This window comes from Lytechinus variegatus, chromosome 17 (assembly GCF_018143015.1).
Source record: "Lytechinus variegatus isolate NC3 chromosome 17, Lvar_3.0, whole genome shotgun sequence".
Classification (NCBI taxonomy): domain Eukaryota; kingdom Metazoa; phylum Echinodermata; class Echinoidea; order Temnopleuroida; family Toxopneustidae; genus Lytechinus; species Lytechinus variegatus.
The window spans coordinates 30354828-30499006 of record NC_054756.1 but is presented as its reverse complement, the minus strand read 5'-3'; the positions used below and the strand labels follow the sequence as shown (position 1 = coordinate 30499006).

At 36.0% G+C, this 144179-nt stretch overlaps 3 protein-coding genes across 6 annotated transcripts; 2 read left to right on the top strand and 1 right to left on the bottom strand.

The window, feature by feature from the left end:
• Positions 1-6210: 6210 nt before the first annotated feature.
• On the top strand, positions 6211-17546 carry LOC121430625 (cell wall protein DAN4-like). The gene is made up of 7 exons (XM_041627941.1): positions 6211-6313; positions 8391-8450; positions 9033-9310; positions 11528-11609; positions 14093-14362; positions 15707-15800; positions 16880-17546. Exons 1-7 carry the CDS (start codon positions 6211-6213, stop codon positions 17364-17366), a joined length of 1374 nt encoding a protein of 457 aa, XP_041483875.1. The 3' UTR covers positions 17367-17546.
• Positions 17547-46946: 29400 nt separating this feature from the next.
• On the top strand, positions 46947-64780 carry LOC121431072 (succinate--hydroxymethylglutarate CoA-transferase-like). Its single transcript, XM_041628546.1, has 13 exons — positions 46947-47062; positions 49943-50003; positions 50317-50390; positions 51176-51261; positions 51958-52008; positions 56311-56431; positions 57436-57527; positions 59126-59269; positions 60471-60566; positions 61212-61283; positions 62082-62179; positions 63393-63559; positions 64418-64780. Exons 1-13 carry the CDS (start codon positions 46996-46998, stop codon positions 64570-64572), a joined length of 1284 nt encoding a protein of 427 aa, XP_041484480.1. The 5' UTR covers positions 46947-46995; the 3' UTR covers positions 64573-64780.
• Positions 64781-72119: 7339 nt separating this feature from the next.
• Positions 72120-122841, bottom strand: LOC121430668 (coiled-coil and C2 domain-containing protein 2A-like). Of its 4 annotated transcripts, XM_041628002.1 has the most exons (38): positions 122429-122597; positions 119457-119564; positions 114769-114880; positions 112878-112931; positions 111649-111723; positions 109800-109959; positions 106675-106787; positions 105700-105822; positions 104243-104338; positions 103299-103632; positions 102979-103118; positions 101241-101369; positions 100436-100648; positions 99728-99846; positions 96624-96764; positions 94431-94587; positions 93491-93671; positions 92052-92211; positions 91610-91694; positions 90188-90341; positions 89713-89863; positions 88772-88910; positions 87067-87267; positions 86772-86864; positions 86183-86274; positions 85518-85685; positions 84597-84618; positions 83441-83544; positions 82658-82853; positions 80361-80516; positions 79615-79812; positions 78154-78243; positions 76365-76616; positions 75627-75749; positions 75155-75213; positions 73574-73745; positions 73111-73295; positions 72120-73045 (listed from the first exon to the last, which is right to left on the bottom strand). In XM_041628002.1, exons 2-38 carry the CDS (start codon positions 119462-119464, stop codon positions 73042-73044), a joined length of 4959 nt encoding a protein of 1652 aa, XP_041483936.1. In that variant the 5' UTR covers positions 119465-119564; positions 122429-122597; the 3' UTR covers positions 72120-73041. The 4 variants fall into 4 exon arrangements, with proteins under 4 accessions (XP_041483936.1, XP_041483935.1, XP_041483937.1 ...); XM_041628001.1 differs by lacking the exon at positions 122429-122597 and adding an exon at positions 122758-122841 and having other exon boundaries at positions 72120-73295; XM_041628003.1 differs by having other exon boundaries at positions 72120-73295; positions 79627-79812.
• Between the last annotated feature and the right edge of the window lie 21338 nt (positions 122842-144179).

Below are 144179 nucleotides of genomic sequence, written 5' to 3'. Positions count from 1 at the left end.
GGTCCTACTTTATGGAATCTCCTGCCAAGTACTATTAGAAACATCCCCAGTCGTAAGACATTTAGCAAATCGTTAAAATTAATGCTACTGGAAGATTATAATTAATTTGATATGGCAAAATACTGCCTGAAAACAAATAATTCTATGTAAAGAATTTGTGAATAATTAAGACGTTTTTTTCTTGTAAATAGTGTAAATATGTTCACTGAAAATGATCGAAACTTTCTGCAACATTAATAAGTAGAATTAGTATTGAATTAGTTGTACAATATTGAGATTTAGTTAAATTTATTGTTTAAACTATGATAATGACATTATTTGGGGTTAACCTCGATTAGCATCTTGCTATTATGTTAGCTCCAATTACAAAATGTTTTGTTTATATGTGATGTACTATTCCTTGTTATTGTACCTGACAGTAATATTTGGTAACTAGAACTGCAATCGTTTCAGAACGATGTGCATGCATTGACGCCTCTGATTTAAAAGAGGGCAAGAAACAGAAGGAGATAGAGAGACAAATCGAGATGATATACATTTTCAAAATATTAGAGGGCGCTATTTCTTAAAGGAATAGTCACCGATGCGTAAAACACAGTTGGAGTATGTGAAATGATACATGATTTGCAAACCCTGAAAACATGAGACCAAAATAAATTCAAACAAGGAAGTTATGGCAATTTAACTATTTCAAGACTTTGCAAGAGAAGGCACTATTTCTAAAGGTTATGGTCACTAATTATGGACAATATGTCTACCAAATCAGAATGAATTTGGATGAGAAACGGAGGCAGGAGAGGACTAACAAAAATTACATGTTAATCAAATTGGATTTTGGCAGATTTTTCCTTCCATAGGAAGTTACATTCTCGAGTCAAACAGATTTCGTCCATTTTTAGACCATGTGGCCGCTTAACAAAGAGAGGGAGAGAGAGAGAGAAAGACACAGAGAGAGTAATAGAAATAAGCATACAAATTCGCTGACAATTCATTAACGTAACCCAGTGTTAAGTATATCAGAACGATGTGCATGCATCAACTGAGTTTATCGCCTTGTGGGACAAATGGCGTGCCATTGTAGTACGTTAAGTTCGTTTTTGCGCGAAACCGATGCAATAGACACTGTACAATTCTGTTGTTGATAATGTGTGCATTGTGATCAGTATACCATGTGTTCAGATTGACTTATCTTGAAATTTTCTGTTGTAACCTATGTCGTATTTGGTATCACTGGAAAGAGTATTCCAATGCGGTGACATTGATACCACTTTTATTTGTGCGCAGGCAATAGACCGGAAGTAAATGCCATATAAAGAAAGACATTAAAAATTAAGGTTTTGCACAATAATTTGAAGCTGACGTCAGATTTTTGTCAGTTTCTGTTACAAAAGGTTGACGAACGGTTGAAGTATATATCAATACTCATATCAGCCAAGTTAAAAAGAATAAGCTTCAATAATAAGGAAATAAGAGCAAGTTGAAGTTGTGCTGGCATTAAAGTGCATTTTGGGGTATTTTGCTGATTTTCGGGAGCATTTTTCAGATATTTCGTCAGTTGTAAGGTATATATTTTTTTAATGGCATGAAAGATCATATCTTGAAGACCCTAAATTCAAAAAAGGGTACGGGTTTGGCCACGCATGACGCAATGAGGAGCATTCAAAGGTAAGCGTTTTTGAAACTTTAGAGGGCGCTATTTCGATGACGGAAGGTCAATGATGCGTGAAAATTCAGTAACTTGTATTTTATGATACCCTTATCAATTCCTGAAAAAATGAGCTAAAAATGAATAAAAACAAGAAAGTTATGGCCATTTTACGATTTTTTTACTTTACATTTCAATAATTATGAACTTTTTGAAGGAAGGCTATTTCGGATTTGAATTTAGGACATGAAGATGGCATTTTGAAGGTTTGGTTATACGTCGCAGATGATGGAGCAACTCTTTGACTATCTATAGCAATTTGTTAGAAGTCTGTAGCATGCAGGATAATTGAGATATGAAAGAATGAAGAATGGTATGCAAATGGACTTGAAATGGACAAAATGGCGCCTGGATGGTCATGCATGAGTGATTTTGGAAAATGGAAGACGAGAGGCACAACTAGGGATGCTGGACAACATGTCTACCAAATTTGGATGAATTTGGATGAGGGACGGAGTCAGGGTAGAGCTAACAAAACCATGTGTTAAACAAATGGGATTTTGGTGGAAGAAGAAGAAGATTACGGAATAGGAATATGGAACAAGAACAATGCATTGTCGCCATTGGGCGTCAATGCAATAAATTCAATTCAATTCAATAAAACCATATGGGCCCCATGTGGTATCTTTATGGGCGAAGTGGCACAATTATGGATCGACTGAGCCCAGATAGAAACATATAAAACCCATATTGGGCCTATATGGGTTTCCCACCTAGAACCCACATAATAAAACCATGTGGGCCCCATGTGGTATCTATATGGGCGAAGTGGCATAATTACCCAGATAGCAAAATATCTGGGCCCCATATGGGTCCAATGAGGGTTATCTGGGACCCATATGGCCCATATGGAAACCATATGGGCTACAAGTGGGTAGGTCCACATGGGGCCCATATATATTGGGCCCATCTGGGTTATATCTGGGCCCATATGTACCAGATGAATATCATCTGGTCTGGAAATGGGTATTTCCAAGTGGGACCCAGATGGTCTAAAATATGTGGGACCCATCTGGGTTAAATCTGGGCCCATATGTACCAGATGAATATCATCTGGGCTGGAGCTAGGCATTTTCAAGTGGGACCCAGATGGGCAAACATATATGGGACCCATCTGGGATGTATTTGGGCCCATATGTACCAGATGAATATCATCTGGGCTAGAGATGGGCGTTTCCAAGTGGGACCCAGATGGGCTAAATTATGTGGGACCCATCTGGGATATATCTGGGCCCATATGTACCAGGTGATCATCATCTGGGCTGGAGATGGGCATTTCCAAGTGGGACCCAGATGGGCTAAAATATGTGGGACCCATCTGGGTTAAATCTGGGCCCAAATGTACCAGATGAATATCATCTGGGCTAGAGATGGGCATTTCCAAGTGGGACCCAGATGGGCTAAAATATGTGGGACCCATCTGGGATATATCTGGGCCCATATGTGCCAGATGAATATCATCTTGGCTGGAGATGGGCAATTCCAAGTGGGACCCAGATGGGCTAAAATATGTGGGACCCATATGGGATATATCTGGGCCCATATGTGCCAGATGAATATCATCTTGGCTGGAGATGGGCATTTCCAAGTGGGACCCAGATGGGCTAAAATATGTGGGACCCATCTGGGTTATATCTGGGCCCATATGTACCAGATTAATATCATCTGGGCTGGAGATGGGCATTTCCAAGTGGGACCCAGATGGGCTAAAATATGTGGGACCCTTATGGGTTAAATCTGGGCCCATATGTACCAGATGAATATCATCTGGGCTGGAGATGGGCATTTCCAAGTGGGACCCAGATGGGCAAGCATATATGGGACCCATCTGGGATGTATCTGGGCCCATATGTACCAGATGAATATCATCTGGGCTAGAGATGGGCATTTCCAAGTGGGACCCAGGTTGGGCTAAAATATGTGGGGCCCATCTGGGTTATATCTGGGTCCATATTGTTATTTGATGATAAGACATATCTCACATATTCAATATTATATCAAGTATGATCGATACTTAATCAATACTTCTACAGGAAGTATACCAGCTCCAACTTTCATTAGAAAGTATTACTCATTCTTCTTCCAGCTAAACTTCTGACGCACACACAATATATAAGGGGTTCACTTCTGAACCCAATTCAGAGTAGAGATTGGTTATAGATTATTACAGAATGCAGATTGGTTAGAGAATGCAGATTACTTTACAGATTGTTCCAGCATACAGATAGATTAGAGATTGGAGTTTAGAGAGTATAGTCACCATCAGACTTACTCATGTATTTGTATTTGTCATCATCAACTTTATCTTCAATAAATGTATATGTGAACTGTATAGGCTTTGCATTGCTTCGTCTCATTTAGTCTGGTTGAAAGCAAAAGTGCATAAGATCCAACCCCAACACAACAATATGTACCAGATGAATATCATCTGGGCTGGAGATGGGCATTTCCAAGTGGGACCCAGATGGACTAAATTATGTGGGACCTATCTGGGATATATCTGGGCCCATATGTACCAGATGAATATATCAGCTGGGCTGGAGATGGGCATATCACTGGATCGATCGATCTAGACTGCAGTCATGAATATTCATTACAACAGTAAATGACCAAAATTTTAGCTAAAACAGCTACAACAATTGAAATGTTTATGTTTACGCAAGGATTCCACCGTAAAAAGTTTCAGAAAAGTATGTAATTTATTACTATAAAATTAAAAATCGAAACATTAAATTTCAGGACAAAATTTTCAAGGTTAAATATTGAAAATAGTTATTAACCATTGCCTGTCAAGTATAGCAAACTCGCTGTATATATAGAAGTCAATAACAAGATTCAGTGGTTATGTGTAGGATAGGATTAGGACAGGATTAGGTTTTAAGGTTAGAATGTAGGATTATAGGATACGATAGGGATTAGAGTATTGGGTTGTAAAGTCACCTTAATGACATAAATTAATGTATTTTTTTTAATTGATTAAACACAGTATTGTTTTCATATGGGGCAACCCATATGGGAGCAATGTGGGCCTGCCCATATTCAACCCACACTAAACCCACTTGGACCAAATGGGCCCCACATAGGGTGTACATATGGGTCCCAGATTGGCAAAGTGGGCCCATATGGGCCCATACATAGCCCAAATGGCCCCATATGGTTTACATGGGTACGATGTGGGCCTGCCCATATTTACCCCACGCGAAACCCTGGTCCATATGGGCCCCAGACGGGGTGTACGGTGCAAGAAACACATGGGGCCCAGATGGGCCTATACATAGCCAACATGGGCAACCCATATGGGTTGCCCATTTTTTTTAGCCCAGATAAGCCCACAAGTAACCCATATGGGCCCCATATATTTTGCTTACTGGGAGGTTTTGGAGTAGTGACTTGCCAGGTCCCAGAGGATGATAACATCACGTTTCAGAACGACCAGAGCATTATGACGTCGATGGGTCAAAGCCGAAAGGAAGCTAACCGATTGAAACAATCATTAAACAAGCCTAAAGTGACCCTAAACATAGGTAACTGGAATGTTAGGACAATGTATGTTATTGGGAAGACAGAACAAGTTGAAAAATTAATCAAGGAGTATCGTCTTGATGTGCTGGGGATCAGTGAATGTCTTTGGACCGGTTTTGGTAAAATTAAACTTCGAATGGGTGAAACCGTGATATTGGATGATGGATTACATCATAATGGAGTAGCTATAATGATGTCTGCGGAGAAGGCCTTGATAGGATGGGAACCGATAAATGACAGAATCATAATGTGCAGATTCCAATCGAAGTTTGTCAAATTGACTATTATACATGTATATGCACCAACAATGGTTTCATCTGATGAAGATAAATACAAATTCTGTGAGCAGCTTCAATCAGTACTGAGTAGGGAAAGCTCACAAGCATGACATGTTGCTCATAACAGGCGATATGAATGCAAAAGAGATGATAATGGGAAAGCATGGTACCGGGAATATCAACAATAATGGAGAAAGACTTACCGACTTTTGTGGTTTGAACAGTTTTGTAATAACAGGCACTTTATTTCCACATGAGGACTTTCATAAATACACCTGGACGTCTCCCGACAAGAGGATTACAAACCAGATTGACCATGTTCTCATCAATAGGAAGTATAAGGTCATCAGTGAAAGACACCAGAACAATGAGGGGTGCAGACTTCGGAAGCGAACACACACTTGTTAGAACCCAAATCGAGCTCAAACTTAGGAAACAGATTACCAAGTCAAACCAAAGGATAAGAATGACGTAGACAATTTGAATGACCAAGAGACAAAGAAGCAATTCTCAATTGAGCTCAGGAACAGATTCGCCATACTGGAAGCCATAACAGAAGAACCTAACCTACAGAAAAATTGAATAATTTCAATAAAGCGGTTAACCAGACAGCCCAAAAATGTCTTAGGAATGAAAAAGAAAAAACAGAAACCATGTAAAAAGTTTTGGAAAAGGGTGGAGGAGAGGAAACAAATCAAGCTCAAAATGGAGAAAGCGAAATCAACCAGAATTAAACAACACCTTCAATCATCTTACAAAGCAAAGGACAAGGAAGAAAAGCGTAGTGTGAGGGCTGACAGGCGGAAAGGTTGGATAACCTAGCTGATGAGGCACAAAGGGCAGCTGAAAACGGTCAAATGAAGATTCTACACGATATTACGAAAACAATATGTAATGACAAACCACGTCATGCTCTTGGGGTTAAAGATAAAAATGGCAAGCTCATCACAGATGAAAAAGGCAAGAAAGAAAGATGGAAAGAACACTTTGAAGAGAATTTAAACAAAGAAATTCCACCGAACCCAGTTGAAATAGAGAACGCCAATATTACCCGATCTTGATGACATTAGCACAGAGGCAATCAGCAGGGATGAAGTAATTGATGCAATTAAAAAGCTTAAGAATGAGAAAGCCGGAGGCGAAGATATGATTACACCTGAATTGATAAAAGCAGATATCCAGACCATAGCTGACAAACTACACAACATTATTACTGAGATTTGGATCCAAGAAATTATACCTAATGACTGGGAAAAAGGACTGATAGTTAAACTGCCAAAAATGGGTGACTTATCTAATTGTGGAAACTAGAGAGGTATCACACTCCTCCCAATTGCTAGTAAAGTGTTTGGAAAGATACTGATTAACAGAATTAAATGCGGCATAGACGAGAATTTAAGAGCAGAGCAGGCTGGGTTTCGAGAAGGAAAAGGCACAACAGAACAAATCTTCATCTTGAGAAGCAAACATGTAGTTGAGCAATCCATCCAATGGCAAGCCTCACTTCACATTAATTTCATCGATTTCGAGAAAGCCTTTGATTCTGTCACGTCTATTCACCGTGATAGCTTATGGGTGATAATGAGGCAATATGGTATCCAAGAAAGATAATCAACATGGTACTAATGTATAATGACAGTGCATGTGTAGTACTTGATGGTAGAGAAGCTACAGAGTGGTTCCGAGTAAAAAAAAATACTTCACAAATCAAGGAGGAAGGCATTGACCCTATTTTAGAAGACTTTGAGGCTTTAAAGATCATTTTATTTAGATGACATTGACAACATCGTCTAGTTTATAAGGTTTTCCATCCCAAACGAATAGTAACTCATGTATAGACACGCGACTGTATGGACTTATTCCTAATATACTTCTGCATGCTCTGTTTTGAAGTTTCAGCAATAAATCGATGAATTCTGCACATGCCGAACCATAAAGTAAAAAATTGAGAAGGATATAATGGCATTGTACGCAATTTTCTATTTTTCTAATCAATATAGTGACGCAGCCGAGCTGACAAACGTATGAGTTTGCTAATTCTAGACCATATTCGATATGCAAATTCCACTTTAAACTGGGATCTAACAGCATGCCAAGATATTTGGAAAATTCTACTTGTTTATATATATTCCATTTGCATTCAAGTTCAACCTATTACATTTACCAATCATTTTTCAGAGCCAAATATCATACTTATTGTTTTATCACAGTTAAGACTCAGTTTGGAATCACACAATCAGTTGTTTATTCCTTTCGGCTCAGAATTCAGTAGGGTTTCGGTAGTTTTTACATTTTTATGAGAGAAATAGATTACCGTGTCATCAGCATATTGGTATGCGCTTCGATATCATCAATATAAATTAGGAACAAAAGTGGACCCAGTATAGATCCTTAAGGGACACCGTAATTTATATCGGAGTCCGCAGAAATAGATGAGTTAAATTGGGTGTATATCCGACGGCCCTTTAGATAACTTGAAAACCAGGATAAGCAAACAGAAGACCAATATTAGATCAGTTTTTCAAAAGAATATCAGGATCCACAGTATCAAACGCTGTGCGTAAATCTATATAGACCACGCCACATTGTTGCCAAAAATATCACTTTTATCATCTTTTCGATAGGGTTAGGGTGAACTGTAAACCTCCTCTTCGTTTTTTTTTTGTATCACTTTACAAAGCTTCAAAAGCCTCTGAATATATACAGGTCTATTTATTGCAATAAAATAAATATTTAAAAGGGTTATTCCTGAAAACGTTTGTCTACCCTTGTATTCGTATTGTCAAAACGTTTGCAATTCGACGCATTTTACATGCATTGTCATTAAGACAATATGATTTATTAAGTTTAATTTTTTTGGTATATTTGTTTCTAAATTTATTTAGACTGCTCCAACCACACCTTTGAAAATGCGACAGGATGGGCAGAGGCAGAGAATGGACAAGGTAAAACAATTTCATTTACATGAAATACACAATTTGTTTCTTAGTAGTATTTATTCCCAGAGCTTGAATAATGGTTTATTCCCCAATATACTTCACATGAATATTTACGAAGACGCACAGGAAGCTATAAAGCACAAATTGGCAACGCCATTAAGCATGTCACATAAATATGGTGTCCAATTATTGGAAATAGATACTCTTTCAGGTCATGAACAATATGTTTTCGTTCATGACCTATTTTATCCCTACATTTGGGATTGTCAGGTGTCAAGATTTTTTTTTATTGATTTTTTTTTTACTTTTATGGCAGATCCATAAACTTTTAAAGTTATGATGACAATTCAACAAATATCCTCAAAATGGCCACAGTTCGTTGAAGACGTCCCGGAGCAAAAAAAATGAAATATAAAAAAAAGGTCTTAAATAATCGAGCATTTTGATTTTCTTACTACGTCAAGAATCCCTAAATTTCAGGAAATGTCTCAAAGCGTCTCTGTAAGTATCTCGAGTTGCAAACTAACCGCGAACTAGGGAAGATAACCCCTAATTAAACAAGCCTCAATATTTCTATGTGTCACCTAGGATACCTGAAAGCACTCGAGAGACAGGATGGAGAAAACCCAAGACTATCAATAGCATTACCCCTTGGACAAGTACGTAGAAGTGTGCAGATTACATTCTGGTGGGAATATCAAGATTTGAATCGCAGCTCCTCAAATCCTGATTTAATTCATGCTCCTTCTCCCCTGGATGTATCCGTATGTGGAACAGAGACAACCTACAAACAGAGTGAAAAGCCAACACAAAATTTACGCTACCAAGAATCAATTAATGGAACATGTAATTCAACGCAATTAAATGTGAGTACAATCGATTTCATTTTGGCCCCTTATGGTTGTAGGCTACAAGAAGAACAATGACACTTAAGGTTTCCCATAATAGACCTGGGCCCGTTGCAGAAAGAGTTGCGTTTAAACGCAAGTAAAAAATCAATCGCAAGTCCCAAATGCGCGCTGTTGATTGGTTGAAAATCAAGTTGCGCGTGATTTTTAGAGTTGCGATTGATTGCAACTCTTTCTGCAACGGGCCCCAGTTTGTAGTTACTTCATGGACAATTTTGGTCAAATGACCTTTCATTTCTTTCATTGTGATAGGCAGATTTCAAAGCAAGATATTACGTAAGCTTGTCTTACATAGCAGGATAAAAAAATTGAATAGAGCACGTGACTAGAATAGCACACCTCTATGAAGGTATTTGTTGCATTCCATGCATATCATAGCATGTCGCACAATGTACTTGGCAAACTGTAAATACCAGTCGTTCTTGCACGCATTGTTGTTTTTTGTGGATGTAAATGAAATGCAATTCAAAAGAATATATGAATAATCAAGACATCAAAGTTGGTGCTTATCTCATTAAATTCTAATCCATAACGTCACTTAGTACACATGACCTTCTTCTGATCATGGGCAGAGTGGAACTACGAACTGGCCTGTGGGTATGAATATGATCAATCACAACTCTTTGTAAGACGGCCCCCGTCATTCAATTTGAAATCATAATTACTCAAAATTGCCGATCGTCATGATCGTGGTCAGATGATTGCTGCCCTTTAAAAAAAATGTATCTGCAATATTCTGCATACACTCGCTAACCGTGAGAGAAAAAAGAATGACACTTCACAAATGTCCAGAAAAGGTATCTTCTCCAAACTAATTTGTTACCATAATTAATGTGGTATGTATTCACGCTTGGATGATTAAGTGGGTATTCTTTGCGGTGTTGTAACTTTTGATTTGCGCCAAAGTAACTCACATGACTGCAATGAATGAATCAAGATGCCGGTGATGTCATTATCCTACAATGGCTGCATTGAAATCCATTGCAAAACACCTTTTTCAATAATTAACATAATGATATTAATTTAACAAACATTTTCTATATAAATTCTCAATTCAGTTTCATTGAAAAGGGATTTGCAAGTATGTTATTCAGAGATCAGTTTCTAGTGAAAGATATCAGTGAACTAAAAATGTTCAAATCATGATGATTATGGCCCCTTTCAATATTACTTGTAAGATAAGAGGTATGATGAACAGACGGTAAGTCGTTATCATCATCACTATCATCATTATTCACAGCCCCGCAAGAGAGGTGAGGAGTGAGCGCCCTCCTACGATTTTCCCAAATTTTTGTTTGTTGTTCTTCTTCTTTCCTTGGTTGGCAACCAGTCAGGATTGACTATTTTTGCCACAGCTTTTGTTCATTTTCAGTAGCTTATTATATTTTTTTTCCACTCCTTTTTTCCTTCTCTCTCTTTTATTTTTTTTTCTCTTTTTTCTTTTCCTTTTGTCTTCTCTTTTTTTTTTCTTTTTTTTCTTTTTTCCCTTCTGTTTCCTTTGATTTTCTTTTTATTTTTCTTCTTTTTTCTCTTTTTTTATTCTTTTTCTTTTTTCTTTTCTTTCTTCTTTTTTTCATTTTTATTTCTTTTTCTTTCCCTTCCTTTTTTTTTTATTTATTTATTTTTCTTTTGTATGCGTTCTAATTCTTGCAGCACGTTCGATTTTATTCTGCTACAGTAAGCTGCAACAGAAAAAGCAAAAAGTAAACTGGATTTGCTAAACCAAAATTTTGTTCATCATGTAACGTTAGTCTTGTTGAAAGCGCCGTGGGGTAGCGGTTCTGACACTCGCCTTGTAATCAGAGGGTCGTGTGTTCGAGATCCACCTTGGCCTAGCGCCCTTGGGCAAGGCGTCCATCCACACATTGTCACTCTCACCCAGATGCTAAGTGGGTACCAATAGGAAACAGCCGTCATTGTGGTTGGTTTAGCAAGTGTGCGCCCAACAGGCTGCTTGAAATGCTATGAATCCAGTGACCGGGTTATAATAATTGTGAAGCGCTTTGAACAGTCGTAGATTGATAAAACGCTATATACATGTAAATGCAAATTATAATTCTTATCAAATGGGATTGTGGTAAGCCAAAGGCATGACATCAATTATAACACAAAAAGTATGAGTTAAACAATTACACACTGTTAAGCGTAACTCTGTTATCTTTATTAATCTCACAGGTTATGTTTGTTGCCAATTTGGTTTTACACGGTAGCTTTGTTTTGCTGCATGATACCTTGACGATCTGTGAATTACACTCTGGTGAGTATAGTTACAGTTGATGAATGTAACGTAACGATCTGAGAACACTATGGTGAGTCAATAGTTACAGTTGATGAATGTAATGTAACGATCTAAGAACACTCTCAGTCCATTATTACAGTTTATAAATGTAACGTAACGATCTGAGAACACTCTGGTGAGTCGATAGTTACAGTTGATGAATGTAATGTAACGATCTGAGAACACTCTACATTCTTACAGTCCATAATTACAGTTGATGAATGTAACGTAACGATCTGAGAACACTCTGGTGAGTCGATAGTTACAGTTGATGAATGTAACGTAACGATCTAAGAACACTCTCAGTCCATTATTACAGTTTATAAATGTAACCTAACGATCTGAGAACATTCTTGTGAGTCGATAGTTACAGTTAATGAATGTAATTCGACGAGCAATTACTTCCTGCATGATGTGACTCCCTTCATCAACGGATGTTAATGTGGTACCTGAAGGAATGACTTTTTCTCAGCTCTCTTAGAAAACGTCCTGTAGAATTATACATTTGTAATATTCTGAAGGTTTTCCACATTTTACCATTGGTACAGATCCATTTAAGCAAATGACGATATAACTGTCGAAAAAATATCCGCTTGAGTGAGCACCACTTCCTTTTGAAAGTTAATGAAAAAAATGATTTGCACCGAACTTTGAAATAGATATGCGTATAAATGTAGACCTTAATCATGTAGAACACGTGGAATTTAGCTTGTACAATTGATTTGAAGATATTTTTACCTTGAAGAGTGCATTGCGCCCCACCCCACTCCCCCACACACCGAGGCCATCGTGACGATATTTGCTTTACACTGAGCTGTGTTTTACATGAAATGGCATAGGCTTGATTTCCATTTTGTAAATCATAGTCAAGCTTGGGAGAAATGTGCATAAACAAGTATTAAATGAAAAATGAAATTTAAACCCACTTTAAGTGATAAAAACTTAGTGAAAAAATGCTAGAGATGTCTGATATAGACTTTTGTTCAAATTCAGTTATGTCCTCAGATCCAGTTGGCACAAAAAAGGGTAAAGGTTGTGTTTACTAAGTGTTGAAATTTCAATTTGGGTGGCAAAATTGTTTAAAATGCTTGAATGTATCCGTTTAATTTCAATTGACTAAAGTGCAAGGGAAATGTATGAGAAATATTCGCAGTGTAAGTTTGATTTCGTACTTTCCCCTTCACACAGCGTGAAAACGAGCATTCTATGTGCAAACAGATTTCTGCGAGCTTTACAAAAATGGACAGTGCTCACTCAAGTGTAAAATTCTGTCAAAACTTACTTTCATTGGATAGATGAGACCCAAACCCAAGAATATATCTGAAAAAATTACCCACATGTTGTATATTTTTTCAATTCCAAGGGTTTTTCCAAAGTGTAAACTTTTTTGATACGCACTGTAGTTGTAAAAGAAATAGCAGTAGGAGACTGAATGAATACAAAATGAAATTCAAAAATAAAGAGAAGAAAGAGACGGTTAAAAGAAAAAAGGAATGACTGCAGTGGTTTTACAAAAGGAAAAGTATTTGTATTAGAGTTAGTATTATGAAAATTATTGAAATATTGCAGAAGATTTAATCCTCGCCACTGCAGTACCTACTGAACCAGCAGTATAATTCTTAGTTGATTGTTTTTATTGACTACAAATGTTACATTTGCATATAAGAATACATAGTAGGAATGTTGCATAAACAATATATGTATATAGTAGACAGGATTTTGGTGGAAGTAGAACACGGTTTGAAAATAAGTGTTCATTATATACTAACAGAAACGGAAACTAAGTTGTAAAAATAAATAGAATTAAATCCCTATAAGTATACTACGATAAGGAAAAAAATATGAAAAATCAAATGCATAATCATTCCACTAAATAATTTTTAAGGTCATTATAAGCAGCATCACTGATAGTTTTGAAAGAACCAAATCTGCTATTATAGCCTATATACTGTCAAAATCCGTACGTATAACGGTAGCAAGTTATAATTAAATGTTATGTCCAACGTATCTAATTGATTTATGAACTAGAGCACTTCTCGGAGTGAACAAAATAATGGAAATCAAACAAATGTCTGGTACTAGTAGGTTATAGCTATATTCAACGTAAAATCATACCAAAATGATATAATAGATAACTTTTTTATTCGAAACCTTCAATTGATGATTCAGAAAACCAACAATTTTAAGCCTACAATATACCACGATATACAGGATCAGTAAGATCTGAACAAACCTGTACGGTTCTCTTTTGTAATGTTAATATGTCTGTATTTACTCTGAGGAACATGTGCTACCAATATTAATGATCAAATTTTTTTTTAATGTTCTTATTAAAATGTTTTCATAGATTTACTCAATGCAAAATATTTATTAACGGAACACAAATAAATTTGGGACCTGGTTGCTATGCAAGTCAAATCCTGATTATTCGAATGTTCTCTTTATTTCCATAATTTATGTAGATTTCCCATCCAGTTCACCAACCACGACACTTACAACACTTTCGCCAATCACGACACTAATAAAAAGTTCGCCAACAACGCCACTTACACCAAGTCCTACAACTTATTCAACTACCTCCGCTCCAACTCATTCTTCAAATAGTCCCATATATAATGGTATTTCAACTAGACATACTCCTAAAACTAGCTCTAAGGCCTATCCTTCAAGCTATCATACAACTACGTCTGCGACAGAAGTGTTGACAACAGCTGGAGAAGAGAACTCTATGGGTTGGTATCTGTTTAGTACACTCATTAAAGTTAATAATGCTTTCAAAAAGAAGAGCGTGATTTTAAAACTTTTGCGGGGAATTAAATTTTAACTGTGCAGAGTATTTGAGCAAATGGAGGAACTGGAAATCCTCATCTAGTATTGATAATATAGATATAAGATTTTTTTTCACAACTTTTGAAAAACCATGATTGCTTATGGCCCGATTCGTTCAAATGACTATCTAACTGCTCTGATCTTTTATGAAAAAGATCGGATTATTTCGATACCTAACAAAAACTGACGGGAACCATTCCGCCAATTCGTGCAATATATCGTCCCTAACTCTTGGAATATGTCTAGTATCCAATTCGGAGCCATGTTATATAATAAGATTATTTCATCGCCCACTCCGTGGGACAGGAAGGTGTTAAGGATCATGAGTAAAATGATTTACATTTGTTGTCTGGTGTACATAGAGGATTACACCAGACATTTCACTCCATTGTTATTACAACACCTAAGGTGTTACTTTTACACTCTCGGTGGTAAGTTAATCTCTAGAGTTTAGTTGTAACACCATTAAAATAGGGTGTAGTCTTCAGACCTACAACAACTGGTGTGAGTTTTTACACACCAATTTTTACAGTGTACGATTTGTCAATTTGGGAATGTATCTCATTGATTTGCTGAAAAACAGTCATCTAAAGTTTCATTGCATGATAACGATAATAATCTCGCGATAACAAAAACAAAAATGGCATATTTTTAGTGAACCCATCATCATGGAATTTTCAATACTGCAACCAATTGAGATGAAGGAAGACAAGATGGTTCATTACAATTTAAAAATATTCTTTATTTTTATCAACCAACTTATTTAGAAAATACACAGACTGTAAAAACATGGTTTTAAAACTGGCACCAGTTGGTTTTAATAGAGGATCACACCCTGAGGTGTTAAAATTACACCCTAGAGATTGAACATAACACCAAAGAGTGTAAATTTAACAAACAAAGGTGTTGTAATAACACATATAGGTGTGAAACTACCACTGTCAATTTAACACCGGTGTAAAATAACTGGTGTGGTCATCTATGTACACCTGTCAACACCACAGTTTTTGCTGTGTACGAAATACATCATAAACAATTATTCATTATTGCCTCCAATGCATCCCATATTTTTTGTTTTTTAGATTTAAGAACAAAATGAATACATCATCGATTTTAAATCCAACAGTATAAGTCTGGCCTACTTATCCACACGTTTACGATCAGTTTATATTGTTCTTGTTTAACCAAATCCATAGGTTTTAACTCCCTTGATTTGTACATGATTTTATTTATCAAATTATTTACAGATGAATCAAATTTCGGTTCTATTCTAATTGGTCTTGTTTGTGGACTCGTCATAGCCGTGGTTGTGATGGTAATATGCTTGCGCCGAAAAAGGAGGTGAGACAAATTTCAGATCATATAATTTTGAAGTCTTTATTTCTTACTTTCTGTGTGACTCTGTAAAATTAGTCAACAAATAAATCATAACTGGAAAGTGAATGGCAAACTGCAGTGTCAATAATATAAAAGCGAAATCAGATACTACTCGCAGAGAGTGCGCATAGATTTTTCATAATGTGTGATATAAGAACCTAAACTTTCAGATTAAAAAGACGCCTTTGTTTTTTTGCATGCAATCAGTTAATTTATGCTGTAACCAACTTGATAATGGCTTCATGTCATGATTTTTTTCAGCTGTACGACTGAGATTTGAAGTAGATTATGAATGTACGGTACTTTTCACGCATTATAACTCAACAGCCTTAAAACAAAATCACAAATTAATTTTAGATTACTAAGGTCAAATAGCCATCTTCGCCATTTTCTGTCATTTTCTGTTTTAATTTGTCTATGTCTCGCCTGCATAGCTGCAGAGAGAGACTGTAGGGGCCGCTTTCCGACGGCGGCAACGGTGGCCACGTCAACGTCGAAATCTTCACCTAAGATTACGTTTTTGAAATTCGTGAGACTTGGACATAAGGGTAATCAAATAGTGCTCAATGTCTTGCTTGATTTTCAGGTCACATGACAGAGGTCAATGAACTTATACAATTTTGGGGTAACAAAAAAACAACTTTTTACCTAAGGTTAAGTTCTTGAAATATCTTCACACCATAGAAAGTATATGGACTTAGTTCATGAAACTTGGACATAAGTCTAATGAAGTATTGATAAAAACACTGCTGGAGTTTTGATTTGTTTTCATTTACGAGGAGCATCTATTCAACAGACATGATAATAATGGTATAAAATGTGATTTTGTTACCAATGTGATTAAACATCATGATAATTTAACGTCGTTGAAGAGTAGTAATGTATCAAGGGTAAATGAAATGTCACCACGTTTTACGGACATAATGGATAAAAATAATGACACCGTATGAATGGCATACAATGCTATAGCCTCTCAAATTGACCTTATACAGCTTGATCTCTAGAATATGCAACATCGTATTTTCTGTTTTGCTTGTTTTCAGCCCCAGATCAAAACCTGCATCTCCAGAACTATCAGATAGAGACGATGATGGCTTAGAAATCAATGAACTTTACATACCTTACGTACCGTCAACCACAGGTGTACCAGTCAGCAATGACCATTGTAGCTTTACTCCAGATACCCCTATTATTCCTAAAACTAACTTATTAGACAATAAATCTAATATCATAAAAGAGAATCGACAGGCTGGTTTGGATGGAAGTTCTGATCCGGACGTAACAACATCTGACGCCATCTTCTACGACACTATTGATTCTCGTCGAGATGAGGATGAAGTCTTCCTCGATCAAGGAAATGAGTATGCATATATTGATGATGTTGTTGCCAGCACCCTAGGAAGTCAGCTGTCAGGCAATCATGACCCTACTTATTATATTCTCGAGAATCAATCCATCAAGGAAAGGGATGAAGGTTTACCAATGGAGAATGAGTACGAGGATGTAGATGGGATCGATGTCCACGTCTAGTGCATTGATAATAACATTGACAATCCTACTCAGCGGCAATCGTTCTTATTCCATTTTGGTTTTATACAAGCAGTCGGTCAACATCTTGCATAGACTCATACCATGTGAGGTTTACGATCAGATACGGTCTAATTGCTCTTCGTCTCCGCTAAACTTGGACTAATGAATAACATGACTTACATAGATAGAGACTTGTGGAGCGTAGTGTGGCCCAGTGGATAAGTCTTCTGACTTTGAAACAGAGGGTCGTGGTTCGAATCCCAGCCATGGCGTCATTTCCGCAAGAAATTTATCCACATTGTGCTGCACTCGACCCAGGTGAGGTGAATGGGTACCCGGCAGGATTAATTCCTTTAATGCATGAGCGCTGGAAGGCAGCTCGAGCTAAAGCCGGGGTAATAATAATAATAACAACGCGCCTCGGAATAGAATATTTCTAGATAGATGGCGCTATATAAATGCCTATTATTATTATTATTCATTGAAAATATTATATCGTTGGATTCAATGTTAATACATTATCTTAATTCCTTTATTTCTATTGATATTTATGATATATTCTAATTTGATTGGTCGAATCAAAATCGTTTTTTTTGTGAATGTATAAGCTTTAGAGAGAATGAAAATATCACACGCTTGTATTTACAGAAGAACAACTCCACATATTGGTACGCATTTTTATGAGTATTCGACCCCCCCCCCCCCTTTACGGAATGCAATGTTATGCACTATGTAATAAAAGATTTATCAATTAAGAATATAAAAGAAAATACTAATACATATACATATCGTGTTTATTTACACTCTATAAACACATCAGTCAAAAAGGGTGTAAAATAGCCGACTAGAAGTGACAGCTACCGTTTTCCACCCTTATTAAAAAAAACGCTATTACTCCTCGGCCATTTTATTTAGTGTTTTACTTTTTTATTCTTATACAGTGCGTATCAAATAAAGTTTACACTTAGAAAAAATCCTGTAAAATTTTACATTTGTAATATCCTGAACATTTTTTTTTACATTTTAACATTGGTACAGATCCATTTAAGCAAATGACGATATAACTGTCCAAAAATATTTCCGCTTGAATGAGCACCAATTACTTTTGAAAAATTAGTGAAAATGATGAAGTGAAAGTAGAGCTTAATCATTACAAACGCGTTGGATTTAGCTTGTAAAATTGATTTGAAGATATCTTTTACAATTTTTAACTTGTTTCCTTGCCCAAAACACTTCGAAGAGTGAATTAATTGCGCCCCACCCCACTCCCCTCACACCAAAGCCATCGTGGCGATATTTGCTTTACACTGAGCTGTGATTTACATGAAATGGCTTAGGCTCGATCTTCATTTTGTTAATCATTGTAAAGCTTGAGAAAAGTGTGGAGAAACAAGTTTTAATGAAATGTAAACAAACTTTAAATGATAAGAACTTAGTGACAAAAATGATGGAGATGTATGATATAAACTTTTGTTCAGATTTGTTCAGTTATGTCCTCAGATCCAGCTGGCACAAAAAGGGTAAAGGTTGTGCTTACTAAGTGTTGAAATTTCAATTTGGGTGGCAAAATTGTAACAAAACGCTCGAATGTATCCGTTTTATTTCAATTGACCAAAAGTGCAAGGGAAATGTATGAAAAATGTTTCGCAGGGTAAGTTTGATTTCGCCCTTTCCCCTTGACACAGCATGAAAACGAGCATTTCTGCGCAAACAGATTTCTGCGAGCCTTACAAGAATGGACAGTGCTCAGTCAAGTGTAACATTCTGTCAAAACGTTTACTTTCAGTGGATGGATGAGACCCAAACCCAAGATTTCACTATCATAATTTTACACACACCGCGCCTCGGACCCGCGGTCTATCGAGCTGTAACCAATTTTTCATGTGAAAAATTGGTTACAGCCCGATAGACCGCGGGTCCGAGGCGCGGTGTGTGTAAAATTATGATAGTGAAATCCAATGTCATCAAGAGGTCAAAGGTCAATGATACGAGTCCACGGGGTTCTATAACGATGACCCACAGGACAATCGCCCCAGGTCTGACAACTGTACTTCAAGGAAAATATTATCCCCCTGTTTTTATCGTCGGGGACTGTTACCCCCCACCCCGGAAATTTACCGTCTAGACGCCATACGGAGCCTCTAAAATGCCATCGACTTGACGACATAGCGAAATACTTTATCTGCCATGTCGACTAAATAAGCTTATTATGTCCGCATGGCGAGATACGTTATCCTGCCAAGTCAGTCCACTTATAAAATGTTATATGTCAACATTGCGAGATATTTTATCTTGCCAAGTCGACTAAAATAAGTTACATGTCAAAATGGCGATATATCGGGATTGTTGCCGGGACTTGTACACTTCATATCTCGCCATGTGGACATATCAACTTTTGACTAGATAGAATATATCGCTATGTCGACATAATATACCTTATTAATTACTTAGGCGGCGGAAGCGGGGAGGGGGACCCTTCCCCCCTAAATTTTTAGTTGAGAACCTTTTTTTTTGGTTGTCAATTTGTTTTCTACGTCCCCCCTAAATTTAGGTAGACCCCCTAAAATATTTTTGCCCCCCCCTTAATTTTGGTTGATAACCTTCTTTTTTTCCTTGTCAAAAAATTTTGGTGGTCCCTCCTAAAATTTTGGTTTATTTGCTTGTCAAATGTTTTGCCTTCCGCCGCCAATTATTAATTAAGACATGGTAAGATAAAGTACCACGCCATGTCGTCACGTTGATGGCATTTTCACAGATCCGTAGTAGGGGTAATTATCTGGGGTAATTGCCTGGAGGGTAAATTTCCGGAGGGGTAACAGTCCCCGGCAGTAAAAATATGGGGATAATATTTTCCTTGAAGTAGTGGTCAGGAGCGGACCCAGCTTCCGCCAATAGGGGGAGGGGCCATTTTTTTCACTCATATTTTCCCCGATCGGCCGCTCAACGTTGATTTGTCCAAATGCCGTAATGAGCCAACAATTTCGAGGGGGCTCGATATGGCGTATCGCATAAAATTAATAAGAAGTTGGCAGTGAGCGAAGCGAGCAAGCAAATATGTTGACATTTTTTTTACAAAAATACAAAGTTGTGATAGATTTTGACATAATATTTGGAAAATAATAGTATATTTCATCTTAATCCCTTTCCTTTTCACTCTATTTTTTCTTAGTCTTGATTCTCTTTTTTTGTGGGGGGGGGGCAAAACGCCCATGTGCTAACAGTCATTTCCTAGATTTACTTTATAAGCAACATAAATGTGTTATAATCTCATAAGCCCTATGCAAGCTAAAAATGAAATTTCATCTATTTTGTCCTGAAAATTTAACATTCTGGGCAATGTTTGTGAACCTGAACAGGACGCGTATATGTAACTAGATAATTACCACGAGCGCGAGCAGAAATGTTCGTTATGGCCTGGTCGAAGAGGGACCTGTTAAGGATATTTTGCAGTTAGCCATTAAGACGATACATATTTCAACGATTAAATAATGCGAGCGCGAAGCGCGAGCTGAACACTTGATATTCCAACCTAAAACGGGTGTGTTGGATCAGTTGGTAGAGCGTCCGTTATTCCTCCGTTATTGTACGTATCTCTCTTGTATATTGTATATTTTATTATCTGATTACGGAAATAAAACAAACAAACCGGGAGGTCAGGGGTTCAAACCCCGGCCGCGTCAGACCAAAAGACGTTAAAAGATGAGAGTTGCTGCTACCATGTTTGGCGTTCAACGATTAAAGTTATAGAGCCTCGTCGATCTGGCGCTGCACAGTAGCTGCCGGGCCCACGATCATTTGGGCAAAGCAAATTTTTGGAGTATTTCATTTCATGTCTATTTCGAACAATAAAATATGGATTTTTATTTTTCGGATTTTCATTAAAAAGATGACTTTTCAAATCCCCTAATAGAACATTCGATTCATGTTTGTCAATAATGAAAAAGGATGGGTAAGTTTTGGTATCTGATCTACAATAATAATGCGAGCGCCAAGCGCGAGCAGAAAATCTTTGATATTCTGATCTGAAACTGGATAATTTTAGCACGTTTTGAATAAGATCAAGCTCTGTATCTTAAAAAAACATGTGTGCGCGTGTTTTAGAGCTAGACAGAATCCTGGCATTCTGAATACATTTCATTTTTCACCATAAAAATCAATAATGCGAGAACAGAGCCCGAGCTGAAAATAATATTTGAAATTCCGATATGAAAAAGGTCAAATTAAGCACTGTTTACAGCATTGTTTACATAGGGAAATTTGATAGCACTATATAAATGATGCGAGCGCGAAGTGCGAGCTGATATTTTATTATTAATTTAACCTAGGATCTAGACATTTTAGGCCTAAGGACATCATATAAGAATGATGACTATGTTCTATTTCTTTTCCTAAAACTTGTTGATATTTATTTCTGAAAAAGGGACAATTTAGTTCTTATGAATTCATACAAATTTTATTTCATACTTATTAATCTATTAAGCCTAATAAGTGTGTGAAATTTGTTGACAGTGCATGAGGCCTGAAAACTGGATATTTTAAGTATATTTGTAAAAATGGATAGGAATCATTTGTTGATATATTTTTAGCAAATAATGCGAGCGCAAAAATCCGGATTTTTTTTAATGGGGGGGAATTTAAGTAGTTTGTTATAGAATTAGGAATACATAACTCACCAATCAAAATGCGAGGGCACAGCTCTAGCTCATAGGCCTTTATTCATTTATTGTTTTTTACAATCGAGACATCTGAAAAGGGATATTTAGATAATCTCATATGAAATACAAAAAGACAATAGATAGGCCTACTTGGCAAATAGTGCTAGCGCACAAAATGTTGCAAATGTTGATTCGCACCACAAACGGACATTTTCCAGAGCACTTAAAAAAACATAAATTAGTAAATAAAAAAAAATAATGAAATATCGATGTCCGAGCTGAATGATGTTTTGTATATTGATATCAAAACTTGATATTTTTAACTACATATCAGCCTATATTGAGCAAGCTATGTATCTCATCGAACAGGCAATGCGAGAGCGATGCGCGAGCGAAACATTAATATAGTGACATTAAATATTTTAAACAAATGTTTTCCAAGTCTTCTCCTGACCTTGTTTTATTCACTCGTCTTCCTTTTATGTTTTGTCTTCTTTTCCCCCTTTTCTACCCTTTTTTTCTTTCCCCGTTTTTCCCAATTTATTTACTCTGGGGAGGGGGTCCTCGGGCCCCCTGGATCCGCCTATGTTGTCATGATTCCTATGATGAACACGATGAATATCTATTAAGAAATGAATGCGAGCGCGAAGCGCTAGCTGAAAACTTTTATAATGATGAAATGAAAAATACATTTTCAGTTGTCAGGTTAGAATATCAAATATTTTTAGCTTGTGCTTCCGTTCGCATGAAAAAAACTGTGAGGTCGGGATGCGTATATAACTAAACAATTCATTGATGCCAGCGCGAGCTCAATTTTTTTTATATACTGACTCAAGAAGGACTCTTTTAAGGTATAATTCCTATTATAATTGCTTTTCCCTTTTCTCTTCCTTTTTTCCTGTTTCTTATCCCTCTTTTTGCGCCACCAAAGGAGGGGCAAAGTCTTTGCCCCTTGGATCGGCCTATGTATGTTGACTTGAAAAACACTAGCACTTACATGTGGGATTGATGGAGGGGATGTATACCTCATTAATCAAATATTGCGAGCGCGTAGCGCAAGCTGAATTTGATAATAACCCCTTTGTGACCTTGAACAGGATATCTATCTCGCTAAACAGACTTGAAACTCGAAAACATTGTGTTTGTCTAGTATTGTAAAAACGGGATATTTTTATTCAACCGCATTAATTTAAGCTTCTGGGCAGGACATATATTTCACAATAAACAGGCATTACGAGCAATGTTGCGCCCCCGGTCGAAAATGAATTAGCATTAAGCCCCCTAAGTTCAAGGTCAATTTGGCGCCCTCGGTTGAACATAAACGTGGCGCCCCCATATGAACTATAACTTTGCCCATCCCCCTCTGAAACATGTATTTGTCGCATTATGGTCAAAATTCAAATTAGCGCTCCCCTAGTTCAAACATCAATTTGGTGCCGCGCTAGATCGAACATCATTTCGGCGCTCCCATAGTTCGAACATCAATTTGGCGCCCCCTCCCAGTTCAAACATCAGTTCGGCGCCCCATACTTCGAACGTCATTTTGGCGCCGCCTAGTTCGAACATCAAATCGATGTCCGGGTCAACATCTCCCTCTTTCGTTTCCCATCTCCTTTTCTTTCTCTTATCCTAATTCCCCTTCCTTTCTCTCTTTCTTTCCCCCTCTTCCTCTCCCATTTTCTTCTTCTCTTCTTTTCCTTCCTCCTCTCTCTCTCTCTTTTTCTTCTCTCTATTTCCCCTTTTTCTTTTCTTTTTTATTGTCTTCCTTTCACCCCTTTTCTTTTTCCCCATCTTTTCTTATCTTTTTTCCCATCTTCCTCTCTTTTTAAATATTATTCTCTTCCTTCCTATTTTTTATTCTTCTTTTTTTTCCCTTTTCCTTTCGCCTCTCTTTTCTTTTCTTTCTTTTCCCTCTTCCTCTTTTTTCTCTTTCCCCCTTTTTCTCTTTCCCCCTTTTTCTTTTTCTTTCCTTTCCCCTTTTTTCTCTATTAATCTTTTTTTATTCTCTCCCCCTTCCTCTCTCTCTCCTTTTCTTTTCTTCTTTTCCCCTCTTCCTCTATCTCTCTTTTTTCTTATCTTTCTTCCCATCTTCCTTTCTATTTAAATATTCTTCTCTTCATTCCTCTTTTCTTCTTTTTCCTCCTTTTCTTTTCTCCTTTTTTTCTTCTCTTCCTTTTCCCTCCTCTCTTTTATCTCTTCTTTCCCCCTTTTCTTCTTCCTTTTTCTTTGTCTTTCCTTCCCCCCTCTTACTCTCTTTTCTATACTCTTCTTTTCCCATCTTCCTCTCTCTTTATATTCTCTCCCTTTACCCCTCTCCCCCCCCCCCCCTCTTTTTTGAGCTGGGGGTGGGGGTGGGTGAGGCAGTTCCCCCTCGGCCCCCCATGGATCCGCACCTAATAGAACCCCATGGTCTCGTATCATTTGACCTTTGAACCTTTCGATGACATTTGACATATCTTATCATGATATCATAATTTTACACTCACTGCGGACTATCGGACCCGCGGTCTATCGGACCCGCGGACTATAGACCCGCGGTCTATCGAACGGAACCCGCGGTCTATCGGGATGTCCCCGAAAAATTACCCACATATTGTATATTTTTGAATTCCCAGGGCTTTTTCAAAGTGTAAACTTTTTTTGATACGCACTGTATAGTAATTAGTATTCCACTCAATGAAACATAAGCTGAAATTGTTATGTATATGAAGTACAAATAATTAAAAGACTCATATTTCAAACATTTAAAAGAAGTATAACCTTTGTAAAAAAAAATACATATAAAATAGTTTATAGGGCAAGAATACAGGCAACGAAAATTGATATATATGTATATATAGATAATGAGGAAGTGGTAAATTGAGAAAAATGAAACAAAATAAGCAAGTTGTACTAAAAGATCATTAAAAATATAGGGATATTGAATAAAAGTGTTGATTTCCTCGTAAAGGAGCTAAGACACATTTTATGATTTGTGCATTTACGGGAATTATTTGTGTATTTATAAATTGGTGTGGGCTTTATCTTTTTGTTCTTTTTCTTTTTTTGAGATCATATGTTTTCTTTCATTCTCTTACCAACCAAAATTGGGTCAATATAAAAATCTGACTTGCATTTATGTGAAATGTTCTGTTTGTGTTATCTTTTTAAAATCAGTCCGATATATTTTGATGGACCTGTCGTTCTTCACTTATATATAATATTGGCATTGGTTAGGGTAAGTGGTTATTGAATGAATCGATGATAAAAAAAATAAAATCCCTTTTTCAGAAGAACATTATGTCACTTATTATGATCTTTAATTCAGTTATTTCAACGCCCTAGGGAGGGGCACTGTCTTTACAAATTTGATACCTCCCGGGGGATACCTGCATCCTCGTACATAAAAGTATGGCGCATTCTACGATACAGAGTCCACAGTTGAAAGGCCTGCTTTTGTATTTTCTTCTCTGCACACTTAATAGTAGACCGGCCAAACCTCAAAAAGTGCTCTAGATAAGGATTCGACGGCAAAATTTGTTAAAGGGGAATCCAGCCTTGGCCATAAAATGTTGTGTTGGGAAGGAGAAAAATAAATTAATCAGAATGGTGAAAGTTTGAAAGAAATTGGACAAGCAATAAGAAAGTTATAGCTGCTTTAAAATTGAGATCACTAATACTATAGATTTCAAATTGGCAACTGGGTAAGTAAATTATGACAAGGGGCAAGGACAACTTTCCCATAGGCCATGTACTTTATTATCAGGGATTTGTGGTTTTCTCCTAAGTGCCCATTCCCCTGGGGCAGTAATCTAAATATAACCCATGTAGTATATTGTTTTATGTCCTCATGAGAGAAAAATATAATTTGAAATAAAACTTTTGGGAAAAATGACATTTTAGCCATAATATGTATTGGAGTACATGGAAGGGTAGTCCTTGCCTTACATCACTATGACATCCCATATGCGGTCAATTTGAAGTCTCCATGGGTATAGTGACTACCAATATTTACAACTTTTAAAAATTCATAACTTCCTTGTATTGTTTGTCCAATATTGTTCAAACTTTCACCTATCATCTTGTCTGATTTTTCTTTTCCTTATAAAAACAAGTTTTTATTTGGGTTGGATTCCCCTTTAATGCTTGGCATCCCAGCTAATAGTCTTGCAAAAATACCCAGGAATAGCGTACGGCCGGATGCCAAGCGCAATTTTGCGTGAAAGTGTCATTTTTAGCGTAAAATCTGAAAGACTGTCGAAAGTCACGCATTTTTATATTTTGACGGATTATCATCATATTTTTGATTATCTTTGATATGAAATTATTTCTATTCAGAGTTTCAAATTATAAGTCTACTAAATATGCATTTCAAATTTGAATATTACACACACACATATGGCACAGGGAAACATAAAACCGCGATTTCCTCGAAAAAAAAGTTTGTGAAAACTATCAATAGTTTGAATTTTTTTTACGCAATATAAATTCTTCGATTTAAATGCGTTTATCCATCGAATGTAATAGTAAATTTCCTAGTGCCACAAATATTAAAAGAATTTTCAAGGAAGATGGTAGATATCTCCTTTTATGTTCTCCGAAAGGAGACAATGTGCATTTTACCAGGTGCGCATTTTAAAAGAAAAATTGAAAATACCGTACATTATGTACATAAGTACATGTGTAAGTATACATGTACATACCAAAGCGAGTGTTTATTTACATGTATAAGTCCATAATTAAGCGAGTTTTTAATTGGATAGCACAATTTGTCAAATTCCTTGCATCCCAGCTTAAAGTCTTGCGGAAATACTGAGGAATAGCGTACGGGCGGATGCCAAGTGCACTTTTGCGTGAAAGTAACATTTTTAGCGTAAAATCTGAAAGGCTGTCGAAAATCACGCATTTTAATATTTTGACGGAATATCATCATATTTTTTATTATCTTTGATATGGAATTGTTTTTATTCAGAGTTTCAAATTATAAGTCTACTAAATATGCATTTCAATTTTTGAATATTACACACACATATATGGCAATATGACATAAAAATCGTGATTTACTCGAAATAAAAGTTTGTGAACACTATGTGGAGGAGCCGTGGTGTAGTGGTTCTGACTCTCGCCTTGTAAACAGAGGGTCGTGTGTTCGAATCCCACCGCGGTCTGGCGTCCTTTGGCAAGGCGTTAATCCACACTTTGCCACTCTCGACCCAGGTGCTAAATGGGTACCCGGTAGGATGTGAAAGTCATTGTAGCTTGTCCAGTATTGTGTGCGCCTCACAGGCGACTGACTGGAATACTCCCCAGGGAGTGGAGGATGTGCACACATTGTGTGCGGGAATGACTGATTGAATCCGATGACCGGGGTAATAATATATCTGTAAAGCGCTTAGAAACGTCGTTCCGATGGATTAAGCGCTATATAAAAGCGGATTATTATTATTATTATTATTATCAATAGCTCTTAGTTTTTGTCTCACCTGCATAGCAGAGTGAGACTATAGGCGCCGCTTTTCCGACGGCGGCGGCGTCAACATCAAATCTTAACCTAAGGTTAAGTTTTTGAAATGACATCATAACTTAAAAAGTATATGAACCTAGTTCATGAAACCTGGCCATAAGGTTAATCAAGTATTACTGAACATCTTATTACAGTTTCATGTCACATGACCAAGGTCAAAGGTCATTTATGGTCAATGAACTTAGACCATATTCGGGGAATCAACATCAAAATCTTAACCTGAGGTTAAGTTTTTGAAATGTCATCATAACTTAGAAAATATATAGACCTAGTTCATTAAACTTGGACATAAGGTTAATTAAGTATCACCAAACATCCTGCATGAGTTTCACGTCACATGACCAAGGTCAAAGGTCATTTAGGGTCAATGAACTTTGGCCGATTTGGGGGTATCTGTTGAATTACAATTAAAACTTTAAAAGTTTTTGGATCTGATTCATGAAACTTGGCAATAATAGTAATCAAGTATCACTGAACATCCTGTGCAAGTTTCAGGTCACGTGATCAAGGTCAAAGGTCATTTAGGGTCAATGAACTTTGGCCGAATTGGGGGTATTTGTTGAATTACCATCATAACTTTGGAAGTATGTTGGTCTAGTTCATAAAACTTGGACATAAGAGTAATCAAGTATCACTGAACATGCTGTGCGCATTTTAGGTCACATGACCAAGGTCAAAGGTCAATGAACTTTGGCCATAATGGGGGTATCTGTTGAATTACCATCATAACTTTGCAAGTTTATTGATCTGACTTTTGAAACTTGGACTTAAGAGTAATCAAGTATCACTGAATATCCTGTGCAAGTTTCAGGTCACATGATCAAGGTCAAAGGTCATGTGAGATCAATGAACTTTGGCCGCATTGGGGGTATTTGTTGAATTACCATCCTATCTCTGTAAGTGTATTGGTCTAATTCATAAAACGTGGAAATAGAGTAACCAAGAATCACTGAACATCTTGTGTGAGTTATAGTAGTTTTCAAAGTCAGCACTGCTGCTATGTTGAATCGCGTGATGCAGGTGAGACGGCCAGAGGCATTCCACTTGTTTTACTCAAATTCTTCGATTTAAATTGGTTCATCTATTGAATATCGATCGTTTCTAATGTCACAAATATTAAAATAATTTTTAAGTAAGGTGGAAGAGATATGTTCCGAAACGGGACATGCAAAATTTATCGGGGAGGGCATTTTGAGTGTAAAATTGAAGATACTGTAAATTATAAACATAATAACATGAATAAGCCCCCTCCCTTCCCCGCTGTCTAAGGTCATGTATAGTGTCCGAAAGGATTACATGGACATTAGGATTATCAAAATCACATTTTTTTCACATGTGTCACTGGTAGCAAAGCATTAATTCTTGATAGGATGCCTCGATATCAATGACTGGAATCCTATTTCATAGTGCTAATTTATGCAAAATTATGCAAAATCACACTATTCACCGTAAATTACTGTATATGTATAGTCCAGACCTAAACTTTTTTATAGAAGCCTATTTCTTTTCTTTTTTTGGGGGGGTATTTGGGATTTATTTTGATGGGGCATCAAATCTAGATTGATTTCTGTACAGTTCCTGAATAAGAATCAATTTTCAATGTTAATCGATGCAAATGTATGCGAAATTTCTGCAAATATGTGTAAAACTCATCAACTATCATATTTTGAGGTTTTAAACTGAGGGAAGAGCACAACGCTATTCATATGAGACACTGTTCCACAATTCATTCATTATGGTGACATTCCATGCGACCAAAGGAGGGTATCATGTTTAAAATGCAAATTTATGCAAATTGTAAATCCTGAGTGTGCATACCCCTTTCACAATTAAAAAAAAAATAATATGGAAAAGATAAACCAGTACTTCATCTTTCTTTTCAAAGTAAATCAAGAGGTCAGATTTCTTCCCCAAGTAGAGTTTTCCCCTGTCAGAAAGAGGAGGGTATATGGATGGTTCTCATGTCAGAAAAAGCTGTCCATGTCTGCCCCTCTAACAACTACGTACATCTTTTAGAACAGGGACACATCATAATTGAGCGAAGAGACCGGGGGGCGTTTCATGAAAGGACTTGTCGGACGTTTTATCCGACAAGTCCCATTTTATCCGACAGTTACCATAGGACCAGTGCCTCTCAGCCAATCAAAATCATGGAAAGATGTCAGATCTGACAACTTGTCGGATGAAAATATTGATGAAGCGCTCCCCTTATCCTTCTTTTTTTTCTGTCGTCCCTTCATTGTCGGTGACCTGAATAATTTTAGTGATTTTTCTTTATTGGCTTATGAATTTATCTCTATCTCTAAAACTAAGGTAACACCAAAACCAAATTCTCCCAATCAATATTTTGACTGAATTAGAGTCGAATCGGTCTGGAATAGGTCTCGAATCAGAGCTATTGACTTCCCAAAATAATTGTCAAAATGCCTCCCCAAAATTAATTTAACCGAATTCCATCCGGATACATCCCGAATGTGGCTTGAATAAAATGTGTCTTGGCCACATTCGGGAACATTTTGGAGGATATTCGGCTGGCTTTAAACATTTCAAGACAAGCAGAATCCCTCCAAGAATGTTCCCGATGGGGAGGGAGAACAGAATAGTCCCGAATCCTTCCGAATCGATTCCGGGAGCTCCCCGAATCGGAGATAAATAAGTACCGAATCCAGGCCATTTTGGGCAGAACTGGTCCGAATTTGTTCGGGAGAATTCGGTTTGGTGTAACCCTTGCTTAAAGCTAGGGTTAGAACGGAACCGAATCAGCTGCGAATCCATCCATATCATACACGTATACTGGTGGTTTCAGGAATATTGTGTTTTGCCTTCGTAAATGCGAGAAAATTCGGGAACATTCGCTGAGAAATTCACCTCATTTTGAAATGTTCAAAACCAGCCGAATGCCCTCCAGAATATTCCCGAATGTGACCACAACAAGCACAACAAATTTCATTCGGGCCACATAAGTATTCGGGTGACATTCGGTTGGATCAGGGGAGGCATTTGAAATTTTCTGGGCGGATTCGGACCTATTTGTATCATTCTGGGCATAACTGTCCCGAACCGTCCGAGCTCGGCGCATTCGTTCTGATTCTGGTTCACATTCAGGCCATCGTTCTGCTGTAAATCAGAAATATTGGGTCATATTCGGCTGGTTCTGGACATGCTGGGGTTGATTCTTTTACTATTCGTGCTGGCATTCTGCTTTTTGGGGGATGGCCAAAATTGATTTTGTCAATTCTTGGCGATTCTGCGCTGAATCGCAACATATTACGGACCCATTCTTCTCTATTTGGGGGAACTTCCCTATCCATCTGAATCAGGTCATAATCGGGCAGAATATGTCCGAATTTATTCGGGAGAATTTTGGTGTAAACCTAGCTTAAACCAGGACTGACGTGATGTATTCTTGCGACTGTACTTTGGTTATCATCTGAATGTTTTGCAGAGACTGTTCACCACAGTTGCATCCTACTCTGGTTTGTCATCTAAAAACGGATTGCCTACTTAAAACATGGGTGACACCGAAACCGAATCAGCTGCAAATCTATCCGAATATACATAGGGATGGACTTTGGAGCACTCTGTTCTCCCCTCCCGAATGCAGGAAAATTCAGGAGGGATTAGAAAACATTTTGGGAGGCATTTGGGGGTATTCTGGGAAGATTAAGACCTTTTCGTATCAGTCGTAGAGTAAAGGTCTGGCGCATTTTCTGGAAATTCGGTGGCGTACTTGGCGAATTCGGGCATAAATTGTTCGATTCGGGTCGTTATTCAGGTCGTCATTTGGCGATAATCGGAGGATTCGGGCTAAATTCGGCTCGATTCTGCTGCATATACTATTTTACATAAATTAGCACATTTTACATGAAGACAGGATTTTCAATAGCACGTTTGATAGGGAAAATTAAAGCTATCTCCCTGATTGAGATTTTCTTTAAGTTTGGTTTCTTTTTATTCCTTTTTACTAATTTTCACTATTCATGCATAAATTAACTGCTAATTTATATAAATTAACATATTTTTGCATGAAGACACAATTATCAATATCATGTTTGATAAGGAAATTTAAAGCTTTTGACCTAAAAGAGACTTTCTTAAAGATTGGTATCTCTGTAGTTACTTTTATTAATTAATTTCTATTGGCATATGGCTTCATGCATAAATAACTGCTAATTTACATAAATTAGCATATTTTTGCATGAAGATGCAATATTCAACACCATGTTCTGTGGGAAAAAATGAAGCCATTGACCTAATAGTGACATAGGGAAAGTTTGGTGCTTTTTTAAACTCTGTCCCCAAAACTTGGGTTTAAGGCCCCTGACTATTAGTAAGATATTCATCTTTTTCCACATTAAAAACATGTTCAAAATCATTCATTCAATTCGAAATTTTCAGTTCACGCTTCGCGCTCGCATCAAATGCTATAATTAAATACTGATTACTGTTCATGATTTGACGATTGTTATTTTACCTCATTTGATAAGAAAGTGTGAATGCTTCTAAGCTAGCAACTAGAGGACCGATGGCTTAAGGTACTCTCCGAGGGACCTATAATGAGGATTAAAATGCCTTACTTCCATTACTAGTATAAGGCATTTAAATGCCTTACTTGGCACTAGCGCACCAAGTGGGAATCGATCCTAGGCCACCGGAATTCGAACCCCCTCACTACCGATTGAGCTATCGCGCCTTAGAATGTTTCTTTTCTAATAAAAAAAAACCGACTCGGCTTGTACTGGATTCTTTTTAAACAGATATATAATATTGTTTATTTCAAAACTTCATCAAAATGTCCAGTTCACGAATTGGAATATAAAAATCAGATTGCTTTTCGCGCTCGCATCAATAGCCTATAGATAGTATTTTTTCATGTATTATATGCTCCGTTTTAATGTCAGAATATTAAAAAAATAATATTACAATTAAAGGACAAGTCCACCCCAACAAAAACTTGATTTGAATAAAAAGAGAAAAATTCAACAAGCATAACACTGAAAATTTCATCAAAATTGGATGTAAAATAAGAAAGTTATGACATTTCAAAGTTTCGCTTCATCATAGATATTTTTAATGTATTATATGCTCCGTTTTAATGTCAGAATATTAAAAAAATAATATTACAATTAAAGGACAAGTCCACCCCAACAAAAACTTGATTTGAATAAAAAGAGAAAAATTCAACAAGCATAACACTGAAAATTTCATCAAAATTGGATGTAAAATAAGAAAGTTATGACATTTCAAAGTTTCGCTTCATCATAGATTTTTTTTAATGTATTAAATGCTCCGTTTTAATGTCAGAATATTAAAAAAATAACATTACAATTAAAAGACAAGTCCACCCCAACAAAAACTTGATTTGAATAAAAAGAGAAAAATTCAACAAGCATAAACACTGAAAATTTCATCAAAATTGGATGTAAAATAAGAAAGTTATGACATTTCAAAGTTTCGCTTCATCTCACAAAAACAGTTAAATGAACGAGCCAGCTACATCCAAATGAGAGAGTCGATGATGTCATTCACTCACTATTTCTTTTGTTTTTTATTGTTTGAAATATGAAATATTTTGATTTTCTCGTCATTGTCATGTGAAATGAAGTTTCATTCCTCCCTGAACACGTGGAATTCCAATATTTTAACATTTTTGCTTCAGGCAAGTAGGTCCTAATCGTCAAATTCGTAAAAACTGAAATATTGTATAATTCAAACAATAAAAAACAAAAGAAATAGTGAGTGAGTGACATCATCAACTCTCTCATTTGGATGTAACTGGCTCGTTCAGATAACTATTTTGTTAAAAATAAGCGAAACTTTGAAATGTCATAACTTTCTTATTTTACATCCAATTTTGATGAAATTTTCAGGTCCGTGAAGTTAGTTACTTATTCCTTATTACTGATTCCTTATTCAAAATGTGAAGTTAGTTACTTATTCCTTATTCAAATTGTGAAGTTAGTAACTTTTTCCTTATTCGTAATACTTATTCCAAATATGGGCGAAGCTACTTATTCAAAATACGTAGTTACTTATTCGAAATACGTAGTTACTTATTCAAAAAACATAGTTACTTATTCAAATACATAGTTACTTATTCAAAATACGTAGTTACTTATTCGAAATACGTAGTTACTTATTCGAAATACGTAGTTACTTATTCGAAATATGTAGTTACTTATTCAAATACATAGTTACTTATTCAAAATACGTAGTTACTTATTCAAAATACGTAGTTACTTATTCGACATACATAGTTACTTTTTCGACAAACGTAGTTACTTATTCGAAATACTTAGTTACTTATTAGAAATACGTAGTTACTTATTAGAAATACGTAGTTACTTATTCGAAATACGTAGTTACTTATTCGAAATACGTAGTTACTTATTCAAAATACGTAGTTACTTATTCGAAATACGTAGTTACTTATTCAAATACATAGTTACTGATTCAAAATACGTAGTTACTTATTCGAAATACGTAGTTACTTATTCGAAATACGTAGTTACTTATTCAAAATACGTAGTTACTTATTCGAAATACGTAGTTACTTATTCAAATACATAGTTACTGATTCAAAATACGTAGTTACTTATTCGAAATACGTAGTTACTTATTCGAAATACGTAGTTACTTATTCGACAAACGTAGTTACTTATTCGAAATACGTAGTTACTTATTCGAAATACGTAGTTACTTATTCAAAATACGTAGTTACTTATTCGACATACATAGTTACTTTTTCGACAAACGTAGTTACTTATTCGAAATACTTAGTTACTTATTAGAAATACGTAGTTACTTATTAGAAATACGTAGTTACTTATTCGAAATACGTAGTTACTTATTCGAAATACGTAGTTACTTATTCAAAATACGTAGTTACTTATTCGAAATACATAGTTACTTATTCAAATACATAGTTACTTATTCAAAATACGTAGTTACTTATTCGAAATACGTAGTTACTTATTTGAAATACGTAGTTACTTATTCAAAATACGTAGTTACTTATTCGAAATACGTAGTTACTTATTCAAATACATAGTTACTGATTCAAAATACGTAGTTACTTATTCGAAATACGTAGTTACTTATTCGAAATGCGTAGTTACTTATTCGACATATGTGTTACTTTTTCGACAAACGTAGTTACTTATTCGAAATACGTAGTTACTTATTCGAAATACGTAGTTACTTATTCGAAATACGTAGTTACTTATTTAAATACATAGTTTCTTATTCAAAATACGTAGTGATCTAAAACTTGTGCAAGACGATCAGTAATATTACATGAATATTCTTATAAGTGTCATTAATTTTTTTCTATACGTTCAAAGTTATAATGAAATTTCGAAAAATGTAAATTTGCAAGATTTCAAGGTTGATATCAAAACTACCGTCACCTCCACCGGAGAAGTGGCTCCTTTAGTCCTGCCCTGCTATGCCGGCGAGACAAAAAATAGGTACTGCCGTGCAACGGCCATTTTTTTAAATATACTTTGATAATCAAATAACGGAAGTAAAAAAATGTAGATTGACAGAGTGGTTTAAAAATGCTAATTCAATCGCTTTATCGCTTTGAGGACATAACTGAATCTGAAGAAAAGTTAATATCAGACATCTCCAGCATTTTTTCACTAAGTTTTTATCATTTAAAGTGGGTTTACATTTCATTTTTCATTTAATACTTGTTTCTCCACACTTTTCCCAAGCTTGAAAATGATTAACACAATGAAAATCAAGCCTAAGTTATTTCATGTAATTCACAGCTCAGTGTAAAGAAAATATTGTCACGATGGCCTCGGTGTATGGGGGAGTGGGGTGGGGCGCAATGCACTCTTCGAATGGTTTCGGGAAAGTATACAAGTTAAAAAAGGTTAAAGATATCTTCAAATCAATTTTACTATCTAAATTCCACGTGTTCTTAATGATTAAGGGCTACTTTTATTTGCATAACTATTTCAGAGTTCTGCGCAAATCATTTTTCACCAGCTTTTCAAAAGTAAGTGGTGCTCACTCAAGCGGAAATATTTTTCGACAGTTATATCATCATTTGATTAAATGGATCTCTACCAATGATAAAATGTGGGAAAATCCTCAGCATATTACAAATGTATAATTTTACAGGATTTTTTCTAAGTGTAAACTTTTTTTTGATACGCACTGTATAACATAAAATTATATATATCTTGCATCTTATTTCAATATTTGTTTTCAATATATGTGACATGACAACAATTATTAAGTATTTCTTCGGTTAGCACTAAAATCTTGACGAAATTGAGATGCGGAACACAAACATTATACCATTAATAGTTTTTACAAACCTGTATTTTGAGTAAATCACGATTTTATATTTCATATTGCCATATATGTGTGTGCAATATTCAAAAATTGAAATGCATATTTAGTAGACTTATAATTTGAAACTCTGAATAAAAACAATTCCATATCAAAGATAATCAAAAATATGATGATAATCCGTCAAAATATCGAAATGCGTGATTTTTGACAGTCTTTCAGATTTTACGCTAAAATTATACTTTCACGCAAAAGTGCACTTGACATCCGCCCGTACGCTATTCCTCAGTATTTCCGCAAGACTTGTAGCTGGGATGCAAAGAATTTGACAAATTGTGCTATCCAATTAAAAACTCGCTTTATTATGGACTTATACATGTAAATAAAAACTCGCTTTATTATACTTACACATGTAATTATGTACATAATGTACGGTATTTTCAATTTTTCTTTTAAAATGCGCACCTGGTAAAATGCACATTGTCTCCTTTCGGAGAACATAAAATGAGATATCTACCATCTTACTTGAAAATTCTTTTAATATTTGTGGCACCTAGACATTTACTATACATTCGATGGATAAACGCATTTAAATCGAAGAATTTATGTTGCGTAAAAAAACTTCAAACTATTGATAGTTTTCACAAACTTTTATTTCGAGGAAATCGCGGTTTTATGTTTCCCTGTGCCATATGTGTGTGTGTAATATTCAAATTTGAAATGCATATTTAGTAGACTTATAATTGCGCTTGGCATCCAGCCATACGCTATTCCTGGGTATTTTTGCAAAACTTTTAGCTGGGATGCCAAGCATTAGCAAGCATTAACAAATTTTGCCGTCCAAAGTATAAAAAATCGTTTTGGCCGGTCTACTATAAAGGACAAGTCCACCCCAACAAAAACTTGATATGAATAAAAGGAGAAAAAAATCAACAAGCATAACACTGAAAGTTTCATCAAAATCGGATGTAAAATAAGAAAGTTATGACATTTTGAAGTTTCACTTCATTTCACAAAACAATTATATGCACATATCGGTCGGTATGCAAATGAGGGAACTGATGACATCACTCATTCACTATTTTTTGCATTTTATTATATGAAATATGAAATATTTTGATTTTCTCGCCATTGTCATGTGAAATGAAGTTTCACTCCTCCCTGAGGTGGAATTCCATTATTTTAACATTCTGTGCTTCAGGCAAGGAGGTCCTAATCGTCAAATTCTTAAAAATTGAAATATTGTATAATTCAAACAATAAAAAACAAAAGAAATAGTGAGTGAGTGACATCATCGACTGTCTCATTTGGATGTAACTGGCTCGTTCGTTTTGTTAAAAAATAAGCGAAACTTTGAAATGTGACGTCATAACTTTCTTATTTTACATCCGATTTTGATCAAATTTTCAGCATTGTGCTTGTTTGATTTTTCTATATTGATTGAAATCAACATTTTTCTGAGGTGGACTTGACCTTTAAATTTAATGTCTTTGTCTCGCTGTCGAACATAAAAATGGACCATATACATGTATAACATCATAAAAGCGTAATCGAGTGCTACAAGTTACTTATGTTCCGGTTGGTGCAACTTTATTGAGTTTTGTGAAAGATTTTTGCAAAGCAGATCTTTATAAAGGCTAATATTATATCAAAGACCAAATCTATAACACACAAAAGGCAAAATCAAAGGTTTGTTAAATGGCCGACCCCGGGGAGGGGGGCACTTACATTGACGCCGAGTGGATACCATGCACGACCAAAAAACACGTAAAAGGATGCCTTTTTCAAGATAGGGCACGTCACATACGTAACGTAATAAGGGCATAAAAAACACTAAAATAATGAAAAAAGGGTATCTGTTTTCGCTATACAGTGCGTATAAAAAAACGGGACAGTTTTGAAAAGTCTATAAAAAATTTGTTTCAAATTATTATATATATATTTTGATGTTAATTGATGCTCTAAGATCTTATCCTTGAAATGCCATTTTAAAAAATAAATTTTGTTCATGCTTGAGCGAACATGGGACGTTTTTGTCGGGGGTTCAAAACGAGGCTTGCGCCAAAATGGCAGAAATGAGAAATTTGATGATTAGGCTTTTGGCTCATCAGCAGACTTCCTCTTAATCTTTTCATTATCTTTGCCTTAATTTTCGAATTATGCTGTCAAATTTCATTTACAAATTTATTTATTTACCTGAATTGTATTGTTTTTCATTTAAACTTCTTTTACCCTTGAATTTTCCTTCATAACTAAAAAAAGAAGAGACTTTTTATCAACCCAAGTAAGAAGATTTGCATTGTTAATTGGGAAAATTTGTAATCAAATCCTTTTATTATGTGAAACAAAATGTTATGGTACCTTTAATAATTATTTGGTGAAAAAAAATTATGCTATGGTACCTATAAAAGACATGAATTCTATTTTCAAGGGGTTATTGAATCCTTCACCAAGTTTAATTATGTGCTTGACAGGAAAAACAGGAAAGGATTCATGTCTTTCAACGGCAATGGTGTATTGAGTCAATTTTAAAGGAGCAAGATATGGCAGATCGGGTAAAATGTATTAAAAAGTTGCGAAGCGAGCAAGCAAAACTTTCCACTTTTTTTATTAAAATATCCAATCTTGTGATTTTGACATAATATTCAGAAAATGATATACTTCACTTTTTTATGTTTTCTGTTATTTTTCTTTCCCCTTTTTTTCCTTGGTAATAATTTTTTTATTTGGGGGGAGCACCCCGAGCTCCCACTCTCAGTATGCCACTGTTCAAAGGCACCATAACCTCTGTAGCACATAATGAAAGGAAAAAAAACAAACACGCTCTCCCATACTTTGGTTAAAAAAAATGTTCTTGCCTAAAGAAGGAATATTCAAAGCTAAAAGAGAGCAGATTAAAACAGGAACAACAACAGAACTGTTCAAGCAAATAAGTAGATTTGGAAATGAATTTTGACCGCATAATTCAAAAATTATGGCAAAGATAATGAAAAGATTAAGAGGAAGTCTGCTGATTAGCAAGAAGTTCGACCACCATATTTATCATTTTATGCCATTTTTGCGCAAGCCTCCTTTTTTACCCCAGACAAAAACATTCCGTATTCGCTCAAGCATGAACGAGACTAAATTATTTTAATGGCAATTGAAGGATAAGACTCCAGAGCACGTATTGATACCAAAATATAGAAATCATAATTTGAAACAAAAATTTTATAGACTTTTCAAATCTGTCCCGTTTTTTTTTGATACGCACTGTAGAGGAAGGCTATGTGTTTAGTGTCAAATTTGCGAGGGTATAAAAAATTACGACTAAAATGTTTTATTATAGTCCAGGATAGGCCCCATAGAAAATTGACCAAACCTTGTTTTTTTATATATACCATATTTTTTTGATGGTTTCTTGTCAATTCGAGGGTGCTGATTACGAATCTGAATGATGCCACTCGTGTAACCTTGAGCATTTTCCGCAAATTGGCAAGATCCAATATAATGGCCGCCAAAATATGCAAATTACCCATGAAAATCATAAAATTGTCCTCACATTGGCTGTGAAATGCGTGAAATTGTGTGGCAGGAGTGAAATACAATCTTAAAAATTAATTTTTGACAAAATATTTATTTTCCTGATATTCAAAATGGCCGCCATAGGCCATTGTATACACTATCATGTACAATATAAATGGTGAAAAATAGTTTTCACAAAAATGAGCACTAAGCTGCAAAAATCGCGATGTATGAACGAAGTAATATATGCAAATTATCATTACTAATGAGATTTCCAAAAGAACGACACGATACTAAATTGAAGACAAAAATAAAGAATAGAACATAACATTTTAATAAACGGAACATGTTTCGAGGTGTCGCACCTCATCCTCAGCCTCAGCCTGAAAATTATTAACAGAGTCATTTATACTACTTCAGTCTTTCATAAGAAGAATTACACTGGGTTGTATACAAATTTTCTTAGCTTCACTTGTTACAAATGCAAAACTGGTTTGATTAGAACATTGATAGATAGGGCTTACAAAATTTGCAGTCACTCTCATCTCTTTGATACTTGTATCGAGAATTTGAAAGAAGTGTTGAACAGAAACATGTACCCAGGTTGGTTAATCGAAAGGTAATTGAACCAATACATTCAAAACATCCAAAACCCAAACAATGGTCAGGAGAAAAAGACTACAAGATTTTTTAAGTTACCATATATTGGTAAAACATCAAAGGAACTTGAAAAGAGAATCAACATTATGGTTAAACAATATTGCCAAGATCTTCATATATACTCTTTCTTTCTCATCTTTCAAGCTCAGTTCTTTACTTTCTGTGAAAGACTCCATTCCCCAGGAGCTCCGTGCTCGTGTCATATATCAATTTACATGTGCGAGATGTAAAGCTCGCTATATTGACCAAACCCGCATACATTCGTAATTCCGAAGCTTCGTAATTCCGAAGGTTCGGTTATTCCGAAGGTTCGTATTTCCGAAGGTTCGTAATTCCGAAGGTTCGTCAATCCGAAAACGAAATAAGGTTCGTAATTCCGAAGGTTCGTCAATCCGAAAACGAAATAAGGTTCGTAATTCCGAAGGTTCTATAATCCGAAAACGAAATAAGGTTCGTAATTCCGAAGGTTCGTCAATCCGAAAACGAAATCTTTTAAGAACTGCATTTAGTGGCTCATGAATAGAATATATATCTCACGAACTAAATAATGAAAGCGCGAACCGCAAGCTTAAAATTTGTGATATTCCACCAGAAAACTGGACATTTTATACTTTTTTGTAACCAGGAATAGAATGAGTTCCTCAATAGACAATACTTGATGCGAGCGAGAAACGTGAGCCAAAATTTTCCGATTTTCCGACCTGAAAACTGGACATTCTCAGCATTCTTGTAAAAAAATAATAATAGCTGGGAGAACAGTTTTCAGAACTGAAGTGGCTTCCCTGGGTAAATAATATCTTTATCATTATTATCATTCTAGGCCTACATGACATTTCCAAAAGTTTGAGCACGTGATTCGCTCGCAACATTTCACAAGGATGCCCTTTTAACAGTAATTGACAAAAAAGACGAATTTTACATCTTCAGATTTGATTTTTCCCCCCAAACCGCTTGCTCGCTACGCTCGCAGAAATGAAACTTAAATATATAATTTATCAATCAGTGATCACTTAAATTTTTTTGCTCAATTCAATTACTACAAAATACACAACCTCTTTACACAGATGATAATCTCATGGTGAAAATATACGTTTGCACCAAATTGCCCCTATCTGCCCCTTTTTTGGCTTTGCCCCCCCCCCCTGGAAAATACGTTCCGCCGCCACTGGTTGAAACACGCATCGTCTTCATGGCTAACTGCAAAAAGTTCTTAAAATGTCCCCTTTAGAATAGGTCAGAGCTTATATATATTTAAAATTTCTGTTTTTCGCTTCTTGCTCGCAGTTAACTAAATTTAGTTACATAGGCATCTCGTTTTGAAGATCACAAACATATTGCCCATCATATAAAAAAAATATAGCTCGCGCTCGCATTATTTAAAAAGGGTTTATCATGTTATTACATATTTACTTTATTTTATAAGTATAAAGCTAATTATTGACTGTTAGGACTACCCTTTCAAAGAAACAAACAAAAATCAACTTTAAGCTGCCGATCGAGGAAAATATGGCTGAAAAAAATTCCCCCCCCCCTATTTGACGAAAGTTGGATCCTCCGGGAGGGAGGCAGGGGGCACTTGCATCCCAAAAATGAAATAAAAAACAGGGAAATGAATATTTTCCAAAATGGGAAAGTTCCTTTTTCAAAAATAAATATGCCGTTTTTCGTGTTTTTTCGAAATAAAATACTACAAGTTAAGTTAAGTTTTCAGGCTGGAATATTGCAAATTTTCAGCTTTAATACGCTTCGCACTCTCATTCGATTGGTGAAATATGCATCCTAAAGAGGTCACTAAATGCTTTCTTTAACAGGTTCCTTTTCTGGTCAGTATGTTAAAGCTCGCGATTTGCGCTCGTGTTAATTCTTTAGTTAGATGCACATCTTTTTAATGACAGAAGAAATTTTGCTCGGATTTTAAAAAACTTATTTTCATTTTTTATTGAAATACCCTAAAGTTTTAGCTTGTGATTCACGCTCGCAACACCTCGCAATAATGCCATTTTAAGAATAATTTTTATTGACCCCAAATAACCTTTTACAACTTCACCTTTGAATTTGTTTTACCAAGCCGCTCGCTCATTATACTCTCCCGAAAAATAAAGCCTAAATATACGTTTTGCCATGATAAGAAATCACTTCAAAGAAGGTTTTTCTCTACTTAATCACTATCAAACACACAATGACTTCAAGCAGATGATAATCTTAAGGCGAAAATATCACCAAAGTGTCCATTTTGACGTATGAGTTTCATTTTTGGCTTTACCCCCCAAACGAAAATTCGTTCGGCCGCCCTTGCCTTCCCATCCTCATAACAATTGAACGGCAACGTTGTCCCCGCCCCCCCCCCCTTGCCTCTGCTTTCCCGGTTTTCATTTTTCGGATTAACGAACCTTATTTTTTCGGATTAACGAACCTTATTTCGTTTTTGGATTAACGAACCTTCGGAAAAACGAACCTTATTTCGTTTTTGGATTAACGAACCTTCGGAACAACGAACCTTATTTCGCTTTCGGATTAACGAACCTTCGGAACAACGAACCTTATTTCGTTTTCGGATTATCGAACCTTCGGAACAACGAACCTTATTTCGTTTTCGGATTATCGAACCTTCGGAATAACGAATCGTCGGAATAACGCCACAAATGTTCGGATTAACGAACCCTTTTTCGTTTTCGGATTAACGAACACCGAGGTATAGGGAATTTACGTGTTTCTGAATTACGAACCTTCGGAATAAAGAACTTTCGAAATTACGAAGTGTAACAGGTCAAACCAAGCGTCATTATAAGACACGAGTACAGGAGCATCTGGGGAAGGACAAAAACTCCCATGTCTGGAGACACTTGCAATCGTCACCCCAGTGCTTGTTAGAATGCAATACCAAGTGTTTCAAAATTCTCGATACTGCTCAAACAGATTTTCAACTAAAAATAAAAGAAGGGCTTTTCATCAAATGGAAACAACCTCAACTAAACCAACAGGTGTACAATTACCAAATAATGTTATCCATTTAATTTAAACCCACCCCTATCTGATAAATCCATAGACTTTGTAACTTTTTTACTTCATTCCATGCAACAATTGCATTCCTTGTAATCCTGTGTAACTACATTCTTGAAATTTTTACTTGACATCTCAACTGTATAAATACCAATGACTCTGTTGATAATTTTCAGGCTGAGGATGAGGTGCGACACCTCGAAACATGTTCCGTTTATTAAAATGTTATGTTCTATTCTTTATTTTTGTCTACTAATGAGATATATTATTTATTATGTCAATTATTGGAACATTGCTGTATTTTGATATCTAAAATAGCCGCCACTGGCCCAAAGAGTATTGATGTACAATGGCAATGGCCGGGGCCAAAAAATGACATGATTGAGCATTAAAATGCAGATTATTAAGATAAACGAGTGGAATACTGACTAAAAACATAATTGTAAATATGCCATTTATGTGGTAAATGCTGTATTTTGAAATTCAAAATGGCCGCCATAGCCCCCATATCAATCATGTACAATGCGAATAGAGAAACTAATTTTCACACGAGTAAGAAACATAAAATGCATGTAATTGTGATCTATGAATAAAATATTTTCTCACAACATGTTTTATAGCAAGACATATCATTTATTTTGTCATGCATGAGATAAATACTGTATTTTGAAATTCAAAATGGCCCCTATAGGCCCCAACAGTATTACCTACAATGTGAATTGAGACATATAATTTTGTAAGAATTTGGATTTGCTTGACTATGACATCCATATAATCCTGTTGTATGAGTAAAACGTTATTTGAAAACATTTTTTTTAATCATCACATTTCTTCTTCCATATAGGTGATAAATACTGTATTTTGACATTCAAAATAACCTCTACAAGCCCTAAATAAATTATGTAACATGCGAACAGGGAAACTAATTTTCACAAGAGTGAGAATCATAAAATGCATATGACTGTGATGTACGGGTAAAGATATTGTCTTAAACATTATTTCTAACTGAATACATCACATATTGGTCGTGGACATGGTGGAGGTAATAAATGCTGTACTTTGAAATCCAAAATGGCTGCCATAGGTCAGCACCTTCTCTCTGGAATAATTTGCCATTAAATTTAAGAATTATACAATCACTGGAGACCTTTAAATCAAAACTGAAATCTTATCTTTTCTAACAGTATTAGTTATTGGCACTTTGACACTCATCCAAACTTTCTCTTTCTTTTCTTGTGCGCCTCGGAATAGAATATTTCTAGATAGATGGCGCTATATAAATGCCTATTATTATTATTATTATAGGTCCTCAAAGTATTGTATACATTGTAAAATGGAACATATAATTTTGACAGAATTTGGCTTTGCTTGACTCTAAATATTGCATATAATTGTGAATTGTGATGTAAAGGTGAATTATTGTCTAAAACCATGGTTTCTAACTAGATATATCATAATGTTGTGTAATTAGGGTGATAAATGCTGCATTTTTATATTGAAAATGGCCACCATAAGCACTTATCGTATATATACAATTTGGGTGGAGACAAATGATGTTCACAAAAGGGGCATATGACAGCCATTTTGAATAATGAAATACAGTATTTATCACCTAAATTACATAAGATATTATATATTTTGTTATAAATCATGTTTTCAGACAATATTCCACTCATATACATCACCATTTGACCAAGCAAGCCAAATTCTGTTTCAAATGATTTGTTCCCATTCATATCGTGTATAATACCGTAAGGGACTGTAGCGGCCATTTTGAATTTAAAATAACCGTATTTATCGCCTAACTGGCAGAATAAATTATATATCTTAATAAAAATGATGCTTTCAGACAATATTTTACTCATAGATCACTAACGTGCATTTATGGTGCTCACTCTTGTGAATATTTGGTTTCCCACTTTGCATTGTACATAATACGGTTAATGTCGATGGCGGCCATTTTGAAAGTCGAAATACAGTATTTAACACAAACTTGAAACCGGAATGATATATTTCGTTTAGAAAATACGTTTTTAGACAGTATCCAATTAATTTATCACATATATATGCATTTTAGCGCTCAATCTTGTGATTTCTTTTCTCCCATTTCTCATTGTGTATAATACTTTTAGGGCATTTGGCAGCCATTTTGAATATCACAATACAACATTTACCACATACATGTACATAGCATATTAATAATATATTTCGTTAATAATTATGTTTATAGTCAGTATTCCAATTGTTTAATCTTCATAATAAGCATTTTAGTGATCACTCTTGAGAATTTTTTGGCCCCAATTGCAATATTATTGTACGCAATACTGTTTGGGCCAGTGGCGGCTATTTTAGATATCAAAATACTGCAATTTTCCCATATATGACATCAAAATTATTATCTTGTTAGAAATGGTGATTTGCATATATTACTTCGTTCATCGCGATTTTTTGCAGTTTAGTGCTCATTTTTGTGAAAATTTGTTTAACCTATTTATATTGTACATGATTTTGCATACAATGGCCTATTGCGGCCATTTTGAATATCAGGAAAATAAATATTTTATTAAAAATTAATTTTTAAGATTGTATTTCACTCCTGCCACACAATTTCATGCATTTCACAGGGTGAGGACAATTTTATGATTTTCATGGGTATTTGCATATTTTGGCGGCCATTATTGGATTTTGCCAATTTGCGGAAAATGCTCAAGGTTACACGAGTGGCAACATTCAGATTCTTAATCAGCACCCTCGAATTGACAAGAAACCATCAAAAAATATTGTATATATAAAAAAAAAAAAAAAGGTTATGCCTCTTCTATCCTGGACTATAGAAGCATGCACGATTTGCGCGAGGCGTGGGAGGTGGGCTGTACTAAACCCAATGATGTAGTTAAAGGTAAAACCGACGACTGTGACATAACAATTGAAAATATCGCTATATACTTGTCATGCTTGTTTAGGGGGTTCAATTCACTTGCTAATAGTATCGTTTCATTTCCAATACTCAATTGTTAAGGGTTTCACACGCCAATTAAAACTTGTTAAGGGGTATGGAAAATAATAGCGCCTTTCGAGACCACATGGTCGATCGTGCATGGTATCCACTCGTCAATGGAAGTGGCCTTTCTTGGTGGCCGGCTCATTTTCCACAGGGGCCGGCCGCGGAACGCCGGGGGGGGGGTGGGTGGACTGCGTGGCTCTTTTCCAAAATCGTCTATACTACGTAAAAATGACCATCTGATTGTGATTTTTTGCATGGTGCAGCCCCCCCCCCCGCACTTTCAAAACCATTCCGCGGAAAACACCGGCACTCGATCCTCAACGGGTGCTTTAATTATATACGTACCCCTTTCCATCCTTTAATTTTTTTAAGCCTGAGAGAGCCTGAAATAGTATTCGCCCCCCTCCCCCTTGGAATAGATAGGCTAGGGCCTATGAGACTAAGAGGTTAATTTCTTATTCTTGGCTATAGGCCCGCAATTATAGGCCTATATGTTTTATATGTGTGAATTGTGCAAGAAATTCGATTAAAAATGATGGTGGAAAAATATGTATATGTGACGGCCTCAAAGTACAGCCTTTCTCATTAAAATTCCCAAATTGTGTGTAAACTAATGGAGGGAAGGATGTGCAAATTTACTTGGGGCACCATTTCGCTCAATCTAAAATGACTGCAGTGGCCGCGGCCGCGCGATTTTTTTTTTCCAAGAAGGCTCTCAAAATTTTTACCAAAGGGGCACACCATATAATATAAAGGAACAACTGATTATGTGTGAAATAAAAATGTGTATCACGTTTAATCTTGAGTTAAACTGTTAGGTGCGCAGACCTGCCCCCTTTAATACTGATTTTTTATTCACAACATTTACATGATGAAACTTTCTGTCCCATCGCGCTAGCTCGCATCAGTTACAGTGGCCACGCCCCTATCCCTTTAGCCCCGCCCAAATGTATACATTTGCAATCTGATTTTCCGAAATGTGAAAAGACGTTTAATATGAATTTTACAGGAAATTGGATGCGAAGTAGCAGTAAGACATTCTTTTTGACGAGGATGCTTAATTGTAAGTATAATTCTTTGAAACAGTAGTTCTGAGCTTTAGTTCGGGAAAGAAAGTAACGATAACAATACATATTAAGAAAAAGTTCCTTTCGAGTTCGACTTTCGTTTACTTGAATGTTTTGTCCCACACATTAAGATTGATGTTGGAATAATTTTACTGACATGTGTGAGATAATAATAATATGGCAGTGTATACAGCCACACGCGTGTGTCTTTACCATCCAGCCACACGCGTGTGGTTATATCCAGAACACCTATCTGTGGATACCGCCACACGCCGCCAGTAATAACAGTAAAACACGTATGTAGGTCTGACCGTCTATATCACGATCAAAATAACTTCATTTCTTCATTAAATTCTTACATTCTAAACCCCTTTGATATCCTTAGATCGTTTCAATTTCATTCTCACCGTCTTCTCTCCTTGCTTTTCTTGTCTTGTTACAAACGGTCGTCTGTTTAACAGCAAATTCTCTTTTTCTACTTGTGTCGATTCTGGCTTCCTTCGCGGTGCAGGTGGCAGACCCATACAGCGTTAGCGCAGCGCAGTAGTAGACATACACAGTTTGGGTTTCGTACGTACGCACGTACGTACGCGCACATAGCCTAGAGTCAGTAGAGAATCGACACAAGTAGAAAAAGTGTGGAAATTTGCTATTTAACAGGCGGCCTTTTGTAACAAGACAAGAAAAGCAAGGAAAGGAGACGGTGAGAATGAAATTGAAACGATTTAAAGAAATCAAAGGGGTTTAGAATGTAAGAATTTAATGAAGAAATGAGGTTATTTTGATCGTGATATAGACGGTCAGACCTACATACGTGTTTTACTGTTATTACTGGCGGCGTGTGGCGGTATCCACAGATAGGTGTTCTGGATATAACCACACGCGTGTGGCTGGATGGTAAAGACACACGCATGTGGCTGTATACACTGCCTAATAATATAGGTATATTTACCCAGGGAAGCCACTTCAGGTCCGAAAACTTCTCCTAGTGGGCCCTGCTATTATTATTACCCCAGAGCTACCAAGTCTCACGCATTATGCGTGAGACTCACGCATTTTGCACTCTTGTTCATCCCCTCAAATGTCTGTCTCACGGCACGCAACTATCACAGCCTATCCCCATATTGTACACAATGTCTGTGATCTCACTCAGATTCACAGAAAATCTCATGCATAGCTGGTCTTTGAACTTGGCATCTCTGTTACCCCGGCTTTAGCTGGGCTGCCTAGTAGGCGCTCAAAGCATTCAAGGAATTTCTTCCTACCGGGTACCCATTCACTTCACCTGGGTCGAGTGCAGCACATTGTGGATAAATTTCTTGCAGAAGGAAATTACGCCATGGCTGGGATTCGAACCCACGACCCTATGTTTCAAAGTCAGAAGACTAATCCACTGGGCCACAACGCTCCGACTGAGAATGAATTATATTATTAACATTTATATTTTTTGACAGTGAAATCAAACTTAAAGGTAAATGCTAGTTTTGGTAACGATATCAAAATGAGTTCGTACAGAATCCAATGAAATGACCACTAAAGTGTCTGTTTGTATAAATAAAACGCATGTGCCAAAGGATTCTGGAAGAAATTGTGTAATTGCTGAGAAATCAGCAAATAAGCACGGGATTCGGGTAGGGCGTCGGGCCCGACGCCCTAAGCAATAATTATACATTGTCCCACGTGCGCTTATCTGTGTTGGGGATTTTCGGTGTGAACATTTTTCAGCGTAGATTTCAAGATTTCACAAAGTCCAGTAAATGTAACTGTACCAGATCTAGATCCTCGATGATATGCTGGCAATTAGGCCTTGTTCACAGACTTTCTGATGAAATCAGTGTTAACTGCAACTACTGGAATTTCTCTTTAAGGTATGAATTATATAGAAACATGTCACCAAAAGCCTTTTGACCTTTTATAAGGCTGTTATTATACCCTTTTTGGACTATGGTAGACCAAAAGCTTCAGTCTCTGTTATGTTGGTTGTTCAGCTGAACTCCGTTGGCTTCACTCACCAAATACAGAGACAAAAGTTCTAGCGCGTTTTGTACAGGGGACTCAATGGCTATATGTTTATGTACTTAAGATCGGATAAAACGGGGAAGTGAATTTGCGCGACAGCCGAGGTAAGTTACTGTTTTTTTCCTTTTAACTTGATTTTTCTTTGTTTTTGGCAAGTAATGCCAAGAGGGAATATTGATTTGCATTTTGGTCACGTTAATTTTCAAAATTTTTCTTCATTAAAGACAAAAATTGAAGAGCCCTGACGGGGGGATTTTGCATTGCAAGTCCCCTAATGGTGGCTGCACAATTGCGAGCCGTCTGTGTACGAGGAGAAATTTTTAAAAATGTTAAAAAACTCCTTGAATCATGAATTTTGGAAGCATGTATAGTATAGATTTTGTAACTTTATTTCCAACCTGTTTTCAAATGTACTTTGACTGGATGCGTTAGCCAATTAAAATCTGGAGATTTGACTTTTTTTTAATAGGGCCTTTTCACACGTGAATCTTGAATCATTGTAATGATGATTGCAATTCATCTTTAGAATCATTGAACTTTTCACATGGCAAATTTGTATCGTAATTTGAGTAAAGCTTTACTGGAATTTACCTCTGGAGTAGAATTTGAATTTGTGGTTGTGATTAGCATTTGTGATTCTAGTTTGGTTTCACACATGCTAAAAGTCCATCATTAGCCTTATTTTTCACTGGAATTATCATTCAAATTATTTTTTTTTTACCGTGTGAAAGGGCTGTTAGAATAGCCTTCACGAAGTTATCAGAAAATCCCTTTTACTAGTGGAAAAAACTTAGGAGGTAATTGATAATAAGAGCCTTGATAGTAAAAAGTATTTTTTCTCAATTTTCTTGATACAGTGAGATGTCTATCATCTGTTTCATCACCACTTACTGGTATCAGAGTAGTTGATCTATCAAGGTAAAATATAAATTTACTTTTATTTAGTGTTGATTTTATTGTGTGCTGTATCCATTGTTTCACAAGTGTGTGGTTTTATTAAGCAAAGTCATAGAAAAATAAACAATTTAATCATACCTTTTTATTCCTTTTTTGTATAAATTCTCTGGACAGGATTTTTTGTGTGAAATTTGATCAGTTGTGTTAATTGTTTCAGAATTCATCTTTTCCTAATGAAGTAAGAGGTAAGGGAGGGGGCGATAAATCTTCAAGGGTTTACATCTAGACTTTGAGATAGCTAATATTTTATTTCATTCTGGTATTTGTTTTGTAGAGTTTTAGCAGGACCATTCTGTTCTATGTTATTAGGAGATCTTGGGGCGGAAGTTATCAAGATAGAAAGACCAGGTAAAAACTGAGCATTATTATAATTCTGAAAATAAAATTGTATTAATTTCATGACATTAGTATTTTAAACAAATACAAATATCATGACTAGGTTATTAAAATTAACATCAAGTGTTAATTTACAAGAATGATTCATTTAAAAAAAACAAGGCAAGAGCAATTTTGTGTCTCGCCCACTTATGAAAATAACCATAAATATCGTGATTTGCAAGTGCACGCAACAGAATTGTATTAAAACTTCATTGTGAAATGACTAAGACAAAATAACACTTGTCATAAGAGCCTTGCACGTAAACTTTAATGTTGACCTGAAAATGACCTTTGACCATACCATGTGACCTCCGACTGCAGCGTAACATGCAGGTCGCCTAAGTACATCTTCCATCCAAGTTTTGTTGAAAAGTGACTTACGGTTGCAGAGTTAGGCGTCATAAGAGAGTCTTGCATGTAAACTTTAACGTTGACCTGAAAATGACCTTTGACTTTATCATGTGACCTCCGACTGCAGCATAACATGCAGGTCCCCCAAGTCCATCTACCATCCAAGTTTGGTTGAAAAGCGACTTACGGTTGAGGAGTTATGTGTCATTAGGTTTGTGACGGACGGACGACATTTGGATCCCTAAGTCTTGCCTTCACCCCTGGTGGGCGAGACAAAAAGAAATCAGGATAATTACATATTATGTCCAAGATAAAGTGGAGTTTACAATACAGCCACTTTCTTCTTGAAATGAATACCTTATGACTACTCTTTGTTGTTTATTAACGACTCTCTAAATGACTAGGTACAGGAGATGAAACAAGACACTGGGGTCCTCCATTCATCAATGGAGAAAGCTGCTATTTTCTGTCAGTCAATAGAAATAAAAAGGTATGGTACAAATTGTGATCTGTCTCACTTTTATCTACTCACTTATATGCTCACTAACTTATTTATTCTCTTACTCATTTACTTATGTTCTTACATACTTACTCACTTACACACCTACTCACTTAATTTCTTGCTTATTTTCTTACTTACTCGCTTGCTTACACACTTGCTTACTTACTCACTGACTTCCTTGATTACACACTCACTCGCTTATGGACTTCCTTGCTTAATTATTTACTTGCTTACATACTTACCTATTACTTTCTTGTTTAATTACATGTATTTACTTACTTAGTACTGTAAACAAAATCACTCATTTTTTTAAACTTTATCACAGTTTTGTAAGTTATTGAAACTACATGACCCCTCATGTAAAAATCTACATGTAACACATGAAACTGAAAAGCATATTAATACACTGACTAAATATAGGTGGAAAAGGAGATCATGTATGAAGCTATGAAAAAGGTAATTAGCCAGTCAGATGAGTCCCATTTATTCTGTTTTAATCTTCTTTCGAGTTTGTTTGTAATTCTGAATTGATATACGTCTATCAGGGTACCTCTTAGAATAGTATGGCTATTTTATAGACTTACCTCAAGTGATATATTTCTCCTGTTTCCCCCTGTATTTTCAATACTGTCTCAAACTGGTTGTAATTTCATGCAACAAATATTTTTATTTTTCACCCAACAGAGTCTTGCCGTAAATCTCAAACATCCAAGAGGAATTGAAGTTGTAAAAAAGGTATGTAAGAGTAAACTCTTCTCAACAAAAAAAAACTGTTAAACTTTGTATCCAGCTCGAATTGGCCGAACTGGGTTTGACATATGGGGTCGGTTCTCAGTTTCTTCTTAGCAATTGTCTTATTTGATTTGATTTTATTTTGATTTTATTTATTTCTGCATTCAAGATAATATATGCAACATAACAATAAGGTGATACAATTCAGTTTCACAAAGTAATAAAGCAATAGTCATAATAAAGCAATGAAAAATAAATATCGACAAGAAGCAATATTCAATCGAAAGAAAATAATAGTTTAAATGAATGCAGGAGACCGCCATCGTGAGCGGTTAAGCTTGAAAATGATGGCGGCCTCGTAAAATGGTACATAAATTTATTTCTTCATTGATCAAGTGGGTGCAATGCAGGTGCGGGTGCAGTAAAGGGCAGGTGAATAATTAACTTGAAGAGGGGGATGCATATGATTCAATGGTTTTTCTTTTAATAGTGGCTTTGAATGAGTATATTGTTGAACATGACTTAATATTGTCTGGAAAGTTGTTCCAAATATCAGGACCATAATGTCGAATTGATTTATGAGTTATTAATAACTTAGGGTTGGTGAGATGAAGGTTTCCTGATGAGCGGGTTGGGTGGGAATGAACAGACCTGTTAAACCTAAACATATTATTAAAGGATGGAGGAAGTTGATTATTAAAGTATTTGAACATAAAGATGGCTACTTGAATTGTATTGATATCAAATATTTTTAAGGTTTTGAGTTTATGAAACGATGGGTCAGAATGAGCCAAGTAATGTGACCCTGTGCATATAAGGATTGCTCTTTTTTGTAATTTAAAGATAGAATTGAGTTTAAAAGAACCACAATTTGCCCAGACGACATTACAATATGTTATATAAGGGAGGACTAACGAATTGTATAACAAGAATAAAGTACTGTCAGGAAGAGTGAATTTTAACTTGGAAATTATCCCAATACTTTTGGAAACGGACATCGTAACGTGGTGTACACGCGTATGTCTTGATTCCAAGTCAAAGATTCATCCATAATTACACCTAAAAATTTAGATTGTTTTTTCTGTTCTAGAGGGGTGCCGTCAATATTAATGTAAATCGGTGTGTTAATGTTATGGGAATGGTGTCTGAAGTACATAAAATGTGTCTTTTTTGTATTAAGAGAGAGTTTATTGGCTTTGAACCAGTTTGATACTTTATTAATTTCACAATTTACGATATTGTTTAATGAATTAAGGTCTCTATGAGAATAAAATATATTGGTGTTGTCGGCAAATAAAACGAAGGATAAAATAGAGGAGGTTCTAATGATGTCGTTAATATAGAGTAAAAATAAAAGTGGGCCTAAAATGGAACCTTGAGGGACACCACATCGAACTAAAAGAGAATCAGAGTCGAAACTGTTAAAATTGACATATTGCCTTTGATTATTTAAGTAGTCTTTAATAAATGAGAGACATTGACCTCGTATTCCATAATGGTTGAGTTTGAAGAGTAAAATATCATGGTTAAGGGTGTCAAATGCTTTACTAAGATCGCAAAAAATGCCAATTACATGTTCTTTGTTTGCTATGGCATTTGTTATTTTGTCGTAAAATTGAAGAAATGCTAAATCTGTTAAGAATAGATATTGGATTGGATTAACTTTTGCTACTTTTGATAAATCTGGAAAAACACCTTGACATAGGGAATTATTAAATATGTGAGTCAGAGGGCTAGCAAGAGGGTGAATTATTTGCTTAAGAAGAGACATGTTAATGCCATCACAACCAGAAGATCTAGAATTATGAAGGGAACGAACAGTATTGATTATTTCGGAGGGGTTTGTTGGGGTTAAAAAGAGAGATTCTTGATTTGGATCTGAGAGGTAATCTTTAAAATGTGCGTTGGGACTATTAATTTTGTTTGCAAGCTCGGGCCCAATATTGGTAAAGAAAGAATTAAATGAGTTTGCATAATTGGTTGCATAATTATTGTCTAATTTCACTTTTGTTTTGCTCTTTGAATGAGGTTAAATGTATACCCAGGCATTAAACATAGTTTGATTATGTGAAATTATACTTCTTAATATTCTTTTGTTCAATTTTTATTTTTTTAAACTATCTTGGCCGCCGATCGCGCAGGCGCAAAAATTTGCACGCTGGTAGTGTGCGATGTAATCTACGAAGCTGTATGGTAAAATTTTCCAAAATAAAGAGATTTAATTTTATATGAATTATGGTAATTTATGCATAAATATTACATTTTGCTCTCATTCACTAAATAAAGCTCCTAGAATACTAATTTTTGGTAAAAATGTTCTTGATTCAACCCCCCCCCCCCCCCAGCCTGTTTAGGGTTAAACGTCAATGCCAGTGGTAAGGATCTCAAAATGAGTTTGAACAGAATACAAATTCATGAACGCCTTGCATGTATGAATAAACAATACATTCATGTATGTGCATAATAATTGCTGAAGAATTACATTGAGAATCATGGAAAACCAGTCCCATGTCAGGACTCTTTCCAAACAAAATAATCTACTATCCTACGTGTACATGTACTTGTGCATATCTGTGTTAACTAGTGTGATTATTATTTTGCTTAGATTTTATGATTTCACAAAATTCGGTTATGCCATATCTTGATTTACAATGATATATTGACAGTTTATTTAAGGTAATTTTAAAGTTTTTTGTTATGGATTCATTTTTGTTGTAATGATATTGATTTTGATTTAACCCAGATACTCCCAGGGTGGACATAATGCTTCCCCCCCCTTCTACAGTTTTTGTCTCACCTGCGAAGCAGAGTGAGACTATAGGCGCCGCTTTTCCGACGGCGGCGGCGGCGTCAACATCAAATCTTAACCTGAGGTTAAGTTTTTGAAATGACATCATAACTTAGAAAGTATATGGACCTAGTTCATGAAACTTGGCCATAAGGTTAATCAAGTATTACTGAACATCCTATTAAAGTTTCATGTCACATGACCAAGGTCAAAGGTCATTTAGGGTCAATGAACTTAGACCATGTTGGAGGAATCAACATTGAAATCTTAACCTGAGGTTAAGTTTTTGAAATGTCATCATAACTTAGAAAATATATGGACCTAGTTCATGAAACTTGGACATAAGGTTAATCAAGTATCACTGAACATCCTGCATGAGTTTCACGTCACATGACCAAGGTCAAAGGTCATTTAGGGTCAATGAACTTTGGCCGAATTGGGTGTATCTGTAGAATTACCATCAAAACTTTGAAAGTTTATGGATCTGATTCATGAAACTTGTACATAAGAGTAATCAAGTATCACTGAACATCCTGTGCGAGTTTCAGGTCACATGATCAAGGTCAAAGGTCATGTAAGGTCAATGAACTTTGGCCATGTTAGGGTTTTTTGTTGAATAACCATCATATCTCTGTAAGTTTATTGGTCTAGTTCATAAAAAGTGGACATAAGAGTAACCATGTATCACTGAACATCTTGTGTGAGTTAGAGTAGTATTCAAAGTCAGCACTGCTGCTATATTGAACCGCGTGATGCAGGTGAGACGGCCAGAAGCATTCCACTTATCATGATAAATCTGCTGCACAATTTTTGCCCATGACGCTTGCTGAATTTTTACTCTCGCACAATTTCTTATACTGAATTTGTGACACCTGGGTATGTGGTTATGAAATTATGCAAGATTATTTAAGTGCATGTCAGACCCAAATTTGCTTCAAAACATTATTTCATATACAAAGTAGATAAAAAATGTTTCATTTAAAAGTCATAAATGAGTGAGCATTTTTGCTTTCAATGACAACAGTCATTTTATAATTTGATGCTATTTATGACCAAAATAATGTGACTGACAATGTTATGAAAAAAAAGAACAGAAAACTAAGAAATACATAAGAAATTTGAACTACAATAAAAAATAAATTGAAATTGGATTTTGATTGTAGATTTTTTTTCCAATTATAATTCTTGGGAATGCTACAAAGAATATTTACACCAGAAATTAGCATTCTAGGAGCTCTATTTATTCAATTAAAGCAAAAATAATGATTTCATGAATAAACTAGCATAATTAATATAAAATAAATTACCTTCATCAAGGGAGATTAACCTATGCAATCACATAGATTAAATCAAACTCTATCTTTGTGCAAGTATTCATTGCAGCATTCGCGTGATCTGCAGCCAAGATCTTCATTAAGGGGAAGCTGAAATACCCCCAGTCCTGGTATTGACAAGAATCAAGATACCCTGGGAGTAATAGGGTTAAGCAGAAATAACTTTTGATTATTTTCTTCCAGCTGATTGCGTCTAGTGATGTAGTCCTGGAGAATTACATTCCTGGAAAACTAGAGGAACTTGGTTTAGGGTATGAATCCTTGAAAGAAAGCAACCCTGGTCTAATATACTGCACTATTACAGGTGAGTCCAATCAGACAGGCCATTTTCACCGTTTGTATTTTTTACTTTGCAATTGTCAAATTTCTCTAGAGGATTTCCCTTCCCTCAGGTGTATGTTAGAAACACAGTGGATAGTTGGGGTTGTCTCAAAAACATGGTATAGGTTAATATCAATACATGGTGTATTAAGTGTATCAACTTGAAATTTTCTTTTCACCTTAGAATGCATAGAGAGGATAAATACTCTCTGGACAATTATTTTATAGAATTTTTTGCCCATAGGGCTTTGTAAAGTTATGATGAATTTGTACATGCTATACATTTATAATTTCAAAACCTTCAGTTGAATTGTATGCCCAATCGCTTAAATTGTTGCCAATGATCTTTTGTATTTTTATTTCTTTTACTTATTTATTTATTAAAATATCTTTATACAGGAAGACAAGCTCAGATTGACTGTTTTTGAGCCTGGTCCTGTTAGAATTTCCTATCTTTTTTGTGTGTTTAATGACACAATATTTTGTAAATGTTCTGATTGCTTGTGATTGTTAATGATTTTTTTTTATTTGTTTAATAGAAACATATAAAAAAAATGATTGTGGAGCGTTGTGGTCCAGTGGATTAGTCCCCGGACTTTGAAACAGAGGGTCGTGGGTTCAAATCCCAGCCATTCCATAAGTTCCTTCGGCAAGAAATTTATCCACATTGTACTGCACTCAACCCAGGTGAGGTGTATGGGTACACTTCCTGAGCATATCAGGAAGTAATTCCTTGAATGCTCGAGCACCCAATCAAGGTAGCCCTGCTAAAGCCGGGGTAATAATAACAGCAGGGCCCGCTAGGAGAACAGTTTTCGGAACTGAATTGGCTACCCTGGGTAAATATGCCATTATTAATATTATTGATATGAATGATTTAGGTTTCTGTATTCAATTTAGTCAGATAAACTCATTTTTTACACTTTTAAATTATATTCTAGCTAGGTGTTTTCATCAAGTGATCTCAGTTTTTTTTTTTTTTTTAAGGTTATGGTCAGACTGGTCCATATTCATCGAGGGGTGGATATGATCTGATCGCTGCAGGGATGGCAGGACTGATGAATATAACAGGACCAGAGGTATCATAAGCTATCCAGAATAATAGTCAAAACATAACAGGCAAGGGGGGGGCATGTAATTAACTTTATTGTAGGATACATGGGATACTTCAGGTTTCTCAAAACCACCCGAAATGCATGGGGGTTTTTCTCCTGGTTAAATCGTGAATAACAAGTGTCAATGTAAGGATAATTTTTATATTACAATATTGATAATTGTTATGAACATAATGCAATCATTATCCAAAATCCTGAACATAAATTTCAATTTGCAAAGTGGACATGCCTGAATATAATTAATTGTGCTCAATGGTGTATGATTAAGTATTGTTAAAGAATTTGCTTTCTATCCATTGTGCAACAGTATGATGTATATTGATTAATTCATTTCTTTTTCTTTAATATCCGTCTTTTCTTTATTCTCATCTTTTTTAATTTCTTCTCCCTTCTTACTCTCTCTTTATTTTGTGATCATCAATGCACTTGTTATTCAGAGTAGACATTATTTCACAAAGATAGTTTTATATAATTATGTAAACAGTTATAGACCTAGGTGAACAGTGTCATGGCTTGTTACAACTCCTTGGCCCGTATTCTGATTGCTGGTTTAATTTATACTCAGGTTTAAAGTTGTGGTATAAGTATGGAAAGCCAATTGTTAAATGAATCACTAACAGTAGAGATATCATACTTCAGCTCATTTGGCTCTCAAATCATTCATAACTGTCTAGGAAGTATGAATAGATGAGTGTCTTCACCATTAATGAATCAGAAAAGAGCACAGTAAACATAAGAAAAATACAACTTAATAAAAATTTTGATACTTTTGGCTTTCCATGCTTAAACCACAACTTTAAACCTGAGTTTAAGTTAAACCTGCTATCAGAATACGGGCCCTTGAGTTTAGGTACCTTGTCAAAAGTCAGATTCACATTGTCAGAAGTGCATCTTTCACACAAGCAGACTTTTCATTACCAAGTTTTACATTTCATCTTAGACTAAATGAATGCAGAAGAGCTGCTATGAAAAGACACATAGCGAAACCACGTTTTTGAGCAAGTTTTGGTGTGACATGCACTTACAAAATGTTGACTGACTGTGTAATTTGGGAACCGCATACCCAGGTGTCGCCAATTTGTTCTCAAAAGATGCGCATGACTTTAAAGTAAAAAGTCAGCGAGCGTCACAGTAAAAAAAAATTGCTGGATGAATATATTACGTAAAATCGTTGAGCCCCCCCCCCCCTCGGCCTAGGGTTAAATCAGGAGTGAATTGACCAACACAGTGTACTTTTCTCATTCACTGTGTGTTATAAAGGGCTACAGGTAGTCTTAAAATATTCCTTTTAGTAAGAATATTGTTAATGCACAGGATAAATGTAGCCTGTACCAGTACTTATTTTTCTGTAGAGAAACTAAAATGTTTTTAAAGAAATTTAATTGTTTTGCTACTTGGTAACACAATTACTGTTGTACATGAATGAATGTATTGAATAGTTAATTAGTGAGCTAAAATGCAAGTATATACTACACTGCATAGAATGTAATTAACCTGGCCAGATATGCGTACTTGAGTAGTTGAAGTGTTGTAAGGCAGTTGGTTTGTATGCCCTTTGACAGGAAGGTGATCCATGTAAAGTTGGTGTAGCAATGACAGATCTGTCTACCGGTCTCTACGCCAAAGGAGCTATTCTAGCAGCATTATTACACAGGACACAGACAGGAGAAGGCCAGAGAATTGATACCAATCTTTTATCAACACAGGTATTTATACAGAGAATTCATTACAGAATAAAATATGTGTGTGGGTGTTCACATGAAATAGTTTGTATCAAACATAAGTGTCTGATGTAACAATGAGTTCAAACAGAATCCAATGAAATTATAATAAATTCTGTCAAAAGATTTTAGCAAATGTTTAATTGCTGAAAATTGACAAAATAAGCCTAGCATTCTATCCGGGTGTTAGGTCTTTTCCCAGCAATAAGAATACACTAATGTTGGTGATCTTGAATTCAATCATTTTCAGCTTACATGTAGATTGTATTCACAGTGCTAAGTGATACAAATAAACCACAATTAGATCAACGATAATGTGGTGACTAATGACAGTGATTTTAAAGACTTTCTCATGAAATCTCTGTTTGCTTCAACTATAGATAATTAGTCAAAACAATTTTATAATCTAGAATAAAATGGGTTTTAATGATCTAGTTCTTTGTGTAGGCTTATATATTTAGTTCCTTGTAAAGAATAATACAAAATGTATTTTGAGAAGGTGCAAGATCTTAAAAAATAGAAAATTCCATTTTTGACAAAGAATTATCTGCTTAAAAAATTCTGCAAACATCAAAACTCTCATTAAAATAGGAATGATAGATTAATACTTGAATACAATTTGAGTGTGTTTAAAATTTGCCTTTTGCTCTCAATACATTAGAAAAATTACCTTGAAATGTTAGACTATCCACTGCATTTTATAAAATCAACAATGTGGCCTCGCTTTGTTGAGGTGATGAATAATAGGGTTGTGGACACCCTGAAGCTTGTACCGCATTTTATCTTCGTTGAGAGGTCTTACTGCTTAGTGTATCACACCCCTTTCAAAGTACTGCGGCTTCAAAACTTCTACCTTGTTGATGTGATGTCAAGGAGAGTCAATGTGATGTGAAACCTCTGAAGAATTGGAGCTTGGGTAATCATGAAATCTATGCCTGATGAAACAAATGTCCATAACCCAAACACTTATCATTACATCAGCAATATCATATCACGTCACATCATACTGTGTAGCAGAAAATCCCAAAGGAAATTTCAGTGTGTTGAGAATAAAAGTTGAATCTTTCATTAGGACCTTTTTTGGATAGGCTTTTAATAAACAAACATCACTTGTTTATATTGTTTTATTCTTATTGCAATGAACACAAGCTTCCTCTGAAGTTTGTTTATCTGGTCATATTAACAGGTGTCTCTATTAACCCATCTTGCTACTAACTATTTAATGGATGGCAGAGAGGCAAAGAGAAGAGGTACACAACATGAGAGTATTGTTCCGTATCAGGTAATATACTCTCTCTCATCAAGGTTAAACATAAATCATATGATTCCTATTACGCTTCAAAACTTCTACCTTGTTGATGTGATGTCAAGGAGAGTCAATGTAAATGTGATGAAATAGCCAAGCAGCGTCATTCCTACAAGTGTTTATTTTTTCCTCACAAATCATTTTATCATATACAAGACAATGTGGCTACTGGAAAATAGCATGATGCCTTTATAACAAGATTGTTTCTTTGGTGCATCTTTTTCACGGGCACATCAATTTGTTTATGATGAAACATGGGGAAAAGTTTGCAATGTAATAATACTTGCCCTAGCTTTAAGTACTCTGCCTTATAAACTGAACTGAGGGAAAGAATACATATAAATCATTTCTTTTTTTTTATTCGTTTATCTCTTTATTCCCAAATTCAAAAGGTATTAATAAAAAGCACTGCATACACATCTTCACAACTTGAGGCCACTTTAAACATAATACTTCACATTAAAGCAAGCATCAGTGTGTAGTAATATATAGTTATTTTTGGCAAAATGGATGTGACAAGAGAAAATTGTGTAACTTGGTCAAGAAATGGGCTGATGTAGTCTCAATTATGAATATTTTGTTTAAACGTGTTCAAGAAAAGTTTGTGTGTTTTCTTGGCAGGCTTTCAAGACTTCTGATGGTTACCTGATTATAGGTGCTGGAAATGATAAATCATTCCAAACTTTATGTAAAGTAAGTCTTGCTGTCTCTACAGGGATACATTATTCAGTGTTTACATTGTAGTAGAAGTAGTATTATTATAATTAGTAGTAGTAGTAGCAGTAGTAGTAGTGGTAGTAGTAGTAGCAGTAGTAGTAGTAGTAGTAGTAGCAGCAGCAGCAGCAGTAGCAGTAGCAGTAGTAGTAGTAGTAGTAGTAGTAGTAGTAGTAGTAGAAGTAGTAGTAGAAGTAGTGGTAGTAGTAGTAGTAGTAGGAGTAGAGTAGTAGTAGTAGTAGTAGTAGTAGTAGTAGTAGTAGTAGTAGTAGTAGTAGTAGTAGTAGTAGTAGTAGTAGTAGTAGTAGTAGTAGTAGTAGTAGTAGTAGTAGTAGTAGTAGTAGTAGTAGTAGTAGTAGTAGTAGTAGTAGTAGTAGTAGTAGTAGTAGTAGTAGTAGTAGTAGTAGTAGTAGTAGTAGTAGTAGTAGTAGTAGTAGTAGTAGTAGTAGTAGTAGTAGTAGTAGTAGTAGTAGTAGTAGTAGTAGTAGTAGTAGTAGAATTAGTAGATGTGTTATGAATACCAAGTGCTTAGAGTCATCACTGTGATGAATAAAAGCATATTATTGTATTGAATTATCATTATTACTATAAAGAAGTCCATTTTTCCATATGGAAGAAGAAAGTTTGCGATCATTTCCACAATTTACTTTAATGTATTATCTTTTTAATAATGAAAGATAAGATCTATATTCCAATGCTGACATCCTTGTCAGTAAATTTCACTTGATTCTATCATTGTTGTGTATTTCATTCTTTATTGTTTTTGTTTGTTTGAAGAGGATATGTTTATCTGAGGTAGCAGAAGACCCTGAGTTCAAGAGCAATGCACAGAGGGTTCGCAATAGAGAAACACTTCTTCCTATCCTCTCAAAAAGGTAAGAAAAATACTTAGTCTGTTTAAAGACGTACTATTGAAAAAAAATAGGTCTTGATGAGAAATGTCTAAGAATGGATTCATGTCAACTTAAAGAACCTTGAATTCAAAACAGAGTTGGCATGAATGCTTTAGATAAGTTACAAAATTGCTTGAAATGTAATCTTCCCCAAAGATAGGCCCATATTCGGGTTTAACTTAGACCATGGTCTAAATCTGTGCTAAAATTATGGGGAGCCAGAAGTGTCAGAGTTATTATATTGTGTATTTCTTATGTTTACTGTGCTCTTTCCTGATTCTTTGATGGTGAAGACAATTATCTTATTTATACTTCCTAGACAATTATGAATGATTTGAGAGTCAAATGAGCTGAGTATTATATCTCTACTGTTAGTGATTTAGTAAATTAAGAGGCTTTTATAGGAGGAAATTATAATTTGTTAGCAAATTTTCGGCATTACTCCTATTTGTTTAAGATTCGTATGCTCGATCTGTAATGAAAATCATAAGATCATAAGTCAGAAAATTGGAACCAGTGGGATTCGAACCTGCCATCTACTGCTTTCCGGGCAGCGACTCAACCACCAGGCTATTCTGGTTCACGGCTAAGCCACGATGAACTGAACTTCAAATACCCTCGATCCTCTTCTTTCTTACTCATTACTATTCAAATGCCGTCCACCGTGGACAATAGATAGTAAATTAAGAGGCTTTTATAGGGGGAAATTATAATTTGTTAACAATTTCGGCGTTACTCCTATTTGTTTGAGATCAGTATGCTCGATCTGTAATGAAAATCATAAGATCGGTATGCTCGATCTGTAATGAAAATCATAAGTGTTGGTGACTTATGTCACAATTGGCTATCCATATTTAAACCACAACTTTAAACCCAAGTTTAAATTAAACCTGACTTCAGTAGGCCTATACGGGCCAAACAGATTGAGGTCATTCCTATACAAAATAAATTGAAATAGTTTGATTCAGTAGTCTGAGGAGCATTTCATGAAAGGATTTATCCAACAGTTGCCATAGTAACAGCACTTCTTAATTGCCAATCAAAATCAAGAAAATTTTCATATCCAACTTGTTGGACACAAATGTGGTTGAATCGCTCCCCAGGTTTCCTGTTTGCCTTATACAATGGAGTCATCCCTGTATAAAGCACAAATCACAGAATTCATAAATCAACATTCTGATTCTTCTTGTCGTAGGTTATCTGAGAAGACTACAAGTGATTGGATGGATGTTCTTGAGGGGTGTGGCTTTCCTTACGGACCGATCAATACGATTGGTCAGGTGTTTGATGATCCTCAGGTCAAACATAATCATTTAGTTCAAGAGATTGTTCATCCCACAATAGGTACAATCAGAGTCCCAGGTAAGAATTCAATATTTACTTCATTACACAAATGTGACCAGCCACCTCAACGCTGCCAATATATAGCTTGGGAAGGTTCTCTTTAAAGACAAGATATAATAATAACTTGGATGTTAAGAATTAATAAATAAACTTACCTGAAATCTTTAGACTATCAAAATCTTTAGACTATCAAAATTTGAAGTTGTAAGGTTTTAAAATACAAGCTACAAAGATTCTTTGACATTTTTTGTTTGGACAACATGGTAGTTTGATTAGGGTTGCACAGTGTGGAATTACTGTCCTGTGATAGAAAAGATAAAATGTATTTTTATATGGATATCAGTCATAGCTTTATCACTAAATAGGGCTGTATGATATGACAATCAATATCAATATTTTTGTTATTACTCTGAAAAATATTAGAATTTGAAAAAAATGAAAGTTTATTAAGCCAGTAATTTAATGTGATGATCTCAGGCTACGAGCTGGCGTATAAGGCATGGCAAGGTCGTGTAAATATTTTCGTCCCATACACTTTCAGAGTTTTTTAAAGTCTATAGGCCTACGTGTCCGGAGTGGCAACCAATGTAACTTTTGGAGAAATGTGACATTTGACATTCCAGTTTAATACGAAATATTTTGGCCTAACTCGAGAGATATACTGTATGTATACATGTGTGAAAATATATATCAAATATATTTCAACTATTACTATTATGACTAAGAACAAATGAATTTCACCCTATTTCAATAATGGGTGCATGAGGTTGGGTAGGTGGATGATAAAGGGGCCAAGTAAATGACTAAGGCCATCCTCTTCAAACCAACCATGTCAACCAGTCACAATATGACTGTTATGTGTTGTTTATCTATCAGGCCATGCTGTACAATACAGTAACATATCAACCCAAGAGAGCTATCCACCACCATTACTAGGAGAGCATACAGCAGACATTCTCATCAATCTTCTTGGCTACACACAATCACAGGTAGAAGGGCTTCACAGAGATAAAGCTATAGCTCTTCCTTGAGACCGGACTACTTTCTACATCCATCCATGATTAGGACGAGATACAGATCTACACTTGAAGAATTGATGAGAGTGGTTTGTCAGATTACTTGAGAGCTCACATAATTTGTTCTAAGGATGATTTATTGGTAGATTGAATCCTAAGGCCCGTATTCTGAACTCAGGTTTAACTTAAACTCAGGTTTAAAGTTTTGGGTTTAAAGTATGAATAGCCAGTTGTTACATAAATCACTAATGGTAGAGATATACATGTACTTCAGCTCATTTGGCTCTGAAATCATTCATAATTGTCTAGGAAGTATAAATAGATGATTGTCTTCCCCATCGATGAATCAGGAAAGAGCAAAGTAAACATAAGCAAAGAGCAAAGTAAACATAAGAAACATACAACTTAATAAAAATTTGGACACTTTTGGCTTCCCATAATTTAAGCACAGAGTTAGACCATGGTCTAAGGTAAACCTGACTTCAGAATACGGCCCAAAGAATGGAACATGGTGGATAGATCATCACCATTCATAAATAGGAGAATCAGATGAGAATAGATGCTGAGTGAGATACAGACAATAAGCTCAATGTTATGTATCATCATCAATATCTTCAGCATCATGAGTATTAGATTCTAGTAGGTCTATATAGACCGCATGATCTAATTTGAATTTATTCTGTGCAATCAGAGGATAGGAAAATATTACAGGCAGTTTTATGCCCCCCCCCCATGGCAAGTTATGAGGACATCTAAAATTTGACAAGGAAATAGAACCAATGTAAATAAGATACTTCATTATGCAAAAATGGATATAAATCAGTATCATTTATATCAGTAATTTGATGTATTCCTATTATGACCCTGGTATATTTGTTTTGTATTTATATTCATGTGATTACCTCATAAACTTTTGAGCCAGTATGCAATACCCTCACAAAAAATGATAATTCATTAATCAAATAGTAATTGTGTAAGTTTAAATGAAAATGTCAGTTGAGAGTAATGATCTTTTGTTTTGATGGAATCTAATAAAATGACAATCACATAATGACTCCGATCTTAAATGAATCCAAGGTCATCTAAGTGCATGGCTTTAGAATTAGATACCTTATTGATTGGCCCAAATGCCTTCTCTTTTTCATCCATTTATGCTGTAATATTAAAATATGGCCATACCACCAAAATATTGAAATTTAAACAGGTTAAAGGATGTAGCTACTGATGAGTGGATCACTCGTCAAAAGGAACGGACGGCACTTTTTATTGTAAAAGATATACACAACGTTGGAAATCTAGATTGGTGTATGTTATACAATCATTTTGTTTTATATACCAGTACGTCGCACTACTCATTTGTACATTACAGATTCACTGAGCTGGATTATAGCTTTTCTTTTCCTTCAAAATGCTACCAAATTTGCAACATGTCCAAAATGAGCTCTTAAGAAACACTGCCCTCAGCGGTGCATACATACCTTAATTGCGATCAATAGAATAAACCAAATGAAATGTACACACATGACACAAAGTTTTGCATTCATTTCTCAGCATTTACTTAGCTACACAAATTCATACTTTTATGATTTAAGCTCACTCTTTGGGTGGCGTAAATACTTGACTGGAATGTACTTTTGGGACATTCTATCCCACTGAACAGAGTTTCGGACTCTATTCGGAATAAACAATTTGGTTGCTGTAACACATGATATGGTATCTTCAAAACATCAAATTTGCGTGAAAAGTTAAGAATCAAACTACAGAATCTACGAAGTACTTGTAGAAAATCTGCAATTGTACAATTGGCTGCTATTTCCAAATGCACTGCTCGTGTACTGAGACATGTGTGCTTTGCAGTTTTTTTCTGCTTATCTTGACATGAATTGACCCAAAATAATCACATGAACAATAATGAAATGGCAGGGTAAATAAGGCCATTTTTCTTGAGGAAAATCTGCCATTTTTGACTTTCACACTTATGATCATTAGAGCGACATTTTAAACGCCTGTATTTGAGAGCTTTAGCTATGCAACCCTATAATCCAATATCTCCTTCTGACTTTGGCTGCAGTAGAAGGTACTCCATCGTGTCCCTTCTCATGGAATAGACGAGTAATGAGAAAGGAGATTGGATGATTGCATGGAAGAAGAACTGGGTGTTCATCTTCGTATGACATTGAACCTTTGTCTACGCGACCTCCAACACTAATGATGTCGTTCTCTATCAATGGACTCAGCGATTGAGATCCGCGGATGTCAATCTCAAATCCAAGTGGGTCAAAGATTTGTGCGACACGACTGGGAATCTTCCTCTTTGCCAGTTGTGATACAGTTTCTGTAGACTTCACTCTGTAAGATAATGTATCAGTTTCTTTGTTCCATACCACACCCAACGCCTTCTCTTCATGAGTAGCTTCTAGCAATCAAGCTTCTTTCTGCTCAGCCGAATCGCCGTCTTTCAACACTTTGTTGGAGGACCAACCCTTAACGCGAAAGCCGCCTTCAGCCAACACAGTGTCTAGTTGTTCAGTATACTCAACTGCCTTATCCTTTGAGGATACCGAAAAGCAGATGTTGACCATATAGGTGTCTTTCTTGATGATTCGAGCTGCTTCAGGAATGACTTTTCCCATCTTCTGCTGTCCTTTGAAGAGCTATCTCTGCCATACAGGCGATGGCTTATCCCGAAACGGCAGCACAGTTTGACATATACATCTGGCTTCTTGTCTGTCTGCAGATTTCTCCAGAGATACCTGTGAACTTGCTGATCTATTTCCGGAATCAGAAGCCGAAAATACATCTTCAATATATCCCCCATTACGGCTGTAGCTCCCTCTCTGAAGCATAGAAGCACCCCTAGTTTATTGTTCAGTAGATCTGAGCCTTTATGCCAGTAATGATGTGTGACCCTGAAAAGCGGCTGATGAGTTGAATACTTTTTTTACAGGAGTACTTTTTCTCTGGGCGGATGATGGCATGATGCGACACATAGTGAATGGGCCTTTGGTATGAAGATACTTCTTCCTCTCTTAGCTTGCGTGAGAAGCCCATTTCTACCATGATCTCATTCATTTATTGATCTTTGCGTATTCAATATTCTTGACTAGTCTCTCTGTCGACTGAAGAACTTTGTCTGCATGAATTTACTGCAGTACTGTAGATGAGGATCTTTTCTCCATTGATAGGGCACCATCCTCTGGTTCCCTCTCTTCTCACTTGACTTGTAGATGATTTTGTACTCATCGATCTCTGTTTTACTCATGCTAGCTGGTTCACAATCACAGTTATTCCAGACCCTCATATTCTCTGTGGTCCAGAAGTCTTACAGGTCCACTGGTGATGCTAGTTGAACATGAAGGTCTCTGCCAGTAACGGATGAGTGTTGAGTAGCCCCAAATACTACCTAACCCAAAGGCAACTTAGTTTAAGTTTCCTGCCTCTCTTGTGCCTGTATGAAGGGAAGCATGATCAGTACCAATCAAAAGATCAATATCTCCTCCTCTGCAATGTAGATTTTGCACATTGATTTTTAGCGTCTCTGCAATTGGTCTCAAGTCTAGTTCCTGAACATCACTGATGAATGGCAGGGCTACTATCTTCTTAACTGTTATGGAAGTTTTGGTACCTTGAAGATGTATCTGATCTGCAATGGATTACGCTTACTTGAGATACTGAATCAAGCAAAATGTTCCAACTGAGCTTAACAGAAACTTGTTGCCCAATGTCAACTTGTAAAACTGGGAGCAGTGCTTCTTTCATTGCACAATTAGATGCTACTGCGATGTTAGATGACACTGTTACACTGCTCTTTTCGTCTGAATGTAGGAGGGGATGATGATAATACTGACATTCACTTTCACTGTATTTGTTCTTCCTCCTACAATTGCTCATTCTATGGTCTCGACCTGCTTTCTTTAAACACCTGAAGCAAGCTTTATTCTCTTTCATCAACTTGAGCCTTTTTGGTTGCGTCATGGTTACGTCATAGTTATGCGTCATAGTTACACTGGTCGATCCAATGTGAATCTGACTGACAAATCCAGCATTTCGGGGGAAGTTCTTTTAGATGTAGACACCTCTGTCTTTTCTCCTGGCTTTTCCTCTAGACTACTTCTCAACAAGGTAATGGCATCTCTACCTGAATAGCTGGTGGACATTCAAAGAAAGTCTGCCTTGAATATGTAGTTTTCACAGACATCACATTTGAACTTGGGAAGCTTCAACTTTTCTAATTTAAAGGTTGGCAACATGAGGTGGCGAAACCACTGCTGCCTGTGGTGGACCTTGCTGTTGGAGATATTGGTTGTATCTTATTTTTAGCCTTGTGAAATGAGAATGAACATCGTCCATCCATTCTTCATCGTTATTGAGTTCTTTGTCGTCAATTTGTTACACAAGTTCCTCATGTGCAGATTGTATTTGATTGAATGCTACCTGTACTTCTCCTTCTGGCCTCACAGCATCAATGAGAGCTGAAAGGTAGTTGCTGGTTCGTGTGAAGCGCCCCTTTAACCCTCGACTTATGTTTCAGTGACTTCGGGTCGGCCATGGTGCTGTACTCTGTGGTGACCCCTTAGGCTATGCAGGCATCTCAGGTATTCACAATATTGTGCCAAAGCACGAGGCGTGAGCACGTCATGCTCAGTTGACTGATATTGTAAATAGCCTCCAGTGTGATGCATTGCCGTAAAAATGAATACTTGTTAATATTCATTATTTGTATAAAGCCTGATAAATGTGTGAGACTACAATATTTAATTGGTGATTTCTTGAGAAATCTCTGTTTATTATGTGTATCCTGTACTGGCTAATAAAGAGAGTTCCAGGTACCTTTTCCCCTGAAATATTACCAACAGCTACTATGCTGCAAATAGATTATACTGTATTCAGATTTAAATGAAAATATGCTGCTTTCATTCAGTTGCATGCTGAATTATTCAACTCCTTGTGGTATAAGGAGTATGTATAAACAATTTTCGTCATGGTTATTTAAATGGAATGAAACATATGTGTAACATCAACCAGATTATATATATGAAATACAAGACAATATATTTCATTTAATCAACTTTAGGATTGGTTGTTTGTGCATGAGCAAACAAAGTTGATTGAGAAAATTATTGATACATTTCTGTGATCACTGAAGCATGGTTTGTTGATGTTTGATTGGTACTTAAAACATTTGATAGAAGAAATATCCTTTTATTTCAACTGGTTTAATTCTCTTTGATAAATGATAGGAATCGAAATTTGAATCCCATGGAGATCCTTTGTATAAATGTAATGGAGAAATTCTTACTTGAATTTTATTTGATGAAACACATGTCTTGCAAATTTTAGTAATTCCAAATGAAATATATTGAATCATATATCAAATTAAGGCATATTTCCTCAATCAAAAACCAGGTGGGTGTTTCATAAAGCTGTTCGTAAGTTAAGAGCAACTTTAAGAATGACTGGTGATTCTTTCTAGTAAATGGTAGATTCCTGGTGATGGTTTAGTGCATAAGAAAGGATCACCAGTCGTTTTTAAAGTCGCTCTTAACTTACAGCTTTATGAAATGGACCCCAGAATGAATAAGCCATGATCATTGAAGCATGACAAGTTGTGATTTATATTTGTATTCTGGTAAGGTCCAAATAATATTTAAAGAATATAAATATCTGATACAGGATGCCAGAGAATTTGTATTTATATCACTTTTTTTAAATGGCAATATATTGTATGCAATAAAATGTAATTTGACTTAATTATATTGTGATGTATTTCTTTTTTAAAATCAGTTGCCCAATCTTATCCCTTTCCCATTCTATACACTTTCTCTTTCTGTATTCACATGTAATGCTATTTTGTCTGTATTCCTACATTGAATCCCTCTCTCTCTCTCTCTCTCTCTCTCTCTCTCTCTCTCTCTCTCTCTCTCTCTCTCTCTCTACATGATACATATTTATAATTAACCTAATTGCTCACACTTGAATCAAAATGTTATTTTTTGTTTATTCAACTTTTTTCGGCAATAAATATATATACATAATACATGTTCCAAAATTATTTTGCTTAGAGTACAATTTATTTACATGTAGGTGGAATGGTTTCGAAGAAAAAGTCAGTCAAGACACATCATGACATACCTAGAACCCAAATTCATCTTTTCATCAAGGTTTCAATATCATTATTCTATATTATTGTCATGTCATTCAGTCAAAATATAAATACATACATGTATCATACAGTGAAAATTCAGATTCTATTCATTCACAGCAAGATTCAAGCCCATTTTAAATGCAGAATACTGATGCAGTAATCCATCTTAATCCTATTTCAGGTCATTACTTATAGTTGTTACTTAAGTAACTGTGTCATTCTAAGATAATTACCATGGTAACAAATTATTCTTGACAACCAATCAAAATCAGGGATATATTTCGTGGCCCTTTTGCATTATGTTCATGGTGATAACTTCAATGGTAACAAAGTTCAACAATCAATCAATATCAAGGATTTCATTGAAGTTACCATTGGATTGTCCTGACAAAGTTATTATTTTATAGACAAAGAGGTTGAGGATTTAGGAAATCGATAGGTTGTACAAATGTACATGTAGGTTCTTGTGTGCATTCTATTGAAAACACATTGACAGGAAATAATTACTTGTCATGTTATAATAGGAATTTCAATACATTTGGTAACCCTTCCAGATATCAAACACAACTTGGTTTCCAATTATCACATAAGTGCACTAATATTGGAACTTGTACTTGATTTTCCAAATTTCAATTAAGAGAAACTCTGTAATAGGCCCCAAGACCCCAATATACTAAATGTGTTTGATCCAATCAGTCTCAATGACAGAAAGCATGTGACACCATCATCAAGAATGCATAAAGCATTTCATATTATACATACATCCTTGTTTTTAACTGATCATCATGTAGAAGGACAGCAAATAGCTCTATGGAGAAATGAGACATAAATAACTTTCTATAATCAAGATTAATTGCAAAATAGAATCCTTGGGCTGACATCAAGAGGTGCAATCAAAACCATCTTGATTAACATCCAATCATAGGAGCATAATTTGATTTGTATTTGATATTTTGATTTGTATTTGATATTTTGATTTGTATTTGATATTTTAAGTTGTGTTTGAACATTTTTGCAACAAGCCACTGGTATCACAAATAGTTTCTTATCAAATTGATCTCAAGTTGAGATTCATTACAAATCTGATCGGCTAAGAACAATCACAACTCTTCAAAAGACAAGTTCCAGTATTCAAGAGAAACTTTTATGTCATAGTAGATTGCTTGGCTAAAGGCACACCTTCCATCATCCCATTTTAGAACAAATCACATTTTGCTAACTTTCTGCAAATATGAATGAAAAGTATATTTTTATTTGAGGTTCAAATTAACTGTACGAAAGCTACAATATAACAATTTTGGATGATTGAAAGCCTTTATTTTTTAGTGAAGGCCAAATTAGTTTCAAGTTGTAGCTAATCATATGATTGCTATGACGTCATTATGACTAGATATTAAATCTGCTTTTTTTCTAATAAGGATGATAGCATAGTCACAGATTTGAACATAGGTATTCGTACAATAATTTAGAACATTACCCAGTAAGATATTCCATTTATTAGCATTAAAGTCTACTTCGTTTTATTCCAAAATATGGTGTGAGGTGGCTTCAAGACATTCCTAACTAAACACAGAACCATCCAATTTCAATTATTGTATTCTTCTTGGACCAGGTATGGACAGATTGTGGCTCAAAGACATTGGAAAGAGGAAACATCTGCTGTAAGAATTGTATTATCCATTTCAATCATGGCTCAAATAGTGTTCAGAATATAATATAATAACATGGTAAGATCATATTTCATCTAAATTTGAAATCATTTGTTATAATTGTCATCTTGCAGATACATGCATCCAAATGATATAAAGGCTTGCAGAATCATGCATCCAATGATATAATGGCTTGCAGAATCATGCATCCAATGATATAATGGCTTGCAGAATCATGCATCCAATGATATAATGGCTTGCAGAATCATGCATCCAATGATATAATGGCTTGCAGATTCATGCATCCAATGATATAATGGCTTGCAGATTCATGCATCCAATGATATAAAGGCTTGCAGAATCATGCATCCAATGATATAATGGCTGTTGGTCAGAGAGCTCTGCAAATCAAAGCTCAATTATAATATCATTATGATCATCATCTTGCTATATAGATTTAAATGGAAAGAATCTGGCAAACACAAACTCAACATCAAACACTGTGGATCCCTTTATGGGTAGTTTCGTCAAGGCTCAATTGGAGTCATTCGTTACGATGATCATCTTCTTCTTGTCACTGAAGCTAGATAGATCCATACAGATAGGATATGGTTTGGGACAATGATCATCTTCTTCTTGTCACTGAAGCTAGATAGATCCATATAGATAGGATATGGTTTGGGACAATGATCATCTTCTTCTTGTCACTGAAGCTAGATAGATCCATACAGATAGGATATGGTTTGGGACAATGATCATCTTCTTCTTGTCACTGAAGCTAGATAGATCCATACAGATAGGATATGGTTTGGGTAAGGGTGAATATGGACAGCCAGTGCATACTCAACATCATTTGATTCATTCTTATGGACTCCAGTACTACGGACCTTATCAACAATTGACTTGATGTCAGTATACGACATGTGAAGAGGAAACCCACACAGCTGGAGAAAGAATAAGAAACAATAATTCAGGATTAGATTAAACATTTATTTCCATAGCATGGTTTACATAATTACAATATACTGGATGTGATAACTCTGAAAGCACAGCTTGTAGCATGAATTTTTGATACATTAAAGTGAAAAATGACAAAATGCTGAAAAGGGTAGAAAGAAGTACTTTTCCATAAAAGGTATAGAACAAAATTTTTAAAAATGAATAAATAACAAGAATAAATCACGGCAACTTATGAATATTTTAAAAGGAAAATATTACTTACATTGTATGATTCCAGTATTGATTTGAGATTGGGATTCTCATTGTCAAGTAGGTTAGGTGTATACTCTAGTTTCTTGAGGATATCTCTGAACGTATGAATGACATGACGGTTCCATCGTGTGATGTGACGAGGTCTCCATTCCATTATACATGAACGAAGTTTCTTCTCAATCCTAGAGATATATAAAGTAAGATATTAACATGACTGGAGTCTAATGCACAATTATAGATAGTTACTTAGGGTGATTTAGCCAACAGGTCTGAACACTATGAAAAAAAAATGAAATTTTGCATCTCCCAAAACAAAGCAAAAATAACTACAATTCTGTAAATATCCTGAAAGATAATATGATCGACAGAAAGGGATAACATTTCCTTAATCCCAAAGTCCAAAAGTGCTTAAAATTCTCAGTGTAAACATCACTGACTTGTATTAATAGATTAGTGATACACACAACATAATTATTTAGACAAGATATCCTGAGAAGTATACATATTCCAAATTATAACCTCTGTATGAAATATTTTCTGAAGTTTATTTTCACCCATAAAGGGGGGGGGGGCATCATGGTCTATTGATTCAGTCTCTTATCTTCCAATCTTTTTTTATAGGTACGTAGGTTTGATTGCCAGCTATGGCATGTTTTCTTCCAGTGAGAAATTTACTCACATTATGCTGCACTCGCCCCAGGTGAGGGAAATGGGTACCGGCAGTAAGTAATTCGTGAGCACTGGAATGGGTAGACTAGCTTAGCCGGGGTGAGCACTTAACACGGTGGATACGTGCGTGACATAAATCCTATATTGTACAACGTCTTAGCTGGTTGTACCGTGTACGTGAGTAAATGAGAGGTTGAATGTCAAACATTTGTACCGCTGCGCACATACCGTCAATAATGTACCGTTGAACGTGTCAGGAAAAGGTGACGTCACAATAAAAATATGGTTCAACGCATTGCATGCGCTTAGTAAATGCAGATTCATGGTATTTGTATATTATTGTTATTTATTATTATTAACTGTATCAGACATCTGAGCAGGGCAACTTTGAAACATTGTTGCCTGCTTAAGACTGGGATCAAATAGCAGGTCAATAAAATTCCAGTTGTTTATCCACGGGCCCAATTTATTGCCCGCTCAGGAAAGTCAATTAGAAAATGCATGGAAATGTAGCGAGCAATAAAATGCAGCGCTTACATCCAGGTATTCTATTCGTTTTTGTACGAGTCCTTGAACCGCGTAGTGCTACACGTCATAATGGTAATCAAGTTGAGACAACGCATTGTGACGTAATTAAAATGACGCGTCCCTGGCCTAGGGACGCGTCATTTCAATTAGGTCACAATGGTCAAGTTCAGAGGCCCAGTGTGCTCAACATGAGAAACTAGATTCTCATTCTAAAAAAATTAAAATATCTAAATTTTAACCATTTTTGCTCTAGATGTCTGATTTGGTTAATAATAACAATATTGACTGGCCTGGAGGCGAAAGGACATATATCGCCCTCACTCAATATTGATTTATTATTATTTATGTAATTGAGGACTTTTAAAGGGTGAAATCAACATAAAATTTTACTTACTTATTCTGTAAATCAACAACGTCATCAAGTATCGTCTGCTCATATTCTAAGGATTCCTCCTGTAATGATCAGAGGAAAGTTTGATTAAAGGAACAGAAAATCTTTCTGGGACATTCCATCAAAATCATGTGATGTCCATGTCTACTTTGGATTCCTTCTGCACATACAAATTACCATCATGGTTCCAAGTCATTTGCCTTCATGGAACCTACACTTTGAAATGCTTTACCATGCACATCAGAACTAAGACAATAGTTGAGTCCTTCAAGAAAGCACTCAAATACCAAGAAACTTCTAGTTAAAAGTTCATAATGTGTATACTAATCATATGTTTATATTATACATGTATCTCTTCTGTAAAGCGCTCAGAGATTGATTCATCTCAATGCTAATATAAGCACAATATTAGCTTCACATTATGATCATCATCAACATCATGACCATCATCATCAGTATCATTATCATCCCTTACCTGCATACTTGATAGAGCAGGACGAGGGAAGCTGCTGTTGAAGAGTGGTTTCCATGCCATTGATTTCTTCACATCAAAGTTCAGACGACTAGTCTCTTCCTGTATCTGAATATTGGCCCACAGCTTAAAGACAAGAATAAACCAGACCAGAAACTTATGTTTCACAGTAACAATAGCAGCATTATCTTAAATTAGTCCGAAATCGACTCACTGTCGATGATTAAATATGAAAACATAGGATATTCAGTAATGTCAATGTGGTTGTTTTTGCCATAACTACAAAGCATGTCTGTAATCAAGGGCTTAGGTTGACATTGATTTGACTATTTGCAAGGTCCCAGTTGTCACCTTTGAGTGTCATACATTGTATGTTGTACATGTAAGAAACAAAGCTCTGGAAAAATTGCTCAAGAAAATCAATTGGTGCTCCAAAAATGAAAAATGAAGTGACCTGAAACACCATCCCAATTTCAATCCATATACTTCAACATGTTCCTCCTCAAGAGATGAATGAAATTAATGATATAATAAACAATAATAATATAGGATTTGTATAGCGCACGTATCCACCTTGCTAGGTGCTCAAGGCGCTCCTATATTACCCCAGCTCAGAGATTTTGAAATGTCTCAACAAAGTCTTTTTTCTGGATGTATTCTATCCCTTTACTTATAAAACATCATGGATATTTTTCAAATGAAATCTTTGAAATGTAAACCAAATGAATGTTATCAACTTACATTATCTTCATTAATGAGGCACTCTACACTCTTGAGAGGGCAGAAGCTATCAGTAGATTTGTAATGTTCTCCAGTAGAAGGATTCCATATCCAATACTGACCATCACCTTCCTCTGAGAGGGCATAAGCCGTTGGTCCTTCAGGGATTGCCGTCCCTAGGATTAACCATGCTTTCTTGCCAAGATGAAGGAAGTAATTAACAAGAAGAACAGCATGCTCTTCTTCATCGCCTTGCATCATTTGAAGAAATTGCTGTCAAATTATATAAACAGTTTAGTGATAGAGGCATTCGATGGTTGGATAATCACATTGACTAAATTGACCATAGGTTAATCTGAGATCACAGTTTAAGGTGCAGAGATTAATCTCTAAGGTGCAGATATTAATCTCTAAGGTGCAGATATTAATCTCTAAGGTCCAGATATTAATCTATAAGGTCCAGATATTAATCTCTAAGGTGCAGAGATTAATCTCTAATGTGCAGATATTAATCTCTAAGGTGCAGATATTAATCTCTAAGGTCCAGATATTAATCTCTAAGGTCCAGATATTAATCTCTAAGGTCCAGATATTAATCTCTAAGGTCCAGATATTAATCTCTAAGGTCCAGATATTAATCTCTAAGGTCCAGATATTAATCTCTAAGGTGCAGATATTAATCTCTAAGGTGCAGATGCTAATTTCTAAGGTGCAGAGATTAATCTCTAAGGTGCAGATGTTAATCTCTAAGGTGCAGAGATTAATCTCTAAGGTGCAGATGTTAATCTCTAAGGTGCAGAGATTAATCTATCACTGCAGTGAAAATGTTTGAAAATTATCTTGCAATCAAATGATGAAAAAAATATAAATACAAAAAGAATATTTGAATGATCTAAATTGTTTATTATGTGATGATCACTAAAATGAAAATGAATCCTAGGGTTCTAGGTTAGTTTTTTCTCTTTCTCCTAAATTTTAAATTTTTATTCATAACAATATGATCAAATAGATTTATTGTAGAGAAACATACAGGCCTGAATTCATAGATATGGTTTTTAAAACCATCGGTTGAACCCATTGTTTTTGCAGATTTCCTGTATAAATTATGCTTATTTACCGCGTACATGTATATCAAAAAATTCCAATGCTGATGCACGCTTTTGTCACAGAGCACCAAATGAGGCCTGTTGCCATGGTTAAGTATGCCATTTGATTCATGAGTCCACTGTTTGAAGAGTGGACTCATTCATCCAAAACAGTTGACTCATGAATAAAATAGCCGACTTAACCATGGCAACAGGCCTTAATTCGGCACACTGTGACAAAAGCGCACATCAGCATTTGAATTTTTCAATAAACATGGTAAATAAGTGTAATTTGTACAGGAAATCTACACAAACCATGGGTTCAACCGATGGTTTTAAAAACCACATTTTTAATTCGGGTCACAATGTTTCATTATTATTACCTATCTTAAGGTGATACTAAAACAATCTGCAAATACAAAGCACTAATATGTAATACATGTATCTTTCTCTAAGTCAAATCTGATAGGGTCACATGAATCAGTTTGACTGAAAAACACTAAATGTACATAGCTACAGATTTGCCTAATCTGGGGTCCGTTGCAGAAAGAGTTAAGTTTAAACGCGAGTCAAAAAATCAATCGCAAGACCAAAATGAGCACTCTTGATTGGTTGAAAATCAAGTTGCACATGATTTTTAGAGTTTTGATTGATTGCAACTCTTTCTGCAACGGGTCCCTGGTTGAAAAAATTGCTGAAGATCTGAGCACCTTGCTCAAGCTCACCTGACATGTACTCCAGATGTTACATACTCCTGGGAATAAAACACTATCAGAGATAGATGGAATCAGAGATACATACCGAGCTATCCTCTCCTATAACACAGAAAAAAATAAAATACATGACTTACAGTATGATGGTCTTTACATACCCACAAAAGTTCTGACAATTATACACTGCATCTGGTGGGTACTATAGCCTGTAATCTAGGCAGAGGCTGCAGTCTGTCTGTCTATATGAGTCTTTTGTTTTTACCTTTTCCTCATTATCTTATGTACATGTATATAAATTTTCATTGCCTAAGTATTCTTGCCTATACACATATTTCTCATGTCAGTTTTTACAAAGGTTTCTGATTTTTAATGTTTGAAATATATAATGAGTCTTGCTTTTAATTAGTATACATGACCAATTCAGCCATTTGGCTGCGACGCATGTTTTTAATAAACCTTGAATTGTTTTATTGAATTGAATTGAACTGATGTTGTTAGGCAAATGCTGGAAATACATCAGATGCAGAAAAACAGTGGCAAAGCAGCCACCACAATCCGGTCTTGCGTTAGTTGTTATTTTTTATCGATGATTGTCTGGTGGCAGTTTTCCAGATGAAAACAAAATACCAACTCCTAGACGTTAAAAAGAAACTAACGCAAGACAATACAGGCAAGTATTCAGCATCAGATATATTTTTTACGTTATCAGCAAAGATAATAAACTGTAGCCTCCGCCTAGATTATAGGTTAGTTGTATCATGACACTGGATCAGATTTTATCATCTTCATCACCATAAACATCATCATCATCATCCCCACCACCATCATCATCATCACCATCATCATCATCACCATCATCATCATCACCATCATCACCATCATCATCATCATCACCATCATCACCATCATCATCATCACCACCACCACCATCATCTTTATCATCATCATCATCATCATCATCATCACCATCATCATCACCATCATCACCATCATCATCACCATCATCATCATCATCACCACCACCATCATCATCATCACCACCACCATCATCATCATCACCATCATCATCATCATAATTACCATCACACCTTCATCATCCTCATCATCACCACCATCATCATTATGATCATCATCACCATCATCACCATCATCATCATCACATCATCACCACCACCACCACCATCTTTATCATCATCATCATCATCATCATCACCATCATCATCACCATCATCACCATCATCATCACCATCATCACCATCATCATCATCATCACCACCACCACCATCATCTTTATCATCATCATCATCATCATCATCACCATCACCATCATCACCATCATCACCATCATCATCACCATCATCATCATCATCACCACCACCATCATCATCATCACCACCACCATCATCATCATCACCACCATCATCATTCTCATCATCATCATTGTAGACTGGTTTAGATGGTTTGTAATCTTACACAAATCTCAACCTGGTTATCGCCTTCCATAAGGACCGGTGGAGGCGCCAACGACTTGAAGTATCGGCAGACGAACACCGAGTTACCATTCATATCAATCACTGAAGATGTTATCTGCCTCTTGGGAAACTTTGATGAGACTTGAGCTTGAAGAAGTTCTGCTTGGTTCAACAGTTGATCATCCTCTAATGTCTCAAACTATAATCACATGGGTAATAAAAGCATCACAACAGACTAGTTTGTGTCAAAAGTATCTTCTAATAACAGATATTGTAAAGCATTGGTGAAGGTTGTGTGCTAGAGCTTAGTCATCACCAACTGAGACTCAGACAGCCAAGAAATGACATGAAGATAATAAAATTTTATCATTTCTTTTCTTTTTTTTTCTTGCTGCTTGGCAACATGACCATTTAGGAAACTTTATTCAGGCAAATGATGTGTTTTCTACAACAAAACCGCTTTGAAGAAAGTTTTTACCTTACAGCTTCCATGTATAATGAATCTTCTCACCCCCCCCCCTTCTCTTTCCTCCTACATGTATATACTATATTAAATCCAATATCAATGTTTGTATACACCATTTGTTATCACTTGTCAGACTTTTATTATCACTTTACCTTTATATGACATATAGACATGTGTATTGTACAACCCTGCCTGTTGCCGGAGAAGGTGGAATTTCCCCTTTAAGTCTGGCAAAGGAACTAGGTAAACTACCTTCACTCTTCTATAAAGAAGAGACTAACCTTTTCTCTGAATAGTTCAGGAGGGGCAAGAGGTGGTTCTACAGTAATGAATACAGATAGATATGTAGCGTTTGCTGCTCCTCTACCAGCACTCTCTCTGGTTCGCTCATAACCAAGGAGAGACGATGGTGCTTCAACACGGATTGCTCCTGCAACCTAATCAATAAATATCAAACATGACCATTCATTTATTAGACTGGTCTAATACCTACTTTCTGTTTCGTGTCATCCAATCTGGTTTAATCATTTTTTGCCTACGAAAAGTTCATGTACTGATCATTTGGTCTAAATGCCATTTAACCCATTTACCATTTTATCTGATTTCATGCATGTACAATGTGCCTCATTATAGTGTTTATAATTTGCATACTTAATATTTATTATGTTCAATACATTATGATTTAATTTACTATCAACAATTTATTTCCTTGCATTACAATAAGAAGTTCTAGTAATTTTATGTCATTGCATGTTTGTATTTAAGTATTTTTCTATTGTGAATTGTACACATGTTTTTATTCAGCCTTTGGCTGCGAGGCATGTTTTAAATAAACCATTATTGAATTGAATTGAATTGAATTTCCACTTCAACTTAACTCATGGGTCAGATGCATAAAATGTAGCAATTGTTAGCCAAGCAAAAGATTATGCTTCAGCAATTGCTTTATTTCATATGCATAATCCTTTGCTAGTGCTTTAACCTGTTTCTTGCCTTCAGAAAGCTATTGCTCGCTGTTTTTAACAATAGCAACTAATAGAAAATGCAGGACTCGAACGCAAATGTGTGGCAGTGCAAATTACTGCTTTCATACATATTTTCTTCAGACGTGGTGTCAAACTAACTTGTTTCTTTGTTGATACATTTACACATTTGGCATATGATTTGCACTTATTAAGAAGAAAACATGTACATGTAGGCTACAGTTCACCTTGGGGTTCTCTCTCAGGTGCATAAACATGATCAAACAATGCGAACGCCCTGATCAAGCAAATGCTCAAGCTGCTCTGACAGAGCTTGAAAAAACCCAAGCAAGTGCTTTAACGCACAAAAAAAATGCTCGCTTTATGCACAGGCTTCTCAGCAATAGCTTAACAAGGAAAGCAATTGCTACTTTTTATGTATCTGACCCATTGTCTGATTTCTACTTGGTCTAACATCATTTGGTCTACATGGTTAAATGAACTGTCTATGAATCAAATTGTTTTTGACAAAGTAAACAATGAAATAAATAGACAAAGTGGGAATTAAACTGATTTGATACTAGAATAAAACAAGAATTAGACTATGTGGGTATCAAAGATAAATGCCAGTTGTGGTAATGATCTCAAAATGACTTTTCACATAATCCAATTAAATGACCACCAAAGTGTCTGTTTGTATGAATGAAAAAATATATGCCAAAGGATTCTGGAAGAAATTGTGTAATTGCTGAGAAATAAGCAAAATTTGGGCACTTCCGTCGGGTCTTTATTCCAGCAATAATAATATACACTGTCCCAAATGTGCCTATCTGTGTTGGCTATCTTCAGTGTGATCGTTTTTTAGCTGAGATTTTATGATTTCACAAAGTTCACTTTATGTATTACTGGACCACATCTAGATCCAAGATGATATAGTAACACTTAACCTTCGTTTTACAGACTTTCTCACGAAATCTGTGTTTTACTGCAACTACTTTCACTTAGCTTTAAACCAAGTGTCGGGTACACCAAATGGCAATTAGACCATATTGATATTGATAGTACATTTATGTATTAGTTTATCTGAAAGGTAGATGAAATACCCGTATAAAAAGTGAATAAAATCTTTCATCATATGTAAATGGACAAAAAATTTGATCAAGAAATTTTTTATGCCTGAATCCAATCCTTGTAAAAATTTGTCATTATGAACAGAACCCAGTATACAGATAATGAGCAGGAAGGCTATATTGAGGCATACATCTTACACTCATCTGACAAAATCCCTTTATTTGCTAATACTGATATCATCATCAGTGATATCCCCATGCATGTGGTACTACATGTACATAGTTCATGAATGTCCTCATGCCTTTTTAAAATTCATGAAGCTAAACAATACATAAACACATATGAAACTGGTAGATTAAGGGAATCAAAACAGACACACAAGCAAAACAAATGTCTATACAAAAACAGACAAATGAACAAATAAACAGGCAAAATAAGCAGACAAACCTTTCTCTGAATAGAAGTAAACAAGACAAACCAAAAACATTGTGAGAAAAAAAACACAGACAAACAGATAAGAAACATGAAGAGACAAATTAACACACCTTTCCCTGAAAGTAGACTGTTGAGAATGGTATACTTAGGCTTCCTAACCATCGTTTCTCAAGTCTTTGATGAATGTTAGTAGTCCTATCACGATCATCTTGAAGAAGATCAATTACAACCTCATCAAATAAATTCATATAGATCACATCTCTTACAGTCTGTAGATTGCTTGCTGAGTAGTCATTATTAGGAGCTCTATAATGAGGGTCAGGAGAAAGTAAAAGTATTAGTGATTGATAGCTAAATGTTAAACCCGTCTCACACTATGTGATCCGGTGCAATGCGATTTTTCATGAAATTGTATTTTGCATTTAATATGAAAGATCCAAAAAGTAAATTCATTTTATTTAAAGTTTGTCATATTGTTAGGAAAACTAAAATCATATTTTTACTTTACGGCAAGCCCAATGGTCGGAGTAAAGTCAAAACAGCTTTAAGTCGCAGCCGACGATGACGTCGTAATGATTTGGAATTTAATTTGTCTTATATTCATTCAGGGAGGCTCTAAATAGACTGAATTTTGATTTCAGTAGTCCTACCACTTTTCTAAACTCTGATTCAAAATTATTTAATCCTTTTACGCCTTTTCTGATTATAAATGCATTTTTTTGGATGATGAGTTTGGGGAGTCTTTTTCAAGACCAAACACGAGCAAAAAAAGTGTACATGGTGAATTGTAAAGCCACTGCATGTCTGCCATGGAAACCTTGAGAAGCTATCTCAACTACTCAACAATTTTACAAAATGAATAAAGAAATTTAATTTCTTTTTCTCAGGCTTACTTGAATGGCAGAGCTAATTCTTCATTCCAGTTTGGATTAGCACCCTCAGCAACACATGTCTGTTTGGTAGTCTGTTGAAATACAACCTCAACAAATGGACGTACCTGAAAATATTCGGATAACAATATATGTTTGAATTATCCTACATCAATATTCTATTAACTAATTCAAACTATTGCTCTGTGTAATATGGAATTAATATTTAAGATTGAGTTTGGAAATATTTCTTTATGTGCCTGAATAAGTCTGAATGAGATGTATAAATCTGATGGCAATAACCAGATGGTGCAAGGGAGCTTGTGATAATGTTTAGAGATGGTTCTTACAAAATGAAAAAAGAACACCATTATTATTTTTATAATATGAGAGCAGGTGAGGAGTATAGTGTCACATGAACCACAGAGTTCTGCCTAACCTTGTGAAACCAAAGAAAGGAATGATAGTGGCAAAAATAAGTAATTTCCAATGAAAATAAGGAATTTCTCAACATGATCCTTCAATGATAATAATAATAATAATACACAGTTCTTGTATAGCGCATATCACATTATGAATAATGTCTCTGCGCTTCCAAAGGACTTGGATATTATTACCCCAGCTGTAGCTTGGCAGCCGTTATTACTAAGATTACAGCGCACAGGCATTTCAAGGAATAAATTCCTGCCAGGTACACATTCACATCACCTGGGTTGAGTGCAGCACAATGTGGATGAATTTCTTGCTTAAGGAAATTACGCCATGGCTGGGATTCGAACCCACGACCCTCTGTTTCAAAGTCAGAAGACTTATCCACTGGGCCACATTGATCCACATTCAAAACAGACCTCTGGGAATGAGAAACTGTATACAGGAATCCTTAAAACAGTATATTAAAATAAGACTTACAGATGACCTTAGACCTTTGGTCTAGTTACCTGAAATAACATTCATCCAATTACCTAACATTGTGCAAGTTCTATGATATACAGACATATACAGAAATTTTCTCAATTGGATACGATTAAAAAAAATGGGAGGGGATTCTTTGGATTGAAAATTATATTTTATGAAGACGAATCGTAATGCCATAATTTGGTTGAAAAACCTGTAATTATTATGGCAAAAAATGTAATGGTTGGCAGCTAGATAAAGACTCAGAAGGAGTTGGACTACTCACCTCTGCATTCTGACCAGGAAGTCTGTAAAGTTCAATGAAAAAAGGTAAATTCAAATTTAATTTACATTTATTCATTACTATGCATTCATTTTTTTCTTCATATACCTATTTCGACACATTAAATAATAATAATAGCTACATGTATTTTTTACATAGTGCTTTTTCCATAATGGCCCAAAGCGCTTTACAGCATATCATTACACCGGTCATCGAATACTTGCATGCCCGCATACAATGTATGCCCTTCTCCACTCCTTGGGGAGCATTCCAACAAGAGTTCCAAGACTCAATTGCTAGGCATACTACATTTGGTTTTGAATCCTACCAGGTACCCATTTAACACCTGGGTGGAGAGTGGCAAATTGTGGACTAACGCCTTGCCAAAGGATGCTAGACCATGGTGGGATTCAAACACACGACCCTGTTTTCAAGGCGAGAGTCAGAACCACTACACCATTGCTCTTCCACCACATTTCACATGTGTACCAAATATTGTCATGATTGTCTGTGTAGTAACTTTGAAAACATTGAAAAGGATGATGATGTTGATGAGGATGATGTTGATGATGATGATGTTGATGCTGATGATGTTGATGATGATGATGATGATGATGATGATGATGATGATGATGATGCTAATGATGATCAATGATCGAGGATGATGATGATGATGATGATGATAAGGAGGAGGAAGATGATGACACTAATCAGGATATTAAATAGGGAAATAAACAGGCTTTCTAATGAATCTCATATTAAGGTAATGTTAAAGTGAGGTCTGTGGTTCAAAAGTTTAAAGAAGAGAACAATAATTTTGAAATGAAAAGCAACAAGAAAGAAACAGCAAAAAAAAACAGTCAATAAAAAGAGATCCCGCCCCCTTCCCCCGTTTTAATCAAGAAAAGCAGAAAACTTTCTTACTTAGGATCTGGTTTCCTTGTAGGTATTTCAAACGCTCTTTCAATGTTAATAAGGATATTAACAGATTGAGCTGTTAGGTTCTGTGCTGTCACTGTTTTACGTTCTTTACGTTGAGGTTTGAGAGGACGTCTTGGCTCAACCAACTTCACTAAGGTGTCCCCAAGTAGACTGAATCAAGAGAAAAAGTAATATTAAATGTTTACAAAACTTGAAGTGTTTGTATCATATGGATATAGATTATTTTTTTCGGTCTGAAAATCAAATACCAACAACACCTTCGCCTATCTGAAAATACTGGGTTAAAGTTAGCCATGGAACAACTTTACTGTTTAGGAGTGGTGTCAGAAAATTCTGAAGATATGAACCAATTTGAACTAATTTGAAACATTGTTGTTTGATAAATCAAGTGAAATCTAAATGTCACCTTAGTTTAGTGACTAGTCGATATCAATTACCTATTGGCGCAGCACCATTAATCATGTTCCTCAAAGAAATGCACATTTAGATGCTTTTCCAATCAGTACGTGGTGGTAAGCAATCGCACTGAAGCACACATATGTGTGCAATTGACATTTCTAAGGTATGCTTGCTTCTACACGTACTTAGACATAGATGAGGGAGGAAGAAAAAAAAAGAGTAATTGTAAAATAAAATGATTTTCTTACCTTACGTCAGGAACTAAGCTTTCATTGACGATATCTTGGAGTGTATAGCGATGCTGAGCAGCTCGATACCTTTGTATCACACGCTTGCGAATCTGATCAGTTAGAAAAAATGCACTCTAAAGTTACAAACTATCTGATAAGCAATTGTGATGAGGTAGAAAAAATGAATAGAAACACTTAAGAATAAAAGTTGATACGTGAAACTGATTTAGAAAAATGAAAAAAAATCACTAAACCTTGTGTAAAACCATATATCACGAACATCAGAAATACAATATCTTTAATGAAGAGAAGAAGAGGAATAAAAAAGAGGGGTTGCTCTATCTAAGGTAAATCTCACAAACCCACCTTCATAGGGATTATTAATACAGATTTTAAAACTCTGAAATTACTTTGCTGCTGATGCTACTTCAATAAGTTACATGTATGTTTTTATTTGGCTTAAAGAAGAATCAATACTTCTTTCTGGAAGTAAAGTTCAAAATAATTATCTGAGAAGTAATTTCTATAATCCCCTAAAAAAACTGTTCCCATATGCATTCCTGCTTTTCCCTTGAGAAACAAAGACTGAAATGAAAACAAAACCAACCTGTGCTATAAACTTAGCAACCTGTGCTCGCCTAGCATCCATATCTTCATCTATTAATCCTTGTTCCTCTTGCTCTAATTTCAGTTCGTAAGCCTGCAATATCAAAATAAATTTCATATTGCTTTACCTGGATCCATCAATCCCTCTATAAAAACTATTCATCCATCAATCCATCCAGTCATCCATCCAACTATCCATTCATTCATTCATCTATCCATCAATCCACCCTTCAATCTATTCATCCATCTATTCATTCATACATCTGCCGATAATAATAGACAAGTATATTGCTTACTTCAAAGAAGTTTTCAGCAATCTCTTTCTCTATAGCAGGAACCATCTTGTAATTCCTGAAGTCTTCAACCTCTTTCTCTCTAAGCTGAAGAAGCCGGAATCTTCTGTTTGTCTCCAGTTCCTCATCTGTCACAAAGTCAAACTCTTGTTGAAGCTGCTCTAGCCTAAAATACTCCTTACTTTCAATCTTGTTCCGATCGTTCTGTACAACATGGCGGAAAAGTAACAGTCAATAATCAGAAATTGGTTTTAGTTAAAGAAAAAGTTTGAAAATTATCCTGCTGAATGTTTTAAAGAAGAGGTTGTTGAATAGATTTTTTAGCCATTATTCAGCTTTACCTTTTTGATAAAGAGTTATATGAGATTGATTGGCTGGAGAGAGTGCATTTGAATTACATGGAGGTCTTAGTTTCAAGACAGTGTAACTAAAAAGTTCTGACTGTTCCTTTTGCATGTTTTGGACATAGTAATAATAGCTGGATGTACAAAGCGCTTTTTGCCAGAGGATGCAAAGCGCTGCTATTATTACCCTGGCTTTAGCTCGAGCTACCATCACCGGCGCTCAGTGCATGCAAGCAATTAATCCTGCCGGGTACCCATTCACCTCACCTGGGTCGGGTGCAGCAGTGTGGATAAATTTCTTGCTGAAGGAAAAAAACGTCCTGGCCACGATTCAAACCCACGACCCTCTGTGTCGAGGGTCTGTTTAGAGACCCTGTAGTGACACACACTTCATAAACATTGCGTACTGTTCTTCTTGTTGCTGATGTTATGTCTATCATCATTGTTATTACACTTTACATCAAATATCTGATTCTCAGTCACACTCTTAAAATCGATGTTTTTCAGATATTTCTTAGCAATGAAATACAATTACACACTTAAAATTTGAAACAAAGTTACATGCACATCGTTTAACTTCACATTTGAATTGTATTTGTACAAAAACTTACATTTTTGAGCCATTTGGGCTGTGACAATCACTTTGTAAGAGCATACACGGGCATCGCAAAATTGGTCCCATAGAAAAATAATAGTCAGGAACTATTACAATGTGAGTTTTCACATAGTAGATTTATCATGCAAAATGTAGAGAGGGGCTTGAGACTGACCAACCCCCCCCTCCCCTGACTGATTGAAGTCATTAGAGAGGGGCATGATGACCGACCCCCACTCTCCCCCTGGGATTGACGTGTTAAGAGAGGGATATGATTGCCCCCCCTCCGCCCAGGAGACTGATTGAGGTAATAAGAGAGGGACATGATTGCCCCCCCCTCCGCCCAGGAGACTGATTTAGGTAATAAGAGAGGGACATGATTGCCCCCCCCCCTCCGCCCAGGAGACTGATTTAGAAAATAAGAGAGGGACATGATTGCCCCCCCCCCCCCCTTCCGCCCAGGAGACTGATTGAGGTAATAAGAGAGGGACATGATTGCCCCCCCCCCCTCCGCCCAGGAGACTGATTGAGGTAATAAGAGAGGGACATGATTGCCCCCCCCCTCCGCCAAAGAGACTGATTGAGGTAATTAGAGAGGGGCATGATTGCCCCCCCCCCTCCCCTGGGACTGATTGAGGTAAGTAGAGAGGGGCATGATGACCGCCCCCCCCCTCCCCCTGGGACTGATTGAGGTAAGTAGAGAGGGGCATGATGACCGACCGCCCCCCCCCCCTCCCCCTGGGACTGATTGAGGTAATTTGCTCCTTACCTTTATCATCTGTAGGAGGAATGAGTTAGCAGGATCATTGGGGTCTAGTCTTGCTTCCATCAGCCATTTAGCAAGCTTTTTATTATCAATGATACCGGTTGCTCCAATAGCAGCTAAGGCATCTACTTCCTTCATAGAGCTGAAAGGGTGAATAAGATTGTGAGAATGTCTACCCATACTATGAAATAAAATCAGGCTTAAAGTTTAATCTCATCAAATGAATAGTTGATATGATACATGTGATTAGTTTAGCACTGGCTCCCTATCAATCTTTAAGATTTTGTTGCTTGCTTTTCATAGTATTCGTGGATCAGCACCACAATACAGTCTTTCATTTATCAATCACTACAGACCAAGCAGGTCTTTGCGCTCATCCACCTCTGGCTTCCTTGTCATTCCAAAGTTTCAAAAACTTGGGGGGAAAGATCATTTGCTTTTGCATACCCCACTTTGTGGAATGGCCTTCCTGAAAAAATGTACCTCTGTCGAAACTTTCAAAAATCTTCTAAAAACTTTTTTAATTAACTCTTAACTCTTTATGCGCCTTGAACACTCTACAGAGTAGATTTGGGGCTTTATGAGTCACATTATTATTAGTATCATAATTTTTTTTTGCCTCCTCAACATGTGTGGGGAAGGGGGCGGGGGTTCTTGAAGACAGAACATTTTAAGTTAAAGGGATGGAGTAACTTTGTAAAAAGTAGTAAAATTCACTTTTGACAAAATGCAAGGTGTACTCTTTCTTTACTTAATGCATAATCAACAATGTCAGAAAGTTCCAGACAAAATAAAAGTCATTTACTATAAAAAAAAAATGATAATAATTTAATTAACGCCTGATATATACTGCGCTATTTTAGTGGCAGCAGAGGTGACAGGTACATGTGCCAACAGTTTGTCCAAGTCTGAAGATTATAAAAAAACATACAATGGTTTCTAACCTCAAAGCATTGGTGTTTGTTGATATCGCTGGTGGTATGAGGGGCAAGCCATCATCAGCTAGACCCCAAGCTACACTGGCATAGACACTACCTGATGTCAATAGATTGTAGTCTTGTGCCTCATCACCATCACCTATAGAGAATGTAATACCTGCAGTTTGGAAAAAAATCATATAGAATTGACATTTTACACTTTAATTTTCCATCATTCTGATTTAATTTCTTGTTTTTCTTGTAAACTGTAGAAACAAGGGTTGTCAGTTTGGGAAGGTCCTTAGCCTTTGTTGATCACAAACATCAACTGCATATTGATTATTGTTTCTGTTATCGGTATTGGTTAATTGACTTTGTATCAACTGTTACGTTTTATATCAAAACATGTTCAAACTTGTTATGAAAACAAATAAACCAGGTCACACTCATGTATCCCATAATAGAAGTTAGCCTGACTATTATCTCTTAATTGGTCACTTACCACTGCCGACTGCACTGTGGTCAAAATCCACTTTCTGGTCACTACTAAACTCAAACTGGTCAACATGAACCTTATCTGATGTCATCTGTGTGTTAGGTGCATTCAGGAAGACGTTTGCTAGATGATTGTTACTCAGAATTCCTGTCTCAAACAACTACAATGTTCAGAGAAATAAAATGATACACAAGCTATTATATTTACAAGCACTTATCACTAGATGTATTATACGGAAATGGAATGGGAATGAATTTCAATAATTGAATTCTTTTTGTAGATTGAAATTAGCAAGGAACAGTCTCAAATTAATTGAGTTAAAAAATCCGGGTTTGCAGGATTTTACTATAAGATTTTAACAACGAAAGAAGGATAAGTCATTTACTAGTTTCTATCAAGAGTCATACGCATGAAACTATGAATTGCAAGTATGGGACTACAAATAACTTTTTGACTCAAAAACTAAATCTAGAGATTTTTTTTTGGGGGGGGTGTTACTTGGAGTTTCAAAGATCCCATCTTTAACGTGACACACAGCAACTGATGAATAGTTGTTTGTAGTGTATCTTTAAATTATCCTTCCAAAATAAAATGAAAAGAATTTTTAAGCTCAAAATAAAGGTACAAATGTACATGTTTGAAGGCACAGAGTCCTGGCACCTGTAACACCAAGCTTAGCATTGATCGTGGAACATTTTGCTACGATTGATTGCATTGACTACAATGTACAATCAATTGTGAAAATCAAGCATATGATTAATCGCTAACATTTGTGTTATATGGACCCTGCGCTCCGTAACACAAAGGTTTGTGATGAATCGCAAATATGAAAGAACCGCACTGATTGGTCCCTGATCAGTATTTTAAACCAAATTCGGGTGTAACAATGATATTGATTGGTCAGTTCATTTAGCGATTAATCGCTAATCTTTGTGGTCTCTATAAGACAGTAGCCTATTTTGATATTTATATGAAGGTAATCAACACACTGCCCTTTGCAGTCTTCAACAGACATACATAAATTAATGCAACAGTTATTAATGACATATCTATCACTGGGAACTTTGATTTCTCCTGAAAATGTAGAATTGCCATGATTGTAACCAATTGTGATTTGATGATAGCATCCTTTTTTTCAAATCTGCAAAAAATGAAATACTGTACAATAAAAATACAGAAGAAATAATAAAGTAATGTCGACTCTCTCATTTGCATACACTGTGCTGTGCATAAACATTTAAAGAAAGATAAATGAAATTTCAAAAAGTCATAACTTTCAAATTTTACATCCGGTTCTAATGAAATTTTTGTGATTGCGCTTATTTGATTTTTGTCATTTTATTCAAGACAACTTCTTGTTTGGGTAGACTTGCCCTTAAGTTTATCCTAAATTGATTTTTATAACATCTTTCTGGATGAAAATCCTACCTGGATACTGATAGACTCTGGCCAGTGAACAATCTCAACATTAAAGATGTTACCAAAGTGAATGGTGAAATCTGAAGTTAAAGATCTGAAAGAGTAACATAAATCAAATATACAGGTGATATAACACTTAAGCACAGCAAAGACTGAGCTGGCATAACAATACATACATCTTTAATTCTTCTTATATACAATAATACTTAATAAAATCTTTATGTACTTCCACAGAACTCATGTTGTGATTATCTATGTTTTAGCTACAGTAGTCATAATTAATACACCATGATCCACACTCCATCCAATGTAGGAAATGAATTATTTGTGTATACTATTCTATAGAAACTGTTCAACCTAATTCATGCATTTCTTGGACTTTCCCATTTTTCGATATTTCCGTCCTTCCCAAAGACGTACATGAGCCCAAGGAACCAGAATGTAATCTTACTTTGTAGTTGTTCTTGAGACTTCTTTGTCATTGATAAGAACTTTGATGAAACATCTATATCTCTGCATGTCATTGCGTCTTTGTTGTTCTTGTCTACTACAGTCTTGTGTTGGAGTAATAACAGCTGTGTTACTCACTTCAAGATGAAGGATCGTCTCTCCTGAAATAAAAACATTCTTACATTGACAAGGATTGTTACAAATTTAGAGGTGGATATCTTAATCCCCCGACACCTCACAATGACGGTTCAGGGAGACAAAAGCTAGTCAGCTTTCAGGGCTTAACCCTAATAGACCAGCCTTATCTAGATCCCTCTCATGGCAAGAGTGGGGATGATTCTGTCTACTTCCTGCGCAAGATCTGATAAAAATTCACTAATACTTTGTACTGAGGTAGAGGGAATTTATTCTTCCACTAGTTTTTTCTGAATATTGATTTTCAAAGCCTAAATTACCTTTCCTTGCTTCTTTTTGCCTTGACAGATTCTGTGAGTTTAAATTAATTTGCAATCTGTAGGTTGCTACTAGTACCTGTTGGGACATTCTAAACCATTCTCTGATATTTGAGATGGACCTTTCCCTTAAAAAATATACTGCAAGGTGTATACATTCAATCATTCATAAAGATCTATAGCACTATTTATTCAAACTATGAAGCAATAAAAAATATTGCTGACGATTCAAAGAAAATTATCTGTACAATCTAATTTTGCAATAAATAAAGGGATGTAAAGATTAATATAATATATAATAAACGATTGACAAATTTATACACATTGGAGCACAAATATTTTATTGCTCTAAAGCAAAAAAAATGCATATTTTCTTGAAGGATTTCTTGGATCAATTCCACTCAAAATTTCCCAATTCATTATTGAGAAGATAGTCACAATACTAGCATCACAAGATCATAGTGATCTGATTTATTGTATATTTTGTTGAATAGTGTAGTAGATTTCATAGTACACCATGTATCTTTCTTGGGCAATTGTTGGTCCTCCTGAAAAGTACCACCCAATCTCGACGTTTCGAAAAGTGTATTTTTGTCCTCTTCAGGAGAAAGAACACACTTGTCTCCTGAAGACAACAAGAACAAACATGTCGAAACGTCAAGTATGTGTGGTCCTTTTCAGGACCAACACTTGCCCAAGAAAGATACATGGTGTACCGTGAAACCTTCTACACTATTCTTCTTCGCCATGGAAATCTTCAAAAGTTACATATTTTGTTGAATTCATAGTGATTATTATTATCATGTTCATTACAAGAAATGAACTATTACTAAATAGGTTCATTTTTACGGACTGAGATAATCGCTAGAGGGTATTGATTTGTCTCGCAATCTACTATGGTCAACAAGGAAATTCGTGATCACTCTCGCAAAGAAATGAACTATTACTCTACATCACCATCACAATTCTACCATCCTCACTAGTATACCTGGTTTACGTCTAATTTGAGTCATCTTTTCTTTGATACGATCCCTTGATTCATCCTCATCAAACTTGAATGATGGTTTAATTGGTTTAGGTTTCTCTTCTTCTTCATCTTCTTCATTCTGACCTGTCTCTGTTAGATTCTCCTGAGATCCACTCTTTTTCTTCTTCTTCTTACTCTTCTTCTGCTTTCAAGGAAAAAAAGTTGTGGATTGCATGATGAAAAAAGTACTTTTAGAAAACCCCTTGGCCCATATTCTGAAGTCGGGTTTAACTTTAACTCCTGTTTAAAGTTGTGGTTTAAGTATAGGTAGTCAAGTGTTACATAACTCACTAACTGTAGAGATATAATATTTCACCTCTTTTGGCTCTCAAATCATTCATAATTGTGTAGGAAGTATAAATAGATGATTGTCTTCACCATCAATGAATCAGGAAAAAGCACAGTAAACATAAGAAACATACAACTTAATAAAAAAAAATTGACACTTTTGGCTTCCCACAATTTTAGCACAGAGTTCGACAATGTTAAACCTGACTTCAGAATACGGGCCCTTGAATAAAACTTGCCAGTTAAGATTAATCAGAGGGTCTGAAAATCACTATGAGCCATTTCACTTTTTTTTCCTGCAAATACGTATCAGTTTTCAGATTTATCTAATTTATTTCCTATCATTGCTTTCCAGTATTGTAAGCTTTTTACAACTAAAGATGGAAATAAAGCCACATATAAATGAAAGTTATTGATTTTTACCACTGAAGACAAATATCACAAAAATGATCATGATGAGCTTAAAAACTGAGACTCAAACCTGAGATAACGAGAGTAGGGGGGGTGGAAGAATAAATAAGCAAATAATAAATCTAAGGATTTCTGACTCAAATATTGTGGAAAGGACATTGGAAACAAAGAGCATCAAAGACTGCATCCTCAAACAGATTACCTTTGCTTTATTCTCTTGCTTCCATTCCTGTAGAGTAGCTCTGTATCGATCAATCTGAAGCTGATAATCATCATCATGATCTTCTCTTTGCTCATCAATCTCATCTTCAATCTCCCGCTTCCAAATAGCCTCATCTTCAGAAGCATTAGCTTCTTCTCTAAAAAATTCAAAGTTTGGTATTCAAAATCAGTGTAAATAATTATTCAAAGATATAGCAAATTTGTGTGAAATGCTCGGCTATATTTTGTTAATTGTCATTGTTGTCAAATTGACAACAAATAATAAACGTATATTCCATACAGCTGCTATTAACAAGCATAAAGATGATCTCAAAGTGTGTGGATGTCCAAACTGAAACTGCAAGAATAACCAACCCTCGCAATGTGATAGTATTTTTTATGCCAATGTTAACTTGAGCATGATAATAAGTTTTGAATATCTGAAGATCTTAATGTACCCCAGTATTACATTTTACTATATATTATTTGATTTCCTATTTACAATCAGCCTCGTCTTCATTCATAAGACTACCATGAGAAAACTGATGATGTCATATCAAACTTGTTCTTTTGTATTTTATTACATGAAATTATGTTTATTATTTTTTCCCCTCTAAGAACTACCGTAAGTAACGGTGTATTAACCGCACCTTTTTCTCGGCGGGATAGAAGCAAAAGTCGGGGGTGCGGTTTATACACGGTGACGGGTCTGAGCCAGCGTGCCGTAACCCCTCCCATACATGTACGATGTCTGCCAGTTCACAACACATCAGGTGGCCGGGAGTAGCCGCCCAGGCAATGTCGTTTAGAGGGGTACGAGCCGCAGGTAATGGAAAGCGATTATTACAATATTAATTAAATGTTGTCCATAACAAACGCACCCACCTTCATGACACTAATTTTGACTTTATTCTCGATTCAAAGTAGTGAAGTTCCCTGGCTAATTTAAAAGAGACGCCAAGCATACTCGATAATATTTTGTCACTGCTGAGCGAGAGTTGAGTGAGCTGAGAGATTGCATTGTAATGTAATGTTGTTATAGTGCGACTTAAGCTGGCGCTATTCAAAGTCCCGTTTCTGCGTCAGCTTGTTTTTTCCTTCCTGTTTGCTTTTCATAAGATACCATGTAAACCACGCACGAGAAAGACGGCACGATGCCGTAAAAAACAACCGGAAAAAATGTCAATTTCTTTGTTTCTTGAACCTTCCTGTAATCCTGTATCCAAAATTCATGCTAAGACATCAAATTTCTGAAAGTGATTGTGAGGTTGTGATGCAAGAAATGTGAATGTTTCTTCCTCCTACGCTGGGAAAAAAACAGATCATAATTGATAAGATGTACTGGCATGACTGGTACTGTATCGTAGTTTGCAATGTAATGGCAGTACTCTGTGTGTACACTATGACTGTGGGGTGAGTGAGTGTGTAAGTTGCCAATATTGTCGGGACCGTTCTTTCTTTCTAACATTTGTAGATGAATTGATCAACAACAGCAGATTTCTGCTTACCTGTAATCTCTTTGCATACTTTGAAATCTTAAAACTTAGATTTTGTTTCTTCATACCTCAAATATGCATGTTAATGTGAGAATTTTTTTTTTTTTTTAGTCCAAAGTTGGGGGTGCGGTTAATACACCGTTACTTACGGTAATAGAAATAGATTGACAACTGATTTAATGCATTAGATATTCATCGATGCAACTTATTTTATACAAAGAGGGACATACCATTCACGTATACCAGAATATGGAAACGTGAAACAATTATGATTTCATATAATAACATAAGAAAAGGGAAAATGGGAATATGACATCATCAGCCCATCTAATGAATATTCATGATAAGTTGCCAAAAACAGTTTTTCATAAAATATTGCTGAACTTGACAATTCAATAATTTGTTAACTCTTATCAGATTTTGATAAAATTTTCATCATTTTGCTCAGGAAATTTTACTCTATTTTAATAGTGAGATACAATTTTTTTCAGTCTGGAGTACCCCATTAAATGTTCATACTTTCTTCTACAGTATTGTAAATATGTGAGCAATGTCCTGATGCTGAAGATGTACCAACCCTCATAAAAAACAGCCATGCATCACATTTCTCAGGGAGAATTTTATACTGTTGTGCTATGTTGTCATGAGAAACAAAGATATACATGTATATTATTAAATTAATCAATACATATTCTTACTTTCTAACGCTGAGCTTAACAGCAGTATTGATGCAGTTATCTTTCTCTCTAAGTTTCTTGATATCTCTCCATGTTTTCAGTATTTGTTTCATCAGTTGTCTATCATGTTGTAGCTCATAATCCCTCAGTCTTCTTGTTTGTCTGTAGTGGAACAAATAAATCAATAAACATAAAATTTGCTGTTCACGGGAGCTATAGTGATCTTAGATTACAGTCCTACTATTTTTCAAAGGTTGAGGTAAATAGTAGGCTTATAGGTTCAAAGTCACTGGGGGTTGCTTTTTATCATTGCTAAAATAAAACAGAAGTCAATATTTTTCATATAACACTTGGTTTGTAGCAGGGCAATAGTATACAAATACTGACTCGCATGAGGATGACTGTGTAAATTATAATTCGCAAGGTGTGTTTCATACCAGTCCTTCTATCACCCCTAGGCCTTGGCTGAGTGGTGATAGAAGGGCCAGTACAGAAAAGCACAGAGAGAGTGATGATTTCCACTGTCATCCGAATACATGGCAGTCCATATTTGCTTTATATAACCACATAACACTATCCCCATTCGATTAGATTTCAGGACCACTATAGTACAACTTTAATCTCCATTTGAATTGCTAAAGCAGCTCCAAAACCATGGAACCAACTTCCCCTTACAATTAGAATGGCCCAATCTGTACCTGCTTTCAAGATGTTATTGAATATACATCTGTGTAAGAGAGCATTTTGTACATGTAGATCATCATTTTTAGTGCGTAGTACATGTATAAGCAATAGGAGTAACCAACACACAGTAGAGTATATCCATATAGTGGCTGTATAGTGGCTATCATATTATTATTATGTAAAATGAAATAACAATTTTGGCTGCATTATCTCTTTCATCAGTTCTCTGGAGATCATAATCCCCAATCTTTAGGTGTGTCTGTATAGAACGCATGAACAAATAACATTATAAATGGATCCTTCTCACATGATTGGCTAAGATCATGTGACCAGTCATTTATTATAGCTAGTGACTGGTACTATTGACCAGTGCCCGCCACACAGAAATGCTGTTAGCCTAACAGTGCACAATCAGTAAGCCCAGTCACATCTTATCGGATTGTGAAGTCAAAACATTTATTTCAATGTGTCAGTAATGCATTGTTGAAACATTAGGCATCGCTGCCACATTACCAGATGTAACAGGGCCTCTGTTAGCTTATTGTTTGCGCATTGTTAGCGCTAACAACGTTTCTGTGCGGTCAGTACAGTTTGATTGACTAGTCATGGTTTTGAGATGAGGATGATATATCATATAACAGTTTACACAATGTATAGAGGTGAGTTGGCCCGAGAATACAGTTCTCCAGTTAAATGAAAACCAGATGCATTTTCTCATTTTACAAGTTTTGTAGTGCTGTAGCTCGGATTGTTTACCGGGCTGAATCCTGCCGAGTTGGCATTGTCCGGCTCGGAGGTTTACGGGTCGGGTTTTACATTGAATCCCTGGAACTCGGTTAATAAACCTGGATTGTTTGATAATATTTGAGGTGTCATTTGTCACCGCAATAAAAGTTGTGAAACTATTTTTAACAAGCAATCCATCTACCTAGTGTGATGGTCGAGGGGACAGGTCAAAGGCCAAGCATCCCTACCTTATTTTCATTCTTTCCCCTCATGATCGGACCTCCTGAGTCATGGCCTTGTGTGTGAGGGATGGAGACAATAACTAGCCTAGCTAGCTGGCTAGCTAACGGCGCACATGCACACAGTGCAGTACCTGCCATGTGATATCATCTGACTGGTCATGTGATTGGCTGAGAGTAATGGTTTCACTGGGACTGGGTGAGAATGTCTAATTTGTTTACAAGTAAAGGCCGGTTGGTCCATTAGGCATGGTCATAACTCAAGAAGTTTTCCTTTTGATATTATGACTGTGACGACATACAGAATTTTCTCTCTTTTTTGGTAAAATAATCTGTCTAGTTTATTGAGATATCTTTTAAATCAGTATTTTCTGCTAACCATAAAAGCCCCCTCCCCCCATAAAAAAATCAGTCATGTTGACATATTCCACAAAGTGGGGATCCGAAAATAATAGCTCAGCTGGGTGCAAGATATTTGAATTCCCATAAAGGATACATTAAAGAGGGTGGACTAGACAGATTAGAAGAGGAGGTGCATTTAGAATGAAAGAGAGAGAAGGGGGGTACATGGCAAACAAAAAAAATGTGTGAGATGACTATTGGATGATATGGGGGTAGGATGATATTGGACCGATTGTCAAATTTTGTTATGAAATAAAACCTACTTTAATTTCTTTTTTTTATTAAAAGGGGAATACACTTTTCTTCCAAGAGAGTATTTTTTGTCAGATTATTTTTCTTGATCAATAGGCCTATCACACAAAAAATATTATTACCGGTAGCTGAAGGCTAGAATTAGACAGATAAAAATAAATCATACACAAACATTAGTTTGAGTAAAATATCATATTGCTTCAAAGCAAATATGAAGAATGAAATATGCTCAGAAATTAACTTTTTCTGCCACCTCCACCCCTCCGTAAAAAAATCTGCCCTATGGTAGACAGAAACAATCTCTGTGAGAGCCTGTTTGAAAATTGGGTCACCAGAATAACATAATAAACAATGTGGTTTGTAATCTGCCTCTCGATTTCACACACACATACACAAAAAATAATTTCAAAGCACATGTTTCGTAGGTAAATCACTAGCGGTGCACCGACTGTGCTGTTGACCGCTGCACTGGTGCGAGTTGACCTTGTATCGTCTCAATCCCCTCTCTACATTACTACTGGATGATATAAACAGTGAATGAAATATTTTGGAGGTTTGTATCGTCTTTTGAGAACAAGGTCAGAAGGTGATGTCGGTCACAGATAAGAGTCAAGTAGGTCAAAACAATGTATTTTTGCATGGACATAAATCAATTTTAGCCGGACCGGGTTACCAGGCCTTTCCGGTTCGAGCTATGATTCTGATAAGATTTACGAGCCAGGTTCGGACCGAGTTGAAGGAACCGAGCTACAGCACTAGAGATGAAAATGATGAGAATGTGCGTATGGAACTTCATGAGAAATAGAATAATTAGTGACCTACCTGATTTCAACCTTATAATCTTTGACTTTCTGCATCGTATCCAATTGAATTGTTTCTTGCATGTTCACTGAGTTCAACTGCTCTTTTAAACTAGCCACTGCTGACTTCAATGCTTGAAGCTAATAAACAAACAAGAAAAACTCAAACGTGACAGGCTTTGAAATAGTCTCAGGAGAGGGGTACATAGACAGAAGATTTTTTTTTTGCAATAAAAACAATTCTCAATGGAACTTTAAAAAAATAACAATAGGCCTATACATTGTGTATCAGCTACACCAAAAAGTGAATAGTAAGAACCTAGGTTTTCGAAGCCAACTATCCTCTTACCCACTAGCACAATATTCACAAACATACATTAATTGATTTGTACTTTATGGTTATCAATAATTAAGATTTTCAATGTGTTTTATTCTTAAAGATGTACATTATTTCATTTAGTATACACATTGAAGTATCAAAGTCATTCTATACAGTACCCGATGGTTTTTATTTCACCCTTCACTCTTCTCCCTCTCTCTTATCTGTAAACTTGTAATATATTGAGCCATATCTTCCCGTTTCCTAAAGTATTGATCATAGAGATGTCTTAGCTTGGATTCCAGCACACGTTAACAATCCTAAACCCTCCCTCTCTCTCTCTTTCTCTCCATCCCTCCCCCCCCCCCTTCCCCATATCTCTCTGTCTGTCTCTCTCCCTTCAATCCATACCTTGTCTGTGAGATATTGAGCCATATCTTTCTGTTTTCTCCTGAGGTATTGATCATAGAGTTGTCTTAGCTTGGATTCCAGGACATGTTCCTTGCTGAAGTATGGATGATGTGTGAATACTAATGTATTGATATCAATATCAATCTGGTACTGTCTATCTCCTAAACCTGAATCAAAGTCTAATCCCTGGTTCGTAGTATCTGCAATCATGGCCTTCAAGGTTAGAAAATATCAAACAAACAACATTTAAATGAAGGTACACTTATTAGTTTAAGATCCCAGTGATTCCCACTCACTGTGCTAGTTTTTTCCCTTTGGTATTACCAGGACCTTAAGCCTTCGGTCCTCTGGTTGGTTGCTTATAAGCATTCATGCTGTCTTACTAGCAATCAGGCGAAATGTCATCAGCATCCCCAACACCAGATATATAATACCTTGCCAATTTATGTCTACATTAATACAAATCTATCTACAGAGTATATCTACATGTATATGATAGACAAACTAAACATTGAAATTTGTGGAACACTTTGAAGCAAGTGCATTAAACAATCCTTGAGGGTTAAGTTACATAGACTCTATGACTGTAGTATTGACCAGCCAAAGTACATAGATTCAATGGCTCATAACATAAGCTTCAAACTTGTGAATGATGATAAGCATTGTGAATCGGGTCCCTCACTCAATAAATAATAATCAAACAAGTACAGAACAGCACTTATCACACTGAAGACAAGTAAATAGTCTCCCAAAAGTACATGGAAACCGTACAAAACTATTATAACTATTAAGAATTAAAACTCACCTTTCTAAAGACAGTTTGTAATTCAGGTTCTCTCTCTTCATTTGCTACAACCCTTGGTCTTGTAGGTGTATCTTTGACAGGATCTGGTAAGGCGATGATACGACCATCTTCTCCAAACCATCCTTTACCCTGTAAACAGAAATGAATAGCAAACCATGTACCCCATGTACCTTTGTGCCCTTTTTAAATCAAGGGTTCAGAGATTGTTCCCGTTAAGACAGCAAGAAATCTTGGTTGCCTATTTGATGTTCACTTTACTATGCAAAATAACATCAATTCTAAATGTTGATCTGCATCATATGCATTACATAAGATTTGGAAATTCGATCGTATATTCATAGAGATACCTTTGGAAGGTTGGTACACGCATTTCTCATGTGCCACTTAGACTATCGCAATAGTCTATTGTGTGGAGTACCAGACACTCACCTCCAGAAACTTCAAATTATTCAAAAATCGGCTGCTAGGATTATTACCAGAAAAAAAGATATGATTCTGTCTCATCTGTATTGAGATCCTTGCATTGGTTGCCGTTCAGATCATGTATTAAGTTCAAGATCCTACTACTCTCATTTCATTGTTTTTGTCAAATGGCTCAAACTCATCTGCATTGAAAACATAATTATATAACTGAAAATAATATCATCGACGCATTACCACCAGCTTTCCCTCATCTTTTCTTGTCTTTTTTCCTAATACGCATTAAGACCATAAGTTGTAATGCGCTATATAAAAACTGTTCTATTATTATTATCAGTTAGACTGAGTTTATCAGGGTGGAGTTAAACTTTGAAATAACTTGAACCTTGGTAACTTCAAACCTTACACTGTTATTATGCCTGTATCAGGCGTTGTGCTTGGATGTTTAGATACTAAAAGGGAGATGACATAATAATAAAAAGATATGTCCATTTATATAGCAAAGCTACTATATGGATACACTCTAGTGTGCCTAATACTTGGTATCATATTATTACCCATCATTACGGTACCCAATGTTTATACATGTGCTAAAGCATTCAAGGACTTAATATCTTTTCAATTGAATAACAGGGTTGATACACAGTTAAGACTCAGACCCTTATTTTTTATACTCTTTTTTCACCTTCATTCCTTTTTTTCTATCCAATTTTTTTTAAGCTAATTTAAAATCATAGTGGACGATTGCCCCCACCCCATGTAGCATTTCTATTATGTGTACTATCAACAGAAGATAAGTGGGAATACTAAATTAAAAGCAAAAGTAAAGCAAATCAAGTAAAAACATGACTATTCAGTTAACATTCCCTATCAGTCAAACATGTTGCTGTATGCGTTTGCTTGCTGGGACATGTCTGTCTTTATAAAGGAGAATTGGAACCATGGATAGACAACATGGTAATTCAGATTTCAAGTATTAAAAGACACTTAATTTAATAATTACATTGTGGCAAATGCACGCTTTTGGCAAAAGATGGAAAACCTACTTTAGTTGCTTCAGTTTGACATTGAGATTTATATTAAATGTTTGGTTAAAATCAACCAAAGTTATATTTAAAGTAATTGGAATAAACCACTGCCCAGAACAAATTGTATTTTAAGATTTGGTTTGATATTTCATTAAATATTCCTAATTAATTTGAATTAATTAGAATAAAACATAGTTCAACATGTTTTATGAGGTCCTATTATAACTGAAATGACATAGAATGATGGAACATATTCAATCATTTTTAATCATAATGCTTTTTATGTTTACCTTATCAGATCTCTGTAGTAGCCGATGTTCCATGATATTCTGGTTTCTCTGAGATACATCAGGTCTCACTCCTACATAGAATCCCTCATCTTCTAAATATCTTGGTTGGGTGTTCTCTGGAACCTTCTGATCAGATGGAACTGTTAAAAACAAAGTCAAATGTAGTTTAGGAGGGAGTCCCTTCAAAGAGTCCATTGACAAACATCAGATCTATCACCAGTGTTTCTTTTATCATGAATTATTAAACTTACAATTTTATGAACCACCTCAAATTCACTTAATTTTTACATATCTTGAAAGAATGTTAGAACCTATCCTACCTGTTTTGATGCTTGGTACAAAGAAATATCCTTCCTCCTTCTTCTCTCTCACTCCTAGAGGTACATACTCTGCTGGAACCAGCTGTGTAGGTTGTAACTTCCACATATCCCTATCAACAAACACTTCTGATAATAATGGTGTGCTCTCCTTGCCCCCCTCCTCCTCATCATCATCATCTTTACTCTTTCCTTTCTTTCCTGTTCCTCTAGATGTACTGGGTCCAGGTTGATCATCGGAGGTTGGCTCTGAAACAATCTCTCTACTCTCTGGTTCAGGATCATAGCTACGTGTGAAGAAGTCAAAAGCTTCTTCTTCTGTTGGCAGAGCTGCTTGCTACAGGTTCAAAAGATTAAACAAGATTAGATTAATACTGTACAGTCACTTGATTTGTTTGTAAAGTTGCAGATAAATCAATACTTTGAAAAAAGGGGAATGCCCAAGACCATAATGATACATAATGATACAAAAGCTAATCAAAGTTCAGCTGGCTTTTAATCACATGTTTTTGATAAAATATTCCTCTTTTTAAAATGCATCATGTCTTTTCATCATATTTTCTCAATATCTTGTATTTAAGTTTCTGATATAAGTAATTATCATTAGTGCATGTTGAATTATTATTCATACATTGTGCGTGCTATGGTACTTTTTGTTTTTAGCACCTCTAAATATCCATTATTATTATTACTATTAATGAAAAGAAGGTAGGTTAATTCATTGTAATGAATTAGTATAGAAAGTGTATCAATTCTATGCAGGCAAGCCAGAAACTGATGATCAATGCAAAGCACTTAGGGGTGTCCGACGTATTCAGTGCTATATAAGCTGATTATTATTATTTCATCATTTAATTTTAATAGCAAGTTATACAAGTTTGATTTCTCACTGATGGAGCAAAAGTGTACAAAATGACTTTAGACTCCACAACTATTCTTGATCTCACCTTTGCTTTAACTTTCTTGAATGATTCTCTCCATTTCTCTTTAGCGATGATAGATTCATTCAACATCTTATCTTCTTCAATCTCCTCCTTGGTTAGCTGATAGAGCAAAATAATAGTATACACAAAAAATACACATTACTGAGGTCATTAGTCAGAATTATACTCAAGATACCTTTGGAACAGTTCTTACACAGTTTGGACTTTATTTGAACTGTTCCAAAGGTAACAAATGTGGCTAATTACTCAAATATCTAAGCAAAATTATGTGAATTATATGTTTTATATGATAAGGAAGTCGATTCTTAATATTTGATCAAGCATCCTCATTCAAAATCATGACTGGTCTATAGAATGGTTATTAGCAATGTGTGAGCCGTATTTTATGAAAACTGTTTCAAAACTGATGAAGTAATTCAAATTGCAAGGTTTTAACCTAAATCTTGCCATATAATATGCTGTTACCATGGCAACACAATTTCTGAAACACACAAAAAGTGACTTGTACATCTTTACTTCAATACCAATGTGTGTGCCAAATTTCATGAGAATTGATTAAAAACTGATGAAGCAGTTTGAATTGTAAGTTTTTTCCACAATTTTCACAATATATGTTGTTACCATGGAAACAAGATTTCTGTAAGACACACAAAAACGTGTGTTAGACATCTTCACCTCAAGAACAGTCTGTGTGCCAAATTTCAAGAGAATCGGTTAAAAGCAGAGGAAGTAGTTCTAACTGCAAGATTTTTACCTTATTTTTGCCACAATACACTGTTACCATGGCAACACAATTTCCAACACAAGCAAAAAATATGTCTTGCACATCTTTACCCCAATACCAAAATGCGTACATACACACCAACATTAAACCTCCTCTATCGCCACCCTACGGCTTGGTTAGCATCTGCATTCAGATATTTGGTGCATTGAGATGGGAGGACAAACAGAAGATCTGTTCAAAAAAGGTCTGAATTCAAGAACTAAACCAATAAAAAAAAAAAATGCACTGCTATTGAGTTTTGCATTAGCGCTAGTCTATATATCAGACCAATCTAAACTCATAAATTCTGACATTTTCACCCATTTTTTCTCTGTTCCTGCAGCAAGAATTTTTGGAGCATACCCCATTTTTAATTCTTATACCTGTACATAAACAAAGGTCTGGAGAAAAATATCATGCTTTTGTCCACCGTATCCACAAGTAGGGTATTTTTTACGCTAACAGACCAGACTATAAACATTACACATTCTAAATAAGTGACAAGATGAAAACAACAATATCACTGTTTAAAAATGCAAATCTACAGCTCTTCAGTTGATTTATTAATTCATCATTAATTTTTACTCATTTTATATCCATGTTATTTTTTTTCACAGTATGAACATGAATAGAAAATTACTAATTGTTGCCAATTTGAAGAGGGAAATAAGATTAATTTATGAGGATCGATCCTTACCAATGATGGTTCATCAAACCTAGTAGCCATATCCCTTGCTCTAAGACCTCTAAGTCTCCTAGCTGGTAGATCTTTATCAGGATCCTTTGCTACTTCATCCTTCATTGATTCTTCAGCTTTCTCCTACAAAAAAAATTGAGCATAAAAGTCTTTGCAACATTTCACCACAATTACCACTCTTTGTGTTTTCTATGGTTTCTGCTAAGATTAGACAAGCCCATGGGAAATCTAATATGGCCTAGTTAATGAACTGTCCTCAACGGTTTAGAGTGTTGTGGTGTTTATTCAACCTGACTGCACAGTTGCTTGTTCATTAAGAAACCAGAGGACTAACTGCTCCAGGTCTTCTCTGAGGGACCTCATAACAAGAATCAATGCCTCAAGAGTACAGACCACATTTCAAACCAGCGCTGCCAAGTGTAATTTCTCATTTTCAGTACTGGTATCCTCCAAAATCTCTATTTTCCCCATGCAAAAAAATTTGTTCTTTTCCCATGTGGAAAAAATGAAAGGATATTGGCAAAGTTTGAACACTGATTGCATTTCGATCTCACATATAAATAATTCTTGAAGGCATATAAACATTTAAATCTTAATTGTTACCGTATTACATGTAGGTTGCATGTTGATAATATGACAAACAAGCTATGAGACCACCGCTCCTTGAACATAGATAGGTTTGGGAATTCATCACACAGCCAAACTTCTAGAGGGATGGTCGGGATTTTTTTTACCTTATTGCTATGATAAAGCATGAATGCTAATCAGCAAGCAACCAAAGGACCAAAGGCTTAACATTCTCTTTGAGGGACTTGTTCATAAGAATGAATGCCTAACAAAGGACACGAATGCACCAAGTGAGAATGGAACTTAGGTCATCAGATTGCAAAACCTCCACTCTACTGACTGAGGTACATTGGAAAAAGAGATACTGAACAAAAATGACATAAATCAAAGTGTTGAGATAGTACTGACCTTTGCTTCTGCCATTTTCTTTCTAATTCTTTCCCTGATAGTAGCATTCATTGTAGAAGGGACTTTACCCGTTTCAACCCCGGCCTTTGCTGCTAGAACTGCAGCTGCCATGTCTATACGAATAATAGAAAAAAATATTACAATTAGCATTAACATGAGCATAAAATGAATAAACATGTGCATAAATCACAAAAGAGTTTAAGACCAAGATCCTTTTTCAGATAGCCAGTGGTAATAGCACAGTAAACATTTCATTCCCCCATATCACATTATCAATTAGTACCAATGTGAGCTTGATATTTCCTTCTCGTTTCAATTTACATTCTGTGTTGAACATTAATTTGAAATGAAAATCATTCTGCGCATGAAGTATCAGGTTGTGTGGTCTAGTGGTTAGAGCATTGGACTCGTAATCGAAAAGTTGTGAGTTCCACTTTGATCCGAGAGTAATTTCTGTTGTCTGTAGGGTCAGCCACTATGCCTAATTAACTTGGACATTAAAAAAAATGTTACGATATAATTGGTCATAAGTTTGGCGCTATACTTAGCAACAAGGCAAAAGCAATTTTGTGTCTCGCCCACTTATGAAAATAACCAGGAATATTGTGATTTGCGAGGGCACGCAAGAGAATTATATCGAAACTTCATTGTGAAATGACTGGGATGGAATAACACTAGTCATAAGAGCCTGCACGTAAACTTTCATGTTGACCTGAAAATGACCTTTGACCTTACCATGTGACCTCCGACTGCAGCATAACATGCAGGTCGCCTTAGTACATCTACCATCCAAGTTTTGTTAAAAAGTAACTTACATGTACGGTTGTGGAGTTGGGTGTCATAAGAGAGTCTTGCACGTAAACTTTAACATTGACCTCAAAATGACCTTTGACCTAACCATGTGACCTCCAACTGCAGCATAACAAGCAGGTCCCCCAAGTCCATCTACCATCCAAGTTTGGTTGAAAAGTGACTTAAGGTTGCTGAGTTAGGTGTCATAAGAGTCTTGCATGTAAACTTGAATGTTGACCTGAAATGACCTTTGACCTTACCATGTGACCTCTGACTGCAGCATAACATGCATGTTGCCTTAGTACATCTACCATCTAAGTTTTGTTAAAAAGTAACTTACGGTTGCGGAGTTAGGTGTTATCTTGCATGTAAACGTTAACGTTGACCTGAAAACGACCTTTGACCTTACCATGTGACCTCCGACTGCAGCGTAACATGCAGGTCCCCCAAGTCCATCTACCATCCAAGTTTGGTGGAAATGCGACTTACAGTTGCGGAGTTAGGTGTCATAAGAGAGTCTTGCATGTAAACTTTAACGTTGACCTGAAAATGACCTTTGACCTTACCATGTGACCTCCGACTGCAGCGTAACATGCAGGTCCCCCAAGTCCATCTACCATCCAAGTTTGGTTGAAAAGCGACTTACGATTGCGGAGTTAGGTGTCATAAGAGAGTAAGAGAGTCTTGCATGTAAACTTTAAAGTTGACCTGAAAATGACCTTTGACCTTACCATATGACCTCAGACTGCAGCATAACATGCATGTTGCCTTAGTACATCTACCATCTAAGTTTTGTTAAAAAGTAACTTACGGTTGCGGAGTTAGGTGTTATCTTGCAGGTAAACGTTAAATTTGACCTGAAAACGACCTTTGACCTTACCATGTGACCTCCGACTGCAGCGTAACATGCAGGTCCCCCAAGTCCATCTACCATCCAAGTTTGGTGGAAATGCGACTTACAGTTGTGGAGTTAGGTGTCATAAGAGAGTCTTGCATGTGAACTTTAACGTTGACCTGAAAATGACCTTTAACCTTACCATGTGACCTCAGACTGCAGGATAACATGCAGGTCCCCCAAGTCCATCTACCATCCAAGTTTGGTTGAAAAGCAACTTACGGTTGTGGAGTTATGTGTCATTACAGGTTTGTGACGGACGGACGACATTTGGATCCCTAAGTCTCGCCTTCACCTCTGGTGGGCGAGACAAAAAGCTGAAAAGCTCAAAAACGTGGTTTTGTGTACAAAGTCAATGCAAATTGTGTTTTCAACCAAAATTCATAAATGTATGATTACTTTTAGTTTTGCTGGTCTAAATGTATTTATTTTATGCTTTTTATGATCTCAGAAGAGTCCCCAACAAATTTCATTGAAAAAACAATGAAAACGAAAGGTCAAAAAAACAAAGAAATACATAAAAAATTGCCAAAAACAATATGATATATAAGAAAATGATTTGATATTGCAATTTTTTTCATGTACACTTGCTAAGAACACCACAAAGAGTTTCTATACCAAAAATTAGTACATTGGGAGCTTTATTTAGGGAGTTAGAGGAAAAAGAATGATTTCGCATACTAATTACGCATCAATTAGCATAATCACTTAATAGCGATTTGCATGAAATAAATAACTTTACAATTTTGTAGATTATGTCCCAGGCAACCCGCATGCCAATTTTCGGCCATATGAACTCCCAAAATACCCGGCATAGATATGGTTAAAACTCTATTTGGTTTTTAACTCTATAATGTGCATTGGGCGCTCTGCAGAGTGGATTTGGCACTTTGTAATATGCATTGTATACATAAATGTATGTAGGGGTGATTCCCTTCCGAGCAATAGCTATTTGTTATGCTTTTATTACCCCTGACCAGCATATAACACTGCTTATTGTTTTGTTTGTTCATGCCATGTAAAAGTCATTTAGGTTGAAATCATGTGTGATTTTCAATTTAGTCAAATAAATGAAAGATTACCAACATTATAATTTTATCATATTCAAGATCAGTATAAAGAAAGGAGTAAGAATCTTAATCTTAAAAATCTTAAAATCCATATTTCATTGTTCGAAATAGACACCAGAAATGAAATACTCCAACAATTTGTTTTGCCCAATTGATCGTGGGCTGGCAGCTGCTGTGCGGCACCAGATCAACAAGGCTCTATCCCTTTAATCATTGAATGCCAAACAGAGTAGCAGCAACTCCCATCTTTTAACGTCTTTTGGTCTGACGCGGCCAGGGTTTGAACCCCCGACATCCCGGTTGTGAGACGGACGCTCTACCAACTGAGCCAACACACCGATCGTTGTCTAATAAGAATAAAACGTTACCTGGTTTCTTCCCCTTTTTCTTCTTCTTTGGTTTAGTATCTTCATCTGGTTCTTCTTCCTCTCCTGTTTCTTGGATGGTTGGTATCTCAGTTCTTCTCTTGGGTTTGGTTTCTTTCTTCTTCTCTTGCTCTTCATCAGCAGGCTCTAAGGATTCAAAAAGCTGTAGACAAAAATCATTAATAGCAATGTAGAAATACAGAAAAAAAAACTTTTATATTCATCATTATCAACATCATTACCATCAACATTTCTACCATCACCATAAGCATCTCTACTATCACCATGGTTATAACCATCAGCACCCCACCATTTCAATTCAACTCCTACCACAATCATTATCACCCTAATCATCACTGTCACAAACATCATCGACATCTTAATCATCACCATCATCATCATCATCATCACCACCACCATCAACATCATCATCATCATATTTTCACCATCATAACCATCTTCATCATCATCAACATCATCATCATCATTACTATAAGTCTGACGTAAAGTAAGAAAGTGATGACATTTTTAAGTTTTGCTTATTTTTCACACAACAGTTATATGCTCAACTCAGTGACATGCAAATGAGACAGTCAATGATATCATTCATTCACTCTTTTGGGGGTTTTTTTTGGTTGAATTTCAATTTTTTTTATAGATTTGACAATTAACGCTAACTTGACTAAACCATAAAATGATCAAAGAATGGTACTTCCACATGTTCAAGGAAGAAAAAAAACTTGTATTCCACAGGACAATGGGGAGAAACTAAATGAAATAGTGAGAGGGTGACATCATCAGCACTCTCACTTGCATATCGACCAGGATGTGCATAGAACTGTTTTGTGAAATTAAGCAAATTTTAAAAGGTCATAACTTTCTTACTTATTCAGGGCTATGCTTATTTGATTTTTGTCTTTTCTTTCAAATAAATTGTTTATTGGGGTGGACTTGAACTTAAGATTTTTCATTATTATTATAATTATTATTATTGTACAGGTAACTCTGCCCAAGTCAATCTTTATGAAACATAGAAATCTGCTAGACCTGGGAGAAAGAAGAGATACGTAATGTTGTGATAAGACATATCTCACATATTCAATAATATATCAAGACATTATCAATACTTAATCAATACTTCTACAGGAAGTATAACAGGAAATCATATGTTTACCAATTCCAACTTGCTTAAGAAAGTATTATTTATTCTTCTTCCAGCTAAACTTCTGACGCACACATATTTTATGGGTTTCTTATTCACTACATTTCATGTTTTCCCTAACAGGTCAACTCCCCCAATTCAGAGTAAAGTTATGACGTACAGATTGTTTTGGTCAAGCATCCAAGGTTGACCAACACCTGTTTGGTTGTAAAGAGTCTGGACCAGGCCAATATAAAAAGGGTTCACTTCTGAACCCAAATCAGAAGAATAGAGATTGCAGTTTAGAGAATAGAGAGTTACAGAATAGAGATTGGAGTTTAGAGCTACAGAAAAGTATACTACATCAGTTTGCAGCATTTATATTATCTTCATCTTCAGAGTATAGTCATCATCAGACTTACTCATGTATTTGTCATCATCATCAACTTATTTATAGTCTTTAATAAATGTATATATGAACTGTACATCCTGCATCAATTCGTCTCATTTTAAGTCCGGTTGAAAAGAAAAGAGCATTCGATCCAACCCCAACACAAAAATAATACATGTTTTGCATAATCTTGCCTATAATATGGTTTCGAATTCATTGACCAATGGAAGATTGACTTACGCAAGTTAATCTGTAAATAGAATAGAAAAACATAAAGCTGAAATATTACATAAGAGTAATAACTAGATTAATGTACATACCTCTTTCTTCTTTGATTCCCTGTCTTGAGTAAGTTTCTCCATCAAAGATTCAGCTTGATGAATCTCTTCAATTGGCTAATCAAGAAAATATAATGGTTTAGATTTATCCAACAGACTACATTATGCTTTAGACAAATCAATTTTTATAAAAAGCCTGAAATTGAAAAGAAAACATCATAACAAAGAGCAAACAAATATCTATGCACACTGTGCTTATTTTTATTGCATTAATTTATTTCATTGTCTTTCATTGGATAACAAAAAAAATAAATAAAGGTCATAGAAGTCAGTAAATTGACAATCCAATGAAAAATGTCAGAAACTATTCTTTTCATGCAAATTGTCAAATTTGCAACTTACAAAGGACATAGTAATGTAAATAATAACCTCTGTTACCTCTGATGCCCCCCCCCCCTTTTTTTCTTTTTTCTTGTACTCACTGTGTCAAGTGACCCTTATTATAATGGATACAAGCAGGGTTAATAATGATAAACTAGCACAAACTTATGTTTTTGTAATATCACTTTTATGTCCATTTCAACCTGCCTTGAAACAATATAGGTTCATGGACCTTTCTTTTGTCTGTTATTTTTTTTCATTGTTTGACTTTGTTAATCATTGTACACTGCTTTTCTTTGAAAGAAAGGAATTATTACAAAACTGAGCACCCTACAGGATGGATGTGAGTGCTCAGTATGTTGTCATTATTGTTATCATAAATCACAAAAATAATACATTTTTGACACTACGTTGTCTCACAAAATGTCATGAAGCATTGCCGTGTCATAATTTTTTTTTCAAAGTAAGAAAATTCAACAAACTGCATGAGATTTGAAGTAAAGGAATTCATATTTAGTGCTATCTCTGTATTTCATAAAATAACCTTAAGAGCCTTGAAGGATCCCATCCCCGTCTTTTTACAATATTGATTTGACATTAAAAATTTGAGCTACAAGGTCCCATATTTCATTTCTGTCTGTGATATGGTATAAAAATGAAGTCCTGTGAAAATTGCAGCTGGAAATTATCATAAAAAATAAGTGATACATTTAATGATCTCCCGGGGAGATTTAATTCATGATAATTTTTTCAGTCACAGATATCTCGAAAATTATTTCTTAAAGTAAGACCTTTGTTATGTTAAACTGTGCCCTTCATGATAGGAGAATGCCTAGTCTGAAAGGGATCTTATCATTATTTTGGGAAAAGTTTATTCGATCTTAACTTACATCAGCTGGCATTTCTTCTACATCATCAACACCACCATCATCCGCAGAAATATCCTGTGAAACAAACAAAAGAAATGAAAATAGCATCACTAAATACCAAGAAGGCAAATTTATGTGAGGCTAACATAATAACAAGTGGAATGCCTCTGGCCGTCTCACCTGCATCACGCGGTTCAATATAGCAGCAGTGCTGACTTTGAATACTACTCTAACTCGCACAAGATGTTCAGTGATACATGGTTACTCTTATGTCCACTTTTTATGAACTAGACCAATAAACTTACAGAGATATGATGGTTATTCACCAAAAAACCCCAACATGGCCAAAGTTCATTGACCTTACATGACCTTTGACCATGATCATGTGACGTGAAACTCAAACAGGATATTCAGTGATACTTGATTACTCTTATGTACAAGTTTCATGAATCAGATCCATAAACTTTCAAAGTTATGATGGTAATTCAACAGATACACCCTATTCGGCCAAAGTTCATTGACCTTTGACCTTGGTCATGTGACCTGAAATGTGCACAGGATGTTCAGTGATACTTGATTACTCTAATGTCCAAGTTTAATGAACTAGCCCAATAAACTTCCAAAGTTATGATGGTAATTCAACAGATACCCCCGATTCGGCCAAAGTTCATTGACCCTAATGACCTTTGACCTTAATCATGAGACCTGAAACTTGCACAAAATTTTCAGTGATGCTTGATTACTATTATGTCCAAGTTTCATGAATCAGATCCATAAATTTTCAAAGTTATGATGGGAATTCAACAGATATCTCCAATTCGGCCAAAGTTCATTGACCCTAAATGACCTTTGACCTTGGTCATGTGACGTGAAACTCATGCAGGATGTTCAGTGATACTTGATTAACCTTATGTCCAAGTTTCATGAACTAGGTCCATATATTTTCTAAGTTATGATGACATTTCAAAAACTTAACCACAGGTTAAGATTTCGATGTTGATTCCTCCAACATGGTCTAAGTTCATTGACCCTAAATGACCTTTGACCTTGGTCATGTGACATGAAACTCTAATAGGATGTTCAGTAATACTTGATTAACCTTATGGCCAAGTTTCATGAACTAGGTCCATATACTTTCTAAGTTATGATGTCATTTCAAAAACTTAACCTCAGGTTAAGATTTGATGTTGACGCCGCCGCCGCCGACGCCGTCGCCGCCGCCGTCGGAAAAGCGGCGCCTATAGTCTCACTTTGCTTCGCAGGTGAGACAAAAACCTTCAAAATATTAAAAGAATAGCCCTAAGTAATTGATATAGAGCCCTTGGATCAGAAGGTTTATGAGAAGGTTTGAAATTAAGCATATTATCATATGTGGCTTCGGGGGAAATCAAGGCTGCATAACACTGATGATTGATCAAGTTTTATGACTGATCCTATTGACCACAATGTATGATTAAATGTGAAATCAATCATATGATCAGTCACTACACAATGGCCCGAATTCCCAAAGGTGGTTTTTAAAACCCACGGTCGAGTCCATGGTTTATGCAGATTTCCTGTATAAATTACGCATATTTCAGCACGTATATTAAAAAATGTCCAATGCTGATGCGTACTTTTGTCACAGTGCGCCAAATTGATGCCTGTTGCCGTAGTTATCCATGCTATTTTATTCATGAGTCCACTGTTTTTATTTATGAGTCCACTCTTCAAACAGTGGACTCATGAATAACCATAGGACATTCTTTATACACGCACTCGATACGCGCTAAATTAAGCGTAATTTATACAGGAAATCTGCATATACCATAGATTCAACCGTGGGTTTTCAAAACCACCTTTGTGAATTCGGGCATTTGTGTTACAAGACCCTTAACTTATCAAAATAAAAATATGAGTATAGATTATATACCTCGTGTCTGCTTCCCCGCCCTGGTGTTGCTGATGTATCAGCTAGCTGGGTAGAATCCATAGTGTTCTCTCTCAAGTCTCGACGACGTTGACGAATCTTCTCTCGAAATGTCCTTAAAGAAATTAACCAATCTCGAGATGAACTTTTATAGTAGGGGAGACCGGGGTTAGTTGGAACATGGGGTAAGTTGAAACATTGTAATTTTCTTTAACGCTTGTTAAATAAATTTATGCAATACTGCCCTCAATTTATTGCAATAATAATTCAACACTTTTGTATTATTAATAGCAATAAATTGAGGGCAGTATTGCATAAATTTATTTTTACAGGCTTTAAAGAAAATTACAATGTTTCAACTTACCCCATGTTCCAACTAACCCCGGTCTCCCCTATTCTGATCCAGATGTTTGTTAGGTGTACCGCGACTGACCATACTTACATGTAAGCCTACTGAACTTTTTTAGATTTGAAAATAGACTTCTCCAAAAAAATGTGGTTAGTTAATACTTTCACTGATATTATTTTATATTCTCTTCATATTTGTCTATTTTGATTCTATGATGGTCACTGTCAATTAGGCCATATGCTGAAAGAAACAGTCTATATGATTATATATTGATATTATACAAACTGTACAGGTAGAATGATACAGCAGTTGAATACTGGAAAATCAATGTGCAGAACTGGTAAATCGCATTTGGATATCATGTCCCATGTGTTTGATTTGGGGAAATGTATGCAGATTTCAAAAGAGAAGCTAATTGTGATTGTTTATCATTTCTTATCCCTTTTTTTATTCCTAATATTCCAGAAATACATAGCCTGTAGAGATCAGAAATCTCTTAACATTATGGAGGTAATTATTTGTGTTCAGAACTTTGTAAATAGAAAATAATATATTTCATATCACCAAATAATAATAGACAGTTCTTGTATAGCGCATATCACATTACATCTCTTTGCACTTCCAAATGACTTGGATATTATTACCCCAGCTGTAGCTCAAGCAACCTTCTAGGTTCTCAACTGTGCTACTTCAAATCTGACCAATCTGAAGTATGTTGGTTGAAAGGCATATTCTGATACATGACATCAGCCAACAAAAAAACAAGACCAGGTAAACAATTCCTAATTAGATATGCCTTGGTATTCACTATTGTCAAAGCACCTCATTACTATGGTGATCATCATTGCATCAAAGGAAAGTTCCCATTAATCATCTATCTCTCTCTGTAGGTCAATCATCTATACAACTAATCAGTGGCTTTGGATAATAATTGGTACGAAACCTTTTGAACTTTATCAATAACTAAAAATTGGACTTGTCCAAAGGACACAGAAGCCCCCGCTTAACGCAATCAGAAATTAATTCAATATGATTGATCATGTAGAAACCAATAAGCATATATATATAAAATGAACAAATTTAGACTTTTGAATAGTGCTGTAGCTCAGATTGTTTACCGGGCTGAATCCTGCCGAGTTGGCATTGTCCGGCTCGGAGCTTTACGGGTCAGGTTTCACTTTGAATCCCTCGAACTCAACTCGGTAAATAAACCCGGTTTGTTTGATAATATTTTAGGTGTCATTTGTCACCGCAATAAAAGTCATGAAACTAGTTTTAACAAGCAATCCATTCACCTCCTGTGATGGTCAAGGGGACAGGTCAAAGGCCAAGCATCCCTACCTTATTTTCATTTTTCCCCCATCATGATCGGACCTCCTGAGTCATGGCCTTGTGTGTGAGGGATCGAGACGATATCCTATAGCTAGCCGGTTAACAGCACACAGTGCAGTACATGCCATGTGATATCATCTGACTGGTCATGTGATTGGCTGAGAGTAATGGTCTCACTGGGTGAGAATGTCCAATTTGTTTACAAGTAAAGGCCAGTTGGTCCATTAGGCAGGGCTCGACACTAGCGGCGGTCCGACGGTCCCAGACCGGTAGAAATCGCTGTCGGGCCGGTAGATTTTCAGAAATAGGAAGATTTACTGGTCCGACATGACCAGTAAAAAATATCATTGTCGGGCCAGTAATTTTTCCAAAAATAGCAAGATTTTAAGGGTCCGACATGACCAGTAATAAAAACCATTGTTGGGCCAATAACTTTTCCAGAAATGGTCAAATTCACTGCAAACCATTCCCCCCGATAAATTCTGTCATTCACACACAGAATACACACAGAATGAATCGCACGTAATTGCTACTAGATCAGATACAGTGTACATATGTAGCTAGCCAGCCACACAACTCATGTGGTAAATTCTGTACTGGCTGCGCGAACGAAGCTTGGCTAAACTCTGGCAGAAATCTCTCGCAGAACTGTCAAAATTCGCGGTTCATACTCATGAAAGGCTCTTATAATGTCCATATTTCCTAAAAATTGGAGTAACTCAGTTATTGGTAAGCAGTAAAAGGATAAATTTTCACTTCTGTTTGGTTCAAACAGATCGGGTTTCGGGTGATATCGTCTGAATACAAGTTAGCCCCACATATGCATTTATGTGTGTGTTGATACACTTGGTTTCTGACTTTCTTTCGTAGCTATTTTAATTGAGCCAAAAAGAAATTGATAAATTATTTATGATGATAGTTTTAGCTTTCTTCCTCTGTTTTCTTCCTATCTTTCTTTCCTTCCTATCTTTCTTTCCTTCTTTCTTTTCAATCTTTCTTTGTTTCTTCCCAAATTTTTTTGTTACTGTCTTTGTTTTTTATTTTCCCTTTTTTTCTTTAATTCGCTCTTTCATTCTTTCTATCCTTTTAAAAAATCTTTTTCTCTATTTCTTTTTTTTTCTCTCTCTTTCTTCCTTTCTTCCTTCTCCTTCCTTCTTCCCTTCCTTTCTTTCTTTCTTTCTTTCTTCCTTCCTTCCTTCCTTCTTCCTTCCTTCTTTCTTTCTTTTTGATATTTTCTTTAATTCTTGAGTCCATCCATCCTATATTCATCTCTTCTTTCTTTCCTTCCTTTTACCTTTTTCTTTCCTTCCTTTTTTCTTTCTTCTTTTCTTTGTCTCTCAGTCTTTCTTTATTTATTCGTTTCATCTATTCTTTTACCTTTTCTTTTTTTATATTGCTTGCGTCTTTCCTTCCTTCCCTTCCTTCCTTTATTTATTTCCTTCTATCTATCATTTTACCTTTCCTTTATTTCTTCCTTAATTATTTTCTTCCTTCTTTCAATCCTTCCTTCCTCTTTCTTTCTTTTGTCCTTCTTTCCATCTCTCCTTTAACCCTTTCTTTTCTTTCCTTTACTACTTTCTGGATTTGTTCTTTCTTTCTGTATTGCTTGCTTCATTTCTTTCCTTCATTTCTTTTTTTCTTTTCTTTCTTTTGTTCCTTCTTTATTCCTTCATTCCTTTCCTTTAGTTCTTTTTTTTTTCTTCCTTCACATTTATCCTTTCTTTACCTTTTCTTTTTTTTTTACTTCCTTCCTTTTTTATTCTTTCTTTCTTTTCCTCCCTTTCCTTCCTTCCTTTCTCTTATTCTTTCTTTTCCTTCCTTTCTTTCCTTCTTCGTTTCTGTCTTGCTTTCTTTTTGTCCTTCATTTCATGGGGGGGGGGGGGTAACGAAAGGCTAGACAAATAAACTTGCGCCTTTTTTTAATGATTTCTTTATTTTGGGGACCAGTATATTTTAGGTTCGGACCAGTAAAAATTTGAAAAACTGGGTATCTACTGGTCCGACATGAATAGGTTGGACCAGTAGAAAAAATGGGTTAGTGTGGAGCCCTGCATTAGGCATGGTCATAACTTAAGAAGTTTTCCTTTTGATATTATGACTGTGATGACATGCAGAATATTTCTCTCTTTTTTGGTAAAATAATGTGTACGGTTTATTGAGATATCTTTTATATCAGTTTTTTCTGCTAAACATAAAAGCCTCCTCCCCAAAAAAATAATAAAAACCCTGTTGTGTTGACATTTTCCACAAAGCCGGTGATCCGAAAATAATAGCTCAGCTGGGTGCAAAACAATTTAATTCCCATTAAAAGGATACATTAAAGAGGGTGGACTAGACGGCCAAGAAGAGGAGGGGGGGTTCGCATGTCTTTTGGGAACAAGGTTAGAAGGTGACGTTGGTCAAAGATAAGAGTAAAGTTGGTCAAAACATTGCATTTTTGCATGGACATAAATCAATTTTAGCTCTCCGGGTCGAGCCATGATTCTGATAAGATTTACGAGCCGGGTTCGGACCGAGTTGAAAGAACCGAGCTACAGCACTACCTTTGAACCAACTTGCATATATAAAAAGAACAAATTTAGACCTTTGAACCAACTTGCATAAATATATGACCTTTTACCTGCGGACTCTGAATTTGAACTTGGCCTGTATTTTGTTATCTTCCTACATATAAAATTTTTTTCTAAATCTGTTAAATATTTCATAAGTCATCATGCGGAAACCAACATGCATATTTAATGATTTGTGACCTATGACCTGCAGACTCGGAATTCGAACTTAGCCTGTATTTTGGTGTCATCTACCTACACACCAAATTTTTTTTAATCCATTGAATATTTTTCGAGTTATTGTGCGGAAACCAAGTGTAGGGATGGATAGGGGCAACACATAATACCCCCTCCAGACTTCGTCTGCGGGGAAATAAAAAGGAAAAATAACCAAGGGAATGATCCATATGCAGAGAGCAATATTTAGAATGATAGCATACTGAATGTACTACTATACTTACTGTGACATGATGGCTAAGTTTCTCTCTAGGATGGTAACAGAGATTCAAGTGTGAATTCTTTCAGATGGTTCAACCTTGAAGACTCCCAGATATATTCCTGATCAGCATCTGCATGTAGGAAAAAAAATATTAGGACAAAGTTTTATAATTACCACGTTTTAAGGTCTATCGTGTGGCAGTATCCTGACATTGAGGCACAGACTGGAACCTCAAAAAAAACGAAAAGTTCTCTCCTTCTATCCCAGTCTCAATCTGCCATTTTGTTATGAATTTTGAAAGAATTAGGAGAGGTATCACGACAGAACTTTTTGTTTTTTTTTGAGGTTCCAGTCTGTGCATCGATGTCAGGATACTGCCACATGACACTCATTCAATGAACAAGGTTATGAAATAACCTTTTTGTTCTCAGTAACTTCCCCATGTGTGGCAAAATAATGGTGGCAATGTTTGGCTTAATTTATCTTTTTATATGAGACAAATGCTTGATTTTCTTACACTGTCAGTTTTCATTACAGCTATTCCATCATATACTTGGAACTTATGTAAATTTAATTCTTTAAATTATTTTTTTTCTTAAAGGGGAATCCAACCCAAATAAAAACTTGTTTTTATAAGGTTAAGAAAAATCAGACAAGTTGATCGGTGAAAGTTTGAACAATATTGGACAAACCAAAAGAAAGTTATAAATTTTTAAAAGTTTTAAATATTGGTAATCACTACACCCATGGTGACTTCAAATTGGCCGCATATGGGATGTCATAGTGATGTAAGGCAAGGACTACTCTTCCATGTACTTCAATACATATTATGGCTAAAATGAACTTTTTCCTAAAAGTTTTATTTCAAATTATATTTTCTTTTCTGAGGACAAAAAAAATATACTACCTGGGTTATATTTAGATTACTGCCCCAGGGGAATGGGTACTTAGGAGAAAACCACAAATCCCTGATAATAAAGTACATGGCCTATGGGAAAGTTGTCCTTGCCCCTTGTCATAATTTACTTACCCAGTTGCCAATTTGATATCTACATAGTATTAGTGATCTCAATTTTAAAACAGCTATAACTTTCTTATTGCTTGTCCGATTTCTTTCAAACTTTCACCATTCTGTTTAATTTATTTTTCTCCTTCCCAACACAACATTTTATGGCCAAGGCTGGATTCCCCTTTAATTAAAAATAGAGATTGAAAAATGAAAATTTTCTTGCCATATTAGTTTTATTACTTTCCACCAAGGCACCAATAGAGGGTGTACACAAAAATATGCCCAAAATTCAAGTTTTTGAGCGCTCTGGTGTACACAAAAATATGCCCAAAATTCAAGTTTTTGAGCACTCTGGTGAATACAAAAATTATTCCCAAGTTACTAATGAAAAATAAATTAAAACTGTATGGAAATTAGTAATTTTGGTCACAAAAGTGATATTATAATGATTTTTCAAGGCAGTGTATACAGCCACACGCGTGTGTCTTTACCATCCAGCCACACGCGTGTGGTTATATCCAGAACACCTATCTGTGGATACCGCCACACGCCGCCAGTAATAACAGTAAAACACGTATGTAGGTCTGACCGTCTATATCACGATCAAAATAACCTCATTTCTTCATTAAATTCTTACATTCTAAACCCCTTTGATATCCTTAGATCGTTTCAATTTCATTCTCACCGTCTTCTCTCCTTGCTTTTCTTGTCTTGTTACAAACGGTCGTCTGTTTAACAGCAAATTCTCTTTTTCTACTTGTGTCGATTCTGGCTTCCTTCGCGGTGGCAGACCCATACAGCGTTAGCGCAGCGCAGTAGTAGACATACACAGTTTGGGTTTCGTACGTACGCACGTACGCGCACATAGCCTAGAGTCAGTAGAGAATCGACACAAGTAGAAAAAGTGTGGAAATTTGCTATTTAACAGGCGGCCTTTTGTAACAAGACAAGAAAAGCAAGGAAAGAAGACGGTGAGAATGAAATTGAAACGATTTAAAGAAATCAGAGTGGTTTAGAATGTAAGAATTTAATGAAGAAATGAGGTTATTTTGATCGTGATACTGATATAGACGGTCAGACCTACATACGCGTTTTACTGTTATTACTGGCGGCGTGTGGCGGTATCCACAGATAGGTGTTCTGGATATAACCACACGCGTGTGGCTGGATGGTAAAGACACACGCGTGTGGCTGTATACACTGCCATTTTTCAAAGTGTGTACTATGTACAGACTACAGCATTGGCATAGCCATAGTCCTACCTGTGGCTGAGTGTAGATTCCCCACACTAGTCTACAGGCAGGATGGTTGCAGTGAACCACTTGTTCACTGCTACCACCCTGCCTGTGGGGAATCTACAGGTAGGACTATGGTATGCCAATGTTGTCCAGAGCACACCACTTTAAAAAGTCATTAAAATATCACTTTTGTGACCCAAATTACTAATTTCCGTACAGTTGCAATTCATTTTTCATTAGTAACTTGGGAATAATTTTTGTATTCACCAGAGCGCTCAAAAACTTGAATTTTGGGCATATTTTTTTGTACGACCTCTATATTGGTGGAAAGTAATATGGCAAGAAAATTTTCATTTTTTGATCTCTATTTTTAATTAAGAAAAAAATGATTTAAAGTATCAAATTTAAATAAGAGCCAAATTGTATGAATAATAGGTGTAATGGAAACTGTCAGTGTAAAAACATCAAGCATTTGCCCCACACAAAAAGAGAAAATTAGCCAAACATTGCCACCCTTATTTTGCCACACATGGAGATGTAACTGAGAACAAGGTTATATTATAACCTTGTTCATTGAATGAGTGCAGTGAACAAGTGCCACAGGCACATGACAGACCAATGGCAATGGCAATGCTTAATTATTAAAATAATAATAAAATAAAATCGTGATCGTCATGATCGTGATCGTGGTGGTAAGTGCATAATATAATTTCTGTTTTCACAATTTATTTGGCTAGATATTTTTACCATAATGTACCCTAGTCCCGTGAGTATGGGTAAATACACGGTGAGCTCCTGGGCTCCCTGACCCTGTTCTGTTGTTAGCTCCTGCCTTAGACTAGTCCTGGCTGACTTCGGCTTCACCATCACATCACAAAAATATATAGGTGGGACAACGTTGGAAATTTGTTTACGTCGTCGCGATCGCCGCCAAGCCTAACGTTAAACTTTAGTTTTATAGCGTAAAATGTAAACTCGTGCCACGGTTTTTTTTTTTATGATTTTGATTTTTTAGTAAAGCTTAATCTCCTAGTCAAAGACGAGCTGTCTACTGATTCATAAATAATATGACATACCATCGCCTTCAGCAACGATAAATCTGTATCGTAATGATTCTCGAAATTCCTCCGTAGTTGCGCCCCAACGAACGTAGATGGCAGCAACACACGGCAGTTCGTTGGTTGCATGCCGCGCCGCGGCGTGTACACTTGCATTTTTTAGTACAAAAATTAATGGTCATAAGAAAAAGATTCATCCAAAGAGACACGCTGTATCTATGCAAATAAGCAAGTAATTGTAATCTTTACAAAGTCATATGGTGAGCGTGCTTTTACTCATGCCTCTGCTGTCCTCTGGAATGCTTTACTCAATTCAATGAGATATCAAAGTGATTTATGTACATTCAGGAGATCCCTCAAAACATATCTTTCAATGCATATATAAAAAACAAACTTTGAACTAATGGTCCAATCTAAATATCTCGATTACTTTATTCTTATATACCTTTCACTATTTCTTCTTTAAGCGCATAGGGACATGCTATGCTATGTGTGATGCGCTATACAAGAATTGAGCATTATTATTGTTATTATTTGCATATTATTTCAATATAGTGAAAACAAACATATATTATATATATTTAATCAGAACTGCTCTTAAATTGGAAGCAAAGACTTGGGGTAGGCCTATAAGAAAGGGAAGAAAAATGTCATAAAATGATTGGGATATCTTTGATTACTATTACCTAATTTACATGAATTAAGCAAATCATAATTTAGAAACAATTTTTTCATGAATCCTGAAAAGTTTTATAACTAGCTACAATTAATGCACAATGTCAATATTCTACGTGAAAAAGAATATATTAGCGAAAACATTGATATACTTCATAACAGTATTAGTGCCTTAATTTTCTTAGAAAGAGGGCAAATAATTATGTCCAAATGTATTTCGTGATATTGCGCTTAAACGAGACCAAACCTTTATGTCACACTCACACTCATGAATCCAACTATAAACGATCAATAGTCTGTCATTCGAGATAATCCCAACACAATAGCTTCCATCGGCTTCTCGTAACGCTTTAATTATTTGTTGGTGTGTCTGCCACACCGTAAGCAATATATGGGCAAAATTCATTTCGGGCGGTAAAACACCATTTGCTTTATGACATCTGGAGCGTGGAGCGTTGTGGCCCATGCAGTGGATTAGTCTTCGGACTCTGAAACAGAGGGTCGTGGGTTCGAATCCCAGCCATGGCGTAATTTCCTTCAGCAAGAAACTGATCCACAATGTGCTGCACTCAACCCAGGTGAGGTAAATGGGTACCGGTAGGAAGTAATTCCTTAAAAAGCTGTGTGCGCTATGAACGCCTAGCTTAGCCGGGTAATATAGGAGCGCCTTGAGCACCTAATAAGGTGGATATGTGCGCAATATAAATAACCTACATTATCTCTTGGAAAATTTAGAGGAGACATTGCTTAACAGGTATATATTGAAGCTCTGGCATGAATCATGGCGAATGCAGGGGCCGCGGAACGGTTTTCAAAGTGAGGGCTGACCATGCAAAAAATCACAATCCTATGGTCATTTTCACGTTTTTTGTACACGGTTTTGGAAAAAAGTGGGGGGCAGACCCCCCCCCCCTCCCGCTTCCACGGCCCCCGAATGTACCCCCACCTCAATCCATATCAACTTCATATCTTTTGGAGACCCCGAAGTGGCAACTGCATTCCCGCTACTTTACAATTAAAGTCAGTTTAACTTGTATCGACTTGGAAAATACAGATCTATATGAGACATCAGTCAACATGTTTCCAGAAGAAAGCTTTTGGGTGTTTTTTTTTAAGAATACGCCCGAGGGAGCCCTCCGAATTTACCCCAAGTACCCCTTTCCGTATTTCAACTCTCTATAAAAAGAAAAAAAAAACTATATATATCGTCTTTTCAATGTCCCCGGCGAGGCAAGTGGCGTTTTTTGGTAAAGCAACATTTATATTTATGGAACCTATTTTATTTAGAGGGGATATTACTCTGCAGTTTGTACTGCTGTAGCACAGTGAAGGCTCTAACCCAACAGGAGCATGCCTAGGATACCCTCTCCCCTTATCATTATTTTTTTTTGTATATTCGAAAATAATTTAGAACTCCCAAGATATTACTTATTTGTGTTTTGATATCTTGGAATAGATTGAGGATAAAATACTTTACAAGTGGCATGTAGAAGAGAAGCTTAGACTGTTCTTTTTTTTCAGGTCGGAATATCAGAAATTTTGAGCTCGCGGTTCGCACTCTCATTATTTAATTGGTGATACTTGTATCCTCTTCATTAATCACTAAAAACAGTCCTAATTGAGTCTCTTTTCACGTTACTATATGATAAAATTTCGGCTTGCGCTTTGCGCTCGCATTGTTTAGTTGGATAACTTATCTTTGTTCATGATTATAAAAACTGCTCTGAATCTTCAGTTCTAAGGACATAAAATATCAAAGATTTTTAGCTCGCGCTTCGCGCTCGCATTATATATTAAGACCACATGAGATACCTTATATTGTTTATAGCAATAGAAACTAACATATACTTAAAACTTTAGTCTTTAGTTAGGACTACCCCCTGAAAAACCAACAACAAAAAAAGCCAGATTGTAGCGGCCAATCGAGAAAAATGTAGATCCTATATATTTTTCGCCCCCCCCCCCCATTGGCGAAAGCTGGATCCGCCCCTGCTAGCTGGCACTGGGAAGCGGGGGCTGAAGCACCCCAAGATTTTCTGGGGGGGGGGTGCTGCGTGTATTATTCTCCATATAGAAAACACTCCCTGCATTGAATTCCGGCAGATGTGACCAAATAAAAACGTTACATTAATTGTGTACACCTTATACAAAGGTCTCAATTCGCGTTGGGAAAAAGAAGAAAAGATGAGGGAAAGCTGCTGGTAATGCTATGATGATATTATTTTCAGTTGAATAAATATGTTTTCAATATAGAATTGAATTGCCCAATTGTGTCAACTTTCCTTAAATTGTGTGGGATAGGCCTACTATTCCAGAGTTCCGGCGGTGCGTGCAGAAACACCCGTTCGCCATAAAACTTTGTCCTGACAACGTTACATGTACGTTTACTAAATCCTTATGAAGTGATCTAAGATTTCGAACGGGTTCATATTTCACAAGGATATAAGATGGAGCCCAGGCGCGGATCCAGGATTTCGGAGGGAGGGGCCGGGCCCAAATTCGACCTGATTTTGGCGCCCCTGTGTACTTTTCGGAAAATTGGCGGCCCCTCCCTCCCCCAGGCAGTCATAAGTGCCTTAAATGCATGTTAAATTTTCATATTTTATCGGCACATGAAGAAGAGGCAATTGAATATGGTTTTTTAATGATGTGTTCATGAATAAATGTAATATCACTTTTAAAAAAGAATCAATGCGAGCGCGAAGCGCGAGCGATTTCTATCTTAACCATTTGATGCTTTCAATCTCGTTTAACTTCTCATTAGAGTACGCCCTGCAAGATTATGTGAGCGGGAGCCAGGCGCGGATCCAGGATTTCTTAGGGGCCCTAATTTCAAGTCAAGTAATAATCGTGCCAAAATATTTACTCCCATTGCCGAATTGGTAATGTCTAGTTACTTCACACAGAAACCTCTCTTGCATTTGTATAGGCATACTTCATTCTTCTGGGTACTCCCATTTTTTTCTTTTCTACTTTTTGTTTCAGGGCTTGAAAAATCTTACGGGGATGACGCCCCTGTATCGCCGCGTATGAACACTGGTTGTGCAATAACTAATTTAATTGCAGAAAATTGCATATTCTGCATGCATGAAAGAAAATTAGTGTTTTATTTTGGGTAATATATTCTTGAAAAGATATACATGCTAGAGTTGAGGTAGACTCAGTACGTAGTCAGCACTCAGCATTGGAGTGCACTGCCTACTTAGATCTGTAAGTGTTTGGATATATTATATAATCTTTTGTTATGATTCGCTTGAAATACATTCAAAACAGTGAGTTGTCTTGACAATCCTATTCAACAAACATTAGCTCTTCCGCTCTTGCAACAAAGGTTATGTATCTTAATCTTGCTCAAATTGTATATTCTCCAAATAGATTTTCAAAAGGAACAGAATGCGTGTAAACAACTATAAGATACTAAAGATAAATATGCTGTAAAAAATGTACTTTATTGGCAATGTCTATATAAATATGAAAACAATGCTCATAATCCTTGCGTTTTCTCTTCCAGACGGCCGTTTTTCTTGATGGTTTATCCACGTCTCTTGACGTTACGTTTCACCATGTTTCCTTGTATCGCCATGGTTCTCCTTGTTTAGCTACGTCCTACGTCTTGTGACGTTCACGGCCTCTTCGACGTCTTACGACGTTCTACGATTGCTACGTTATCCACGGGAAAGTCCCGAGATCTAGGTTATCCGGTTTCTTCCTCTGGTTTGGCAAGTTCATCACATTCGCGAGTTATCGTCTTCCGTTCGGCACAGCTCACCCATTTCTTCAGCATCGCATGATCAATTTGGACATTGAAGCATTCGACGTCTGACGTGATGAGTGAAGACCTGAGAAACTGAACTTTCCCCATATCATTAAGTCGGTATACTATATAATTGTTTTCATAAACACAGAGCTTATGCTCTTCCCTTGAATAGGAATAGCAGGTCACAGTACTTAGTTTGTTTAGATTATACTAATTTGAATTGAGACAGATTGTTCCAAAACTTGTTGATACTGGTTTATTGATCTTTATGTTTTGTCAGCTTGTGAGCCTCGATAATGGCAGTATTGATATATATAATAAATTCATTTTGATTGAAATGTACAATCCTATCTTATAGTTTAATTCTTAATTGGGTGGTCAAACAGCCTGAGTAGACTAATAAGTCAAGTTCACATGAAACACAATGTGACAGACGGATTGTCAGCAACTATCGTCCAATTTCACTCCTTACTTCCCTGTCTAAAATTCTTGAAAGATTGATATATTCTCGTTTGATAAATTTCTTATCTGATAATCATATTTTACGCGATTCCCAATTTGGTTTTAGAAAAAAAAACATTCCACTGTACACGCCTTACTTTCTTTTATTCACAAAGTGACAAATGCTATTGATAATTCTCTGCACACAGTTGGTGTATTCCTAGACCTTTGCAAGGCCTTTGACACGATTAATCATGATATTTTGCTTTACAAGTTATCTCATTATGGTGTGCGTGGAAAGGCCTTGGAATGGTTCACGAGTTACCTAACTCGTGAACAGAAAATAATTTGTTTCAATAGAAGGCCATGAATCTCAAATGAAAACTATTACTTGCGGTGTACCGCAAGGATCACTCCTAGGCCCACTGCTTTTCTTGCATATTAATGATTTTAATAATTAATCAAATGACCTATCATTTATTCTTTTCGCGGATGACTCTAACCTTTTTTTGTCACACCGTAACCCTATTACTCTACTTACCATTTTGAATAGGGAATTGCGGTCTGTTCAGACATGGATTCAAGCAAACAAGTTGTCACACAATGAAAACAAAACAAATTTTATGCTTTTCAGTAACTCTTTGAATTCTTTGCCGGACCATGTAATTATAAACAATGTTAATTTGCAACAAGTTAATTCCACAAACTTTCTCAGTCTTTACATAGATCATGGAAATGTCAAAGTGATTATATATGTAAGTTATCTTCTCGAAACACTGGCATTCTAAATAAACTAAAATATTTTTTCCTGATCACATTTTAAAAACATTATATTCTACACTTGTTTTATCCCATATGAATTATGGAATATTGGCCTGGGGTAATTGCAATACAACCTCAATTGATAAAATATTCACGATACATATTTTCTTGGCAAGTCCCTCCGTTCATAAAATTTTATCTTCAATATTTGTTATGAAATGTTATAGAACTGTATGTATTATTTTTAGTATGTATTATTTTGAACATGTATTTACACTGTACTTGGATTATATCTTTTGTTTGAACGGAAATAAATAAATCAATCAAATAAATTAAATTCATGCACTTTGTTAATACGCTCTGGATGAGTAATGAGTAATAAATAATAGTCATATAGAGTGGCATACTCTTTTTTATTTGTTTATTTTATTATTATTTTATTTTTTTTGTATTCCTTACATATCCACAATCGTAACATTTTGGCATTACTTTGCTATAATCAAATTACTTACCTGTCCTCTCCTTCTCATTAAGACTGATATTTTTTCTGGATCCTGCAGACTTAACAAGCTTTGCTTTTTTATGCAAGTTCCCTCATAATTGTCTTTAATTCAAAATCGCTATTTTCTTTAATTTGAATTAATTGTTATGCCTTATCAAATCAACTATTTTTATATGAGAAGGTCCCAAAGCAGGGTAGGAAATGGAACTCAGCTCTAAGGCCGATTTTTTAGCTCCCCATATGAACTCAATTAATAGATTTAGCCACCAAATAACAAAATAGCCGTCTTATCCTCATAGCCTAGGGTTCAATGTATAACATTCTGACATCACCAACCGTATGGTAGCCAGGATTTCATTTTGGAGGGGGCGGTAAATGCACGCGAAGCGCGCTCCCTATAGGGGGTGGGTGCAGGGAGTGGGAGTTTCCCCCTCCCCGCGAAGCGCGAAGCTTTCAGTGTTTCATAAATTAAAATCAAAAGGAGCCGTCTCTCTTGTCTCTAGTACCTATATCAGCCCCAATTCAGTTGACTATTTTGTAATTTTTAAACCTTGTTTTCAAAAGTGATTGTGAACGCACAAAAATAGGGGATAAAACGGAGGAAATTAGAATAATATTAACCCCACGCGAAGCGGAAGCTAAAGCATTTTATCAATTTTTTTGCAAAGAAAAGGGTCCCGAGAAAAAGGGTATTCTTTAAGTCATATTAAATGCTTCCCTTGGAAAGATCAGATTTGATTACAAACAATTAAGCGACAGTGCATATCTTAACTCGCAAAACAGAGAAGAAGGATGTATGCCGAGAGGATGATATCCCCCCCCCCCAGCGCGCAGAGCAATGAATCTCTGAAATTTCAAAGGACATACGTTACCTCAAATGCAGATATCTCTAATACCCCCATCGGCTCTAATTCAATTGAATTTATAAGATTATTGAACTTCATTACAAGGAAAATAGTGGAAACTTCTGTGATTTATTGAAATTATATAAAACAGAATGATGTATAATTTCTTTGACTTATCCTGATGCGCTTCATTTTGAATGATAAAGAAACTCAAGTGTCATTCGCAATTTTAAACTGAGGGCGCAAAACATGCAGAAGAGGAGGTGAATGTGCAGGGAAATGACTTGAATTTAAGTAGACTTTGAAAAAAAATATTGTATTTTTTTAATTTAATACGGCACGAATTTTATATCTTCCTCTTTTTAAATTAGGAACCTGTTTGCCCCAAATTATGGTTGTTTAGTGTAAAAATGAGCTGAAAAGCGGGAGAATTTGCCTATATTGAGCTGACGGCATAAATTGATAATAGATTTTACCCGCCCGGAGCCGACCCCACCAGAAGTTACGCGATCAATTAAAAAAGATAACTTCATATACTAGTACTTCGCCCTATCCTTACTCTAATTTCATGCCCTAATGTATAGGTTTATTTGAACTGGCAAGAAACACATAAAGCTGAGGTGGAAAAATATAGGGTTATAGAAAGGGCAAGGGAAACAAAGGAGAACTGCAATAATTAATTTCATTTAACGTGCGCAGCGCGGACGAAGCAAAATTCCTATATTTAAATTTTGAGCAAGAGTGAAGGAGTTTCTTTTTTTAGAAAAAAAAGAATAAAAACAAAGTCCACAAAGCTACCTTTTTCTTCCTTCCTTCGTTTTTCCTTTTCTCCTCTCTTTTTCCCTTCTTTTTTTCTTTTTGGGGATGCTTTTTTTTTGGGGGGGGCGACCGCCCACACCGCCCCTTGCCTACGCGCCTGGACATTACTATGGTCGAAATACATTCATGACTATGATGGTCAACTGGTCGTGAGCTTTGAGCCATAATTCAAAGGAAACAAATGTTCAATTTGGCAGAACTGAACATTTTTTGCCGTGAAATGTTTCTTTTCTAACGATTCATCGAATAGGTAAGGAATCAAGTATGTTTCATGCAACTTTTTTTTCGACCGTACGTCATTCATATTTTACGAAGAGGGTCTCATAATTATGAAAAAAGAAGAAATAGATGTTTCAGTTATGAACTTCGATTTCCGAATAGATAGCAGTAAAAGCCAGAATAATCGTAAAATTGCTCGTGCAAACGACAATTTGGTAACACCAATTCCACTGGCGTAAATCCTTGTTGATGGGTGGGGGGATGACTGAAATATTTTGACATTTTTTTGCAATCATGTTTTTAGATATGCAAGGAATTGTCACTGATATGTCCACAGTGGCTTACCGTGGGTCATGGCATGGGGGGGGGGGGCACCAGCAAAATTTTTTAATCACTGAGTGAGCGCGCTGAATTGCCAGTTATTCTGACCTAATAGAGATATTTTAAGGACAATGTCATTAAACGTATATGTATCTCACTGATCAAATAATGCGAGCGCGAAGCGCGAGCTGATTGTTTTTATATTCACACCGAAAAAGGGACATTGTAATCAAATTTGTGTAATCATGATAGGTACCTGTCCATAGGCGGATCTAAGGGGGGCCCGAGGGGCCCGCCCCCCCCCCCCCCTATTGGCGGAGCAAAAAAAAGGGGGGGGGGAGAGGGAAAAGAGGGGAGAAAAAGAAGAGGAGGAAGACGAGTGAATAAGATCAGATGAGGGGAAGACTTGGAAAATAAAAAGAATCTTTCATGAATTCTAGTACTTTCTTGAACTCTCTTTACTCCCAAATTAATTCAAAGCTCATTTCCAGTCTCCCTCATTTATTTATTCCTAATGGCTACAGATTTAGACAATTCTCGGTATTTTCCAGACTGAAAAGAGTGCGGTTTTAATGTATTGATTCAATGTATAGATTATGTAAAAGTGTTTTTTTTTTTGTTGTTGTTTTGTTACATGCTTAGAAGTCAATCTTGTTGGGCTTCCTGTTATGATTCATGGTTCTGTTTTGTAAATATTGTCTTCTTCCAATTCCCCCGTTGCAAACTCTTAAGTTTTTATTTGCTGAAATTTTTTTATCAATTGTATCTTTAGGGTGTTCGGGCTGTGCTCTTCTGCCCAACCATCATTGACCAAGATGGGTCCTACTCTTTTTGCATTAATATATTATGTTCTTGTTAATGATACACTAGTACCACTTTCACACATGAATACACCTCAACACACACACTCCAGCACATGCACCACTTGCACACTTGCAGTTGACCTCTCTCCAAACTTCCGGTACTTTACATTTACACGTCCCCCTGTTTGAGTCACATACTTTTACTCCAGATATTTTCATTGAGAACCCACAAGATAGCAAATATTACACTCCCCAAGAATTTAACAACGAATTTAATATTACTCCAGATAATTAAATGTATCTCTTTAACATGCAAACATAAGAAGTCTAAATAGAAACTTTGAATATTTAGTTAACCTCTTACACTCATTAAAAAACTTTCAGTTTTCAGTCATCGGTTTAAGCGAAACATGGCTACATGAAATTCCCCTGACATGTTTATTATACCTAATTATAAATTAATAAGGGCAGACCGGAAGGAAAGAAGAGGAGGAGGAGTTGCTTTTTACATTTCACAAAATCTCAAATTTAAGATTCGTTCTGAAGTTAAATTATTGCATGCAGAGTCGTTGTTTATAGAGATTGAAAATTCTAATTAAAAAAATATCATCATAGGATTAATTTATAGACCCCCTGATACAAACATTGATCGTTTCCACGATGAACTAGAGTATTTTCTGCATGAAATAGGGAATAAAAACAAATTTTTATGCTCGGTGATTTCAATATTAACTTCTTGCCCTCATCTTACAATAATAATTCATCCGATTTCATGAAATTGATATACTCGTTTGGCTGTATTTCTATTAAACCCACAAGGATTAACCTGAATTCATCAACTAAGATTGATAACATATTTTCAAATGTTCATAATAACAAAATCATAGGAGGGATTTTATATTCTGAAGTTTTGGACCACCTGCCTATTTTTTTAACTTGTGAATGTAAACTCTCTTACCCTAAATCAAACAAAGAATATACTTATCGTAAAGAATCTAAACAAAATATAGAATTACTGAAGCAAGACCTAGTTTTGGAAGAATGGGATGATGTTTATAATGAAGTAAATCCCAATATTGCATACAATAACTTCAATAATACATGAAAACATTATTTCATGTAATTTCACTTACGCAATTTCACTTACGCAATCCAACTGATGATTCTTTAAAAAATATAAAATATATCGTAATAAACTAACAAAATTAATTCGATTATCCCGAAATTGCATTTTGCTAATAAAATAAATGATGCCAATGGAAATACAAATACAACTTGGAAAATTATATCAAAGAAGTGTTGGGTACAAAAACACCCCCCCCCATCTATTGATAAAATCACTCTTAATGGATCTGAAATACTTGATCCAACTTATTATGCAAACTCATTTAATTCTTTCTTTACCAATATTGGGCCCGAGCTTGCAAACAAAATTAATAGTCCCAACGCACATTTTACAGATTACCTCTCAGATCCAAATCAAGAATCTCTCTTTTAACCCCTACAAACCCCTCCGAAATAATCAATACTGTTCGTTTCCTTAATAATTCTAGATCTTCTGGTTGTGATGGCATTAACATGTCTCTTCTTAAGCAAATAATTCACCATCTTGCTAGCCCTCTGACTCACATTTAATAATTTCCTATCTCAAGGTGTTTTTCCAGATTTATTAAAAGTAGCCAAAGTTAATCCAATCTTTACAAAAGACAACCCTCACGAAATAAGTAATTAACGTCCCATTTCCTTACTTCCAACAATATTTAAAATTCTAGAAAAAATAGTTTACACAAGACTTTATAAATTCATAAACAAATATAATATTCTGAATTGTAATCAAAATGGTTTTAGAAAAAAATTCTCAACAGATTTAGCATTACTTCAAATTTATGACAAAATAACAAATGCCATAGCAAACAAAGAACACGTAATTGGCATTTTTTGCGATCTTAGTAAAGCATTTGACACCCTTAACCATGATATTTTACTCTTCAAACTGAACCATTATGGAATACGAGGTCAATGTCTCTCATTTTTTAAAGACTACTTAAATAATCGAAGGCAATATGTCAATTTTAACAGTTGCGACTCTGATTCTCTTTTAGTTCGATGTGGTGTCCCTCAAGGTTCCATTTTAGGCCCACTTTTAGTTTTACTTTATATTAACGACATCATTAGAACCTCCTCTTTTTTATCCTTCGTTTTATTTGCCGACGACACCAATATATTTTATTCTCATAGAGACCTTAATTCATTAAACAATATCGTAAATTGTGAAATTAATAAAGTATCAAACTGTTCAAAGCCAATAAACTCTCTCTTAATACAAAAAAGACACATTTTATGTACTTCAGACACCATTCCCATAATATTAACACACCGATTTACATTAATATTGACGGCACCCCTCTAGAACAGAAAAAAACAATCCCAATTTTTAGGTGTAATTATGGATGGAATCAACACATACACCATGTTACGATGTCCGTTTCCAAAAGTATTGGGATAATTTCCAAGTTAAAATTCACTCTTCCTGACAGTACTTTATTCTTGTTATACAATTCGTTAGTCCTCCCTCATATAACATATTGTAATGTCGTCTGGGCAAATTGTGGTTCTTTTAAACTCAATTCTATCTTTAAATTACAAAAAAGAGCAATCCGTATGTGCACAGGGTCACATTACTTGGCTCATTCTGACCCATTGTTTCATAAACTCAAAACTTTAAAAATATTTGATATCAATACGATTCAAGTAGCCATCTTTATGTTCAAATACTTTAATAATCAACTTCCTCGGTCCTTTAATAATATGTTTAGGTTTAACAGGTCTGTTCATTCATACCCAACCCGCTCATCAGGAAACCTTCATCTCACCAACCCTAAGTTATTAATAACTCATAAATCAATTCGACATTATGGTCCTGATATTTGGAACAACTTTCCAGACAATATCAAGTCATGTTCAACAATATACTCATTTAAAGCCACTATCAAAAGAAAAAACATCGAATCATACGCACCCCCCTCTTCTAGTTAATCATTCAACTGCCCTTTACTTCACCCGCACCTGCACCTGCATTGCACCCACTTGATCAATGAAGAAATAAATTTATGTACCATTTTACGAGGCCGCCATCATTTTCAAGCTTAACCGCTCACGATGGCGGTCTCCTGCATTCATTTAAACTGTTATTTTCTTTTGATTGAATGTTGCTTCTTGTTGATATTTATTTTTCATTGCTTTATTATGACTATTGCTTTATTACTTTGTAAAACTTAATTGCATCACCTTGTTGTTATGTTGCATATATTATCTTGAATGCAGAAATAAATAAAATAAAATAAACTATAAAATTTCGCTCGCGCTTCGCGCTCGCATTGCCTGTTAGATGATTTACATATCTTGTTCAAAATGGAATTTAGATAGCCTATCAAGTTTGGAAGTCAATATACAAAACATATTTCACCGCGGAAATCGAACTTTAATTTTGTGTAATTTACAAATTTATTTTTAAAAAGTGCTCTGTAAAAATGTCAATTTTATGGTCTGAATATCAACGTTTCTGCTCGTGCTGCGTTCTCGCAAATTTTGATTATCAGATACCTAGTATTTTCGTGTATTCCATTAAGTTTTCAAAATACCCTATTTAGGTCTGATTGTCAAAACGTATCAGCTAGAGCTGCACGCTCGTATTTTGATTGGTGAGTTATGCATGTCTCAATATTGATTATACAACAAACTACTTAAAATCCCCTTTTCATGACAGTTTATCAAAAATTTTGTCTCGCGATTTGCGCTCGCATTAATGGTTCAAATATATTTACTGATGTATCCTATTTATAATTACAAAGTGCTTGAAATGTCCAGTTTTCAGGCCATAATATCATATTTCGCGCCATTTTGGATTTATGCACTGATTAGACGTCTTTCCACGGCATGGATTTTTCTGGACTTTTACTATGTCATTTTGGAGACTTCTTGAAAATACATTACAATATTTACATGCTGAAATAAATTGTATTGCAATTTTACACAAGAGGCCTACTTCATAAACCACTAATATCTCAATATTCTAATATGTTAAAGTCATTGACCTTTGCCAGTGCCGGGGTCAAAGGTCAAAACTTGTAATGACACAAACTTCATTCCAGAATATAAGGATACCATGAAAGTCGAATATTGAATAATTTTGTTTGCATTAACCATATTTATCGTGAACTAATGATGCAATATAATTTTGTGATATTTTGAGGTCATTGACCTCTGGAGGTCAATTATGACTTGGATCCTAATTTTAAATTAAGCTTATGGTAAGATAAACACTGGTGAACGTTTTGATACTTTAATCATAATTTCTAAAAGTGATATCAGAGTAGTGTTTGTACTACTATTACTCATAAAAAGTTCTCACGATGGCCGCCTTTTTGGATTTATGCAAATTAGACGTCTTTCCAAGTTTCCACCACTCTGATTTTTCTGGACTTTTAGTATGTCATCTTTGGGACTTCATCATTGGCGGCGGAAGCAGAAAGATTTAGGGGAGTCCACCTGAAATTTTGTGATGGACACAGGTAAAAAATTTGACAAGCAAAAAAAAAAAAAAAAAAGGTTATCAACCAAAATTTTAGGGGGGACCGTCACCCCACCTCAAATTTAGGGGGGGACCTGCCCCCCCCCCCCCGCTTCCGCCGCCTATGGACTTCATGTAAATGCATTGCGGTGAAAAAAAAATCTGCAATCTGGTCAAACCAGTCCTTTCATTCCTGGACCATTACCCTGTCCCAGGCAAGCAGACCGGTACCTCGCACCCCCTGCTGTATTGTACATGTCCATATAATGCAGTGCTACTGTACTGTACTGTTAGCTGTTTATCAGCTGATCGATCGATCGCGATCAAAACAAACCGCATCAAAATCCGGTGCGAGGACTAGACTTCCTCCAATTTAAAACTCGAAATACTAAATGGAAATAGCTCAAAATCTCATATTTTTGAGTTAGATAGGTTACAAATACTTTATTTTCAAAATAATTCGAAAAAAGTCCACCCAAATGACTTTGAAATAGCTGAAAACTTTGAAAACATGGTATGGCGCGAACTAAAATTCGTCTTTCGCGCCTTCAAAATTTTCTCTCACCCCATACTTACGCAAATATCAAGCCGCTTACCCTCCTCCTGAAGGGATCCTGAACCGCTCTTTTATAAACTTTCCGCGATATATCAAGACAGGAATTTACCTTAATTATAATGAACCATACTTAATTTGAATGATATTTTATTTTTGTGATAATCTTTACAGTATTTCATAATCAAATCTTTATGGTATATACATGAACTTCTTTTGTCAAGGCGCAGAGCTATACCGGAATAATTGAACTTTTGGTGAACTGGCGTACTGTGTGAAAGGTTACTGAGTGCCTGACATCACCCGCCCGACGCCAGAAGAAAGGCACTAAAAAGTTGCCAAAATGGTGAAAACCCGGCACAGTGGTGACGTGGATGCTAGTCCGGGAGGAGAATTTCTCTCTCTCCGTACCAGAAATGCAAAGAGATATTCGAGAAGTGGTGCAGAGGTGAGGATATTTCACTTTCTTTGCAAGGATTGTTCGTGTTTGAGCAAAGTATGCTGCACTTGCACTGCGCTTTAGCTCGCCGGCCATCGCCAGGCGACGATCCTCAGTAGTACACCCGGGCCCGGCGAGGCCCATGGCATTGGGGAGGTAAGCTCGCTGTTTCTGTACGGCCGCGAACGCGCGGAACGTAACGAAGAGAGTGTCTGCCTGTGCACCGCGACACAAAAACTGTGCTGCACAGTGTGTACGCATTATCAGTGTGTTCATTCGCGGCAGACATCATATTCATTGGTTCTGTTTCGCGCGGCAAGTGATTACTGCAGTAGTTTGGGCCATGCAGAGTTGATCAACTTGATGTAAGGGGATTTTTCTGTGTTAATCCATCCTATCCTTGACTCTGATGTTAGTAGCTAGTAGGGTAGTATCACTATCAGATAATAAACAAATATATCACCAAAACTGTGGCAAAAGCAGCCTGTGAGAGTGGTGGACTGCACTTTAACAGATGATGATGTTGATGATCAGGCTTTGACTTGAGTTTGACTTTGAGAAAGTCATGAAAGTATTACTAATATTAGGCCTAACAGAAACAGTAACACTTGTATTTAATTGTAACACTAAGTTAACTGTAACAGATAGTGGAATTATTTATCCGAGGTTGGTTTGGCAATTACTATTTTTCATAGTTAAATATATTTGGTCACATGATGCTATTTGAACCAATCACTATAGCATAGGCCTACAGGATTCAATCTATGTAGGATATAATAAGGCCTTTTCAGGGATGTGAGAGTTCAGATTTTTTTGAACTGTTGAATTTTACAACATTTTTAGTGGAGGGGACATATGAAAGTCTTGCCTCAGCATATTTTTTACTTTCCTCTGGCTCTAGTCTGAGCTGAGTGACCCTCTGTACAAAATTAGAAAAGAATTATATAGGTCGAGATTAGACCAAAAGCTTTGGGGCAGATTGCACGAAAGGGTCTTTGCAAGGACCGTCTTTCGTGTTGCCCGTCTTTTATGATGCGCCATGTGAAACGCATTTCAAATAAATCATCTGCAAACATTTCATTCGTCCGTCAAAATGAACAAAATATTTGTTTGTAAAATGATGTGATATATCATAATAATAATAATAATAATAATAATAATAAAGGTTTATTTACCCAGGGTAGCCACTTCAGTTCCGAAAACTGTTCTCCCAGCGGGCCCTGCTATTATTACCCGGCTAAGCTAGGCTACCTTCTCGGTGCACACAGCTTTTTGAGGAATTACTTCCTCCTATCATGAAATTGTATAAAATCGATTTAAAAGCAAGCTAACGAATCTTATTCTTTATCATGAATTTCAGAAACACCCCGGTTATAGCATATCATAAAAGATGGGCGACACGAAAGACGGTCCTCGGAAAGATCCTTTCGTGCAATTGGCCCTTGGTCTCTGTAATGTTGGTTGTTCCGCTGAACTTTGTTGACTCCACTCACCAAATACAGAGACCAAATTGTTCTAGCTCGATCTGTACTACAGGGACTCCATGGCCATATGTTTGTGTATTATTTAAGTTTGGATAAAACAGGGAAGTGAAGTTGCGCGACAGCCGAAGTAAGTCGCTATTTTTCCCCTTTTAAGTTTTTTTCTCCCGTTTTGGTACATTTCAGGCCAAAACGGAATAGTGATCTTTATTTTGACACAGTTCTTTCATATATTTTTATGAAATATAGAAAAAAATCGATGAGCCCCGTCGGGGGATTTTGCATTGTTAACCCAGTCCTTCACGTTTATAATTTCGTGGAGCTCAATAAATCGCTCTCCTTTTTTTTTTTGAGGAGCTAATTGAGCTTCTCAGAATCGCTCTCCGTGAGGAGCTCAAATCAATTCATTACATTTCATGTAGGCCTATGATAAATTGTAGATTTTTCTTATATGCAATAACTGTGTTAGCTATTAATTAATCTGTGGTGAAACTAGGCCTGGGACACGTCAATACGTTTACAAGATGTCATACGCGCTCTTGCTAAAAAAAAAATCATTGAAATGGCCTTCTTTTTTCCATAATTCCTTGAAATTACTTTGATTTAGTTCAAAATTATCAGAAAAATGAAGAATATACACCTCTTTCCCGACTCTGATTTGAACTTACCTCGGTAAATATTGTAGTCCCACATGAAGACTTCCATGGTGTTGCCATGAAAATATACATATGGGACTGCAACATTTACCGAGTTTAAATTAAAATCAAAGTCGGGAAAGAGATGAATATTCTTAATTTTTCTGATAGTTTTCAACTAAATCAAAGTAATTTCAAGGAATTATGGAAAAAAGAAGGCCATTTCATGGATTTAAAGATGTAAAATGTGAAATTTTAGCAATTTTTTTTTTTCATTTTTTTTTTTAGGAGCGTGATTTTTTGCTCTTCTTATTTTTTTTAAGGAGCGCGGTAGGAGCGCCGGTGCGATCGCGCTCAAAAATGAAGGTCTGTTAACCCCTAATACTAATAGGGAGACAGCAAGATTTTTCTATCTCATCAATCACTTCATTAAACTGTCTGATTTTTTCAGATCTTGATGAAAATAGTGCAAAATAGAAATATACCAAATTTCATAGTAATCCATGAATCGGTTTTTGAGAAATAACCAAATGAATTTCGAATGAAATTCAGCCAAATGCTCCCAATAGGCGTTGTAGTATAATTTGTCTCAACTCACAGACAGCTTAATCACACACAGAGTGCAGATATTTAGTGTGCAGTTTTGCATTGGACTTTCTGGAGTAGTGGGGGAAGGGTATTTTAAAATCTGACACTTGATCCTAAAGAAAAGGTGAAAAATGAGTATTTCCATTGGATTTGCCATTATCAATGCTACAAAAACCCGCAAGTTAACTAAAATATGGTATATTTATTCACAAGATATGAGACATTGAACTTCTTTTTTAATGCCACATCAAAATTATTGTAGTAGCCAAATGTAAACTTGGTTGGTTATTTGGAGCATTTTATTCTCTTTAATTTGATACCAAAATCATATTTTGATAACGGGATAATATGTCAGAAATGGGTTGAACTTTGAATTTTTGCCTCAAAACAATGACCATTTTTGGGTGTGTAAATGCTTCCGCCGCCTATGTTTACAGGGTGAAATCGGTTTATAAGTGTGAATTTTATTGATATTTGAACCTTCAAACACCTACTGCGTATGGCCCAAAATAAAGTTGACACCCTTAACGCACGTAACGCCGCACCGGCCCGTATGGCGTTAATTTTTTCATTAACGTTCACGCGCGTTATTGCCAGCGCGGAAGGATATCAAAAAACGGGGAGAGCTTGTAGACGACGTCTCATTATTATCGCAATAATCGAACGCGATATTAGCGCAATAATAATGAAGATTGTCATAATGAGATGAATCGTCGCGCCGATGTTTTGCTACAACCTAAATATTTTGAAAATGAATACCACCCTCATGGAGATCGAACTCCAGGAAATCCAAGGGTGTCGATCGGAGGAGGTGGCTGTGTTTGGCCAGACCTCGGAGATGCCGGCGCTCTTCTCGTGCCGTCATGAGAAGCTCGATCTGTTTTGATTTGGAGTTCAGTTGTTTTCCCCACGATTCATTAATATTCTCGCTTTATCAGTGTCACTTTCTAAGAATTCACTATTGTCTTGTTTCATTTTCTTCAATGCGTGTAGTTTGTGCAAGTGAGACCAACCCAAGAATACAAGCAGGTGCGGCTCGCGATTTTTTTTGCGGCTCCTACCTCAAGTGATGTTCGTGCGGGCTCCACTCCATTTCACTACCGCTACATAGCTTCACCTACCCGAAAAGTCGAGTAGATGGAGCGTAGTTAGCGATAGTGGAGTGGAGCCTGCATGAACATCATTTGAGGTAGGATCCAGGATCTTTCAGGGGGGGGGGGGCACATTTCCCCGAAAAAAATTCAACCTAAAATAATGACATTTCGTCCAAGAGCAATAAAAAAAAACAAATAAATAAATACCCCGAATAATTACATTACGTGTATGAAAATTTTTGACAAGCAGAAATTAATAAAAGATAAAATAAAGGTCTTCACTTTCAAAAGGGCCACACTTTTGTTTTCACGGCATTTTTACTTTGCAAATTTTAATTGTGCTTCTCCAAAGTGGGGGGGGGGGGGCAGGGGCCTTCTGTGCCCCCCCCCCTGGATCCATCAGTGGATATACGCGGGTGTTGTACTCCTGTGTTGTGATATTATGTTAAGATGTTATGTGATGTTGTAAGAGAGATTGGCAGAGCGAGAGGGAGACTTGCATAAAAAAAAATCAGATATTTTTACACAGAGAGTAATAGACTTGAGAAACCACTCCTTGAAAAATAGTGTAGATTTATTAAAAACAATATAATTATTAAGTGTTCACCTTATGTTCTTTTCTAAATCATATTCATTTATCAATCAGACTCCAAGCTCGGATTATTTCAACATAAAATGAAGGTATTTTCATATCAAACAATGGGGTCACATTGTGAACCCGAAAGTCGCTATTCAAGATGAGATTAAGAGTTCCAAAACGCTCAAATCAATAATTCCCAAGTGTTTTCCACATAGAATTTATTTGTGAGCTTTCCTAACCGCCTTAATCTAAAACTGATCAACGATTTCCGTTGCATAAAACTTTTTACCTGAGAAAATTCAGGTTGTAATTTCTACCGGAGTTTTTGCCCTGTGTTAAAGTCAGTGGCAGAAACCAGACTTAGTTTTCGGATGTTAAATGGTTTCATATAAAAAAGATAGACACCACAATCATTTTCAATTTTTGAGTAAATGACATTCAATTGATATTCTACCATTCGCTATGTGGGAAAGCTGCTGGGATATAATGTCACATATCAAATTATTAAAATTCTAATAGCTTTTTAATTTCTTGATGGTCTGGGTGGGTGAACTTACCCTTTAAAGTTTGCCTTTTCTACTATATACTTACTAGTCTAGTACTTCACCAGCGTCAACACATCGCCTGATGTGCTGATCGTGAAAATAATCATGTTGCCGTGCCTAAGTGACCCCCCCCCCCCCCTTTTTGCTGGTTTTCTTAGTCTACAACTGTAGACCCACATCTGCAGTGTGTGAATCACAGCTGATTCAAGGAGTCTGCATAGCAGACTAGGTCTACTGGAGCTGGCTCGCTTCGCTCGCCCTTTCAGGCTGCAGATCCTACTTCACGAGCCATTCAGAGTCTCCACAGCAGACTAGTTTTCTCTCCGTTTTCTCTTCGTTCTTTCTGTGATCGTGACAATATACAATGTACATTGATATTTCAATTTGGGTTTTTTGCCGATACCCTCCTCCAGGCATATTGAGATGACCGTACCGGAGACTGATGACGTTATATCGGCGTAAGCTCAATATAAATGAAACCCGTCTTGCATCTTTGTTGCATGGTGTAGACGCATTGTATTTTGTTGGATTTTACCATTCTTCCTGATATAATTACGTTTATCTAAGGGCCAAAGTTAATTTGTGAGATTCTTGAACGGAATAGCATGCGTACCTACTGCTCCTAATAATATATACCGCTATCTACCCGCTGGTACCGTACACACATGTCATTGACGATGATCTGGGACTGGGAGACTACATTGCTGTCGTTAACGTTAGGCAACTTGTATTGAAAAAAAGTTGGTTTATAGATTCTAAGAGTTTTATTTCTAACAGTCTAGATATAGCCATCAGGAGCGTAACAGCCAGGCCAGGGTCAGTGACGGCCGAGGGAGGGGGCAAGAGCCAAAAATTTCCCACTCGTTTCATTTCCTGATAATATTTTCGTTTATTGCAAGGGCCTGTTGGCCAAGGGTGGGGGGCATGATCATGAGCAAAACATTTCCCGGTCATAATGACAGGCAGTGGCGTCATGATGAGGCAAAAATTTTGAGGGGCAATATGGTGTAATGGGGTGAAAAATGCGAGCGAGCAAAAATTTTGACATATTCCAAAAATCCAATTTTGTGATGGACTGACATGTTTAAAAAAATAATATATTTCACCCTTCTCTCTTTTTACTCTCCGGTGATTTTGGGGGTGGTGGTTCGAATTCATCCATACAACAGCTAGTGCCATGTGGGAGGGGTCCGTTGTTTAGCCCTGGCACCTTTTGATATGAAAGCCATTTTAAACCTTACAGATGGTCACTATAATTTTACTCAAATTGTGTGTATATTTAGAAAGCTTTCGCACAACACAAATTCAATGCAGTTGTGTATCGTAATCATCCAAATATTTTGAGGAGGTACATTACAGAAAATTTGTTTTAAAAAGTCACCAGTGTTTGAAGCAAACCAGGAAGAAAAATTGCGTTTTGAAATTATTTTCTAATTATGTGATGGATTTTACATCCCCCCACAGTGCTCCAACGTAGGGTTTAAAGCAGGAAGGGTCCATACCTACATGTAAGCCGTTATAGAGCCCTTAAAATGGTTACAGATGAAGAGCCCCCACTGCAAGGGGTCTTGGACAGAGCCTCTGGTAGCTTTGGAGATTTAGCCAGTTTACCTAAGACTTTCACACGGCTATACCATCTTCCCGCTCGTTATCATCAATCTTTGGCAGCCTGGTAGATTTGTCTTGTCCCTTTTCTTTATTTTTCCCAATGAGATTTTGACTACTTGCATTCTACCTTCTTACCCACTTTTTTTGTCTTTTTATCATCTTTGATTTATTTCCGTCTTACTAATCATGATAATGTACAAAAT

What these genes read in the sequence shown, in the direction of transcription:
- LOC121430668 (XM_041628001.1), bottom strand. An exon ending in GAATTAGCTCTGCCATTCAA is followed by an intron (nt 82,854 to 83,440) that starts GTAAGCCTGAGA and finishes CCCTCATTATAG; the next exon opens with AGCTCCTAATAATGACTACT. An exon ending in CTGAACTATTCAGAGAAAAG is followed by an intron (nt 79,813 to 80,360) that starts GTTAGTCTCTTC and finishes ATGTGATTATAG; the next exon opens with TTTGAGACATTAGAGGATGA.
- LOC121431072 (XM_041628546.1), top strand. Translation starts at nt 46,996, where the DNA reads ATGAATTTTACAGGAAATTGGATGCGAAGTAGCAGTAAGACATTCTTT. An exon ending in AGAGTATTGTTCCGTATCAG is followed by an intron (nt 60,567 to 61,211) that starts GTAATATACTCT and finishes TTTTCTTGGCAG; the next exon opens with GCTTTCAAGACTTCTGATGG. An exon ending in CATTCCAAACTTTATGTAAA is followed by an intron (nt 61,284 to 62,081) that starts GTAAGTCTTGCT and finishes GTTTGTTTGAAG; the next exon opens with AGGATATGTTTATCTGAGGT.
- LOC121430625 (XM_041627941.1), top strand. Translation starts at nt 6,211, where the DNA reads ATGGAGAAAGCGAAATCAACCAGAATTAAACAACACCTTCAATCATCT. An exon ending in GTAATTCAACGCAATTAAAT is followed by an intron (nt 9,311 to 11,527) that starts GTGAGTACAATC and finishes TTAATCTCACAG; the next exon opens with GTTATGTTTGTTGCCAATTT. An exon ending in TGCTTGCGCCGAAAAAGGAG is followed by an intron (nt 15,801 to 16,879) that starts GTGAGACAAATT and finishes GCTTGTTTTCAG; the next exon opens with CCCCAGATCAAAACCTGCAT.